The 144,179-nt window shown below is 42.0% G+C and overlaps 5 protein-coding genes across 12 annotated transcripts; 2 read left to right on the top strand and 3 right to left on the bottom strand.

Moving 5' to 3' along the window:
* Positions 1-21,034: 21,034 nt before the first annotated feature.
* LOC112253233 (transmembrane protein 100-like) lies at positions 21,035-23,256 on the bottom strand. Its single transcript, XM_024425283.2, has 2 exons — positions 23,157-23,256; positions 21,035-22,875 (listed from the first exon to the last, which is right to left on the bottom strand). The coding sequence occupies exon 2, from the start codon at positions 22,751-22,753 to the stop codon at positions 22,343-22,345; it is 411 nt and encodes a 136-aa protein (XP_024281051.1). The 5' UTR covers positions 22,754-22,875; positions 23,157-23,256; the 3' UTR covers positions 21,035-22,342.
* Positions 23,257-59,234: 35,978 nt separating this feature from the next.
* dna2 (DNA replication helicase/nuclease 2) lies at positions 59,235-92,650 on the top strand. 2 transcript variants are annotated; one of them, XM_024430810.1, is made up of 23 exons: positions 59,235-59,603; positions 68,288-68,344; positions 68,960-70,005; positions 70,152-70,325; positions 80,618-80,801; positions 80,898-81,046; positions 83,157-83,288; positions 83,400-83,628; positions 83,756-83,873; positions 83,993-84,146; positions 84,262-84,456; positions 84,797-85,030; positions 86,538-86,654; positions 86,747-86,856; positions 87,010-87,119; positions 87,674-87,895; positions 88,418-88,611; positions 89,007-89,096; positions 89,253-89,460; positions 89,660-89,749; positions 90,272-90,454; positions 90,638-90,784; positions 92,180-92,650. In XM_024430810.1, the coding sequence occupies exons 1-23, from the start codon at positions 59,574-59,576 to the stop codon at positions 92,231-92,233; spliced, it is 4,227 nt and encodes a 1,408-aa protein (XP_024286578.1). In that variant the 5' UTR covers positions 59,235-59,573; the 3' UTR covers positions 92,234-92,650. The 2 variants fall into 2 exon arrangements, with proteins under 2 accessions (XP_024286578.1, XP_024286586.1); XM_024430818.1 differs by lacking the exon at positions 68,288-68,344.
* Positions 92,651-93,183: 533 nt separating this feature from the next.
* LOC112257330 (phenazine biosynthesis-like domain-containing protein) lies at positions 93,184-95,644 on the bottom strand. The gene is made up of 9 exons (XM_024430828.2): positions 95,483-95,644; positions 95,242-95,341; positions 94,900-94,998; positions 94,677-94,786; positions 94,536-94,565; positions 94,359-94,447; positions 94,073-94,248; positions 93,931-93,993; positions 93,184-93,582 (listed from the first exon to the last, which is right to left on the bottom strand). Exons 1-9 carry the CDS (start codon positions 95,564-95,566, stop codon positions 93,470-93,472), a joined length of 864 nt encoding a protein of 287 aa, XP_024286596.1. The 5' UTR covers positions 95,567-95,644; the 3' UTR covers positions 93,184-93,469.
* A 1,787-nt stretch (positions 95,645-97,431) lies between these two features.
* hnrnph3 (heterogeneous nuclear ribonucleoprotein H3 (2H9)) lies at positions 97,432-103,350 on the top strand. Of its 2 annotated transcripts, none has more exons than XM_024430801.2 (11): positions 97,432-97,655; positions 98,360-98,458; positions 98,594-98,749; positions 100,458-100,601; positions 101,116-101,254; positions 101,877-101,989; positions 102,184-102,276; positions 102,366-102,499; positions 102,676-102,811; positions 102,920-102,976; positions 103,080-103,350. In XM_024430801.2, the coding sequence occupies exons 2-11, from the start codon at positions 98,371-98,373 to the stop codon at positions 103,151-103,153; spliced, it is 1,134 nt and encodes a 377-aa protein (XP_024286569.1). In that variant the 5' UTR covers positions 97,432-97,655; positions 98,360-98,370; the 3' UTR covers positions 103,154-103,350. The 2 variants fall into 2 exon arrangements, with proteins under 2 accessions (XP_024286569.1, XP_024286562.1); XM_024430794.2 differs by having other exon boundaries at positions 97,478-97,655; positions 101,877-102,061.
* Positions 103,351-107,977: 4,627 nt separating this feature from the next.
* Positions 107,978-123,713, bottom strand: rufy2 (RUN and FYVE domain containing 2). 6 transcript variants are annotated; one of them, XM_024430772.2, is made up of 19 exons: positions 123,479-123,713; positions 122,651-122,776; positions 119,136-119,309; positions 116,469-116,586; positions 116,054-116,155; positions 115,655-115,778; positions 115,248-115,312; positions 114,858-114,923; positions 114,426-114,495; positions 114,225-114,326; positions 113,973-114,089; positions 113,542-113,709; positions 112,049-112,146; positions 110,715-110,834; positions 110,441-110,570; positions 110,214-110,308; positions 109,853-109,901; positions 109,496-109,576; positions 107,978-109,317 (listed from the first exon to the last, which is right to left on the bottom strand). In XM_024430772.2, the coding sequence occupies exons 2-19, from the start codon at positions 122,724-122,726 to the stop codon at positions 109,174-109,176; spliced, it is 1,899 nt and encodes a 632-aa protein (XP_024286540.1). In that variant the 5' UTR covers positions 122,727-122,776; positions 123,479-123,713; the 3' UTR covers positions 107,978-109,173. The 6 variants fall into 6 exon arrangements, 5 of the variants coding, with proteins under 5 accessions (XP_024286540.1, XP_024286525.1, XP_024286532.1 ...); XM_024430757.2 differs by lacking the exons at positions 122,651-122,776; positions 123,479-123,713 and adding an exon at positions 121,664-122,193; XM_024430764.2 differs by lacking the exons at positions 122,651-122,776; positions 123,479-123,713 and adding an exon at positions 121,664-122,193 and having other exon boundaries at positions 114,867-114,923.
* Between the last annotated feature and the right edge of the window lie 20,466 nt (positions 123,714-144,179).

Genomic DNA, 144,179 nt, shown 5'->3' with positions numbered 1-144,179 from the left:
GCTTGTTGATATGCAGGAGCAGTGTGGGTGTAATGATTGAATAACATGTATGTGTACATTTATTTTGCAACAACCATCTCCCTTTTTACAGTCCCCCTCCCCCGAAATACATTTTCTGAGCTTTTTAGCCTACTTGAGTACTTCATATCATTTGCTTCTGATATTGTTATGTAGAAAAAAGACTGTTGTCTCTTTTCAAATATATTTTACATTTGCATTTTCAATTTTTTATACTCTTCTGTACATTCCTTAATATACATTGACTTTCTATTCGTCATTCTCTAATCAACTATATGCTTGCACCTGTTGCGCCTGTTACGCACAGCAGGAGTGTCTTAAGTACTGTACCTGTCTTCTTAATATGTTTGTACAGCACTGATAGGTATAAGGCTGAAATGTATGCGCCGTTCCTTTTTGTAAATATATAGCACCTTGTACTTTCACTTTTTGTATTATTTCGAGCATAGATTAAATAAATTATATTATTTTTGCATCTCGGCCTGCTTGGTTTATTCCTTTTCATGGTTTTGAGAGCGAGTACTTTTTTAACTTTACAGACATTTTCACTCCCATAAACCGACTTTCATTCAGTGCAATCCCTCATCCTGGCTTTCTAAATATACAAGCAGACACATTTTTTCCATACTCTGAAAGTCTACAACTTGTGTTGGGCGGTGCTTCATGCTCTGGCCCCTGCCTCTGCCCGAAGGCGTGCTTTTTATAAAAGGAGGCGGACACTAACAACAATCCTTTGGAGCAGAATCCCAGTGCACATCCAAAGTGAGTGAGGAGAAACAATTATCCCATGAGAAAATGTTGTCCCTTGAGAGGGTAAGAACAAAATTTATGCCAGGAGAAGTGCAGTGTAATCATAAGGAGAGGAATTCTTGGAATACTGAGGAGGAATGGGGGGGGGAGAGAAGCAGAGGAGGTCGAAGAGAGAGCGGGAGGAAGAGGGTGAGCTTGAATCAGTTAGAAATAGCAGAAAAAGGGAGATGGTTTCTTAATGAAGAATGATAGAAAGGTTAAGCCTAGTGAGCAGTATGCCGGATTGAAGACAGGAGAAGAAATGGAAGTGAGTGAGGGCGAAGTATCGGAGGTGGTAGGTGTGGTGAAGTTCTCGGAGCCTGAGGATTGCACCAAGGGTCAGGATAAAAATGAATCTGTGACGGTAGGAGTGAAATTTGGGGAAAGAAGTGGATTCTTGTCTTTTTGCTGATTCATTTGTGGTTTCAGGGTGGGTGAAAACAAAGTTGGATGTTGTGGAATCGGCGATGGTGACCAGAAGGGATCTTGTTTGTGTTTCTGCTGGTCAGAGGGCGCTCCATGTTTAAACAAATGGGGACAAGAGATGTGAAATGTTTTGCTCTCAATAAATGGCCACCATTTAAAGGAGAGATTACTGGGGTAGCGTTAAATGTGAAAGTTGACCAACTGAAGGGGATGAATGTCTGTGATGATTGTCGTTTGGTGCGATTGACAGGGTGGCGTGAGTGGTGAAACAGAGGAGTTGTTGTCTGTTCTTTTGAGTTTTGATGTTGAGTCTTTGCCCAACAAAGTGATGTTAGGGGTGTACAGTGGGGCAAAAAAGTATTTAGTTAGCCACCAATTGTGCAAGTTCTCACACTTAAAAAGATGAGAGAGGCCTGTAATTTTTTTATCATAGGTACACTTCAACTATGACAGACAAAATGAGAAGAAAAAAATCCAGAAAATCACATTGTAGGATTTTTTATGAATATGAAACACAGTGGGACCACGCAGCCGTCATACCGCTCAGGAATGAGACGCGTTCTGTTCGTACTCATCATGATTTGGCAACGTTATAGTTATTGTGATTGTTATTATAGGACGGCAGGTAGCCTAGCAGTTAGAGCATTTGGTCAGTAACCGAAAGGTTTGAATGGTAATTATTCTGTTGGCTTAGTCCATAGTGAAATAGGCTACTTTTGCTCCCCTAACATTAGTTATTTAATCTTCACAGAACATTCTGAGTGTTTATATTTTGCTCCTCTTTTAGCCAACATTTAATCAATGCAGGCAAACTTTTAGCAAGCTATTCATACTAAATCAGTTGCCCCTGCCTGGTGCCAGGCCCAACAGATGCAGTTGAAGTCTCTAGATTTTGCTATATTGTGTATATTGTGATAAATTGCAGTCCACACTACTTGCCTAGAGAGTTTTCAGCTATACTTTTCGTGGCTGTTTATTTACCACCACAGACAGATGCTGGCACTAAGACCGCACTCAGTCAGCTGTATAAGGAAATAAGCAAACAGGAAACCACTCACCCAGAGGCGGTGCTCCTAGAGGCCCGAGACTTTATTACAGGGAAATTGAAATCAGTTCTACCAAATTTCTATCAACATGTTAAATGTGCAACCAGAGGGAAAAAAATTATAGATCACCTGTACTCCACACACAGAGATGCGTACAAAGCTCGCCCTCGTCCTCCATTTGGTAAATCCGACCACAACTCTATCCTCCTGATTCCTGCTTACAAGCAAAAAATTAAAGCAGGAAGCATCAGTGACTCGGTCTATAAAAAAGTGGTCAGATGAAGCAGATGCTAAACTACAGGACTGTTTTGCTATTACAGACTGGAACAAGTTCCGGGATTCTTCTGATGGCATTGAAGAGTACACCACATCAGTCACTGGCTTTATCAATAAGAGGATGAGGATGTCGAGGATGTCGTCCCCACAGTGACTGTACGTACATACCCCAACCAGAAGCCATGGATTACAGGCAACATTCGCACTGAGCTAAAGGGTAGAGCTGCCGCATTCAAGGTGTGGGACTCTAAGCCGGAAGCTTAAAAGAAATCCTGCTATGCCCTGCGACTAACCATGAAACAGGCAAAGCGTCAATACAGGGCTAAGATTGAATCATACTACACCGGCTCCAACGCTCGTCGGATGTGGCAGGGCTTGCAAACTATTACAGAATACAAAGGGAAGCACAGCTGCGAGCTGCCCACTGACACGAGCCTACCTGACAAGCTAAATCACTTCTATACTCGCTTCGAGGCAAGCAACACGGAGGCATGCATGAGAGAATCAGCTGTTCCGGACGACTGTGTGATCACGCTCTCCATAGCCGATGTGAGTAAGACCTTTAAACAGGTCAATATTCACAAGGCTGCGGGGACAGACGGATTACCAGGACGTGGGCTCCGGGCATGTGCTGACCAACTGGCAGGTGTCTTCACTGACATTTTCAACATGTCACTGATTGAGTCTGTAATAGCAACATGTTTCAAGCAGACCACATAGTCCCTGTGCCGAAGAACACAAAGGCAACCTGACTAAATGACTACAGACCCGTAGCACTCACGTCCGTAGTCATGAAGTGCTTTGAAAGGTTGTTAACAGCTCACATCAACACCATTATCCCAGAAACCCTAGACCCACTCCAATTTGCATACCGCCCAAACAGATCCACAGATGATGCCATCTCTATTGCACTCCACACTGCCCTTTCCCAGCTGGACAAAAGGAACACTTATGTGAGAATGCTATTCATTGACTACAGCACAGCGTTCAACACCATAGTACCCTCAAAGCTCATCACTAAGCTAAGGATCCTGGGACTAAACACCTCCCTCTGCAACTGGATCCTGGACTTTCTGACAGGCCGCCCCCAGGTGCTGAGGGTAGGTAGCAAAACATCTGCCACGCTGAACCTCAACACTGGATCTCCCCAGGGGTGCGTGCTCAGTTCCCTCCTGTACTCCCTGTTCACCCATGACTGCATGGCCAGGCACGACTCCAACACCATCATTAAGTTTGCAGATGACACAACAGTGGTAGGGCTGATCACAGACAACGACAAGACAGCCTATAGGGAGGAGGTCAGAGACCTGGCCGTGTGGTGCCAGAATAACAACCTATCCCTCAACGTAGCCAAGACTAAGGAGATGATTGTGAACTACAGGAAAAGGAGGACCGAGCATGCCCCCATTCTCATCGATGAGGCTGTAGTGGAGCAGGTTGAGAGCTTCAAGTTCCTTGGTGTCCACATCAACAACAAACTAGAATGGTCCAAACACACCAAGACAGTGGTGAAGAGGGCACGACAAAGCCTATTCCCACTCAGGAAACGAAAAGAATTTGGCATGGGTCCTGAGATCCTCAAAAGGTTCTACAGTTGCACCATCAAGAGCATCCTGACCGGTTGCATCACCGCCTGGTACGGCAATTGCTCGGCCTCTGACCGCAAGGCACTTCAGAGGGTAGTGCGTACGGCCCAGTACATCACTGGGGCTAAGCTGCCTGCCCTCCATGACCTCTACACCAGGCGGTGTCAGAGGAAGGCCCTAAAAATTGTCAAAGACCCCAGCCACCCCAGTCATAGACTGTTCTCTCTACTATCGTATGGCAAGCGGTACCGGAGTGCCAAGTCTTGGACAAAAAGGCTTCTCAACAGTTTTTACCCCCAAGCCATAAGACTCCTGAACAGGTAACCAAATGGTTACCCGGACTATTTGCATTGTGTGACCCCCCCCAAAACCCTCTTTTTACGCTGCTGATACTCTCTGTTTATCATATATGCATAGTCACTTTAACTATACATTCATGTACATACTACCTCAATTGGACCGACCAACCAGTGCTCATGCACATTGGCTAACCGGGCTATCTGCATTGTGTCCCACCACCCACCACCCGCCAACCCTCTCTTTTACGCTACTGCTGCTCTCTGTTCATCATATATGCATAGTCACTTTAACCATATCTACATGTAGATACAAGCAGAGGGGAAACAGAGGAAACAGCAGAGGGAACACCCCCCCATCCACATCGATGGAACAGTAGTGGAGAGGGTAGCAAGTTTTAAGTTCCTCGGCATACACATCACAGACAAACTGAATTGGTCCACTCACACAGACAGCATCGTGAGGAAGGCGCAGCAGCGCCTCTTCAACCTCAGGAGGCTGAAGAAATTCGGCTTGTCACCAAAAGCACTCACAAACTTCTACAGATGCACAATCGAGAGCATCCTGGCGGGCTGTATCACCGCCTGGTATGGCAACTGCACCGCCCTCAACCGTAAGGCTCTCCAGAGGGTAGTGAGGTCTGCACAACGCATCACCGGGGCAAACTACCTTTCCTCCAGGACACCTACACCACCCGATGCTACAGGAAGGCCATAAAGATCATCAAGGACATCAACCACCCGAGCCACTGCCTGTTCACCCCGCTGTCATCCAGAAGGCGAGGTCAGTACAGGTGCATCAAAGCTGGGACCGAGAGACTGAAAAACAGCTTCTATCTCAAGGCCATCAGACTGTTAAACAGCCACCACTAACATTGAGTGGCTACTGCCAACACACTGTCAATGACACTGACTCTACTCCAGCCACTTTAATCATGGGAATTGATGGGAAATGATGTAAATATATCACTAGCCACTTTAAACAATGCTACGTTATATAATGTTACTTACCCTACATTGTTCATCTCATATGCATACGTTGATACTGTACTCTATATCATCGACTGCATCCTTATGTAATACCCTAGCCACTTTAACTATGCCACTTGGTTTACATACTTATCTCATATGTATATACTGTACCGATATCATCTACTGTATCTTGCCTATGCTGCTCTGTAGCATCACTCATTCATATATCCTTATGTACATATTCTTTATCCCCTTACACTGTGTATAAGACAGTAGTTTTTTTTGGAATTGTTAGTTAGATTACTTGCTCGTTATTACTGCATTGTCGGAACTAGAAGCACAAGCATTTCGCTACACTCGCATTAACATCTGCTAACCATGTGTATGTGACAAATAAAATTTGATTTGATTTGATTTGTACATACTACATCAATCACCCTGACTAAACTGTGTCTGTATATAGCCTCGCTACTTTTATAGCCTCGCTACTATATATAGCCTGTCTTTTTACTGTTGTTTTATTTCTTTACTTACCTATTGTTCACCTAACACCTTTTTTGCACTATTGGTTAGAGCCTGTAAGTAAGCATTTCAAAGTAATATACACTGTTGTATTCAGCGCACATGACAAATAATCCTTGATTTGATTTGAGTTTCAGGCTCAGCAGCCCTGTCTCCCCATCCCCATACCCCTGAACCAGCCATACTCCCAACTGAAGAAGGGGGTGAGCAGCATTGAGTTGAATGACATGTACTGCAATGCATTGAGGACAGGAATGTGATAAATCAGTCAGGAAAAATCTCACTTGACAGAGAGACCGCCAATATCAGAGCCTTAAAGGAAGAGATGCAGGCTCTTAGAGATGGATGGGAGTCTCTCCTGTCTGAGGCAACACTGATTGCTACGCAAATGGATGTTGCACCTCGATTTAGCAAGGAACACAGCCGCCAGAGGAAAAGGAAGTGATTCCATGATGAGACCTCTCAAGAGGAGACAGGTCAGGACAGTGCACCAACGGAGTTTCGGAACACAGTGTTTTTTACTGCTATGTACAACATCATAAGTGACTTGGACATTAGGTTCCACACCACTGCAAAACTATAGAAGAATTTTCTGCTGTTCTGAAAGCTGGGCAGATTAGTGTAGATAAAGTCCCTTCTGTGTCCCATCCACTGATCATGAAGTGTTCCAGAGATCTTACACCTGAGTTTCAAAATAAAGTAAAACACCTGAATCAAATCAAATCAAATGTATTTATATAGCCCTTCGTACATCAGCTGATATCTCAAAGTGCTGTACAGAAACCCAGCCTAAAACCCCAAACAGCAAGCAATGCAGGTGTTGAAGCACTTTGGCTTGGAAAAACTCCCTAGAAAGGCCAAAACCTAGGAAGAAACCTAGAGAGGAACCAGGCTATGAGTGGTGGCCAGTCCTCTTCTGGCTGTGCCGGGTGGAGATTATAACAGAACATGGCCAAGATGTTCAAATGTTCATAAATGACCAGCATGGTCAAATAATAGGTCTGGGACAGGTAGCACGTCCGGTGAACAGGTCAGGATTCCATAGCCGCAGGCAGAACAGTTGAAACTGGAGCAGCAGCACGGCCAGGTGCAGGCAGTGCTTACACGGCCAGGTGCATACAGTGCATACACGGCCAGGTGCATACAGTGCATACACGGCCAGGTGCATACACTGTATATGCTGCCACTTTCCCCCCTAACTTGTTCCCTCTTGGTCTCCTGAATGAAATTTGTAAGATGCAAAATTGCAGCTGCAAAGCATTTTTGGAGAAGTGTGTATTGCTCTACGTGTATTTTGCACACTGCCTGTAACTGTTGCTGGTGGCCAGAGAGCTAAAACTGATTTTAAAAACTATTTGAGGTCCACTATGTCCCAGGACAGGCTTTGCAGTCTTGCCATGCTGTCTATTGAAAGTCAGTTAGCTAGAAAGCTGGACTTCAAAGACTTGATCAGTGACTTTGCTAACAAGACTGCTCGGTGTTGGGCTCTTGGTGAATAAGGCTGTGCAAGGGCCAGTGATAACTGTTAAATGGCATGTCTATGGATATTGGATCACTACACACATGATGCCCACAGGCTGAGAACAAGACTGAGAACAGACTGAGAACAAGATATATCTCAAGTAATGACTGGATTGCCATAAAATACAACAAGTGTCGACCTTACTGTGAAATGCTTACTTACAAGCCCTTAACCAACAGTGCAGTTCAAGAAAGAGTTAAGAAAATATTTACCAAATAAACTAAAGTAAAAAATTATAAAAAGTATCACAATAAAAATAACGAGGCTATATACAGGGGATACCGGTACAGAGTCAACGTTCGGGGGTACAGGTTAGTCGAGGTAATTTGTACATGTAGGTAGGGGTGAAGTGACTATGCGCAGATAATAAATAGTGAGTAGCAGCAGTGTAAAAAACAAATGGAGGGGGGTGTCAATGTAAATAGTCAGGTGGCCATTTGATTAATTGTTCAGCAGTCTTATGACTTGGGGGTAGAAGCTGTTAAGGAGCCTTTTGGTCCTAGACTTGGTTCCGCTTGCCATGTGGTAGCAGAGAAAACAGTCTATAACTTGGGTGACTGGAGTCTGAAACTGGAGTCTGACACCGCCCAGTATAGGTACTGTATGGCAAGAAGCTTGGCCCCGGTGATGTACTGGGCCATACGCACTACCCTCTGTAGCGCCTTATGGTCGAGAAGTTGCCATACCAGGCGGTGATGCAACCGGTCAGGATGCTCTCGAAGGTGCAGCTTTAGAACTTTTTGAGGATCTGTGGACCCATGACAAATCTTTTCAGTCTCAGGAGGGGGAAAATGTGTTGTTGTGCCCTCTTCACGACTGTCTTGGTGTGTTTGAACCATGGTTATGTGGACACCAAGGAACTTGAAACTCTCGACTTGCTCCAACTGGCTTTGCCTTGGGACCCAAATTTAACCAGGTTGTCTCAGTCCCAACCCAATATTCGCATCGTGAAAAATAATAGCCAAATTACAATCTGAACAAAACATTTTTTAATGCTATATTTATAGTAAATGTAGCAATTATATGACAAGGGAACAACATTCCCACCTCTTTCATTGTCAGTAATAAAATGTTGCCCAAATTGTTAATGTTAATATGAATGAATGTTAATATACTCACTGGTTTGAGAGCACAAAATCAACCAAAATAACGCTACCAACGCTCCCTGTTGACCCACGACTGTGTGGCCAAACACGACTCCAACACCATCATTAAGTTTGCCGACGACACAACGGTGGTAGTTCTGATCACCGACAACGATGAGACAGCCTATAGGGAGAAGGTCAGAGAACTGGCAGTGTGGAGCCAGGACAACAACCTCTCCTTCAATGTGAGCAAGACAAAGGAGCTGATCGTGGACTACAGGAAAAGGCGGGCCGAACAGGCCGGCCATTAACATCGACTGGGCTGTAGTGGAGGAGAACCACTGTAATAGTATGTTGTGATGTTCCACTGCACGTGTTCTAGTGTAGTAGTCTAGCCCAGCTGCATGTTCAACTCCCCTGTGTCTTTACTCTTCCTGCAGTGTGGGTGGATTCAACTCTCCTGTGAAACCAACCATAATGAGTACATCCATCTCAATAAACAGTATGTGAGTGTGTGTGCGAGGATCTACCTGTCCATTCTAGTCAGCTAACCTGTGATTTTCTATTTTAACTGTAGGGAGGTGCAGAATGTTACCAGACCCAAGTGTTGTTTGTCTTGTTAATGAGAAGAGAAGTACATTAATCCAACTATCCTTGAGTTATTGTTATGGCTTCAAGGATACTTCTTCATTGTTTCCTCACCTATCTACGCTCTTAGAAAAAGGGTTCCAAAAGGGTTCTTTGGGGAGGAATAGCAAGAACCGTTTTGATCTGTAGAACCCCTTTTGGAAGAAAGGGTTATTTGATTATTCTTTGGATGGCAAGAAGGGTTCTCCATAGAACCGTATATCATATTTCCCAGAATGCTTTATTGCAGGGTGAGTTTCAGAAATGTTTGTTTTACTATCTGTGTTTTTGATTGATTGATACATTTTATGCTACACAAAGATAAATAGAATACAATTTTGTAAACTAATCCAATCTGTTAGTAATTGGACTTATTGCACCTGTTACTAATATGGTTGTTCTAGTTTAGATGATTTAGGTAGTCTCAGTATTAAATCTTCCCTACCCTGGAGGTCAGGTTCCAGGTGATATTTATTTATTTTTTTGTGTTTTATTTGGAGATCATAACTCCAGTAGGATCTAAATATCACTTTGCAAGCCAGCGTAAGTAATGTGACTTGCAGGCCTGATGTGGCTTTTAAAACAGGAGTTAGGGTAGGGTCTAACTAGGCCCTCAAAGAAAGGCCTTATGATACCTGTAATATATTGTCATAAACAATACCATTTTAAAGGCTAATAAGGCTGGTGGAACTGTTCATAGAGGGTTCTAGGAAGAACCCTCCAAAGATAAAAGGGTTCTCAGTAGAACCCTTCACAGAGAGTTCTATGAAGAACCTTTTGATGATACAATGTTTTTTGGTAGAACCCTTCATAGAGGGTTGTAGGCAGAACCCTTCAATGTGTAATCTGACTGCTAGACATACAAAATGAGGCAGTTTACAATTACAATGAGTTGGTAGCAATCAATTTGTTTTGGGCACCCCATTTGTTTGTTGATCCAACCTGGTCTCAATATGCTGGTATTTATTTATTTTGCTCCTTTGCACCCCAGTATCTCTACCTGCACATTCATCTTCTGCCGATCTACCATTCCAGTGTTTAAATCAAATCAAATCAAATTTTATTTGTCACATACACATGGTTAGCAGATGTTAATGCGAGTGTACCGAAATGCTTGTGCTTCTAGTTCCGACAATGCAGTAATAACCAACAAGTAATCTAACTAACAATTCCAAAACTACTGTCTTATACACAGTGTAAGGGGATAAAGAATATGTACATAAAGATATATGAATGAGTGATGGTACAGAGCAGCATAGGCAAGATACAGTAGATGGTATCGAGTACAGTATATACATATGAGATGAGTATGTAAACAAGGTGGCATAGTTAAAGTGGCTAGTGATGCATGTATTACATAAGGATGCAGTAGATGATATAGAGTACAGTATATACGTATGCATATGAGATGAATAATGTAGGGTATGTAACATTATATAAGGTAGCATTGTTTAAAGTGGCTAGTGATATATTTTACATCATTTTACATCATTAAAGTGGCTGGAGTTGAGTCAGTGTCAGTGTCAGTGTGTTGGCAGCAGCCACTCAATGTTAATGGTGGCTGTTTAACAGTCTGATGGCCTTGAGATAGAAGCTGTTTTTCAGTCTCTCGGTCCCAGCTTTGATGCACCTGTACTGACCTCGCCTTCTGGATGATAGCGGGGTGAACAGGCAGTGGCTCGGGTGGTTGTTGCCCTTGATGATCTTTATGGCCTTCCTGTAACAACGGGTGGTGTAGGTGTCCTGGAGGGTAGGTAGTTTGCCCCCGGTGATGCGTTGTGCAGACCTCACTACCCTCTGGAGAGCCTTACGGTTGTGGGCGGAGCAGTTGCCGTACCAGGCGGTGATACAGCCCGCCAGGATGCTCTCGATTGTGCATCTGTAGAAGTTTGTGAGTGCTTTTGGTGACAAGCCGAATTTCTTCAGCCTCCTGAGGTTGAAGAGGCGCTGCTGCGCCTTCTTCATGATGCTGTCTGTGTGAGTGGACCAATTCAGTTTGTCTGTGATGTACCCTCTCCACTACTGTTCCATCGATGTCCACTACTGTTCCATCGATAGGGGGGTGTTCCCTCTGCTGTTTCCTGAAGTCCACAATCATCTCCTTAGTTTTGTTGACGTTGAGTGTGAGGTTATTTTCCTGACACCACACTCCGAGGGCCCTCACCTCCTCCCTGTAGGCCGTCTCGTCGTTGTTGGTAATCAAGCCTACCACTGTTGTGTCGTCCGCAAACTTGATGATTGAGTTGGAGGCGTGCGTGGCCACGCAGTCGTGGGTGAACAGGGAGTACAGGAGAGGGCTCAGAACGCACCCTTGTGGGGCCCCAGTGTTGAGGATCAGCGGGGTGGAGATGTTGTTGCCTACCCTCACCACCTGGGGGCGGCCCGTCAGGAAGTCCAGTACCCAGTTGCACAGGGCGGGGTCGAGACCCAGGGTCTCGAGCTTGATGACGAGCTTGGAGGGTACTATGGTGTTGAATGCCGAGCTGTAGTCGATGAACAGCATTCTCACATAGGTATTCCTCTTGTCCAGATGGGTTAGGGCAGTGTGCAGTGTGGTTAAGATTGCATCGTCTGTGGTCCTATTTGGGCGGTAAGCAAATTGGAGTGGGTCTAGGGTGTCAGGTAGGGTGGAGGTTATATGGGCCTTGACTAGTCTCTCAAAGCACTTCATGATGACGGAAGTGAGGGCTACGGGGCGGTAGTCGTTTAGCTCAGTTACCTTAGCTTTCTTGGGAACAGGAACAATGGTGGCCCTCTTGAAGCATGTGGGAACAGCAGACTGGTATAGGGATTGATTGAATATGTCCGTAAACACACCGGCCAGCTGGTCTGCGCATGCTCTGAGCGCGGCTGGGGATGCCGTCTGGGCCTGCAGCCTTGCGAGGGTTAACACGCGTTTAAATGTCTTACTCACCTCGGCTGCAGTGAAGGAGAGTCCGCATGATTCCGTTGCAGGCCATGTCAGTGGCACTGTATTGTCCTCAAAGCGGGCAAAAAAGTTATTTAGTCTGCCTGGGAGCAAGACATCCTGGTCCGTGACTGGGCTGGTTTCCTTCTTGTAGTCCGTGATTGACTGTAGACCCTGCCACATGCCTCTTGTGTCTGAGCCGTTGAATTGAGATTCTACTTTGTCTCTGTACTGACGCTTAGCTTGTTTGATAGCCTTGCGGAGGGAATAGCTGCACTGTTTGTATTCGGTCATGACACCAGTCACCTTGCCCTGATTAAAAGCAGTGGTTCGCGCTTTCAGTTTCACGCGAATGCTGCCATCAATCCACGGTTTCTGGTTAGGGAATGTTTTAATCGTTGCTATGGGAACGACATCTTCAACGCACGTTCTAATGAACTCGCACACCGAATCAGCGTATTTGTCAATGTTGTTATCTGACGCAATACGAAACATCTCCCAGTCCACGTGATGGAAGCAGTCTTGGAGTGTGGAATCAGCTTGGTCAGACCAGCGTTGAACAGACCTCAGCGTGGGAGCTTCATTTTTAGTTTCTGTCTGTAGGCAGGGATCAACAAAATGGAGTCGTGGTCAGCTTTTCCGAAAGGGGGGCGGGGCAGGGCCTTATATGCGTCGCGGAAGTTAGAGTAACAATGATCCAAGGTTTTTCCACCCCTGGTTGCGCAATCGATATGCTGATACAATTTAGGGAGTCTTGTTTTCAGATTAGCCTTGTTAAAATCCCCAGCTACAATGAATGCAGCCTCCGGATAAATGGATTCCAGTTTGCAAAGAGTCAAATAAAGTTCGTTCAGAGCCATCGATGTGTCTGCTTGGGGGGGGATATATACGGCTGTGATTATAATCGAAGAGAATTCTCTTGGTAGATAATGTGGTCGACATTTGATTGTGAGGAATTCTAAATCAGGTGAACAGAAGGATTTGAGTTCCAGTATGTTTCTTTCATCACACCATGTCACGTTAGCCATAAGGCATACGCCCCCGCCCCTCTTCTTACCAGAAAGATGTTTGTTTCTGTCAGCGCGATGCGTGGAGAAACCCGCTGGCTGCACCGCCTCGGATAGCGTCTCTCCAGTGAGCCAATTTTCCGTGAAGCAAAGAACGTTACAGTCTCTGATGTCCCTCTGGAATGCTACCCTTGCTCGGATTTCATCAACCTTGTTGTCAAGAGACTGGACATTGGCGAGAAGAATGCTAGGGAGTGGTGCATGATGTGCCCGTCTCCAGAGTCTGACCAGAAGACCGCCTCGTTTCACTCTTTTTCGGAGTCGTTTTTTTGGGTCGCCGCATGGGATCCATTCCGTTGTCCTGTTTGAAAGGCAGAACACAGGATCCGCATCGCAAAAATCATATTCTTGGTCGTACTGATGGTGAGTTGATGCTGATCTTATATTCAGTAGTTCTTCTCGACTGTATGTAATGAAACCTAAGATGACCTGGGGTACTAATGTAAGAAATAACACGTTAAAAAAACAAAAAACTGCATAGTTTCCTAGGAACGCGAAGCGAGGCGGCCATCTCTGTCGGCGCCGGAAGTATAGTCTTTAATTGCTATATTGTAATTAACTTCTTCGAGATAGGTGGCGCTCTTTTAATTTTGGGATAAAAAACGTTCCCGTTTTAAACAAGATATTTTTCACGAAAAGATGTTCGACTATGCATGTAATTGACAGCTTTGGAAAGAAAAAACTCTGACGTTTCCAAAACTGCAAAGATATTATCTGTGAGTGCCCCAGAACTAATGCTACAGGCGAAGACAAGATGAAATTTCATACAGGAAATGCCCCAGATTCTGAAGGCGCTGTGTTCCAATGTCTCCTTATATGGCTGTGAATGCGCCAGGAATGAGCCTGCCCTTTCTGTCGTTTCCCCAAGGTGTCTGCACCATTGTGACGTATTTGTAGGCATATCATTGGAAGATTGACCATAAGAGACTACATTTACCAGGTGTCCACATGGTGTCCTGCGTCAAAATTATTGCGTAATCTCCAGGTCCATGCGCGTTCCATTTCTTCAGAGGAGAAACTAAACTGCCACGAATGATTTATCATCGATAGATATGTGAAAAACACCTTGAGGATTGATTCTAAACAACGTTTGCCATGTTTCTGTCGATATTATGGAGTTAATTTGGAAAAAAAGTTTGTGTTGTAAGGACTTAATTTTCGTTTTTTTTTCTTACCCAAACGTGATGAAGAAAACGGAGCGATTTGTCTACACAAATAATCTTTTTGGAAAAACTGAACATTTGCTATCTAACTGAGAGTCTCCTCATTGAAAACATCTGAAGTTCTTCAAAGGTAAATGATTTTATTTGAATGCTTTTCTTGTTTTTGTGAAAATGTTGCATGCTGAATACCAGGCTTAATGCTATGCTAGGCTATCAATACTGTTACACAAATGCTTGTTTAGCTATGGTTCAAAAGCATATTTTGAAAATCTGAGATGACAGTGTTGTTAACAAAAGGCTAAGCTTGAGAGCTAATATATTTATTTCATTTCATTTGCGATTTTCATGAATAGTTAACGTTGCGTTATGGCAATGAGCTTGAGGCTGTATTCACGATCCCGGATCCGGGATGGCTAGAATCAAGAGGTTTTAACTTACCTCATTTGCACTCACTGTATATAGACTTTTTGTTTTCTTTTGTTCTACTGTATTATTGACTGTATATTTTGTTTATTCCATGTGTAACTCTGTGTTGTTGTATGTGTCGAATTGCTACGCTTTATCTTGGCCAGGTCGCAGTTGCAAATGAGAACTTGTTCTCAACTAGCCTACCTGGTTAAATAAAGGTGAAATAAAAGAAATAAATAAAAGAGCATTTCGTATTATTCTGTATGCAAATCCGACACTCCATGTAGTATGATATGTTACGTTCCGTATGGTATGGTATGTCTTCATTTGTGGATGTCCATCACCCATTTCGTATGATATGTTACGAATTAGAATGCATATTTTATGTTAAGAATTTGTCAAATGTTAAATATGATGTAAATTTGCAAAACGTATGATAATTTACAAATTCTATCTAGGTGCCTAGGTGGCTAATATTAGCTATCTGTGGACACTGTCGATCAAATGCCTTGCATTCAGCAATAGCCTTAGTTTTCACAGACTCTGGAGTATTTCCACGTTCACGTGCTAGTCGGAACTAGGAAACTCGGAAATGACCAATTTGCTGAGTGGTTGTAGTTACATTATACACATGCGGCGTTCATCCAGTTAGCAAGTGCTGCCTTCTGACTTGCATGTGAACGCAGAAATAATCTCTTCTGCCTGTGCCACTTAAAGCTGGGATGTCCCACCTACCATTTCATTCACTCTTCCGATTGTCCATCAACTCCTGGCTGAATGATATTGCAACTTTCGACTTCAGTGAATTGAAGACAACTGGGAACACGGAAAAGAACTAGCTGGGAAAAATAGTTTTGAATGGTCATCCAACTCGGGAATTCCATGTCGGAAACTGGCATCTTTCTAGAGCTCCGACTTTCCCACCTGGAGATCACAGACATCGTGATTTGACCTAGTTTTTCTCAAAGTGCCTATTTGTCTTGAAAGCACCACTGACAAAGCACGAGTCATGGCCCATGAGTAATTGCATATGTGGATATGCGCAGTGAAATAAGTGGGAGGATCAACGTAAGTGGGTGTATGGGAACCTACTGTAAACTACTGTAATTGGGCATATTGGTTGCCACTCAAGACTGTTTTTGCGTGGCTGCTTGCTGCTTAATTGTATGATTTTAGTTAAGCCTAACCCTAAGCCTTTTCCTAACCTTAACCTTCATTTTCCTAACCTGCTTGTTTAGTTATCCTAACCTTGTCTCCATATGCAGACTTGTCGCCTCCCACAATGTATTTACCTTGAATCAGGTTTACGAGACTACTCCTAACCTGCCACATTAATTATCCTGACTGGCTCCGATTATTATGAGATGAAAGGGCATTTCCGAAATTAGTTTAGGAAGCCAAGCTTGAGCCCTGTCTGATGTTCAGAAGGATAGGGGCAAAAGTTTTGATCAAGAGAAAGCTTTAGAAAATATGCACGTTTTCTCTAACACATATGTATTTTACAGTTATAAGGAAGGTGAAATCTTATAGCTCTTTTTTTTACTAAATTTGTATTGTCATTTCAAGCCAGTTTTGCTGAATACCAAATACAACAAATAAAATATTTCATATTTTCATATTTTGATCATATTTGTTGTCACGAGATATTAGGAGTGGTGGGTGGAATCAGGCGCAGAGAGCAGGGTTCAGTAGAGTGTCAATTTATTCTCCTGGGCGCACAGAACGGTCACGACAACACACAGGGCGCATACAATTAACCAGCCCAAAACACAGGACCAAAATAGTCCGGAGAATACATACACGAAAACCCACCATACAACATAGTAACAAAAACAATCCCGCACAAAACAAGGGCGGGACAACCTACTATATATAAGGACGCTAATTAAACTAAAATACACACAGGTGAAACTAATAAGACAAAACCAACAGACAAACGAAAAAGGGATCAGTAGTGGCTCGTAGGACGGTGACGACGACCGCCGGAGCATCGCCTGAACAGGCGGGGGAGCCAACTTCGGCGGAAGTCGTGACATTTGTACTGTGTAGTTGAGCTTGTGTCTTTAAAAGTGACTATACCTCAGCAATTTATAACTACTGTTACCAGAAATGTGAGATTTTAATCTTTCTTGGAGTATGCAGCATTATTAGTGATTGTTTATTGCCATTTCATGATCGTGTGGTACATACATGTGGTCCTGTATGGCTCCGTTGGTAGAATATGTTGCATGCAACATGAGGATTGTAGTTTGATTCCCGGGACCACCCATATGTCAAAATGTATGCATGCATGACTGTAAATCACTTTGGATAAAAGCATCTGCTAAATGTCATATACAGTATTATTTATTATGATAAATAATTACTTTTGGGATTCCATAGATTACAATTTAGATTACATATAACATACAGGCTAATCATGCCTTTTGTTAATGTTATCACCACAAAGTACACATGCTTTGGTAGTTAGATCACTATTTCTACGTTAAGAAATGTTGCAAATTGACCTGTTAATCCATGTAGTTGAAGAGGATTAGTCTGTTAGGCCTACTTCCTGCTGTCCTCGGGTAGGGGGTTAAATAACCAAAACATAGCTTCGTTCAGGAACGCTAATTATCCTGAGTGCTTTTGGTGCAACACTGTGGGAGCCTACCACAGAGGGAGAGTACTATATTTATATCTCTCTTCCTCTCATCCCCCGTGACTGCCATTTTCTTTTCAGTTTGATTGACAGAAATGTAGGTTTAGGTTTACAGGTTTAGTTTACATTAATAATCTTGCATTTAATACAGCATTAATACACACAACTAATTGTGAATCTGAAGAGAATTACAGTGTCAGTGGGCCTGGTTGAAATCTGGGTACTACTAATCACTGTATCCTTGTTATTTTTTTCTTCAATGGAACTGATACTGTTTGATTTGTAGCTCACAGATTGACGTCATGGCTCACCCATACACTATGTCCCCCTTTTAAATGAGGGATGCCACACGTATGCAGGCGCACACACACACACACGTATACAACCAGATTACACAAACAGATAATGGCAACATCTCCTTTTCATCAGCTACTCTAGTACTGGCACAGTGGGTGTACAGCTTGGGTGAACCCATAGTTGTGACTTGACTAACAATCTGAAAATTGTTATTTATCTAATTAACTAATAACTATGTTTAATTGTTACCTGATTCAATTAATCATGTAACAATTCACTCACTCATTAGGATCTGAGGCACCACGAGAGTGGTTCTTTAAAGTGTTACCATCTCCCGAATTAAACTCTTAAAGGTTTTTATCTATCACATCTATAAACAGTCAAATTATTAATAATAACCTCTTATCATGTCACCATTCTGAACAGTCGTAACCTCCTTGCACCTGCAAAACCCTGAGCCTTACTTATGATTCAGTACTACACAAATTGGTTGAATTATTTATTTACTAACTAATTAAATGGGAACACAGGATAAACACACACAATCTGCACCAGTTATTGACTGGATAACCTATTACGCTGAAAACAGGTCCCTAGCGGAATGACAACAACATGGATGTTGTTAAAGAAGAGATGGAGAGGGAGAGAGAGGGACAGAGACACTTAACATTGCCATGTTCAGAAACGACTCTCGCCTACAATAACCATATACTTTGCACACAAACCGATGCCCGCTTTGAGCAAGAAATCATGAGGTGAATCTATCGTCTCGACCTCGTGTTGAGATTCAAAGTTCAAACCATTGTAAACGCGTAGCTGCCACTTTACACTTTTTCTGGTTCCATGTGTTAATTCGTAACCCATCATTTATACATTTTGCTCGAAAGGGGTGGTTCTGGCTGGCTGGCTGCCATAACTTTGCGGTGATTACTCACTGTGCAAAGTTATGGCAAAAAAAATATCTGTTATAGCTTCTCAAATCACATCCCTCTTTTATCAAAAACACTTCTATAATTTTTCATATTACATGCACAACCCATAGTATGGAAACTCTATCTATGTAGTGGGTATACTTTCCAATTTACAGAATTTACTTTATAACATTTTTAATGACATCACAAAATAACAGAACACTAATGTCTTTTTGTTTATAGATCGCCTGACTATTCCGCACGTTCTACGTTCAAAATATTGTTCCAGTATTCGCTTTTGAACGTGTTAGAGTTTCAGCTGCAAAAAGGTCTGTTGAGACAAAGCACATTCCTTAGATGAATTTGGAGAGCACAGGCCTGGATCTTCTCCCTTGATTTAAAACAGGACGTGAGTGTCAATCCCCACTAATTCTTTCCTCCCCCTCTACGGGTGAAAGGGGGTCTGATTGAAGTAATTAATTGCAAACCTAATCTGACCTATTTGGATTCTCGTGGTCAGTCAAGACACCATTACAGAGATATATTAATGTTGAAATAAAGGCACTGAAATAAAAGCCACGGCAATGCTGTGACTGACTAATAGCTAGCTGCACACAACGCTTCCCCACAGGAATGTAAGATGGTGTCCCAAATCAAACCTTATACATTAGTACACTAATTTCAAAAGGTAGGGCACTATATTGGAAATAGGGTGCCATTTCGGATGCACATTAAATCGACCCAACAGAAAGAGATTGATACAGAATGATAATGCAGAGGATGTTCTGTAAAGTCAAAAAACATTATTTTGCAGCAAGGAAATGGACGGATAGCTACAGTGCCTGCGAAAGTATTCGGCCCCCTTGAACTTTGCGACCTTTTGCCACATTTCAGGCTTCAAACATAAAGATATAAAACTATATTTTTTTGTGAAGAATCAACAACAAGTGGGACACAATCATGAAGTGGAACGACACCACCATGTTTGACAGTGGGGATGGTGTGTTCAGGGTGATGAGCTGTGTTGCTTTTACGCCACACATAACGTTTTGCATTTTTGCCAAAAAGTTCAATTTTGGTTTCATCTGACCAGAGCACCTTCTTCCACATGTTTGGTGTGTCTCCCAGGTGGCTTGTGGAAAACTTTAAACAACACTTTTTATGGATATCTTTAAGAAATGGCTTTCTTCTTGCCACTCTTCCATAAAGGCCAGATTTGTGCAATATACGACTGATTGTTGTCCTATGGACAGAGTCTCCCACCTCAGCTGTAGATCTCTGCAGTTCATCCAGAGTGATCATGGGCCTCTTGGCTGCATCTCTGATCAGTCTTCTCCTTGTATGAGCTGAAAGTTTAGAGGGATGGCCAGGTCTTGGTAGATTTGCAGTGGTCTGATACTCCTTCCATTTCAATATTATCGCTTGCACAGTGCTCCTTGGGATGTTTAAAGCTTGGGAAATCTTTTTGTATCCAAATCCGGCTTTAAACTTCTTCACAACAGTATCTCGGACCTGCCTGGTGTGTTCCTTGTTCTTCATGATGCTCTCTGCGCTTTTAACGGACCTCTGAGACTATCACAGTGCAGGTGCATTTATACGGAGACTTGATTACACACAGGTGGATTGTATTTATCATCATTAGTCATTTAGGTCAACATTGGATCATTCAGAGATCCTCACTGAACTTCTGGAGAGAGTTTGCTGCACTGAAAGTAAAGGGGCTGAATAATTTTGCACGCCCAATTTTTCAGTTTTTGATTTGTTAAAAAAGTTTGAAATATCCAATAAATGTCGTTCCACTTCATGATTGTGTCCCACTTGGTGTCGATTCTTCACAAAAGAATACAGTTTTATATCTTTATGTTTGAAGCCTGAAATGTGGCAAAAGGTCGCAAAGTTCAAGGGGGCGGAATACTTTCGCAAGGCACTGTATATCACATTAAAAAAATTCTCTAGTTGAATAATTTAAACAGGAAATCTCAAATACAAAAAAAGTACAAATTAACATCTCCCAATAAACTATACTGTACACAATCTTTATATATAGACATTAATATACATTCATTTAAAGAGGTACATTGATTGCAAAACGTGGTAACTTACGTGGTAAGACACAATAGTGATCAGACCTGCGGCAAATACATTACTTCAAATACTTCAAAATATTAGAAAGTATTTGAGGATCACTTGATTTAGCTTGGAGTTTCCACTTTTGTGAATATTCCGCCACCGACACTAGACCCCCCCCCAACCCCTTCTCTTTGTTTCAGGTTTTGCGGTCGGAGTCCGCACCTTTGGGGGTACTGTCACGTCCTGACTGTGGAAAGCCTTTTTTTTTCTATGGTAGAGTAGGTCAGGGCGTGACTAGGGGTTTAGTCTAGTTTATATTTTCTATGTGGGGTTCTAGTTTGTTTTTTCTATGTTGGTGTTTTGGTATGATTCCCAAGGCAGCTGGCTATCGTTTTCTCTAATTGGGGATCATACTTAAGTAGCATTTTTCCACCTGTGTATTATGGGATATTGTTTGGAGTTAGTGCACATTGCACCTCTGTAGTCACACAGTTTGTGTGTTTATTGTTTAGTTAAGTTTCACTAATAATAAAGTATGTGGAACTCATATCGCACTGCGTTTTGGTCTGACCATTATTACGACGAACGTAACAATACTAAATCAAGCGCAGCTTGTATTTGACATATTATATTTGACCCAGGTCAGGTAGTGATATGTGATTTGTGATATGAATGCCATCCAAATGACGTATCAGTCCATAAACCTCTGCATATCTAAGAGCGCACCAAACCTACATGTAATATCATACAGACGAATGCCAAGTTGACAAACTTACAGCAGTCTTGTCGCAGGGTGATGTCATTATCTGAAACCTTCAACTATAAATTCATACTACTTCGAGGTGCACATGTAACAATTTAACTTTCATCCGTCCCCATAGACAACTGACACCCACGAAGCATCGTTACCCATCGCTCCACAAAAGCCGCGGCCCTTGCAGAGCAAGGGGAACCACTACTTCAAGGTCTCAGAGCAAGTGAAGTCACCGATTGAAACGCTATTAGCGCGCACCACCGCTAACTAGCTAGCCATTTTACATCGGTTACACACACACGCAAGTCAATTCATCACAATTTATTACTGACACGGCAGGAAAAAGAACCACTGGTAAAAATGTAACATCTCAGCCCATTCTGTGGCAGATCCAGTGATGTCCTCATTTTTAGGAAACTGCGAAGTCAACTGAAGGGGAAAGCAGAAATTCGTAAATCACTATGAATGAAAAGTGTGGACACAAATGCTGGGCCAAAATGGCATCCAATTCCCTACACTATGCACAATGTAGGGAATAGGGTATACACTATGTAGGGAATATGGTGTCATTTGGTACACACCCAAAGTCTGATTTCATCGTTCTGATGGGACATCTTACTGCTACAGTAGGTTATCAGGGTCTACGGTTAACCGTTGACAGAACTCTCTGAACTTGAAACCCTGAAAACACCGCCCTCCCTCCTCCACATAGTGAAAAACAAAGTAAACCTCCTCAGAGACATGGGGCCTGGTAAAAAAGTAAAGAAGGAGGAGGTTATATTTCCAAACAAGAGAAAGAAGATATAGGAACTCTCAACCCTCTCCACCACCCTGAAATCTAGCGTCTCGCTGAAGCATGTGGCAGGTTGAGACCTCACAGATTTTCAACCTTTCCATCCATCCATCCTTTCATCTGTCTGTGTCTCTGTTCCATACATCTCTCTTCCTCCTCCAAACCTCACAAGGTGCCCTGTTCAGAGCAGAAGAACCCTCCCTCCTTCTTCTTCCTTCTCTTCAGCCTGTGGTCCCTCCAGCAGACTGCCGCCATCAACAGCATGACCATCCCAACCACCAGCAACACCATGGACACCACTTTGGTCTGGTGCAGGTCTGGCGTGTTATACATGAAGGTGACCCCTGTCCCCGCCACACCAATCACCAGGGAGATCACCCCAAATGGGAACACACAGCGGTACCAAGACTTCTCCGTGCCGCCAGTGGCCTGGGCTAGTCGTTCTAGTGTGGAGAGAGACTCTGGGGGTTGGACCAGGTCCCCTCTATGGGGAGACTCCGGAGGTATGCTGCTGCCACAGTCCAGGTCTGGTTGAAGCACCAGGGCCGGGGGTTGGCGTCCCGAGGAGCAGCCCATTTCAGAGCTGCGGTCCTAGGGAGAGGAGAGGAGTGAGAGGGGTTCTTCTGGTGGATCTCTTCTTTCTGTTACTACAGGGGCTGCTGCGTTCTCTGTTGTTGTCGTCAGGAGACAGCTTGTGCCTGGAGGGTGAAAGACAGGGAGAAGAGATCAGGAGGGAGACACTGAGATATATGGAGAAAGACAGAGAGGCAGAAGGGAGACAGAGAGTGAAGGGGGAAATGGAGAAGTTATCCAGAGAAATAAAAAGAGATGGAGATGGGGAGAGAGACTGATGAAGTCAGACACAGAGAAAACAAAGAGACAAACAAAAACAGATTCAGACAGAAAGAGAAAGGGAGAGAGAGAAAGAGATATGAGCTCTGGCTTCGTATGCAGTCTCTCTGCAAGAGGATCCACTTACTCTGTCTCGATGTGTTTGGTGCGTGGTGTGGTGTGTGTTCTGCATTGCATCCGTCCGCCCTCCCAGTGGCGGCAGCACATTGTGTGTTGTGTTTCCACAGCCTTTGAGGTTTAAAGAGACAGAGAGGAGGAGGAGGGGCGAAGGAGAGGTGGTTGGTGTGACTCAGGAACCTGATTGGCTGCCCAAGCACAGTGACGTCAAAGACAAGAGGGAAGCAGAGGGACGCGGAGGGGTGCGGTTGGGAAGTAGGGGGACGATGGGAGATAGTTAACTGTTCCATCTCCTCTTTATCGCTTCTACTCTGATTGATCCATGTATGTGTGTGCGTTGATGGAAAATAGTAAAGCAGCCCAGGCTTAGCGATGATACCATCTAACCATAATGTTGTTTCAAATAATCTACACCTCAATTACCTTTATGATGCAAAGCCATTTAATCTGACGTAAGCAGGCAGTAACACAGTAAAACAAATCAACTTAGATTTAAACACACACGCTTTCACGCACGCACACACACATGCATGAACACACACACTCTCGCTACCCCTCGATATAAATAGCCCAACAAGCAGGATTCATGAATAAGGACCGTCCGATTTTCTGGATAGGAGATAGAGATAGAGGTTCCTCTATCTACTATCCCATTTAATTTACCCAAAACTACCAATCAATTTGTCTGCATGTGCATGTGGGGAGTAGAAGGATGCCGGCTGTGTGTACGAGTGTATGTGCTGTGTGCGCAAGAGCACACAGCACTCAGTACTCTGTCTAGTATAAGCTTTATAGATCATGAACATAACCATCTCGCTCAGACTGTATCCTCAGTGTCTCCCTCCTTCTGTTCACACACTGTAACAAATCCACTGTATCTTCATGGCAATCTACTCACAAGTTCCCATTCAGAGCTTCGCGTCACCCAGCCACTCAGGTTTTCTTTCTCCTCACAGACAATAAAGAGGTGAGATTCGAGCCTGTGAATGTGTGTAATGTGTGTGCTAGGAGTCGGGAAGCAAGTTCAGCGAGTGAAATTTTTTATAAATAAATGAAAAGATAATACAAAACAAGAAACACGAACAACGCTGGAAGAAACCAAAGGGAGTGACAAATAAAGGGCAGGTAATCAAGGAGGTGATGGATAATGACACTCCAGGTGAGTGTCATTATGCGCAGATGCGCGCAACGATGGTGACAGGTGTGCTCCATAACGAGCAGCCTGGTGACCTAGAGGCCGGAGAGGGAGCACACCTGACAGTACCAAGATGACCAAGATGACGATCCCGGGGATCAGGAGCTGACCGGTCACCTCTGCTAAGGCGCGTGAACCTGTTGATCCAACTGAGGCGTGGGAGCATGGCGACCTAGAGCGTCGGAGAGAGAGCATGCGCGACAGTACCAGTCGCCTCCGCTGAGGTGCAGAAACCTGACAAACCGGCTGAGGAGTGAGAGCCTGATGAGCCGGCTAAGACCACCCCGCTGGCCTCGGTCGAGGCACAGGAACCTGTTCACCCAGCTGAGGCATGGGAGCTTGTCGAGCCAGCTGCGGTATGGAAACCCCTTGAGCCAGCTGAGGCAGGGGAACCCGTCGAACCCGCCAAGGCATGGGAATCTGACAAACTGGCTGAGACCTCCCAGGTAGCTCCGGCTCCAACCCCCAGACAGAACATCACCTCCAACACACACAAAAAATTAAAAACACTCCCTGATACTTCCCTTTGTTGAATCATCATTCTACAACGTGTGCGCTGGGAGTCGGGAGGCAAGTTGAGGGAGTGAATAATTTAATAAATAAATGAAAACATAATACAAAACAAGAAACAAAAACAACGCACAGACATGAAACTGAAACAGAAACAATGACAACTGGGGAAGAAACCAAAGGGAGGGACATAGAAAGGGTAGGAAATCATGGAGGTGATAGAGTCCAGGTGAGTGTCATTATGCGCAAATGCACGTAACGATGGTGACAGGTGTGCACCATAACAAACAGCCTGGTGACCTAGGGGCCAGAGAGGGAGCACACTTGACTATGTGACAGACCACCCGAGGGGCTAACCTGACCTTACCGCATGTGTGTGTGTGTTCATGTGTGTGTGTGGTGTACAGGTTCAAATCAGATTTTATTGGTCACATACACATGTTTAGCAGATGTTATTGCGGGTGTAGCGAAATGCTTGTGTTTTTAGCTCCAACAGTGCAGCAATATTATACAATTCACAACAATACACACAATACACACAAACCTAAAAGTAAAATAATGGAATTAAGGGATATATAAATATTAGGATGAGCATTGTCAGAGTGGCATAGACTAAATACAGTAGAAGAGAATACAGTATATATAGTGGAAAGAAAAAGTATGTGAACCCTTTGGAATTACCTGGATTTCTGATAAATTGGTCATCAAATTTGATCTGGTCTTCATCTAAGTCACAACAATAGACAAACATAGTGTGCTAAAACAAATACCACTAATTATTGTATTTTCTTGTCTATATTGATTACAGAATTTAAACACTCACTGACAACGATGAGACAGTCTATAAGGAGGAGGTCAGAGACCTGGCCGGGTGGTGCCAGAATAACAACCTATCCCTCAACGTAACCAAGACTAAGGAGATGATTGTGGACTACAGGAAAAGGAGCACTGAGCATGCCCCCATTCTCACCGATGGGGCTGTAGCGGAGCAGGTTGAGAGCTTCAAGTTCCTTGGGGTCCACATCAACAACAAACTAGAATGTTCCAAACACACCAAGACAGTGGTAAAGAGGGCACGACAAAGCCTATTCCCACTCAGGAAACTAAAAATATTTGGCATGGGTCCTGAGATCCTCAAAAGGTTCTACAGCTGCAACATGGAGAGCAACCTACCTGGTTGCAGCACTGGTTGGTATGTCAATTGCTCAGCCTCCGACCGCAAGGCACTTCAGAGGGTAGTGCGTAATGCCCAGTACATCACTGGGGCAAAGCTGCCTGCCATCCAGGACCTCTACACCAGGTGGTGTCAGAGGAAGGCCATAACAATTGTCAAAGGCCCCAGCCACCCCAGTCATAGACTGTTCTCTCTACTACCGCATGTCAAGCGGTACCGGAGTGCCAAGTCTAGGACAAAAAGGCTTCTCAACAGTTTTTACCTCCAAGCCATAAGTGTCCCACTACCCCCCAACCCCTCTTTTACGCTGCTGCTACTCTCTGTTTATCATATATGCATAGTCACTTTACCTATTGTGGCAAAGAAGGGGGTTGAATGATAAATGGCAGATATGTGAGAGCAGAACTAATAAACGGTCTCTGCCCGATCACTAAAATGGCCACCCCTGTCAGAACTACAGATCACAAAATGGCCAACCGCCAAAACTACAAGTCCCAGAAGCAAGGGGAACCCTCAGAAGGTGGAGCCGACCCACAGATAAAGGGTCAAGAAAAACCAGGAAGAGAGAGAGAGAGTCCTGGAAGGATCTATGAACAATAGAGAAAGAGACAATAGAGATTGGCTGGATTTACCGTGTATGAGCTGGATTGTTTTGGACTTACCTGTTGGCGTTTGGACCTGGACCTACCGAGAACACGATTCGTGTACCGAACCCTGCTATCCTTGACCTCGCCTACGGCCTGGGTGGACCAGGACGGAGAAACAAACACACAGGTACTGTCCTGTTCGAAAGAACTCTCATTCTTGGGTGATTTGGTGACAGTTTACCACTTAATTTGTGACAAACGCTCCTAACCTTGAAGAGGTTTGCCACACTATATATTCATGTACATACTACCTCAATTGGGCTGACCAACCAGTGCTCCCGCAAATTGGCTAACCGGACTATCTGCATTGTGTCCCACTACCCGCCAACCCCTCTTTTTGCGCTACTGCTACTCTCTGTTCATCATATATGCACAGTCACTTTAACAATACCTACATGTACATACTACCTCAATAAGCCTGACCAACAGGTGTCTGTACATAGCCTTGCTACTGTTTTCAAATGTCTTTTTACTGTTGTTTTATTTCTTTACTTACCTACACACACACACACACATACCTTTTTTTCGCACAATTGGTTAGAGCCTGTAACCAAGCATTTCACTGTAATGCCTGTTGTATTCGGCGCACGTGACAAATAAACTTCGATTTGATTTGTAAGTTGGAAAAAGTATTTGAACCCCTAGGCAATTGACTTCTCTTAAAGCTAAGAATTGCTGACTTGCATAAAGCTGGGAAAGGTTACAAAAGTATCTCTAAAAGCCTTGATGTGTATCAGTCCACAGTAAGACAAATGGTCTATAAATGGAGAATGTTCAGACCTGATGCTACTCTCCTTAGATGTTGCTTCAACATATCTACATAACTTTTTCCTCAGGATGCCATCTATTTTGTGAAGTGCACCAGTCCCTCCTGCAGCAAAGCACCCCCACAACATGATGCTGCCATCTCCGTGCTTCACGGTTGGGATGGTGTTCTTCGGCTTGCAAGCCTCCCCTTTTTCCTCCAAACATAACGATGGTCATTATGGCCAAACAGTTCTATTTTTATTTCAGACCATAGGATATTTCTCCAAAAAGTACAATCTTTGTCCCAATGTGCAGTTGCAAACCGTAGTCTGGCTTTTTTTATGGAGGTTTTGGAGCAGTGGCTTCTTCCTTGCTCAGCGGCTTTTCAGGTTATGTCGATATAGGACTCGTTTTACTGTGGATATAGATACTTTTGTACCTGTTTCCTCCAACATCTTCACAAGGTCCTTTGCTCTTTCCGCACCAAAGTACGTTCATCTCTAGGAGACAGAACGCGTCTCCTTCCTGAGCGGTATGACGGCTGTGTGGTCCCATGGCATTTATACTTGCGCACTATTGTTTGTACAGATGAATGTGGTACCTTCAGGTGTTTGGAAATTGCTCCCAAGGATGAACCAGACTTGTGAAGGTCTAAAATGTTTTTTTTCTTAAGTCTTGGCTGATTTCGTTTGATTTTCCCATGATGTCAAGCAAAGAGGCACTGAGTTTGAAGGTAGGCTTTGAAATACATCCACAGGTACACCTCCAATTGACTCAAATTATGTCAACTAGCCTATCAGAAACTTCAAAAGCCATGACATCATTTTCTGGAATTTCCAAGCTGTTTAAAGGCACAGTCAACTTTTTTTTTTTTTAATAAAAAATTAAAAATGAAATATCACATTTACATAAGTATTCAGGTCCTTTACTTAGTACTTTGTTGAAGCACCTTTGGCAGTGATTACAGCATCAAGTCTTCTTAGGTATGACTCTGGTGGTTCATTTTTTTTTTACTATCAAATGAGGAGAGACAAACTTATCACACAAGTCAGAGTTATACTTAAACTAAATCTTAATAGTGAGAGCTTTGCAATAGCAATGGCTTGTCGACGAATCACCGTTTCTGATGATCCGTTGAAAAGCGACGAGACAAAAGTACAAAGGTATTTTATAGCCAAGATATACCCCTTTCAACCTACATAACGAACAACAGATACATAGAATGGGTCACAAGGTTAAGATTTGTATGAAAGATACCTATAATACATAGCAGACAGTGTCTTCTGTGTCAATAGTTTTCATTGTATAGACCAGTGTCTGCCCCTCCGACACCAAACTGGAACCATCTCTCTCTGGTACCATAGAACAGAAACATTACCTCATACTCTGGAATGCTCTTTAGGTTGTATCACCCAAATGACATCGTAAATCTCTTGTCAGTGTTATCTCCCAGAGGCCCATCCTCAGTAGAACACACACACAATAGTTAACAAAATTCTCTATTCTGTTGAATAAAACAACCATGATGCAATAAAAGTATTATAACATAATCATGCAATTTTGCCACCATACTCTACAAGCTTGGCACACCTGTATTTGGGTCGTTTCTCCCATTCTTCTCATGGTCTGAGAGTCCTTTAGGTGCCTTTGGCAAACTCTGTGTGCCTTTACTGGGGAGTGGCTTCTGTCTGACCACTCAAACATAAAGGCCTAAATGGTGGAGTGGCTCTCCCATCTCCACAGATGAACTCTGGAGCTCGTTCAGAGTGACGATCGGGTTCTTGATCACCTCCATGATCCGTGGCCAGCTCTTGGAAAGGTCTTGGTGGTTCCAAACTTCTTCCATTTAAGAATTATGAAGGCCACTGTGTTCTTGGGTACCTTCAATGCTGCAGAAATGTTTTGGTACCCTTCGACCGATCTGTGTCTCGACACAATCCCCATCTCAGAGCTCTACGGACAGTTCCTTTCGACCTCATGATTTGGTGTTTGCTCTAACATGTATTGTCAACTGTGGAACCTTACATAGACAGGTGTGTGCCTTTCCAAATTATGTCCAATCAATTGAACTTACCACAGGTGTACTCCAATCAAGTTGTCGAAACATCTCAAAGATGATCAATGGAAATAGGATGCACCTGAGCAAAATTTAGACTTTCATAGCAAAGAGTCTGAATAATTATGTAAATAAGGTATTTGGTCATTAGTTCTTGCTTAAATTTCTGAACCTGTATTCGTTTCATCATTATGGGGTTTTGTCTGTAGATTGATTAGGAAAAACACAAATGTAATCAATTTTAGAATATTGTAGAAAAAGTAGTGGTCTGAATACTTTCCGAATGCACTGTATTTATTTTATAAGGGAGCCCTGTATCATGCATTACCAGACATATAGTATTACTGAGAAAATTACTAGGGGACCTGTACACAGTAAGTAATGAGGAAACAGGAACATTATGGGAGTTTGTCCCATTTGTTGTCCACTGGAGATGACCTGAAATATTATAAAGAGTGGGTGGGTGTTTTGAGAAATAGGATCTCAGCCTCATCAACATTTCTCCAAACGCAGTCGACGGTTTTCGACCTGGCTGATCTGAATGTTTGTGTACAAAGAGAGAGCTGTCAGGAAAATGTTTGGCTGAGTAATTTTAAATTCCAAGGTTGTTTACATTGAAATAGAAACTGCTAAAGAAACAAAAGCATTGATTTACGAAGCTCTCAGAAATAAAACCACCTAGAATGCAAAAACCTTGGTTTATACTTAACACTGAGACAGTTGAAAGGATAATAACATACCAGGAGGGCATAAAATATCCAGCATTGTGAAAATTAAGAATGAATGTGTCGCAATGTGCGCAACTGGTTGAAGGTAAGTCAGGTGCAGGAGAGCAGAGATGGGTGATAACAGGCGCACTTTATTCATGCCCAAGGAAAACAGCGATAATGCCCAAAGTACACAAACGGTACAATAAACAAAACACACGGGTCAAACACATACCCGGCGCAAACCAGCCTGATGCGAACCACACGTAACAAACAAACAATTCCACACACAGACATGGGAGGAACAGAGGGTAATATACATTTAGTCAGATGAGGGAATGTGAACCAGGTGTGTGGAAAACCAAGACAAAACAAATGGAAAATGAAAAGTGGAGCGGCGATGGCTAGAAGACCGGTGACGTCGACCGCTGAACGCTGCCCGAACAAGGAGAGGGACCGACTTCGGCGGAAGTCATGACAGAATGACCTGAAAAATCATTGCAGGCATGAGTGGAATTGTGATTGTGTGTGATTCTATGTGATTGTGTTTGTTTTTGCATACCAGTAAGATAAGCTATGTGACTGTGTATGTGAGGGACAACATTGTTTTCAGGGGTGGAAAGAGTACTTAAATATCCCACTAAAGCAGAAGTGTTGTTACTTTTAATAAAATTGTACTTAAGTAGAAATGAAACTATTGGTGTAAAAAAAAAAAATTCAGAGTAAAAGTAATTGAGTTACTTTTAAAATAAAAACATTGACCTTGATAATTAGCTAATTTCGCTAATGCTACCTGAACATTGTTAAACATGATCTTTTCCATGCATTACATTGAAAACGGAAGGGAGGAAATTAACAGTAGGTACAAAAAGTAACAGTTTGTTACAAATACACTATTAACATTTCAAAATAAATGTAATATTCAAAGTAATTCAAATGTATTGATAAATAAAAAAGCAATACTAAATGAAGTGCATAAACAATGAAGTTGCAAGACTTCAATATACTTCAGACTCATTTCTAATTCTTTCACCCATTCAATCACACATTCACCCCTCTGTTACTTGTCACCGGCTGACATTCCAGGCAGGTCACCCGTGATAGAAGTCCGTATTCAACGTCCATCCATGTCTGAGGACGTCCAGAGATGATGTGGAACCCGACCACTAGGGGTAACAGTGAGCGCTGTTACCTTCAAGTAAAGTTTCGGTTTTGCTAGGGCATTGTGGACAAGGACGGCAGAGGGGTGTAGGCATCTGCCTCTGGTGCCAAAGGTTGCATGTTTGAATGCAGCAATAAATCAATAAATCAATATTATTTTTAAACCCTATCCCAAACCTTAACCCTTACCAAACCATTTTGTGTTAATGCCTAAACTTTCCCTTAAACACAAAATTTGACATTTGGAATAATTTCGAAATGTGACATTTCAGAAACATAGATGAGCATCTAATTCTGATGTGAGACCGTGAACGCTTTTAGGACATTCACTCACTCACCCACCCATTTACTCTCCCTCACTCACTCTTTCCCTCACTCTAACTGTGTGTGTGTGTGTGTGTGTGTGTGTGTGTGTGTGTGTGTGAGTGTAAGTGTATGGATGTGCATGTGCGAGCAAGCAATGGTGGTCAATCTAATAACAAAGCACAGGCCCAGAGTAATGGATGATGTGAATTACTCAACACACGCAGGGAGAGGAGCGAGGGACGGAAGGAGGGATAGAGGGTGGGATGAGAGACGAAGCAGGATTTAGATAGAACTGGAAAGAAAAAGGAGGGAGAGAGAGCTAAAGAAAAATCTGTCACATTATTGCCAATATGTTGTAATATTTTTTTGCGCTCAAAAACAATAGATTGTCTTTTGTACGAAACACCAAAGGACCTCTTTCTCAACCCTGACAACTAGTTCTGACAGTTCCCAATCCCGGCTTTTACTTCCAGGTCACTGAAGCACTTGATTGCTGATGGAAAGGTGAAAACAAAGAAATCCATTTCAGAGAAGTGATTAGTGTACTGTAATGTGTGTGTGTATCTGTGCCTGTGCTGTGTGGCCAATGATACAGAGCCGTTTGTAAAGAGGCACTGTTAAAAGAGCAGAAGGCACTCTCTCTCCTCTGTTACTGCAGAAGCAGGAGACGTATTACAGATCTCAGGTGGACGATAAAAAGCTAGTTGTTCCTGGAAGAGATCCTGATGACTCAGGGGTGCCTAAAAAGGTGCTTGTTGCAGAGGGTGGGACGATGGAGGTGTGTGTGTGTGTGTGTGTGTGTGTGTGTGTGTGTGTGTGTGTGTGTGTGTGTGTGTGTGTGAGGTAAAACAGGGCCTTGGCACTTGTCAGTCTCTCAAACACAAAACCCCCACCAGTCACCCCGTCTGGTGCCTGCCATTGCCAAATGCCAGTACTGCCATTACCTAGGTCTACTTTCAAATGTCTGCCCCACACACAGGACCTTTTGCCTCCCATGTCCTTCTGTCTAACCCCCTGGGCACTGGGATCAGAGTAGGAGTGCTGATCAATGAGAAGTTTTGCCATTTAGATCATAATGAATAGGATTATATTGACATGGGGGACCTGATCCTAGTTCAGCACTTCTGAGGTGCTTTATGAATATGGGTCCAGATTTACAGGAAGTCAATACTGTAAGATCACAACCCAGATCCTGAATCACATAGTACAATACGCCCACAGACATCATGTGGAATGTTACATAGGCCATAAATGATCAACTAGAGATAAAACAGATAACTACTCTCTTTCACTCTTTCATCCCTGTAATGATTGTTCCAATCTTCCCTTTACATAGAAGTGATTTTAATCTCCTAGCTAGGCTAAAACATCATTATATTCTCCTTTCCTTTTGTAAATCTATATATAGTACAGTACAGAATTAAAAAACAAAAACAAATGCAGCTCGATCTGTTTTCCACATTTCTCAGCTGTTATTGGCCATTATCACTGATCTCAGACAACCATGTAGTTAAATTCTTGAAGTTTGACGTCATTACAGAACCTTGAGGGAAAATCACATGACGCAAGACATTCTGTATCACCTGGGTAACAGAGAGGCAGGTGGACACCATGTACGTACTTACGTCGTCCTCTTCATCCCGGGTGGGACATAAGGCCGCAACAGTCTTCTGCCATTCGGAGTCTGTCTTTGGCCACAGCTTGTGCCCTGTCTAATGAGAGGCAATGTGGAAAGGGGTAAAACCATAGAGATAAAACAGTGTTCTGTATTTATGGTTAAAATCATCAGTATTCTATGATGCTACAGAAGGACTTTATGGAGCTGGCTTTGGTTTTATGTGACATAGTTGATTGTTTTATGCTTAGCCTTAATCTTGTTGACTCAGTGATGGGGGTTAAAGTGAAGATGAAGCTAATACAGGGAAAAACAATGAATTCCCTGTGATGGATAGTGAGTGATTGATAGGGGAAGGTAATGCATGTCAGTCTATCTCAGCCAAAGTGGCTGAAGATTAGAACCCTTTAAATTCACTGCCATGCCAACTCGCCCATTAGATGACAACAGGCTTTGATCAGTACACACGCACGCACTTAACAAATATTACGGTATTTCTCAGTGTTGTGTTGTAATTAACAAATTCCCAGCCATCGGTCCCAGGAAACACATTATATGTGCAGGACAACAATATGTTGATGGCTGTAGACACGTGATTCGTTGCTTGCATATAATTATCAGACTGGGCATTTGTAATCAAAGATCATAGCAATGACACAATTAGTCGAAATACAATATGTGTAAATACTTGACAATAGACACAAAGGAAGCCCATTAAATATGCAGGACAGAAGTCCGTTGATTTGTTGATTTGTGTGTTAGCATGGAAATGACTGTGAATTAGCAGGGAGCTAATGCAACCATTACAATAAGAGCATGCTAGCGAACTCGATCTTACATACAATAGCACATCACAGCTCACAGGAAGCCCCCAATATTTAACAGGTACTGTACATACATCACACACACACACATACATACATACATACATACATACATACATACATACATACATACATACATACATACATACATACATACATACATCAAGGACCATATTACCTCCACCCTAGACCCACTCCAATTTGCTTACCGCCCCAATAGGTCCACAGATGACGCAATCGCAACCACACTGCACACTGTCCTATCCCATCTGGACAAGAGGAATAACTATGTGAGAATGCTGTTCATCGACGACAGCTCAGCATTTAACACCATAGTACCCTCCAAACTCGTCATCAAGCTCGAGACCCTGGGTCTCGACCCCGCCTTGTGCAACTGGGTACTGGACTTCCTGACGGGCCGCCACCAGGTGGTGAGGGTAGGTAAAAACATCTCCAACCCGCTGATCCTCAACACTGGGGTCCCACAAGGGTGTGTTCTGAGCCTTCTCCTGTACTCCCTGTTCACCCACGACTGCGTGGCCATGCACGCCTCCAACTCAATCATCAAGTCTGCAGACGACACTACAGTGGTAGGCTTGATTACCAACAACGACGAGATGGCCTACAGGGAGGAAGTGAGGGCCCTCGGAGTTGGTGTCAGGAAAAATAACCTCACACTCAACGTCACAAAACAAAGGAGATGATTGTGGACTTCAGGAAACAGCAGAGGGAGCACCCCCCTATCCACATCGACGGGACAGTAGTGGAGAGGGTAGTAAGTTTTAAGTTCCTCGGCGTACACATCACGGACAAACTAAATTGGTCCACCCACACAGACAGCGTTGTGAAGAAGGCGCAGCAGCGCCTCTTCAACCTCAGGAGGCTGAAGAAATGCGGCTTATCACCAAAAGCATTCACAAACTTCTACAGATGCACAATCGAGAGCATCCTGTCGGGCTGTATCACCGCCTGGTACAGCAACTGCTCCGCCCACAACCGTAAGGCTCTCCAGAGGGTAGTGAGGTCTGCACAACGCATCACCGGGGGCAAACTACCTGCCCTCCAGGACACCTACACCACCCGATGTCACAGGAAGGCCATAAAGATAATCAAGGACAACAACCACCCGAGCCACTGCCTGTTCACCCCGCTATCATCCAGAAGGTGAGGTCAGTACAGGTGCATCAAAGCAGGGACCGAGAGACTGAAAAACAGCTTCTATCTCAAGGCCATCAGACTGTTAAACAGCCACTACTAACATAGAGATGCTGCTGCAAACATACTGACTCAACTCCAGCCACTTTAATAATGGAAAAATTGATGTAAAAAATGTATCACTAGCCACTTTAAACAATGCCACATAATATAATGTTTACATACCCTACATTACTCATCTCATATGTATATGTATATACTGTACTCTATATCATCTACTGCATCTTTATGTAATACATGCATCACTAGACACTTTAAAATATGCCACTTTGTTTACATACACTACATTCCTCATCTCATATGTACATACTGTACTCGATACCATCTACTGCATCTTGCCTATGCCGTTCTGTACCATCACTCATTCATATATCTTTATGTACATATTCTTTATCCCTTTACACTTGCGTGTATAAGGTAGTAGTTGTGGAATTGTTAGGTTAGATTACTCATTGGTTATTACTGCATTGTCGGAAGTAGAACACAAGCATTTCGCTACACTCGCATTATCATCTGCTAACAATGTGTATGTGACAAATAAAATTTGATTTGACAGACAGACAGACATATATACATTCAAACATATTTATACACACACATATACACATACACATATACACATATACACACTCACATACAGTGCCTTGCGAAAGTATTCGGCCCCCTTGAACTTTGCGACCTTTTGCCACATTTCAGGCTTCAAACATAAAGATATAAAACTGTATTTTTTTGTGAAGAATCAACAACAAGTGGGACACAATCATGAAGTGGAACGACATTTATTGGATATTTCAAACTTTTTTAACAAATCAAGAACTGAAAAATTGGGCGTGCAAAATTATTCAGCCCCCTTAAGTTAATACTTTGTAGCGCCACCTTTTGCTGCGATTACAGCTGTAAGTCACTTGGGGTATGTCTCTATCAGTTTTGCACATCGAGAGACTGAAATTTTTTCCCATTCCACCTTGCAAAACAGCTCGAGCTCAGTGAGGTTGGATGGAGAGCATTTGTGAACAGCAGTTTTCAGTTCTTTCCACAGATTCTCGATTGGATTCAGGTCTGGACTTTGACTTGGCCATTCTAACACCTGGATATGTTTATTTTTGAACCATTCCATTGTAGATTTTGCTTTATGTTTTGGATCATTGTCTTGTTGGAAGACAAATCTCCGTCCCAGTCTCAGGTCTTTTGCAGACTCCATCAGGTTTTCTTCCAGAATGGTCCTGTATTTGGCTCCATCCATCTTCCCATCAATTTTAACCATCTTCCCTGTCCCTGCTGAAGAAAAGCAGGCCCAAACCATGATGCTGCCACCACCATGTTTGACAGTGGGGATGGTGTGTTCAGGGTGATGAGCTGTGTTGCTTTTACGCCAAACATAACGTTTTGCATTGTTGCCAAAAGTTCAATTTTGGTTTCATCTGACCAGAGCACCTTCTTCCACATGTTTGGTGTGTCTCCCAGGTGGCTTGTGGCAAACTTTAAACGACACTTTTTAATGGCTTTCTTCTTGCCACTCTTCCATAAAGGCCAGATTTGTGCAATATACGACTGATTGTTGTCCTATGGACAGAGTCTCCCACCTCAGCTGTAGATCTCTGCAGTTCATCCAGAGTGATCATGGGCCTCTTGGCTGCATCTCTGATCAGTCTTCTCCTTGTATGAGCTGAAAGTTTAGAGGGATGGCCAGGTCTTGGTAGATTTGCAGTGGTCTGATACTCCTTCCATTTCAATATTATCGCTTGCACAGTGCTCCTGGGATGTTTAAAGGTTGGGAAATCTTTTTGTATCCAAATCCGGCTTTAAACTTCTTCACAACAGTATCTCGGACCTGCCTGGTGTGTTCCTTGTTCTTCATGATGCTCTCTGCGCTTTTAACGGACCTCTGAGACTATCACAGTGCAGGTGCATTTATACGGAGACTTGATTACACACAGGTGGATTGTATTTATCATCATTAGTCATTTAGATCAACATTGGATCATTCAGAGATCCTCACTGAACTTCTGGAGAGAGTTTGCTGCACTGAAAGTAAAGGGGCTGAATAATTTTGCACGCCCAATTTTTCAGTTTTTGATTTGTTAAAAAAGTTTGAAATATCCAATAAATGTCGTTCCACTTCATGATTGTGTCCCACTTGGTGTCGATTCTTCACAAAGAAATACAGTTTTATATCTTTATGTTTGAAGCCTGAAATGTGGCAAAAGGTCGCAAAGTTCAAGGGGGCCGAATACTTTCGCAAGGCACTGTACATACAGTTGAAGTCGGAAGTGTACATACACATTAGCCAAATACATTTAAACTCAGTTTTTCACAATTCCTGACATTTAATCCAACTAAAAATTCCCTGTCTTAGGTCAGTTAGGATCACCACTTTATTTTAAGAATGTAACATGTAAGAATAATAGTAGAGATAATGATTTATTTCAGATTTTATTTCTTTTATCACATTCCCAGTGGGTCAGAAGTTTACATACACTCAATTAGTATTTGGTAGCATTGCCTTTAAATTGTTTAACTTAGGTCAAACATTTCGGGTAGCCTTCCAAAAGCTTCCCACAATAAGTTGGGTGAATTTTGGCCAATTCCTCCTGACAGAGCTGGTGTAACTGAGTCAGGTTTGTAGGCCTCCTCGCTCACACACGCTTTTTCAGTTCTGCCCACAAATGTTCTACAGGATTGAGGTCAGGGCTTTGTGATGGCCACTCCAAGACCTTGACTTTGTTGTTTTTAAGTCATTTTGCCACAATTTTGGAAGTATGCTTGGGGTCATTGTCCATTTGGAAGACCCATTTGTGACCAAGCTTTAGCTTCCTGACTGATGTCTTTAGATGTTGCTTCAATATATCCACATAATTTTCCATGCCATGTATTTTGTGAAGTGCACCAGTCCCTCCTACAGCAAAGCACCCCCACAACATGATGCTGCCACCCCCGTGCTTCACGGTTGGGATGTTGTTTTTCGGCTTGCAAGCCTCCCTCTTTTTCTAGATACATAACGATGGTCATTATGGCCAAACAGTTCTATTTTTGTTTCATCAGACCATAGGATATTTCTCCAAAAAGTACAATATTTTTACCCATGTGCAGTTGCAAACCGTAGTCTGGCTTTTTTATAGCGGTTTTGGAGCAGTGGCTTCTTCCTTGCTGAGAGGACTTTCAGGTTATGTCGACATAGGACTCGTTTTACTGTGGATATAGATACTTTTGTACCTGTTTCCTCCAACATCTTCACAAGGTCCTTTGCTGTTGTTCTGGGATTGATTTACACTTTTTGCACCAATATACATTCATCTCTAGGAGACAGAACGCGTCTCGTTCCTGAGCAGTATGATGGCTGCGTGGTCCATGGTGTTTATACTTGCGCACTATTGTTTGTACAGATGAACGTGTTCAGGCATTTGGAAATTGCTCCCAAGGATGAACCAGACTTGTGGAGGTCCAAAACATTTTTTCTGAGGTCTTGGCTGATTTCTTTTGATTTACCCATGATGTCAAGCAAAGAGGCACAGAGTTTGAAGGTAGGCCTTGAAATACATCCACAGCTACACCTCCAATTGACTGAAATTATGTGAATTGGCTTATCAGAAGCTTCTAAAGCCATGACATCCTTTTCTGGAATTTTCCAAGCTGTTTAAAGGCACAGTCAACTTAGTGTATGTAAACGTCTGACCCACTGGAATTGTGAAATAATCTGTCTGTAAACAATTGTTGGAAAAATTACTTTTGTCGTATACAAAGTAGATGTCCTAACCGACTTGCCAAAACCATAGTTTGTTAACAAGAAATTTGTGGAGTGGTTAAAAAAACAAGTTTTAATGACTCACCTAAGTGTATGTAAACTTCTGACTTCAACTGTATATACACACATACACATATGCTCAGCAAAAAATGAAACGTCCTCTCACAGTCAACTGCGTTTATTTTCAGTAAACTTAACATGTGCATATATTTGTATGAACATAAGAAGATTCAACAACTGAGACAAACTGAACAAGTTCCACAGACATTGTCACACCCTGACCATAGTTTGCTTGGTATGTTTCTATGTTTTGTTTGGTCAGGGTGTGATCTGAGTGGGCATTCTATGTTACATGTCTAGTTTGTCTATTTCTATGTTTGGCCTGATATGGTTCTCAATCAGAGGCAGGTGTTAGTCATTGTCTCTGATTGGGAACCATATTTAGGTAGCCTGTTTGGTGTTATGGGGTGATTGTTCCTGTCTCTGTGTTTGCAGCAGATAGGGCTGTTTTGGTTTTTTTGTTAGTCTATTCATGTATAGTTTCTTTATTAAAGAACCATGAGTAATAACCACGCTGCGTTTTGGTCCGCCTCTCCTTCAACTCAAGAAAACCGTTACAGACATATGACTAACAGAAATGGAATAATGTGTCCCTGAACAAAGGGGGGGTCAAAATCAAAGCAACAGTCAGTATCTGGTGTGGCCACCAGCTGCATTAAGTCTCTTCCTCATGGACTGCACCAGATTTGCCAGTTCTTGCTGTGAGATGTTACTCACTCTTCCACCAAGGCAGCAGCAAGTTTCTGTACATTTCTGGGGGGATTGGCCCTAGCCCTCACCCTCCGATCCAACAGGTCCCAGACATGCTCAATGGGATTGAGATCCGGGCTCTTCGCTGGCCATGGCAGAACACTGACATTCCTGTCTTGCAGGAAATCACGCACAGAACGAGCAGTATGGCTGGTGGCATTGTCATGCTGGAGGGTCATGTCATGATGATCCTGCAGGAAGGGTACCACATGAGGGAGGAGGATGTCTTCCCTGTAGCGCACAGCGTTGAGTTTGCCTGCAATGACAACAAGCTCAGTATGATGATGCTGTGACACACTGCCCCAGACCATGATGGACCCTCCACCTCCAAATCGATCCCGCTCCAGAGTACAGGCCTCGGTGTAACGCTCATTCCTTCAACGATAAACGCAAACCTGACCATCACCCCTGGTGAGACAAAACCGCGACTCGTCAGTTAAGAGCACTTTTTGCCAGTCCTGTCTGGTCCAGCGACGGTGGGTTTGTGCCCATAGGGGACGCTGTTGCCGGTGATGTCTGGTGAGGACCTGCCTTACAACAGGCCTACAAGCCCTCAGTCCAGCCTCTCTCAGCCTATTGTGGACAGTCTGAGCACTGATGAAGGATTGTGCTTTCCTGGTGTAACTCAGGCAGTTTTTGTTGCCATCCTGTACCTGTCCCGTAGTTGTGATGTTCGGATGTACTGATTCTGTGCAGGTGTTATTACACATGGTCTGACACTGCGAGGACGATCAGCTGTCCATCTTGTCTCCCTGTAGTGCTGTCTTAGGCGTCTCACAGTACGGACATTGCAATTTATTGCCCTGGCCACATCTGCAGTCCTCATGCCTCCTTGCAGCATGCCTAAGGCACGTTCACACAGATGAACAGGGACCATGAGCATCTTTCTTTTGTGTTTTTCAGAGTCAGTAGAAAGGCCTCTTTAGTGTCCTAAGTTTTCATACCTGTTTTCATACCGGACCTTAATTGCTGAATGATATTGTCCCCGTCAATTCTCTCTCTCAACATCAGTTGGCTACATTGGTGACCAGGGTGAGATCCTTTAGATACACCTATGGAATCTGGGCACACACATGCTCCTAGAGAGAGGGGGGAATACTGAAGTATGCATTGATGACAGTTCTACTGTTTCCATCAGAGGCTCAGGCTTTTGGCATATGGTAATGCGTTCATTTCTGGACTGCAACATTGTAAAATTGTGATTATATATTTTGTGATTATTATATTTTCAACTTTACTGATCATTTTATCACAAAAACTGTTGTGGTAAACAGCAAATGTGCCTACTCTGGTATTGGCACGTGCAACAGCTCACAGATACAGTTAGATTATTATGGATAACAGTAACAAAATCTGTATTTTTGTCATGACGTTGGCCTTTTTGAGTATAGCAACCCCATCCCCCTCTCTCCCTTTCCTCCTTCAACTAGGCTGCTGTGGTCAGAGGTCGTAAATTCCTGAGAATACCTCATGGACACACAGTTATAGAGAGTAGTTTTTCATGGAGACAAAGGAAATCCTTCCACCTCACAGAACTTGAGTTACGAACAAATTTCATGTTACAGAGAAAGTGTAAAAGATCGGTGACTAATCCAGCTACGAACTGGTCCGTTTGTCACAACTTGGGAAGCTCAAGAGAGACGGTGTGGCCACATTACCATAACGCTGTTTATATAATAGCCCCAGATATGATATCTAATTGTTGTAAAGATGAATGAATGAGTAAGATACTGTTTGTATAATTGGGTAATATGATTGTGGACTGTTTAATGAAGAAAAATTCAATTCCCTTTTGATTTGAACTAAATCAGAGTAACGCCATTGAGCCCAGTTAGGGTCAGACATCCTGGGACAGCCCTCTTCTGCAATTCCGAATAAAACCCAACTTTGAGAAATTATCAGCAGACCGAGCTTACCTCAATTACGAGATGGCTAAAGGTTGCAGACCAAGCTTACCTCAATTACGAGATGGCTAAAGGTTGTAGAATATTTTAACCATACCACGTGGTTAAACTCTTAGACTATCGATACCAACAGAATGAGAATAAATCTTTGATATTAATTACTAGTCTGCAGCTAGGAATTCGGCATCATTGAACGCGAAGAACGACAACCGCCGAAACATCCATTCTATAACGAATGTCACTTTGAACTATCCCTCTAACCAAGATAGAGAGAGGGAGAGAGACAGACAATTCTACGAAAGACACAAACTTTTCACCAGCGATCAAGAAGACACACTGAGCGTAAATATATATATTGATTGCAATTGTTCCCGAATGAGTGAGCGTTCATGTGTAAAGGATTAGCATTTTAATTGTTATGATTAACTCTGTGGTGACTTCTTAGTTGACCCCCCATTTCTCCTTTGTCTAACAAGCCGCCATGCCGGTTCAGCCACTAGGGCATATTCTCCTATCATTTCATGTAACTACATTTACCAAGTTTGTTTGTTTGTTTATGCATTTTTGTGAATGACTTAGTTAGTAATAATTAAATGATTTAAGACAATTGATGTATGGATGACTCATAGTGAAGACTGGGTTCGTGCAGATAACCAACAATTTACGATGTTTGGAATGAGACTAACCTGAGGGAAAATAAATAAATCATTAATCAGAAGACTATTGGTCAGATATGAAAATATCTGAAAAGTTATATTGGGAAATTATAACTTTTTAATCTGAATACTTTCCTTGGTGCCCCAACTTCCTAGTTAATTACAGTTACATGATTATTCAGTTTAATCGAGTAAATAATTACAGAGAATCTTTGATAAAAACTATCAGTCTTCAGTTAATGATAGTAAAGACACGACATTGTCAAACGGCACACAAGCATTAATCACGTCACCAGAATAAGACCCTCTAGCTGGTATCAAGGTAAGACCCAAGTGCAGACTGTGTGAAGTAACAATGTTTATTATAACAACAGGGGCAGGCAAACGACAGGTCAAGGCAGGGTTCGATAATCCAGAGTAGGAGGAAAGGTACAGGACGGCAGGCAGGCAGAGTTCAGTAATGCAGAGGGTGAGCAAAGGTACAGGACAGCAGGCAGACTCAGGGACAGGCAGAGTGGTTAGGCGGGTGGGTACAGGGTCAGGACAGGCAAGGGTCAAAGGGTGTAGACAAGCACAAGGGCAGGTGAAACAGATTAGGGCATGACACCCTCGATAATTATTGGAAAGCACCAAGATCACGGTGCGCTTTCAGCACCCAGTTAAGTCATCATAGATTATTGAATCTGTAGTTAAATAAATTGCATGTTTTCCCGAGTCGTAGCGGGAGGACCTCACACCATATCATCACGTGACTCCACGTTAACTTCAATATCATCGTGATTATACCAATATTTGCGCATAAAGGCGTTTCCACCGCCATTTCTCACATAATTAATTTTACAAACACAAAAAGATCCCACCATGTCGAATTAACAAATGATCTGTCTACATTTACAACACTGTACCGAGACTTCCTGTTTCCATCACAGATGTCGATTTTCTTTTTTTTTTACAGTATGACTTTACTGGAATAAGAACTGTGGATGGAAATGTGATTAGTGATGTTCTTTTTTGTTCGAATGTATATGCATGAAACGTACATTATTAGAAAACAAGTCTCACACTCAGTCATAGTTAGTTGTAGATGAATGAAGGTTCAGAGGAAAGTTAGCCTGATCATTTAAACCACTTAAATATGCAGTGCATTCGGAAAGTATTCAGACCCCTTGACTTTTTCCACATTTTGTCACGTTACAGCCTTATTCTAAAAATGATTAAATTATTTTTTACCCTCATCAATCAACACAAAATACCCCATAATGACAAAGGGAAAACAGGTTTACATAAGTATTCAGACCCTTTGCTATGAGACTTGAAATTGAGTTCAGGTGCATCCTGTTTCCATTGATCATCTTTGAAATGTTTCTTCAACTTCGTTGGAGTCCACCTGTGGTAAATTCAATTGATTGGACATGATTTGAAAAGGCACACACCTGTCTATATAAGGTCCCACATTTGACAGTGCATGTCAGAGCAAAAACCAATACATGAGGTAGAAATAAATGTACTTAGAGCTCAGAGACTGGATTGTGTCGAGGCATAGATCTAGGGAACAGTACCAACAAATTTCTGCATCATTGAAGGTCCCCAAGAACACAGTGGCCTCCATCATTCTTAAATGGAAGAAGTTTGGAACAACCAAGACTCTTCCAAGAGCTGGCCGCCCGGCCAAACTGAGCAATCGGGGGAGGTGACCAAGAACCCGATGGTCACTCTGACAGAGCTCCAGAGTTCCTCTGTGGAGATGGGAGAAACTTCCAGAAGGGCAACCATCTCTTCAGAACTCCACCAATCAGGCCTTTATCGTAGAGTGGCCAGATGGAAGCCACTCCTCAGTAAAAGGCACATTACAGCCCACTTGGAGTTTGCCAAAAGGCACCTAAAGGACTCTCAGACCATGAGAAACCAGATTCTCTGGTCTGATGAAACCAAAGCTGAACTCTTTGGCATGAATGTCAAGCGTCACATCTGGAGGAAACCAGACATCATCCTTACGGTGAAGCATGGTGGTGGCAGCATCATGCTGTGGGGATGTTTTTCAGCGGCAGGGACTGGGAGATTAGTCAGGATCGAGGGAAATATGAACGGAGCAAAGCACTGAGAGGTCCTTGATGAAACTGTGCTCCAGAGCGTTCAGGACCTCAGACTGGGGAAAAGTTTCACCTAACAACAGGAAAACAACCCTAAGCACAAGTGTTTCAATGTCATTGTGTGGCCCAGCCAGAGCCCGGACTTGAACCCGATCAAACATTTCTGGAGAGACCTGAAAACAGCTGTGCAGTTACGCTCCCCATACAACCTGACAGAGCTTGAGAGGATCTGCAGAAAAGAATGGAAGAAACTCCCCAAATACAGGTGTGCCAAGCTTGTAGCGTCATAACCAAGAAGACCCGAGGCTGTAATTGCTGCCAAATATGCTTCAACAAAGTACTGAGTAAAGGGTCTGAATACTTAAATAAATATAATATTTCTTTCTTTTTTTTTAAACACTTGCAAACTTTCTATAAACCTGTTTTTGCTTTGTCATTATGTATTGTATTGTGTGTAGATTAGTATTGTGTGTAGATTAATGAAGGGGGAAAAATATGTAATCAATTCTACAATAAGGCTGTAACGTAACAAACTGGAAAAAGTATAAATACTTTCCGAATGCACTGTATTCACATTCACAGAACATTTACTATTTTCAAACTGCTTTTTCTATATTCTGACTGACTATTTGTCATTCTCCATACCTTATTCCAATGTATTCAACATTTGCATGCCCACCGTGGTATTGGGCAAGTGCTGACATTTGAGAACTCATCTGGTTTAGAAATCAAACTCTGGTCACCTTGTATAAACCAACACCTTATATTCATTTTGCCCAGCTGTTTTTAGTGATGATTATATTGCAAGGTATGCTTTATGTGTAGGATATGTCATGTCTTCTAATATGCATATGCAGCTGTAGTTTTTAAACCTCCATTGTAGCATATATGACACACACATCTTTCTATCTACATGATTTTATTTGGGTTTCTATGTCAATTATATGATTGAATGTCTCTTTAAGCCTGAAGCTAGTTACTTGACCATGACAAAACATGATTCAAAAATGTAATTCACTGACAGAGAGAGAGATAATGAAACATTAGCTTCCTGAGCAGGCAAATTGACATTTACAGTAGCTGGCTAGGCTATTCAAACTGTAACATTGGCTAGCTTTCAATACACTGGGTAAGTGGTCAATGGAATTACCTCTTCATACAATCAATACAATTAGTGTTGTATGCTGCATATTTCATGCGCACTCAAAAACAGGTATTTAGATGGAAACATGAGGGTTCCGATTGGTTCCAAGTTTAGCAGTTCAGCAAAGTTGCCTGAGCAGGCAGTGTTGAAATATACTTTTAATGAGAAAATGTGCAAGAATTTAAGGTGCCAACAAATGTCATAGTCATCATAAGAATGTTTTACTCTCTTATTCAAATAAATATGCTCCTCCCTTAATGGGAATTGATCAACTTTATGTTTTTCGGCTTTGGCCTGCCACCTACCCACTGGGCAAAAACTGGTTGAATCAATGTTGTTTCTGCATAATTTCAACCCCAAAACTTTTAGTCTAAAGTCAATGATACAGTGATTTTTTTTGGGTTGATTTCACATTGAATTTACATTAGTTGACATCTCAACCAATATGTAAATGAAAACTAGACTGAGTTTACATATATTGTAAACTATATGTTGAACTGATGTGTGTACACAGTGGGTAGTTACTTGATCAAGAAGCATGTTCTCAGTTAGCTAGCTAGCTAACAGGAGTTAGCTGTGGATTGTCAACTAATTTATTGAGTATGGATGAGAAAATAAACCCTTTAATTGTCTGCAAATGCTTGTGAATTGTTGCATTGTTCAAGAGTGTAATATAGTTTGGTAGAATTATTCAATAGTGTAATACGTTTTAGAAAAAAAGTTGCTTGGATTGTTAAATAGTTTTTGCTTAGGGATGGATTGAAATTTACAGAATGATTAGGAAAATGGGGGAGTGTCATGCTTTTTAAATTTCAGTCAAGGGAAGGGTTTAGTATTTTAAACTCTTGTACAGGGGAGGGTCATGTAACTTGTATTTGATGAAATTTCTATATTTCTCAGTGTTTTAGAATGTGTTCCTTATTAGGCTACACTGTATATCAATGTGTGCCCGATACTGCCCCTCATATCTGATTCTCCGCTGAGTACAATATCAAGTGCGCCTATAGGCTATTTAGTGTGGTCTCAATCAAATGATCTATAGCCTATAGACTATAAGCTACGAAGTGCATGCTAGGAGAAGCACAGAGCAAAGTTATATTTCTAAGATAGCTACTGGGATGGTGTAAATACAACTAGGCTGCATTACACACTACAATGGATATTCCAACCTTGAGCCCTGGCCCGCACTAGTCTTGCTGATCAAATACGTTTTTTTTTAACGTGCTCCCTAACCAATGGCTGTGCTGTGTAGGCCTACTCAGTGGCCTTGTGGTTAGTGTCCGCCCTGAGATTGGAGGTTTGGGCTTTCGATCCCTCGCCCATTCATACCAAAGAAAAGTGGGGCCCAATGCTTTTCTGCTTGGGGGTAAGGCCCTGTGATAGATTTGCCTCTTGTTTAGCCCAATCTAACACAGTGCATTGTGTGGTGCATTAATTAGATTTATCAGAGGAATTTATTGAGGGATTATTTTATCTTTATTTAACTAGGCAAGTCAGTTAAGAACAAGAATAATTTATTATTTTCAATGACAGCCTAGGAACAGTGGGTTAACAACAGATTTTTACCTTGTCAGCTCAGGGATTCAATCTCGCAACCTTCTGGTTACTAGTCCAACACTCTAACCACTAGGCTTGAATGAATAGAACATTTGAATGAATACCTCTCTCCTCCAAAACCAGAGGGGGAGGCAGAGAGAGACATTGCAGTTGATATACTGTAGATAGATGAGTTAGCACAGAACTTCCCGAAAACAATGCGCACGCTTCAATGGGGCAGATGTCGGAGTTGTTGTGATAATGGATGGCCAGATAGCTACCAACAATGACAAGAAACTACCATGTGGGGATTCGTAAGAGAGTGAACGTTATTTATACCTCTCTGAAATGAAAATGGATGGCCCTCATTCAGCAAAATATATTTTACCTAAACCCTACCCTGTACCCAAAATAATAATTAAAACAAAGTGGATAGGAGAACATGCTTACAATTTACCTTAACTTATTGGACAGACCAGCTTTACACTGAACCCAAACCGGCTGCGCGCGTGCGCTATCATGTATAAATTTATTTTGTCCCCCCCACACCAAACGCGATCACGACACGCAGTTTAAAATATGAAAACAAACTCTGAACCAATGACATTAATTTGGGGACAGGTCGAAAAGCATTAAACATGCTTCTATAAACCAATGAGGAGATGGGAGAGGCAGGACTTTCAGTGCGATCTGCCTTAGAAATAGGAATGAGTTCTATGTTACGCTTCGAACACACCGACTGTGTTATTGCGTTTCCATACACCAGAAGTACATTCATTTCCAATGGAACGCTGCATTTGCCTTGCATTGCAGAGGCAGTTGCAGTAGGTTCTGTTGTATGCGTAGACTTGACAGATTTTTTTTGTTGCACACATATTCAGTAAAAATGTGCATAAAAACAGTTTGATTGCATAATTTCTTTATATTTTTTATTAATTTATTTGCCAAGTATATTACTTATTCGATAACATCCACAAATTAATTGAGAGCCTATAATATAATTTCCCTCCAAAATGCAGTTTTGGAGCGAAATGCAATAATAAATCATCAAGATAGCAGAGTAGGCTCTTTCAACAATGAGACCAACGTTGAGGAAGGTGGTCTTGATCACTCTGTTGGGCCGGGACCAGCCCCGCCGAAAGCGCAGGTCTGTGTGGGTCCAGAGATGGTTAAAGTCCCGAAAGCAGGCAGGGGAGTTCCACCGTCTAATTCAAGAGCTTCGACTGTTTGGAGAGGAATTCCGAAGTTACTTTCGCCTGGACCGAAGCCAGTTCGATCACCTGCTCCAGATGGTTGGAGCCAGGATCACCCGGATGGATACCAACTACCGGGAGTCCATCAGCCCAGTTGAACGCCTGGCGATTTGTCTCTGGTAAGCTACATTCTAGAACATTTTTAAAGCCTTTGATACCATAATTGATTGATATTTGATATATTGTTTTTATGTGGAACCTAGCTAGCTAAAGGGCTCTGGTTAATAGTCCCTATTTGACATCAGATGTACTTTTACAGAATGTTCATTGGGACTATAACATTTCCCAAAGTTGGTTTATAATCCTTTTTTAATTATGCAATGTTATCAAATGAAAAGAAAGGTGCCTTCTGCCCTGATGAAGCTAGGCTAGTCTTCTCCAGGACCCATTGTTGTTCAAGACAGTTACAGTCATTCATTACATTCTTATTGGACTCGCATATACTCTTAGAGAAAAAGGTTCCAAAAGTGTCCTTCTGCTTTCCCCATAGGATAACCATTTTTGGTTCCAGGTATAATACTTAATACATGGAACCCAATAGGGTTCTACTTGGAACCAAGGGGTACTACCTGGAACCTAAAAGGGATCTCCTATGGGGACAGCCAGAGAACCCTTTTAAGTAGATAGAAAGAATGGTACTAAGAGTAGAGTTGACCTGGACTACAATTTATTGATATACTCATAGACTGAATTGTACTGTTTCAAGGCATTGTTAATGATGGTTGATGAGTATTACAATATAATTAGTAAAGCATAATAAACAGTAATGAGGTAGCTATATGAGTAGATATAACATGTGGGTGGAATTCAAGTTATACACAATATTGATCATTATATTTTAGATTCTTGGCGACAGGGGACTCCTACAGGACCATAGGATTCAGCTTCCGAGTTGGACGGTCCACGGTGGCAGGCATTGTCCCCTCTGTGGCACAAGCCATTTGGGACTATCTGGTTGGTGAATACATGCCTGTCCCCAAGGAGGAAGACTGGAGGACCATCGCTGCCGAGTTCCTGGAGAGGTGGAATTTCCCCAACTGTCTTGGCTCCATTGACGGGAAACATGTAGTAATCCAGGCTCCACTGTGCTCAGGTTTGCAATTCTACAACTACAAGGGTACATATTCAGTTGTACTCTTGGCTGTAGTAGATGCCATCTACTGTTTCCGTGTTGTCGATGTTGGTGCTTACGGCAAGGGAAGTGATGGCGTGACCCTCCGAGACTGCCTTTGGCCAGGCACTTCAGGATGGCACCCTGGATATTCCACCACCTGCATCACTCCCTAGGGCTGAAGACCTGGGACCTGTTCCCCACGTCTTCGTCGGCAATGAGGCCTTCCCTTTAAGACCCAACCTCGTGAGGCCCTACGCTGGACGCCAGCTGCCATTGCCAAAGCCTGTAAGGATCTTTAACAAACGACTGTCCAGGGCAAGGTTAGTTGTTGAATGCGCCTTTGGGATTCTGGCAGCCCGATGGATAATGTATTGGAGAGTGCTTGGTCTCAGCCCCTCAAATGTCGATGCCTGTGTGAAGGCCACACGTGTTCTCTATAACTACCTGCGGAGGTCATTCCAGGAGTCGCTCCGGATGGAGATGGGCACGCCAAATGGTCAGCTTCCTGATGTCACCAGGGCAGGTGCCAACATGCCCCCAGACAGGCATTCCAGGTGAGGGAGAAGCTGACCACCTACTTCTCATCGCCAGCACGTGAAGTCCCATGGCAGTATGCCGTGGAGGGAAACAGCTCTTTTAAGAGCCCCATAAAAGGTTATTTTAAGAACCCTCCACTGTTGTCCATAAAATTACATTTTCCCCCAGATTACTTTATGTATCATTGTCTCTCTTCATTTGGAAGCTATATTTAAGTGAAATTTGGGAGTAAAGACCACACCTTAACCCCTTCCCTCTCCCATTAACGTCAGTATTATACACACCTGGCATGGTACATCAGGTGAGCGGGAGCACTAATTAAGGTTATACGTCATACAGTTAGTATGATAACAAAGGGAAAGGGTAAACTAGGGTCCATACAAATAGTACAGTTTACCACCATGTTCACTGGCTTGACAAAATACAGGTGGGAAAAAAACAAATTAGCAAGAGAATGGGTTTTTACTTTCATCTTGTTTTAGATCAAAGGTGTAGGGAAGAAATAAGCAGATTAAGTCTCAATTAGATATTAATAAACAGCTGAAACAACTGACCATGAAAACATAATTTAATAAGTATTCAAGTACAGGAAAGTACATGACAGGTATGTGTGTTGTAAAAATGTTTAAAAAAATTAAAACTATTGAAAGAGGTGTGTGCGTGCGTGTAAAAAAAAAGAGAAAAGAAATGAATGTGTAGCCTGTAATCTGTAAGAGAACAACAAGAGCATGTATTTTTGGCACAACTGCAGACCGATACAGGGACTACTCATAAAGCCTAGACGTAGACTAGAGGTCAACCGATTAATCAGGAATGGCCGATTAATTAGGGCCAATTTCAAGTTTTCATAACAATCGGAAATCGGTATTTTTGGGCGCCGATTTAAAGATTTTCTTTTTGCAATTTTTTTTTTTTTACACCTTTATTTAATCTTTATTTAACTAGGCAAGTCAGTTAAGAACACATTCCTATTTTCAATGACGCCCTAGGAACGGTGGGTTAACTGCCTCGTTCAGTGGCAGAATGACAGATTCTCACCTTGTCAGCTCGGGGGATCCAATCTTGCAACTTTACAGTTAACTAGTCCAACGCAATAACGACCTGCCTCTCTCTCATTGCACTCCACAAGGAGACTGCCTGTTACGCAAATGCAGTAAGCCAAGGTAAGTTGCTAGCTAGCATTAAACTTATCTTATAAAAAACAATCAATCATAATCACTAGTTAACTACACCTGGTTGATGATATTACTAGATATTATCTAGCATGTCCTGTGTTGCATATAATCTCACTGAGCATACAAGCATACAAGTATCTAAGTATCTGACTGAGCGGTGGTAGGCAGAAGCAGGCACGTAAATATTCATTCAAACAGCACTTTTGTGTGTTTTGCCAGCAGCTCGTCGTTGTGCGTCAAGCATTGCGCTGTTTATGACTTCAAACCTATCAACTCCCGAGATGAGGCTGGTGTGACCTGGTGTGACTGAAGTGAAATGGCTGGATAGTTAGCGCGCGCTAATAGCGTTTCAAACTTCACTAGCTCTGAGCCTTGGGGTGGTTGTTTCCCTTGCTCTTCATGGGTAACACTGCTTCGATGTGGTGGATGTTGTCGTTGTGTTGCTGGTTCGAGCCCAGGGAGGAGCGAGGAGAGGGACGGAAGCTATACTGTTACACTATCAATACTAAAGTGCCTATAAGAACATCCAATAGTCAAAGGTTAATGAAATACAAATGGCATAGAGGGAAATAGTCCTATAATAACTACAACCTAAAACTTCTTACCTGGGAATATTGAAGACTCATGTTAAAAGGAACCACCAGCTTTCATATGTTCTCATGTTCTGAGCAAGGAACTGAAACGTTAGCTTTCTTACATAGCACATATTGCACTTTTACGTTCTTCTCCAACACTTTGTTTTTGCATTATTTAAACCAAATTGAACATTGCTAAATTGATTTTATTGATGTATTATATTAAGTTAAAATAAGTGTTAATTCAGTATTGTTGTAATTGTCATTATTACAAATACAATTATTATTATTATTTTTTAAATCGTCTGATTAAATCGGTATCAGCCTTTGTGGTCCTCCAATAATCGGTATCGGCGTTGAAAAATCATAATCGGTTGACCTCTACTTCAGACATGGCCATAAAGAGAGAGAGATGGCAGGGCACTGGAGATCTGAGGTACGAAGAGGTGTGTGTGTGTGTGTCTCTGAAAAAAAAAGAAATAATATGTAGCCATAACACTGCTAAACAAACAAATGGCCCCTGGACGTCACGGACCAGTCGATGGAACATAACTTCACAAAAAGTTTCATCACCCTGGTTTCCAAGTGGTTTTAAATAAAATAAATATATTGACCTTTAATCTCGTAAGAGACGAAGAGCATCTGTGAAAACTGTATGAGTTTCAATTCAGAAATCTATTTAACACTAATAATGAATGCTATCCTAAGACTTTATAAACAAATGACTTTATGAATTGACTGAATTTAAACAGACCTGACGTGTGTGAAAAAAAAGGTACAATGAGGGAGGTCAAAACAACAACCAGACAACTCCTCTCCTCTTCCTGTCCATCCTGTGAGCTGGTCAGCTAAATTGACTCCATTTCTGAAAGGGAAGAGAACACATACAACCTTAACATAATATGACACCATAAAAGCTGAGATTTATGTTAACTAAATACTGCTTGTATAGTGCAGTTAGTGGCATAAATATAGGAACAGTGTGGTAAAGTTGGTAATACTTGCTGTTTACTCATGGAATTTGTATTTCAGATCAAAAGATGAATATGACAGGCAGATATTTCGACAGCAAAATGTTTTAGGATATTTTCTAACCCAGAAACAACAGCTATACATTTGCCTCATATTAATACTTTGATCGTGTCACGTTCGTCGTAGTGAGAAGACCAAGGTGCAGCGTGAATTGAATACATGTTAAATTTTAATGAAGACGGACACTAAACAAACTACAAAAACAACAAAACGAACGTGAAGTTATACTACAAACGTGCAGACACAGGCAACTAGACATAGACAATAACCCACGAAATACCCAAAGAAGATGGCTGCCTAAATATGGTTCCCAATCAGAGACAACAATAAACAGCTGCCTCTAATTGAGAACCTGGTTTCAGAGCTGGTCATGGGTGCACCTCAGCCACGCTCTTGCTGCTGGTGAGTCTCTGATCCACCTCTACGCAGACGACACCATTCTGTATACTTCTGGCCCTTCTTTGGACACTGTGTTAACAACCCTCCAGGCAAGCTTCAATGCCATACAACTCTCCTTCCCGTGGCCTCCAATTGCTCTTAAATACAAGTAAAACTAAATGCATGCTCTTCAACCGATCGCTACCTGCACCTGCCCGCCTGTCCAACATCACTACTCTGGATGGCTCTGACTTCCGGTTCTTCTGGTTCCGACCTAGAATACGTGGACAACTACAAATACCTAGGTGTCTGGTTAGACTGTAAACTCTCCTTCCAGACCCATATCAAACATCTCCAATCCAAAGTTAAATCTAGAATTGGCTTCCTATTTCGCAACAAAGCATCCTTCACTCATGCTGCCAAACATACCCTTGTAAAACTGACCATCCTACCAATCCTCGACTTTGGCGATGTCATTTACAAAATAGCCTCCAATACCCTACTCAACAAATTGGATGCAGTCTATCACAGTGCAATCCGTTTTGCCACCAAAGCCCCATATACTACCCACCATTGCGACCTGTACGCTCTCGTTGGCTGGCCCTCGCTTCATACTCGTCGCCAAACCCACTGGCTCCATGGCATCAACAAGACCCTGCTAGGTAAAGTCCCCCCTTATCTCAGCTCGCTGGTCACCATAGCATCTCCCACCTGTAGCACATGCTCCAGCAGGTATATCTCTCTAGTCACCCCCAAAACCAATTCTTTCTTTGGCCGCCTCTCCTTCCAGTTCTCTGCTGCCAATGACTGGAACGAACTACAAAAATCTCTGAAACTGGAAACACTTATCTCCCTCACTAGCTTTAAGCACCAACTGTCAGAGCAGCTCACAGATTACTGCACCTGTACATAGCCCACCTATAATTTAGCCCAAACAACTACCTCTTTCCCTACTGTATTTAATTAATTAATTTATTTTGCTCCTTTGCACCCCATTATTTTTATTTCTACTTTGCACATTCTTCCATTGCAAATCTACCATTCCAGTGTTTTACTTGCTATACTGTATTTACTTTGCCACCATGGCCTTTTTTTTGCCTTTACCTCCCTTAACTCACCTCATTTGCTCACATCGTATATAGACTTGTTTATACTGTATTATTGACTGTATGTTTGTTTTACTCCATGTGTAACTCTGTGTCGTTGTATGTGTCGAACTGCTTTGCTTTATCTTGGCCAGGTCGCAATTGTAAATGAGAACTTGTTCTCAACTTGCCTACCTGGTTAAATAAAGGTGAAATAACTTTTTTTTAAAAACCAATCTAGGCAACTATAGACATACATAAACACCTAGATGGAAAACAACCCCATAAACCTACAAAACCCCTAGACAGTACAAAAATACATACATCACCCATGTCACACCCTGACCCAACCAAAATATATAAAGAAAACAAAGAACACTCAGGTCAGGGCGTGACAGATCTGAAATACCAATAAACCTACATGACTATACTGTAAAAATGATCTACTTTTCTTCACAGTTGCACACTTATGACACTACCTGTGATGTGGAGAAAAAAAAACGTTCCATTGAACTCGGCTTCGAAAAGCAGCTGATACATTTTAACCTTGACTGCTGCTTTTCTTTGCTGAGGCAGCCTCTTCAGTGTTGGCACCAGGCTCATGGCAAAGAGGGTCTCTTCATCCTCCTACCTGTGAGCATCAGGTTGGGCTGCATCCCTCTCGACGGCTTGGAGGAGAGCCTCTGCTGAAATGAGTTGAGTGGATCCGGGGGCTGGTACCTCCGATGACGCCTAGTGTGACGTTGTTCCTCTTCGTTTCTCTCTCTGTTTCTCTCCACGGCCACATCCTGTTCAACAAGGTCCTCAGTGGTCACTTCCCGTGAGGTTCATAATAATCTCAGGTGGTCCTAGATCCAGAGGTGCTTCCTCCATTTCATCATCTTCCATGGCTGCACCAGTGGTGGTCAAATTAAATCAAATCAAATTTTATTTGTCACATACACATGGTTAGCAGATGTTAATGCGAGTGTAGCGAAATGCTTGTGCTTCTAGTTCCGACAATGCAGTAATAACCAACAAGTAATCTAACTAACAATTCCAAAACTACTGTCTTATACACAGTGTAAGGGGATAAAGAATATGTACATAAGGATATATGAATGAGTGATGGTACAGAGCAGCATATCGAGCGTATCGAGTACAGTATATACATATGAGATGAGTATGTAAACAAAGTGGCATAGTTAAAGTGGCTAGTGATACATGTATTACATAAGGATGCAGTCGATGATATAGAGTACAGTATATACGTATGCATATGAGATGAATAATGTAGGGTAAGTAACATTATATAAGGTAGCATTGTTTAAAGTGGCTAGTGATATATTTACATCATTTCCCATCAATTCCCATTATTAAAGTGGCTGGAGTTGAGTCAGTGTCAGTGTCAGTGTGTTGGCAGCAGCCACTCAATGTTAGTGGTGTCTGTTTAACAGCCTTCTGGATGATAGCGGGGTGAACAGGCAGGGGCTTGGGTGGTTGATGTCCTTGATGATCTTTATGGCCTTCCTGTAACATCGGGTGGTGTAGGTGTCCTGGAGGGCAGGTAGTTTGCCCCGGTGATGCGTTGTGCAGACCTCACTACCCTCTGGAGAGCCTTACGGTTGTGGGCGGAGCAGTTGCCGTACCAGATGGTGATACAGCCCGCCAGGATGCTCTCGATTGTGCATCTGTAGAAGTTTGTGAGTGCTTTTGGTGACAAGCCGAATTTCTTCAGCCTCCTGAGGTTGAAGAGGCGCTGCTGCGCCTTCTTCACGATGCTGTCTGTGTGAGTGGACCAATTCAGTTTGTCTGTGATGTGTATGCCGAGGAACTTAAAACTTGCTACCCTCTCCACTACTGTTCCATCGATGTGGATCGGGGGGTGTTCCCTCTGCTGTTTCCTGAAGTCCACAATCATCTCCTTAGTTTTGTTGACGTTGAGTGTGAGGTTATTTTCCTGACACCACACTCCGAGGGCCTTCACCTCCTCCCTGTAGGCCGTCTCGTCGTTGTTGGTAATCAAGCCTACCACTGTTGTGTCGTCCGCAAACTTGATGATTGAGTTGGAGGCGTGCATGGCCACGCAGTCGTGGGTGAACAGGGAGTACAGGAGAGGGCTCAGAACGCACCCTTGTGGGGCCCCAGTGTTGAGGATCAGCGGGGTGGAGATGTTGTTGCCTACCCTCACCACCTGGGGGCGGCCCGTCAGGAAGTCCAGTACCCAGTTGCACAGGGCGGGGTCGAGACCCAGGGTCTCGAGCTTGATGACGAGCTTGGAGGGTACTATGGTGTTGAATGCCGAGCTGTAGTCGATGAACAGCATTCTCACATAGGTATTCCTCTTGTCCAGATGGGTTAGGGCAGTGTGCAGTGTGGTTGAGATTGCATCGTCTGTGGACCTATTTGGGCGGTAAGCAAATTGGAGTGGGTCTAGGGTGTCAGGTAGGGTGGAGGTGATATGGTCCTTGACTAGTCTCTCAAAGCACTTCATGATGACGGAAGTGAGTGCTACGGGGCGGTAGTCGTTTAGCTCAGTTACCTTAGCTTTCTTGGGAACAGGAACAATGGTGGCCCTCTTGAAGCATGTGGGAACAGCAGACTGGGATAGGGATTGATTGAATATGTCCGGAAACACACCAGCCAGCTGGTCTGCGCATGCTCTGAGGGCGCGGCTGGGGATGCCGTCTTGGACTGCAGCCTTGCGAGGGTTAACACGTTTAAATGTTTTACTCACCTCGGCTGCAGTGAAGGAGAGGCCGCATGTTTTGGTTGCAGGCCGTGTCAGTGGCACTGTATTGTCCTCAAAGCGGGCAAAAAAGTTATTTAGTCTGCCTGGGAGCAAGACATCCGGGTCCGTGACAGGGCTGGTTTTCTTTTTGTAATCCGTGATTGACTGTAGACCCTGCCACATACCTCTTGTGTCTGAGCTCTAACCATCAGCCCGCAGATACACTGCAGGTAGGTTGTGCGGGTAGGCTCATCTACATGATGAAGTTATTATGGATAAGAGCAAGAGTATTTGTATTTGTCAAACGGCAGTCAAGTATTGATCATCATGTCACCAGAATAAGACTCTCTATATTTATTAAGGAGCGTCAAGATCACCACGCACTTTCACCACCCTGTGAAGTTCATCATCATTTATTTTATCTGTAGCCTAATAAACTGCATGATTTCCAGAGTCGTAGTGGGAGTACCACACACCATGTCATTGCGTGACTCCAAGTTTACTTCGATATGTTGGTTGTTATATCAATATTTGTGCATAAAGGCATTTCCACCTCAATTTCTTGCATAATTCATTTTACCGACACAAAAAGGTCCCACCATGTCAAATGAACAAATGATCTGTCAGCCTTTATAAAATTGTACCGAACTTCCTGTTTGTATCACAGGTGTCTTGATTTTTTTTTAAAGTACGGTTTGATTTTACTCGCAAAAAAAATGTGGAAATGTGGTTAGTGTCTGTTGGAAAGCAGACTGAACCAGGTTTTCCTCTAGGACTTTGCCTGTGCTCTATTCCTTTTCTTTTTTATCCTAAAACACGTCCTAGTCCTTGCCTATGACAAGCTCACCCATAACATGATGCAACTACCAACATGCTTAAAAATATGAAAAGTGGTACTGAATGATGTGTTGTGTTGGATTTGCCACAAAAATAATGCTTTGTATTCCCGGACCAAAAGTTAAATTCTTTGCCAAAGTTTTTGCAGTATTACTTTAGTGCTTTGTTTTGGATGCATATTAGAGAAATTGTTTTTTTCTCTACAGCCTTCCTTCCTTTCATTCTGTAATTTACAGTAGTATTGTGGAGTAACTACAATGTTGTTGATCCAACCTCAGTTTTCTCCTGTCACAGCCATTTAACTCTGTTACTGGTTTAAAATCACCTTTGGCCTTATGGTGAAATCCCTGAGACGTTTCCTTCCTCTCCGTCAACTGAGTTAGAAAGGACACCTGTATCTTTGTAGCGACTGGGTGTATTGATACACCATCCAATGTGTAATAATAATTTCACCATGCTCAAAGGGATATTAAATGTCTGCTTTTATTTTTTTTTTTACCCATCTACCAATAGACGCTCTTCTTTAAAAGGCATTGGAAAACCTCCCTTGTCTTTGTAGTTGAATCTGTGCTTCAAATTCACTGCTCGATTGAGGGACCTTACAGTTAATTAAATTCAGGCTGTAACATGACAAAATGTGAAAAAAGTCAAGGGGTGTGAATACTTTCTGAAGGCACTGTACACACAATTAACCATCATGAGTAGGCCTAAGGAACTATGAAAATACTTGAAAATAACCCCTATTTAATCTCTAGGAAAAAAATCGACGGAAATTGATGGTTTGCTGTATGGATCAGATGCGATGTAGGTTATTACCACTAAATAAATTATTCTGAAAAGTTCTTATCCATCAAGTTGTGTCACAGTTTGGGAACCACTGCAATATATGTTAGGAGTACAGTTAAGAATGTGGACATTGTGGCCTTTATAGCTATGGTGATTAATGGCACTGTCAAGATGGAGAGGAAGTCCAGGAAAATATATACAGTATCATTGTGGATGTGGCAGAACGGTTCCTGGGACTGAAAGACTTCTCAGCAGTGGAGTTCCATAGAGTATTTTCACAAGCTGTACCACCTTCGCAGGTCATAGTCTGTGAAGGGAGATATGAAGATTTGAGGTAAGGAAGAAGTGGGAGCTTTAGGGGTTTTGGTTTTGTCAATGTATTTGTTTTATTGTTTTATTTTGGGTTAGGGAAAATGTACTTAACCATCACGTATTGGTTTTATTTTTTACCTTGGTTTTTTTCAACCCCGTCCAGTTAGCGGCGGTAATACACCATTTTGGTTTGTAGTCTGCCATAAAACTCACAGAAGAAGAAGAAAATATTATGGAGTGGGAGTGTCTTGATTCTAACTACCATTAATGCTTTTAGCGCGAAAAATAAGAAGGAACGCATAGCTGACAATGAATGAAATAACCTGAAATAGCTGGCTAGCCAAGTCTTTTGACGAGGTTGGCTACCTTTATACATGTAACCGGTAGGCATTTGAGATGCATGTGTGATTAGTGAAGTAATACGTTTCCAGCTAGGATCTAGCTAACGAAATATGTAAGCTTGCGTTGACTAAAACCAATAACGTGAACTAAAGTAATTTAGCCACTCAGGTTAGCTGCAGCTATCTAAAGCTAGTCATCTAAGTTAGCTATCCTCCAAACACACATGCATGTCGTCAGATCTCTAACGTTACAATGCAGAGGACCAAGTTAAAGAAGAACTCTGTGAGTATTTGCAAATTTTTATGATGTGACAAGCTATTACTTTTACATACATGAATACGTAACGTTAGCTCGCAGGGTTTCCCGTAGCTCTTCATGACTCTTAAGTTCCATTACATTACACATAGCTAAATCAGCCATTGGACTAAGTCGTCTTCTGTATGGGGGAGATTTGTTAAAAGCCCAGAAGTTCAGTCTGAACATAAACACGCGTCACTTGGTATGGTTTTGTAAACATAGGGACCTTTCATATCAGCAAGAAATTATTTTCAAAAAACTAACGGTTGAATCGAGACACCTTGTGCATATTCTAAAACATGGGGGTGGACGATTCTCTTCTCATCCTGAAAAAAATGATATTAAAGTCAATTAATCCGCCATCATTAACACGATGGACAAATCGAATGATTTATTGAGTTATACAAGGGGGGGTATAATCATGAATGCTGATTGGTTAAAAGTGCATTCCAGCCGTTGACTATTCCACAAGTTACAGCAGGCATTTTAACATCAGATGGTCACCTCAACTTCCGTCTGTTTTCCATAAACATGTGCTGTAAAATCGATGTATGGCCTTTTGGGTACACTCACCCTAACAAGTTGTGTATCAATTATTTTGATTGAATTTGTGTGTATATATACATACATACACAAACAACCATTTACAGACGCACACAATTAAGTGATAATGCCTGAGAGTGTTGAAAACTGCCAATATATCTTCCAAACGCCGGCTTTGACGGCATTATCACTTTTATACAACTGGTTACCAACATATTCAAATAAGGATTGTCATATTTTCATTCAACTTTATTTTTTAATATATGTATTCATTTTCATCCTTCCACAAGATATAGTCCCAAACCAAATATAGGGTTGCTACCCTGGTCGTTCGTTCTATCGGTTCGGTTGCCAGACACAACCCAGTCGTTCAGTCTTTTTGTTCTGTATCTATGGACCCAGTCGTTCATTCTAAATGTTCCATTGCCATCCAGGCTGGCAACGTTCTTATCCCTTGCTTGCTAGCTAGCCAACTACAGCTAACTTAGTCACGTAACAACAGTAACCACATTTGCATAAGCTGTTCTCTGACATTTATTTGGATACATCCATAAAAATGATGGCAGCTGATTCATGATTTCAACTAGCTGAGAAACGCTGCCTTCCCCTCGCTCTCGTCCCAACCATGTTCATTACTATGGGACAGCTAGAGATCGAATTTGAATATTGAAACAATGTTGCAAATGTCGGAGATAGACAGCAAGGTCTAGGATGCTAAACGGCTTGCATTCCCTGAACACCTGTGTATAAGCATAACTCAGAAAGTGTAGTTTTGTCAATAGAGGAACTCATAAATGTATGGATCTGTGCTAAACTGCAACAGGTAAGCGAAATATCAAAATTTACTGGGGGAGGGGTGATCCAAGGGTTGTCAAACTTATTTGTTTTTGTTTTGGAGGGTTGTTTTTTTCTATTGGGCTCAGGGTAATGTGTGTGTTTACCTTGTTTACATTTTCTCTTCTGATTTGTATTTAAGCAAAAAGGCCAGAGGAGGTGTAGATGCTGTATGGTAATGAAATGCGTCACAATGTAAACTGGGTATTATTTAAGCAATAAGGCCTGAGGGGTGTGGCATATGGCTAATATACCACAGCTAAGGGCTGTTCTTATGTGCAACGCATAGTGCCTGGACACAGCCCTTAGCCATGGTATATTGGCCAAATACCACAAACCACCGACGTGCCTTTTTGCTTTTATAAACTGGTTACCAACATAAATATTTTTGGGGTCATACCCGTGTTATACGGTCTGATGTACCACGGCTTACAGCATTCAGGCCTCGAACCACCCAGTTTATAATTTACTTATAAACAATTGCTTGACTGACTTCTGATATTACCCTACTAAAGTTTATAAATGTTTGTCAACGTTTAGTATGGTATGTCTATTATTAAACTTTAGCTACTGCAGGCCTATGATATGAAGGCAATAAGTGAAATAATCTGTCTGTAAACAATTGGTGGAAAAATTACTTGTGTCATGCACAAAGTAGATGTCCTAACCGACTTCCCAAAGCTATAGTTTATGAACAAGAAATTTGTGGAGTGGTTGAAAAATGAGTTTTAATGACTCAAACCTAAGTGTATGTAATTTTCTGACTTAGTTGTACATTTAATTACTTCCTCTACTGGTTGTCTGGGTGGTTGGTCCTTATGCTTTGGACTAGAGGTCGACCGATTAATCGGAATGGCCGCTTTAATTAGGGCCGATTTCATGTTTTCATAATAATCGGAAATCTGTATTTTTGGACCCTTTTTTTATACACCTTTTGATCTTTATTTAACTAGGCAAGTCAGTTAAGAACACATTCTTATTTTCAATGATGGCCTAGGAACGGTGGGTTAACTTCTTATGGTATAGGGGACGGTTGCGTGCCACTTGGGCAAAAAACAGGGAAAATGCAGCGGAGCAAATTCAAAAAAATTATATAAAAATCTAACTTTCATTAAATCACACATGTAAGATACTCAATTAAAGCTACACTCGTTGTGAATCCAGCCAACATGTCAGATTTAAAAAAAGGCTTTTCGGCAAAAGCATAAGAAGCTATTATCTGATGATAGCACAACAGTAAACAAAGAGGGTAGCATATTTCAACCCTGCAGGCGCTACACAAAACGCAGAAATAAAATATAAAACATGTATTATCTTTGACGAGCTTCTTTTGTTGGCACTCTAATATGTCCCATAAACATCACAATTGGTCCTTTTTGTTCGATTAATTCTGTCCATATATATCCAAATGTTAATTTAAAAAGCGTGTTTGATCCAGAAAAAAACAGCTTCCAAAATGCGCAACGTTCACTACAAAATATTTCAAAAGTTGCCTATAAACTTTGCCAAAATATTTCAAACTACTTTTGTAATACAACTTTAGGTATTTTTAAACGTTAATAATCAATCAAATTGTAGACAGGTTTATCTGTGTTCAATACAGGAAGACAACAAACCATGCTACTTTTCTAGTGTTGCGCAACTCAACAGTGTTACGCAGTTCCTAGATGGCCTAATTCTTCATTGCACAAATGAATAACCTCAACCAAATTCCAAAGACTGGTGACATCCAGTAGAAGTGGTAGGAACTGAAAAACAGTTCCTAAGAAATATCGTTTGCCAACGAGAACTCACTGAGCAGACGGAGACCTAAAAAAAAAAAATCTGAAAGTTTAGTCCTCTGTGTTTTGCCTGCTACATAAGTTCTGTTATACTCACAGACATGATTCAAACAGTTTTAGAAACGTCAGGGTTTTCTATCCAAATCTACTAATAATATGCATATCTTATATTCTTGGCATGAGTAGCAGGAATTTGAAATTGGGCACGCTATTTATCCAAAAGTGAAAATGCTGCCCCCTATCCCAAAGAGGTTAACTGACTCGTTCAGGGGCAGAAAGACAGATTTTGACCTTGAATCCCCTGAGCTGACAATCTTGCAACCTTACAGTTAACTAGTCCAACGCAATAACCACCTGCCTCTCTTTCGTTGCACTCCACAAGGAGTGTTACGCGAATGCAGTAAGCCAAGATAATTTGCTAGCTAGTTAAACTTATCTTATAAAAAAACTGTCATAATCACTCGTTAACTACACATGGTTGATATTACTAGATATTATCTAGCGTGTCCTGCGTTGCATATAATCTGACTGAGCATGCAAGTATTTGACTGAGCGGTGGTAGGCAGAAGCAGGCACGTAAACATTCATTCAAACAGCACTTTCGGGCGTTTTGCCAGCAGCTCTTCGTTGTGCGTCAAGCATTGTGCTGTTTATGACTTCAAGCCTATCAACTCCCGAGATGAGGCTGGTGTGACCGAAGTGAAATGGCTGGCTAGTTAGCGCGCGCTAATAGCGTTTCAAACATCACTCGCTCTGAGCCTTGGAGTGGTTGTTCCCCTTGCTCTGCATGGGTAACGATGCTTCGAGGGTGGCTGTTGTCGTTGTGTTCCTGGTTCAAGCCCAGAGAGGAGCAAGGAGAGGGACGGAAGCTATACTGTTACACTGGCAATTCTAAAGTGCCTATAAGAACATCCAATAGTCAAAGGTTAATGAAATACAAATGGTATAGAGGGAAATTGTCCTGTAATAACTACAACCTAAAACGTCTTACCTGGGAATATTGAAGACTCATGTTAAAAGGAACCACCAGCTTTCACATGTTCTCATGTTCTGAGCAAGGAACATAAACGTTAGCTTTAGCACATATTGCATTTTTACTTTCTTCTTCAACACTTTGTTTTTGCATTATTTAAACCAAATTGAACACGTTTCATTATTTATTTGACGCTAAATTGATTTTGATATATTATACAGTGGGGCAAAAAAGTTGTCAGCCACCAATTGTGCAAGTTCTCCCACTTAAAAAGATGAGAGGCCTGTAATTTATCATAGGTACACTTCAACTATGACAGAAAATGAGATTTGTTTTCCCAGAAAATCATATTGTAGGATTTTTAATGAATTTATTTGCAAATTATGGTGGAAAATAAGTATTTGGTCAATAAAAGTTTCTCAATACTTTGTTATATACCCTTTGTTGGCAATGACAGAGGTCAAACGTTTTCTGTCTTCACAAGGTTTTCACACACTGTTACTGGTATTTTGGCCCATTCCTCCATGCAGATCTCCTCTAGAGCAGTGATGTTTTGGGGCTGTTGCTGGGCAACACAGACTTTCAACTCCCTCCAAAGATTTTCTATGGGTTTGAGATCTGGAGACTGGCTAGGCCACTCCAGGACCTTGAAATGCTTCTTACGAAGCCACTTCGTTGCCCGGGCGGTGTGTTTGGGATCAATGTCATGCTGAAAGACCCAGCCACGTTTCATCTTCAATGCCCTTGCTGATGGAAGGAGGTTTTCACTCAAAATCTCACGATACATGGCCCCATTCATTCTTTCCTTTACACGGATCAGTCGTCCTGGTCCCTTTGCAGAAAAACAGCCCCAAAGCAGGATGTTTCCAACCCCATGCTTCACAGTAGGTATGGTGTTCTTTGGATGCAACTCAGCATTCTTTGTCCTCCAAACACAATGAGTTGAGCTTTTACCAAAAAGTTGACCATATGACATTCTCGCAATCTTCTTCTGGATCATCCAAATGCTCTCTAGCAAACTTCAGACGGGCCTGGACATGTACTGTCTTAAGCAGGGGGACACGTCTGGCACTGCAGTATTTGAGTCCCTGGCGGCGTAGTGTGTTACTGATGGTAGGCTTTGTTACTTTGGTCCCAGCTCTCTGCAGGTCATTCACTAGGTCCCCCCGTGTGGTTCTGGGATTTTTGCTCACCGTTCTTGTGATCATTGTGACCCCACGGGGTCAGATCTTGCGTGGAGCCCCAGATCGAGGGAGATTATCAGTGGTCTTGTATGTCTTCCATTTCCTAATAATTGCTCCCACAGTTGATTTCTTCAAACCAAGCTGCTTACCTATTGCAGATTCAGTCTTCCCAGCCTGGTGCAGGTCTACAATTTTGTTTCTGGTGTCCTTTGACAGCTCTTTGGTCTTGGCCATAGTGGAGTTTGGAGTGTGACTGTTTGAGGTTGTGGACCGGTGTCTTTTAAACTAATAACAAGTTCAAACAGGTGCCATTAATACAGGTAACGAGTGGAGGACAGAGGAGCCTCTTAAAGAAGAAGTTACAGGTCTGTGAGAGCCAGAAATCTTGCTTGTTTGTAGGTGACCAAATACTTATTTTCCACCATAATTTGCAAATAAATTCATAAAAAATCCTACAATGTGATTTTCTGGATTTTTTCCCCCTAATTTTGTCTTACATAGTTGAAGTGTACCTATGATGAAAATTACAGGCCTCTCTCATCTTTTTAAGTGGGAGAACTTGCACAATTGGTGGCTGACTAAATACTCCCCCCCGCTGTATTAAGTTAAAATAAGTGTTCATTCAGTATTGTTGTAATTGTCATTATTACAAATACATTTTTTGGTCCTCCAATAATCGGTGTCGGCGTTGAAAAATCATAATCGGTCGACCTCTACTTTGAACACTGTCACTAACTTCCAGACGAGCTTCAATGCCATACAACTCTCCTTCCGTGGCCTCCAACTGCTCTTAAATGCAAGCAAAACTAAATGTGTGCTCTTCAACCGATTGCTGCCCACACCTACCCACCCATCCAGCATCACTACTCTGGTTGGTTCTGACTTAGAATATGTGGACAACTACAAATGTCTGGTTAGACTGTAAACTCTCCTTGCAGACTCACGTTAAGCATCTTCCAATCCAAAATTAAATCTAGAGTCTGCTTCCTATTTCGCAACAAAGCATCCTTCAATCATGCTGCTAAACATACCCTTGTAAAACGGACTATCATACCGATCCTTGACTTCGGCGATGTAATTTACAAAATAGCCTCCAACACTACTCAGCAAATTGGATGCAGTCTATCACAGTGCAATCCGTTTTGTCACCAAAGCCCCATATACTACCAAGCACTGTGACCTGTATGCTCTCGTTGGCTGGCCCTCGCTTCATATCCGTTGCCAAACCAACTGGCTCCAGGTCATCTATAAGTCAATGCTAGCTAAAGGCCCAACTTATCTCAGCTCACTGGTCACCATAGCAGCACCCACTCGCAGCACGGGCTCCAGCAGGTGTATTTCACTAGTCACTCCCAAAGCCAATGTTTCCTTCGGCCGCCTTTCCTTCCAGTTCTCTGCTTCCAATGACTGGAACGAACTGCAATTATCACTGAAGCTGGAGACTCATCTCTCCCTCACTAGCTTTAAGCACCAGCTGTCAGAGCAGATCACTGCACCTTTAAATAGCCCATCCAACTACCTCATCATATTGTTATTTATTTTGCTCCTTTGCACCTCAGTACCACTACTTGCACACTCATCTTCTGCACCTCCTATCACCCCAGTGTTTAATTTGCCATACTGTAATAATTTCGCCACTATGGTCTATTTATTGCCTCAGCCCCCTTATGCTACCTCATTTGCACACACTGTATATATACTTTCTCTATTGTGTTATTGATACTGTTTATTCCATGTGTAACTCTGTGTCGCACTGCTTTGCTTTTTCTTGGCCAGGTCGCAGTTGTAAATGAGAACTTGTTCTCAACTAGCCTACCTGGTTAACCTTTCTAGGTAGCGGAACCCCTCAACAACATTCCGCTGAAAAGGCAGCGTGCGAAATTCAAAAATTATTTTTGGGAAATATGTAACTTTCACACATTAACATGTCCAATACAGCAAATGAAAGATAAACATCTTGTTAATCTACCCATAGTGTCCGATTTCAAAAATGCTTTACAGCGAAAGCACAACATATGATTATGTTAGGTTATAGCCAAGTCAGAAAAACAGCCATTTTTCCAGCCAAAGATAGGAGTCACAAAAAACAGAAATATAGATTAAATTAATCATTAACCTTTGATCTTCATCAGATGACACTCATAGGACATCATGTTACATAATACATGTATGTTTTGATCGATAATGTGCATATTTATATCCTAAACTCTGTTTATATTGGCGTGTTACGTGCAGTAATGTTTTGATTCCAAAACATCTGGTGATTTTGCAGAAATACTCATAATAAACATTGATAAAAGATACAATTGTTATTCACAGAATAAAATATATACTTCTCCTTAATGCAACCGCTGTGTCAGATTTCAAATAAATACAAATAAATAAAATTGACGGAAAAAGCATAATCTGAGAACGGAGCTCAGAACCCAAAACAGCTAGAGGAATATCCGCCATTTTGCACTCAACAAAGTTAGAAATAACACCATAAATATTTACTTACCTTTGAACTTCATCAGAAGGCACTCCCAGGAATCCCAGTTCGACAATAAATGACTGATTTGTTCCATAAAGTCTACTTGTGTCCAAATAGCCATGCTAACAACAAGTGTTCAGCCCAGTAATCCATTTTCATGAGGTGCATGCACTTCGTCCAGACACAAACTCGAAAAGTTAATTTACAGTCCTTTAGAAACATGTATGGAATCAATCTTTAGGATGTTTAACATAAAACATCAATAATGTTCCAACTGGAGAATTCCTTTGTCTGAAGAAAAGCACTGGAACGAGAGGTAACTCTGTCGTGATCGCACGTCATGAGACCAAGGCACTCTGCCAGACCACTGACTCAGAGGTCTCATGAGCCCCTCCTTTATAGTAGAATCCTCATTCAAGTTTCTAAAGATGGTTGACATCTAGTGGAAGCCGTAGGAAGTGCAACTTAACTCCATAGACACGGGGGGGAATGCTGCTGGAAATTTGAGGCGAAATATCCACAAGAAAAGTATTACCAAACATACTTTTCAAAATGCTGGTAGTGCATTCAGATTTCACCTGAAGCATGCACACACAATGTAAATACATGCATAAAATTCATACATACTAGCAGCTCGTGCATGTGTTACATGATTTTGCACATGCTTTATGTGACAGAAGTCTGAGCGCACTAGTACCAGCTTTTTTACCAAATCAGTTTAATACATTCCTGTGGATATTTTGGTCTCGTTATGATAACTGATTGAGGGGTTGGGTTAAATGCACAAGACGTGCATTGTTGTACAACTGACTAGGTATCCCCCTTTACCCTAACACCACAAAGGCTCTATGCTAATTTGCTGTACTTTGTCCCAACGATAGGTAATTGGAGGCCATCAGAAGACACTCTCTTCATTTTTCTACCCAAACAAACTCAAGGTGACCCCCCCCCCCATTGCATTGTCCTTTGAGTTAAGGCGTCCACATGCCTCACAGCCGGTAGAGTTTGGCATATACTATGATATTTTTCTTTTGGACTCTGGTGAGTTTATTCCGCTGTTTGGGCACACATTTTTTTTCTGGAGGCAAGCAGAATTTCAGGGAAAGCCTACTCCCCTTCCTCGGTGATTGCTCAACAGTAGGGATTCTTCAATAGTCTTTGTCATTCAATGAGAGACAACTCATTTTATGCAACAACAAAAAAATCATAACTGCACCAAACATCTTAGTTGTGCAATTTTACATTCAACTAAGATCTTCTGCAAAACATCAAAATGAATGACAGATTTATTGAGTTAGAATAATTCTGACTATTTAGAAGAAGTGTATACTGGCTATGGCGTCTCAATGGATGTTACTATTGCTGCTTTTTTCTCAATTTTTCAAGCATAGGTCTTTTTAAGGGAGCATGTGAACACACTCGTTCGGTTAGCAGAGTTGATTAGGCACCAACTGAACTGAAGCATGCTGACGCCTTTACCGTTTCTTATTGAATTATCCTCACTCTGTGTACAATTGTTGACAAACTTAAGTTTGACCTTGTGTTGGTTTCAGGAGTCAACGCCTCCCTCAAAGAGAACTATTTGCAGCATAACTGAGATGGACTCGTCAAATGTCACCTCTAACCAGCGCAGTGTCCTGGGAGGCATTGAAAATTCTCCCCTGTCTTTTGACCTCTTATCTGTCCCAGAGACCCCCGACAGCCAGATCAGAACCTCTCACCCTGCCAGAAAGCCTGAAGATGGGCATCTCTCTCCTATCTGCCGCAGACCGTGCTCCAGAGGGGTCAGCTTAATAAGGGAAAATTCTCCCAAGGCAGCTATGTTCTCCCTGAGGAGTAAGATCAGTCCCCCACCTCAGGTACAGACGAACACCAAGAACAGTAACATGCAACGTTGCTCTGTGAAAAGACTGTTCAGTCCCGATGACTTGCAGGTTGCCAAGCGTCCCAAAACCATGCCAGTAAAGAGGCCCTCTATTAGCCCTTTGCGGAAGCCTCTCCTTCATGGAGAGGAATTCCTGAGCGAATGCTTGCAAGTCATTGGTGACACTCAAAACTCCAAAGGTACGAAATTCCAGCAGGGCACAGGCCTAGTTGTCAAAGCTGTGAATGGCAAGCCATCCAAGGCTGGTCAGATACACTTAGGTTACAGTGTATTTACATCAGGTGCCAAGGAGAAGATTAGAAACGTCATGCCATCATTAAAGCCACTGTCTGTCAAAAGAGCTTCGTCCTTGTCCTCTAATGAGAGCTCTCTCCCCAGCAGCTTGAGTGAATGTGAAGAGGAGTGTGCTTTTACGGTCATTACAGAACAGAAAGATGCCACAGAATATAATGGCTGCCCTACAGACTTGAATACAAGCGGTGGGCATGTGATCTCTACTAGCTTTGAGAAGCCTAGTAGTGTAAAAACTATCCTTCCGTGTCCACCCAATCCCAATAAGAGCTTAATGGAAGTTGAAAACAGTGCTGTCAGAGACCGTGGCACTGATGGGAAAGGAGTAACATCAGAAGACCACCTGGAGGGGCTGGAGGACAACTGGTTTGATGACAAAATGGAGGAGATCTTCAGTAACACTGAGGAGAAATCCAATGCTGGGTATGATGAGCACATCTAACTTAATAGGCATCGTCTCAAAAAAAATTGAATGGATTTTTTAAAATATGCCTGAAATGCCTTGTTGTCTGGTATGGAGTGATATTTGTGCATATGAAATTACCCTTTTGTTGTTTTTCACTAACCAGTAAAAAGAAAGGCATCCCAGACCATGTTATTCTGACCACTGGGCTGCACAACCGCTACTGGATACTAGATGTGCAGGAGATCCATGGTCCTCGTGGCTCTGTGGAGAAACATCTGACCATCACTGCCTCCAAGACCTCCCATTCTACTGAGATTTGTATTCTGAAGGATGGATGGTAATTTTCTGCACAATACATTATTTTACATACCCAAATGAGTGGACAAAACATTAACACCCGCTCTTTCCATGACACATTCTGACCAAGTGAATCGAGGTGAAAGCTATGTTCCCTTATTAATGTCACTTGTTAAATCCACTTCAATCAGTGGAGATGAAGGGGAGGAGACAGGTTAAAACAAATTATTTTTAAGCCTTGAGACATGGCTTGTGTATCAAATGTTATTTGTCACATACACATTTAAAAAAAAATATATATATATTACACACACACACACACACACACACACACACACACATTATGGAACAGCAGGGACTGTGAAGCAACACAAACATAGGCACAGACATGCATTCACACTAACATACGCACTACAAACACATGTGCACATGGATTTTGTACTATATATATATATATTTATTTATTTATTTATTTATGCTTGCATCAGTTACTTGATGTGGAATAGAGTTCCATGTAGTCATGGCTCTATGTAGTACTGTGCGCCTCTGATAGTCTGTTCTGGACTTGTGGACTGTGAAGAGACCTTTTGTGGCATGTCTTGTGGGGTATTTAGGGCCTTATCTCACGCAATTTTTTAAAATCCCAAAATTCTGTTTTTTCTGTAAAAAAATAAAATCTGTGTTCTGTGTTTTACGCTAATTTTATCATCAGAAAGAGTTTCTAATAATGTAAATGAATAAAACGTCAATTTTAATAAGATGTATAATAGTAAATTTGTAATGATGCAATACATCATTGCATAATTTTTTTATTAAGGCAAGTGCTTCAATACAGAGTTCTAAGTTTTTCATTATAAATTTTAAAAACTAATGCAAGAATCTAGGCAATAGGCAAAACCTAGAGTTATACTTATGTAAAGAAAATACGTTTTTGTTTTGTAACACTTGTGAAGCACTTTATTGGAACTTTTATAAATGGAAAAAAAGATTAATGCAAGAATCTAGGCAATAATGCAGCAATGGGTAAAACCTATGGAACTACCTTATGAGCTCCTATGTCTGTCCATTGTAAGTTTTCCATCTATCATAGATATCTCCATTGAGGTACATGATTGTCAGCCTCTGTGTTTAGCTCGGTGAGTGCCTCTCGCTTGTTTGTGTAGAGTCTTGTATTTGCTGAAACTCCTCTGTTGACTGAATTGACTGGGAAGTAGATGTAGGGCACTGCCACTTCTGCAACTCTTGGGAATCTTGCACTCAGGCCCCTCTAGTAATCAGCAAGCTACAAAGCAGGTGAGGGCTCCCTGGACACACAGTGGTGATAGGCAATCCATTCTTCACTGAGCTCTGTTGATGGGCTTGCTATGGGTTTCAGTTGTGTATAGGCTCCAATCTGCTTTTCCATGGCTGGAGCCTGCCTAGGATTGAACACCCTAGCCAGCCTGTAGACCTCTCTGGCTGGATGTGTGTTCCAGTGCTTTGAGAACTTTGAAGGCCAAGTGGAATGCATCATGGAGATGGTCAAGCACCTCCCTCCTCTCTCCAATCCCCATCCTTCTCAATAGCTCATCTGTCTTGGCACCATACCCACATGTTTTTGCTGTTCCATTCACTAGATAAGAGCCCAGATCCTCCATGACATTGTATGCAGACACTGGTTCCTTCCAGGATTGACAGAGCTGTCATCATTTTGGAGCAGCCCTCTGAGATGAAGGTTAGCTTAACATTGAAGGCCTGCACCTTCTCTGTTTCCAGCTGGCTGAGGATGTTTGTGACTGCCTGGGATGAGGACTTTTCTGCCAACAAAAACTCTGTACAGATGAACATGCTGTGCATGGTACTTCACCTGGAGCTATTTCACCTGGAGATCACTGCTTTAGGAGGAGCCTTGGCCTGCACAAACTCCTTCATAATGAGGAAGCTCACCCATCTTCTCTTTCTGGCAGGCTTCTTGAAGAAGACCTCTCATCCATGTCACAAGTGATGCAACTTCAGAAGTATTTGTAGTGCTGCCAGGTCTCACCCACCAGATTGATGACATGGCAGAGACCAGTTACATGGACACTGTTGGGCATCACTCCTTTCAGAACCTCCTTGTATGCCTTCAGGCAGTAGGAGGCATTATCTGTGACTGCCCAGGCATCATTCAGGTTCAGATCGTTGCTGTGGAGGGAGGCTAGTATAGCTTGGGAAAATGTTGAGTAGTTGCTTCTGTCCATGAAAATGACATCCACCAGAAAGTACTGGTTTTCAACACCTGCAATGAAAGATAAGGAAAAACTGTTTTAACCTAAAATAAGTGACAAAATAAGTCATTTCAAGTGTAAACACAATCTAGATACAGCGATAGTTAGCAGCTGTCTGCCTCTCCATTTAGCTGACGTACATCGCTATATTTCACCACGATAGCTCGTTGTTTGGAATGTCACAATTTGCATGCGGACAATTCACATTGCAGAATGTATATGTAGGCTAATGCAACGGTATATCAATGGGCTGTTAAATTAACTCACCAATGACAATGTTTAGACCTCTGCAATCCCTTGCATCTGTTGTCTTGTCAACAACCACCCCAAACCTCTTCCCATGGCTTTTTTGTAGAATGACAGTCATATGTTGGTCGAACACACAGAGCAGGTGAGTTTGACCGAGGCTGCTCTCATTTTCGGGCAATGCTCCTCCCTGTTTGCAATGCTTCACTAGAAACAGCCATAGCTTTCTTCGCTTTTCTAAGGGGATGTCAGACTCGGTGCACACAGCCACAAAGTCCTGAAATAAATTGTCTTAAATCTGCAAATGCGCTTGCACTAGTAATGGTAGTTTGAAGAGGCATGCTCTCGCTAACACAGTGCTTTTCCTTGTTCTTCACATGGGCTTTAGATTTTAAGTGGTCATCGAACATTTTTACGGGTCCAATCAATAGTACGCTGACAGAATTTTCAAAACAGCTTATCGCCTGACTCATAGTTTACTTCTTGGCCATCATAGACGGCCTCTTCTACAAGTTTCTCAGTGACAGCCAAGTTGTGAGGTAACGTAAGGGTCCTAAACCTGACCGACCCCCTCTTAAAACACTCCAATCGAAAACGGAAGTATTTCTCTATGCCTACTTGTCTGTAATTTTACAGTTGTCATTTAGGTTACTACAATAATTAGGCCTACTTTTGATTTTTTTTTTTTTTAAATCAATCAATTTCAGACAAATTATATTATTATACAAATTCCTCGATTCCGTCCCAGTTTTCCGCATTGCGGAAATCATAGGGCCCTAGGTATGCATGGGTGTCCGAGCTGTGCACCAGTAGTTCAAACAGACAACTCAGGGGCATTCATGTCAATACCTCTCATAAATACAAGTAGTGATGAAGTCTATCTCTCCTCCACTTTGAGCCAGGAGAGATTGACATGCTTATTATTATTATTATTAGCTCTGTTTACATCCAAGAACCAGCCATGCTGCCCTGTTCTGAGCCAATTGCAATTTTCCTAAGTCCTTTTTTGTGGTACCTGACCACACGACTGAACAGTAGTCCAGGTGCGACAAAACTAGGGCCTGTAGGACCTGCCTTGTTGAAAGTGTTAAGAAGATAGATTAGCGCTTTATTATGGACAGACTACTCCGTTTTAGCTACTGTTGTACTCCAAGCAGTTTAGCCACCTTGACTTGCTCAGTTTCCACATTATTTATTACAAGATTTAGTTGAGTTTTAGGGTTTAGTGACTGTGTCCAAATTACAATGGTATTAGAAATATTTAGGCGGAACTTATTCCTTGCCACCCACTCTGAAACTAACTGCAGCTCTTTGTTGAGTGTTGCAATCATTTCAGTCGCTGTAGTAGCTGACGTATAGTGTTGAGTCATCCGCATACTTAGACACAGCCAGTGGCGGCATGTCATTAGAAAAGATTGAAAAGGGCCAAGACAGCAGCCCTGGGGAATTCCTGATTCTACATGGACTATGAGGGAGAGGCTACCATTAAAAATGTTATTGCGGGTGTAGCGAAATGATTGTTCCTAGCTCCAACAGTAACTAACAATACACACATTTTTAAGTAAAATAAATAAATGTATAAATATTAGGACGAGCCATGTCAGGGATATGTATATAGGGCATCAGCCTCTAAGGTGTGTGGTTGAGTAATCAGGTGGTAGCCGGCTAGTGATGGCTATTTCAGTCTGATGGCCTTGAGATACTGCAGAAGCTGTTTTTCAGTCTCTCGGTCCCTGCTTGGATGCGCCTGATCTGACCTCCCCTTTTGGATGGTAGCGGGGTGAACAGGCCGTGGCTCATGTGTTTGATGTACTTGATCTTTTTGGCCTCCCTATGACATTGGGTGCTGTAGGTGTCCTGGAGTGCAGGCAGTGTGCCCCCGGTGATGCTTTGGGCAGACCGTACCACCCCTGGAGAGCCCTGTGGTTGTGGGTGGTGCAGTTGCCGTACCAGGTGGTCATACAACCCAAGAGGATGCTCTCAATCTTTAAAAGTTTGTGTGGGTCTTTGAAAATTTGGCCAAGCCAAATTTCTTCAGCCTCATGAGGTTGAAGAGGCGCTGTTGCACCTTCTTCACCACACTGTCTGTGTGGGTGGATCATTTCTGATTGTCAATGATATGTACGCTGAGGAACTTGAAGCGTTCCACCTTCTCTACTACGGTCCTATCTGTGGATAGGGGTGTGCTCCTTCTTCTGTTTCCTGAAGTCCACGATCAGCTCCTTCGTTTTGTTGAGGGAGAGGTTATTTTTATGGCACCACTCTGCCAGGGCCCTCACTAGAGGTCAACCGATTAATCGGAATGGCCGATTTCAAGTTTATTATTTATTTATTTATTAATTATATTGTTTACACCTTTTATTTAACTAGGCAAGTCAGTTAAGAACATTCTTATTTTCAATGACAGCCTTGGAACGGTGCGTTAACTGCCTTGTTCAGGGGCAGAACGACAGATTTTTACCTTGTCAGCTCGGGGATTCATTTTTGCAACCTTCTGTTTACTAGTCCAACGCTCTAACCACCTGCCTTACATTGCACTCCACGAGGAGCCTGCGTGGCAGGCTGACTACATGTTACGCGAGGGCAGCAAGAAGCCAAGTTAAGTTGCTAGCTAGCATTAAACTTATAAAAAAACAATCAATCTTCACATAATCACTAGTTAACTACACATGGTTGATATTACTAGTTTGTCTAGTGTGTCCTGCGTTGCATATAATGGATGCGGTGCCTGTTAATTTCTCATCGAATCACAGCCTACTAATCACAGCCAAACGGGTGATTTAGCACTGTCATTCCACCAAACCTAACCATAAATATCAATGCCTTTCTTTAAAATCTATACATAAGTATATATTTTTAAACCTGCATATTTAGTTAATATTGCCTGGTAACGTGAATTTCTTATAATTAGAGAAATTGTGTCACTTCTCTTGCGTTCCCGTGCAAGCAGTCAGGGTATATGCAGCAGTTTGGGCCGCCTGGCTCGTTGCGAACTGTGAAGTCCATTTATTCTTAACAAAGACTAATTAATTTGCCAGAATTGTACATAATTATGACTAAACATTGAAGGTTGTACAATGTAACAGCAATATTTAGACTTAGGGATGCCACCTGTTAGATAAAATACGGAACGGTTCCGTATTTCACTGAAAGAATAAACATTTTGTTTTCGAAATTATAGTTTCCGGATTCGACCATATTAATGACCAAAGGCTCCTATATCTGTGTGTTTATAATTAAGTCTATGATTTGATAGAGCAGTCTGACTGAGCAATGGTAGGCAGCAGCAGGCTCGTAAGCAGTCATTCAAACAGTACTTTTGTGCGTTTTGCCAGCAGCTCTTTGCATTGCTTCAAACATTGAGCTGTTTATGACTTCAAGCCTATCAACTCCCGAGATGAGGCTGGTGTAACTGATGTGAAATGGCTAGCTAGATAGCGGGGTGTGTGCTAATAGCATTTCAAAAGTTGCTCGCTCTGAGACTTTGAGTAGTTGTTCCCCTTGCTCTGCAAGGGCCGCAGCTTTTGTGGAGCGATGGGTAACGATGCTTCGAGGGTGGCTGTTGTCGATGTGTTCCTGGTTCGAGCCCAGGTAGGGGAGAGGAACGGAAGCTTTACTGTTACACTGGCAATACTAAAGTGCCCATAAGAACATCCAATAGTCAAAGGTATATGATATAGAGAGAAATAGTCCTATAATTCCTATAATAACTACAACTTAAAACTTCTTACCTGGGAATTTTGAAGACTCATGTTAAAAGGAACCACCAGCTTTCATATGTTCTCATGTTCTGAGCAAGGAACTTCAACGTTAGCTTTTTTACATGGCACAAATTGGAACCATCAGGAAGTCCAGGACCTAGTTGCACAAGGTGGGGTTCAGATCCAGGGCCCCGAGCTTGATGAGCTTGGAGGGTACTATGGTATTGAATGCTGAGCTATTGTCAATGAACAGAATTTTGACGTAGGTATTAGTCTTGTCCAGATGGGAAAGGGCAGTGCGATGGTGATTGCGTAGTCTGTGGATCTATTTGAAGTGGGGCTAGGGTGTCCGGTAAGGTGGAGGGGATATGATCCTTAACTAGCTTCTCAAAGCACTTCATGATTACAGAAGTGCGTGCTACGGGGCGATAGTCATTTAGTTCAGTTACCTTTGCTTTCTTGGGTACAGGAACAATGGTGGACAAAGTGGGTGCAGCAGACTGTGGTAAGGAGAGATTGAATATGTATATATATATATATACACTGTATATAAATGTGTACACTATGTATATAAACACTCCGGCCAGCTGGGCTGCACATGCTCTGAGGACGCAAATAGGAATGCCGTCTGGGCCGGCAGCCTAGCGAGGATTTGCACACTTAAATGTCTTACTCACATTGGCCACGGAGAAGGAGAGCCCACAGTCCTTGGGAGCAGGCCGTGTCAGTGGCACTGTGTTATCCTCAGAACAGGCGAAGAATGTGTTTAGTTTGTCCAAAAGCAAGAGGTCGGTGTCCGTGCCTTGGCAGGTTTTCCATTTGTAATACGTAATTGACTTTAGTCACTGTGTTCATGTGAACGTCAATTTTATTCTGAGGCTACACGGAACATATCCCAGTCCAAGTTATCAAAAACAATCTTGAAGCATGGATTCTGATTTATTGGTCAGACAATCGTTGAGTAGACCTTAGCATGGGTCCTTCCTGTTTGAGTTTCTGCCTATAAGAAGGGAGGAGCAAAATGGAGTTGTGATCTGATTTGCCAAAGGGAGGGTGGGGGAGGGCCTTGTAGGCGTTTCAAAAAGGCTAGTAGCAGTGATCTGTTTTTCCTAAGTGAGTACTACAGTCAATTTGTTGATAGAACTTCGGTAGTGTTTTCTAAATTTTTCTTTGTTAAAATCCCCAGCTACAATAAATGCGGCCTCAGGGTATGTAGTTTGCATGAAGTCCAGTGAAGTTCCTTGAGGACCGTCTTGGTATCGGCTTGAGGGGGAATATACACGGCTGTGACTATTTGAGGTATTCTATGTTCGTGAACAAAATGACTTGATTCTGTATGTTATCTCAATCCCACCATGAGTAGTTAATCATGAAACATACACCCCTGTCTTTCTTCTTCCCGGAGAGTTCTTTATTTCTGTCTGCGCGATGTACTGAGAACACAGCTGGCTGTATGGACTGGGACAGTATATCTGGGAAGAGCCATGATTCTGTGAAAAAGTGTCACAGTCCCTGATGTCTCTCTGGAAGGATATCCTCGCCCTGAGCTCATCTACTTTATTGTCCAGAGATTGAACATTAGCGAGTAATATTCTCTGAAGTGGTGGATGGTGTGCACCCCTCCTGAGTCAGACTAGAAGTCCACTCCGAATACCTCTTCTCCGCCGGCGGTGTCTTGGAACAGCCTCTGGGATAAGTTCAATTGTCCTGGGGAGTACAAACAAAGGATCCAATTCGGAAAGTTGTATACCTGGTCGTAATGCTGGTGAGTTACCGCTGCTCTGATTTCCAAAAGTTATTTCCGGCTGTATGTGATATAAATAAAATAAAAAACGGGGTTAATAATGTAAGAAATAATGCATAAAAACAAAATCCTGCAATGTTGCTTCGGAGCTAGAAGCAGAGCTTCCATGTCTGTTGGCGCATCTTGCATATGTGTCATTCAGAGGGTGAATGGGCAAGACAAATCATTTAAGTGCCTTTGAACAGGGTATGGTAGTAGGTGCTAGGTGCACCGGTTTTGTCAAGAACTGCAACGCTGCTGGGTTTCTCACGCTCAACAGTTTCCCACATGTATCAAGAATGGTCCACCACCCAAAGGACATAACATTTGATTTTGTGTCACATGCTCCAAATACGACAGTGTAGATCTTACAGTGAAATGCTTACTTACAAGCCCTTAACCAACAGTGCAGTTTAAGAAACTTTAACTTATTTATTTACTATATGAACCGAATTAAATACAAAAATTCTATATTTTTTTAAACCAGAAGAAAATGGAAAACTAACTATAGCGCAACAATAAAATAACAGTAATGAGGCTATGTACAGGGGGTACCGGTACAATGCGTGGAGGCACAGGTTAGTCGAGGTAATATGTAGGAAGTGTTAAAGTGACTATGCATGGATAATAACCAGAGTAGCAGCAGCATAAAAATGGCGGGGTCGCAATAAAAATAGTCCGGGTAGCCATTTGATTAGCTATTCAGTAGTCATCTTATGGCTTGGGGGGTAGAAGCTGTTAAGCCTTTTGGACCTAGACTTGGCGCTCCGGTATCGCTTGCCATGCGGTAACAGAGAGAGTCTATGACTAGGGTGGCTGGAGTTTTTTGAAATTTTTAGGGCCTTCCTCTGACACCGCCTGGTATAGAGGTCCTGGATGGCAGGAAGCTTGGCCCCAGTGATGTACTGGGCCGTACGCACTACCCTTTGTAGTGCCTTGCGGTCAGCGGCTGAGCAGTTGCCATATCAGGCGGTGATGCGCTTGATGGTGTAGCTGTAGAACTTCTTTGGTCTGAGGTGACGTGCCAAATCTTTTTATTCTCCTGAGGGGGAAAAAGTGTTGTTGTGCCCTCACGACTGTCTTGGTCTGTTTGATCCATGATAGTTTGTTGGTGATGTGGACACCAAGGAATTCAGTTATCAACCTGCTCCCCTACAGCCCCGTTGATGAGAATGGGGGTGCTCGGTCCTCCTTTTCCTGTAGTCCACGATCATCTCCTTAGTCTTGATCACGTTGAGGGAGCGGATGTTATCCTGGCACCACACTGCCAGGTCTCTGACCTCATCCCTATAGGCTGTATCATTGTTGGTGATCAGGCCTACCACAGTTGTCCTCGGCAAACTTAATGATGGTGTTGGAGTCATGCTTGGCCATGCGATCATGGGTGAACAGGGATTACAGGAGGGGACTGAGCATGCACCCCTGAGAGGCCCTTGTGTTGAAGATCAGCGTGGCAGATGTGTTGTTACCTACCCTTACCAGCTAGAGGTGGCCTGTCAGGAAGTCCAGGATCCAGTTGCAGAGGGAGGTGTTTAGTCCCAGGGTCCTTAGCTTAGTGATGAGCTTTGAGGGCACTATAGTGTTGAACGCTGAACTGTAGTCAATGAATAGCATTATCACGTAGGTGTTCCTTTTGTCCAGGTGGGGAAGGGCAGTATTGAATGTAATAGAGATTGCGTCATCTATTGGGACGATATGCAAATGGGGTGGGTTTCTGGGATGGTGTTTGAGCCTTGACCAACCTTTCAAAGCACTTCATGGCTACAGACGTGAGTGCCATGGGTCGGTAGTTATTTAGGCAGGTTACCTATGTGTTCTTGGGCACAGAGACTATGGTGGGCTGCTTGAAACATGTTTGTGTTAGACTTGGTCAAGGACAGGTTTATAATGTCAGTAAAGACAGTTGCCAGTTGGTCAGCGCATGCTCGGAGTACACGTCCTTGTAATCCCTGTGGCCTTGTGAATGTTGACCTGTTTAAAGGTCTTACATGGGCTGCGGAGATCGTGATCACACAGTCGTCCGGAACAGCTGGTGCTCTCATGCATGCTTCAGTGTTGCTTGCCTCGGAGCATCCAGCCAAATTGACAACTGTGAGAAGCGTTGGAGTCGACATGGTCCAGCATCCCTGTGGAACATGTTCGACACCTTGTAGAGTCCATGCTCTGAGTAATTTAGGCTGTTCTGATGGCAGAACTCAATATTAGGAAGGTGTGCTTAAAGTTTTGTACACAGTGTATCGAACTCAAAAGATTTTTGCACGTTTTAGAACGTGATTCTGGGTAATATTGCTCAAGTTTACTTTCAGACAAACAATATAGTTCATGTGAAAATAATAGTACGTCTTGCCTTCTCTAGGGAGTCGACACCAGTGTCCACGGGTGATGTGGTTCACCTGGAGGGCCAATGTGTCTCAGGTACCTGGCTGATAGACAGGGAGTCAGGATTCTTGGTGCTTCTCCCTGACGTGCTCATATCTGGCACTAGCATCGCCAGCGGGATCCGCTGCATGAGACGGGCTGTGCTGGGGGAAATGTTCAAGGTATGACCTTGAAATAACAGGCTCAGTTATCCTATCTGTTTATGAATTGATTGATGACCTTATTGTAATGATATGTAATCCTCACCTTTGCCTTAGTGTTTCGACGGAGGCTCCAAACAGATGCTGAACGGTACGATAGTTCATGACATCTTCCAGAAAGCTGCAATGTCTGGAGACTTCTCTATGGAAAGGCTGCAACTGCTGGCCAACCAAGCCCTGCTCAGCCCCAACTACCTGGGAGACATGTAAGAGTCATTATACCATACAATGCCATCATACATTGACATTGGGAGTTTCTTAGGAAATGTTAAAGGGATACTTCAGGATTTTGCCAATGAAGCCCTTTATCTACTTCCCCTGTGTCAGATGAACTCACGTAGACCATTTATCTGACTCTGTGTAGTTTGAAGGATGTTGCTAACTAGTGTTAGCATGCTAGTAGACAGCATAGACTTGTAGTCATTGCGCTAACACTAGTTAGCAACTTCCTTCAAACTGCACACAGTCAGATAAATGGTCTCCATGATTTCATCTGACTCTGGGGAAGTAGAAAAAGGGCTTCAAAATTCAAAGTATCCCTTTAAAGGTGCAATATGCAGAAATTGCTTTGGTTGTTAAAATTCTAAACAAGCAAGTACAGTGTAGAGAATCATTGTACCATCTAAACTGCTGTGAAAAATATAGTATTTTCTCCTGTTTTGAAGCTGGTGACCAAAAACCGAAAGTAAAAGACACAAAAACTTAACTTCTTGCGTCGAGCCATCCCGGATCCGGGATCGTGAATACAGCCTCAAGCTCATTACCATAACGCAACGTTAACTATTCATGAAAATCGCAAATAAAATGAAATTAATATGCTAGCTCTCAAGCTTAGCCTTTTGTTAACAACACTGTCATCTCAGATTTTCAAAATATGCTTCTCAAACATAGCAAAACAAGCATTTGTGTAACAGCTAGCGCAGCTAGCATAGCATTTAGCGTTAGCATCAGTAGGCAACATTTTCACAAAAAACAGAATCATTCAAATAAAATCATTTACCTTTGAAGAACTTCAGATGTTTTCAATGAGGAGACTCTCAGTTAGATAGCAAATGCTCAGTTTTTCCTGAAAGATTATTTGTTTAGGAGAAATCGCTCCGTTTGGTGCGTCACGTTTAGCTACGAAAAAAACCTGTATCCAGGAGTGTAATTATCCCCACAGCTTATTAGCATAACACAACGTTAACTATTCATGAAAATCGCAAATGAAATAAATATGCTAGCTCTCAAGCTTAGCCTTTTGTTAACAACACGGTCATCTCAGATTTTCAAAATATGCTTCTCAACCATAGCAAAACAAGCATTTGTGTAACAGCTAGCGTAGCATTTAGCATAGCATTTAGCGTTAGCATCAGCAGGCAACATTTTCACAAAAACCAGAAAATCATTCAAATAAAATCATTACCTTTGAAGAACTTCAGATGTTTTCAATGAGGAGACTCTCAGTTAGATAGCAAATGCTCAGTTTTTCCTGAAAGATTATTTGTTTAGGAGAAATTGCTCCGTTTGGTGCGTCACGTTTGGCTACCAAAAAAACCCGAAAATTCAGTCTTCAAAACGCCGAACTTTTTTCCAAATTAACTCCATCATATCGACTGAAACATGGTAAACGTTGTTTAGAATCAATCCTCAAGGTGTTTTTCACATATCTCTTCATGATATATCGTTCGTTGAAAGCCTCCTCTCAATCACTGGATGACTGCGTGCAGCTTGTAGATTACGCACCAATTTAGACAAAGGACCCCTGGTAAATGTAGTCTCTTATGGCCAATATTCCAATGATATGCCTACAAATACGTCACAATGCTGCAGACACCTTGGAGAAACGATAGAAAGGGCAGGCTCATTTCCGGCGCATTCACAGCCATATAAGGAGACAATGGAAAACAGAGCCTCAAAAATTCTGCCCATTTCCTGGTTGATGTTTCATCTTGGTTTCGCCTGTAGCATGAGTTCTGTGGCACTCACAGATAATATCTTTGGAGTTTTGGAAACGTTAGAGTTTTCTTTTCAAAGCTGCCAATTATATGCATAGTCGAGCATCTTTTCGTGACAAAATATTGCGCTTAAAACGGGCATGTTTTTTTATCCATAAATTAAAAGAGCGCCCCCTATATCCAAGAAGTTAACTTAAGCATGGGATGCATACATATAGCGCTCATTGAACAGATTTACCACATGTTAGTCTTACTTTCAATGAGGATGACAGATCTATAATCCTACCAAATTCACATTGAATTGTGGGTGACCCAAAAAGTTACATTTTGCAGCTTTAAGTCTGGGTTTTATTGTAATTCTTCTCAATCCTCCTCATAGGTACACCCTGAAACTGACTCAGGAGGACATGAAGCAGGAGATTTGGGAGTACCTGCCTGCACTGACAGAATGGGCCAGAGATTACCTTCACACCTCTCCACAGGCAGGCAAGAAACTGTTAACTCTCAAATTGTGAGTAGTACCAACTCACCCCACCCCTAACTAATTTGATTCTCCATTCTATATCTTAAAAGATTTTTTAAGACTGGCAGTTTAAAAAATGTTGGTCCTCCCCACCCACAGGCCAAGTGATGGGGCACTGAGCTGGCAGGACTCCGCATGCAGCATTGCTGTCACAGATTTTGTGGACATCGAGGAAAACATTTGGTCGCCACGTTTCGGCCTGAAGGGTAAAATTGACGTGACAGCAGGGGTGCGTATTCATCGCAAGGGCAGGCCTCCACTCAACAGGGTAATGCCTTTGGAGCTGAAGACTGGCAAAGAGTCCAACTCCATTGAACACCGCAGCCAGGTACTACACCAGTGGAACGAACACGCACAGTCTGGCAGTCAGATAGCAAATATTGAGCTCTATGAACCATTCATGTGTTATGACTGCAACAGTGCTCAAACCAATAAAAACTCTTGTTATTGTCCAGGTCATCCTTTACACTCTGATGAGCTTAGAGAGACGCAGTGATGCAGAGGCAGGATTCCTGCTCTACCTGAAGACTGGCAACCTGCATCCTATAGTCGGGAACCACATGGACAGAAGAGGTAAGCCCTGACCACAAAAATCTGTGTTTGGAATTTAATTTTCCATGGGGAACATAGGTTTTATTAATTTCTTTTGAGACAGGACCTCATAGTTGACTCATGTTCTATCTCGCTCTCAGAGCTGTTGAAATTAAGGAACACCCTGGCGCATCACGTTGGCAATAGTATGGAGAAGGAAGGCAAGACACGGATGGCACCTCTACCAGGGATCATCACAGACAGACAGGCCTGCAAGTGGTGTCCCCAGATCAGGAACTGTGCTCTCTATGACAGGTACAACTGCCTTCCTTTCAGAGTGAACTACTTATATGCTGATAGGAGATTCAGGACAACAGCAACTTCATGCCCTTAAAAATCAGCTGGTGTGTGTGTGTGTGTGCGCGCACAGGGCCATTGAGAGCAGGGCTCCAGACTACTACTCCAGTGAGTCACAGCAGTTGTTGGTGCAGCAGGAGAGTGAGCACCTGACAGAGGCACACCTGCTCTACTTCAGCCACTGGCTGCTCCTCTGTGCCCTGGAGACCCACACCATGGAGAGGAAGGGAGGCCGGCACAACATCTGGCTGCAGTCTGCCCAAGAGAGGTCTGGAAGAAATCTATGTATCAGATAATCTATAATCAGATGTGGTTTACATAATGTGACTTACAGAACTGTGAACATTGACAGTGACATATGTGAGCTGATAGTGTTGGGGAGGTGGGCTATAATTGTTTGAAAAAATTACATGAGTTTTCACAATGGATGTTTGTTGAACAATTTATATCTGTAATAATAGGTCTTCAATCTGTTACATTCACTGACAAAATGTACTCTAAATTTGAATGCAAAGACATTTTATGCTAAAAGATTCCGCAACTCCCCTAATGGTGGTCCTCAAGCTTTTGCCGGTGATTTGGTGGTCTAATTTGTTTTTGGTGTCCAGGGAGAAGAGTGGGGGGTGTATGGGAAACATGCAGCTGATTGGCCCAGTGAAGAACCAGTCAGATGGTGTGTATATCCACCGTTTTGAGCGCCGTCGTGGTGGGGAACAGGGTGTGACGGGCTTGATTGTTGGCGACAGAGTTGTGGTGAGCGACCATGATTTGCAGCTAATTGGTGTGGCAGCTGGATACGTCACAGACGTGAGCAGCACTGCAGTAAGCTGCTCCCTGGATCGGTAAGATGGCAGTATCAATGTCTTTCAAAACACGATGGTAATCTGGGAATGAGAGGTTTAGTGAGTTTCTATATACAGAACCAGTCAGAAGTTTGGACACCTACTCATTCCAGGGTTTTTCTTTTTACTATTTTCTACATTGTAGAATAATAGTAAAGACATCAAAACTATAAAATTACATGTATGGAATCATGTAGTAACCAAAAGTATTAAACAAATCAAAAATATTTATATTTTAGGTTCTTCAAAGTAGCCATGCTTTGATGACAGCTTTGCACACTGGTGTTCTCAACCAGTCACCTGGAATGCAATTTCAATTAACAGGTGTGCCTTAATTTGTGGAATTTCTTTACTTAATGCGTTTGAGCCAATCAGTTTTGTTGTGACAGGGTAAGGGAAAGGGGGATACCTGGTCAGTTGTCCAACAATGTATTCAACTGAAATATGTCTTACGCATTTAACCCAACCCCTCTGAATCAGAGGTGCGGGGGACTGCCTTAATCAACATCCATGTCTTCGTAGGGGTGGTATACAGAAGATGGCCCTATTTGGTAAAAGACCAAGTCCATATTATGTCAAGAACAGCTCAAATAAGAGAATAATAAGAGAAATTACAGTCCATCCTTACTTTAAGACATGGAGGGTCAGTCAAACCAGAAAATTAAGAACTTGTGTGAATCAGGCCTTGATGGTCGAATTACTCCAAAGAAACCACGACTAAAGGTCACCAATAAGAAGAGACTTGCTTGGTCCAAGAAACACGAGCAATGAACATTAGACCGTTGGAAATCTGTCCTTTTGGTCTGATGAGTCTAAATTTGAGATTTTTGGCTCCAACCGCCGTGTCTTTGTGAGACGCAGAGTAGGTGAACAGATGTTCTCCGCATGGGTGGTTCTCACTGTGAAACTGGAGGTGTGATGGCGCTTTGCTGGTGACATTGTCAGTGATTTTATTTAGAATTCAAGGCACACTTGACCAGCATGGCTACCACAGTATTCTGCAGCGATACGCCATCCCATCTGGTTTGCGCTTAGTGGGACTATCATTTGTTTTTGAACAGGACAATGACCCAAAACACACCTCCAGGCTGTGTAAGGGCTATTTGATCAAGGAGAAAAGTGATGAGTGCTGCATCAGATGACCTGGCCTCCACAATCACCTGACTTCAACCCAATTGAGATGGTTTGGGATGAGTTGGAATGCAGAGTTAAGGAAAAGAAGCCAACAGGTGCTCGGCGTGTGTGGGAACTCCTTCAAGACTGTTAGAAAAGCATTCCAGGTGAAGCTGGTTGAGAGAATGACAAGAGTGTGCAAAGCTGTCATCCAAGGCAAAGGGTGGCTACTCTGAAGAACCTCAAATAATCTCAAATGTTTAACACTTTTTTTCGTTGCTACATGATTCCATACATGTTCATAGTTTATATATATCGGTTTTAGCTCGTTTTTTTTGTTGCTATTTGTATGTGTATTCATCTGAAGTAGAAGCTGTTCCCCTCATCTCCATAGGGACCTTTCGAAGTGTTCCTCTGATGTTGTGTTCCGACTGGACCAGGACGAAGGGGTAATGGGATTGAGCACCCATCTGGTCAACCTCTCCAAGATGATGAAAAGGTCTCCTTCAAGGTCTGTTCAGTACTACTGCCTGAAATGGAACTAACTTACCTCGTACCTCTAATAGTAGGTATTAACTCATGGCTCCACCTCCCCCTTTGCAGTGAAAGACTAAGGGAGCTGATAGTGGATTTCCACCCTCCTCAGTTCATTGACAACCTTAGCAGTGTGTTGCCCAGGGAAGCTAAGGACACAGTCGCCAACATTCTGAAAGGTGTGTCCCCTGATTGGTCACCCCTGTTCCGCTCTCCTTTGTCTCACTTTAGTTGTTACCTTTTTTATATTAACATTTTATTTATTTGCTAACTTAATTGCAAAGCTCTCCAGTGAACTATAACACTAACTTGGTGTTTCATCTCTGTCTCAGGGCTCAACAAACCTCAGAAACAGGCCATGAAGAAGGTTTTGCTCTCCAAAGATTATACGCTCATAGTTGGGATGCCTGGCACTGGGAAAACCACCACTATATGCACACTGGTAAGAGCAGTGTTTGTCATTTCCCTGTTCTACTTAGATACTCTGGGTGTATTTTGTCAATTCAATCTGGAGTGCCAGAGTGTGCTCAGTGTTGTCACATTGTCCATTTGTAAATTCAGAGCGTTAAGCTCGGAGCGTTCAGAGCGCACTCTGCCCGAGGAGTATGGTTGACCCGAGCGTTCTGACCTCACAACGGTAGTCAAGCACCCAAGGTAACTGGTTAACGTTGGATAGCTTGCTAGCTAATTCCAGACACAAATGAGGGAACGCCTCACTGACCATTTTACTCACCCTAGACGAGCTGGTTAGGCTGTTCATGTTATCCAGAGCATTGGTGGCATTAACTGTGCTGCTGGCAACAATTTAATTACTATTTTTTTGCCAACGTTTAATGACACCGGCCATATTCAAGGGGTGTTGAGCGTTCGTAAATTAATCCGTTTTTCTGCACATTCTGCACAATTTACGAACACACTCTCTGTGACCAATGTATGTGTGAATGTGATCAACATTGGAATGGTTGTTGAGTCTCCTTCCTCTCTGTCCTTACTCAGGTGCGTATTCTCCATGCATGTGGCTTCAGTGTGCTGCTGACCAGCTACACCCACTCTGCTGTGGACAACATCCTGCTAAAGCTCCGGAGGTTCAAGGTGGGCTTCCTGCGTCTGGGCCGGGCTCAGAAGGTCCACCCAGACATCCTGGCCTACACAGAGGAGAGGTGTCGGACCAACGGCATCCACACACTCCCTGAGCTGGAGAATCTTTACAACAAGGAGGTGAGTGGGCTAAACTGAGGGAAAGAGGCAACTTAGAGCGATGCTCTGCCACCCAACTGCACTTAACCCAGGCTAAGGAAGAGCAGTTCCATGATTAGGGCTGTTATGTTGACCGTATTACCGCCACACTGGTGGTCACGAGTTATGACGGCAGTCAAATTCCGCTTGACCCGTTTTGTCATGGTAATAAGGCTTCTCCAAGCTCTACTGCATTTTTATCTATTTTATTTCAAATCAAATGTATTTCTATTGCCCTTCTTACATCAGCTGATATCTCAAAGTGCTGTACAGAAACCCAGCCTAAAACACCAAACAGCAAGCAATGCAGGTGTAGAAGCACGGTGGCTAGGAAAAACTCCCTAGAAAGGAAATCACCTGCTGACAATTTTATGACTGCCACAGCCCTATCGCATGATCTACAATTGTTCAAATGGACTCTCACAAGATGGCAGAACACAACCATTGAGAGACTACAGTTATCATACAAAAACTTATGTAATAACCCCTCCCATCTCTCCATAGCTGGTGGTGGCCACCACGTGCATGGGTGTAAAGCACCCCATTTTCTCCCGTCGTCGTTTTGACTTTTGCATTGTGGACGAGGCGTCCCAGATCAGTCAGCCAGTGTGCCTTGGGCCCCTGTTCTATGCCCAGCGCTTTGTCCTGGTGGGGGACCACCAACAGCTGCCCCCCATTGTCCAGAACAGAGAGGCTAGGTGAGTAGATTCTAGTGATGGGGTCAAAAATGTATAAAGTTACACCGGGATGTTATCGTTTTGACAAGATTGCAATATTATTTTTGCTCTAGCTTCACCAAAATGCAAATATTTGCCCTCCATCTTTTTAAATAGGGTGACAATTTGTTTTATTTCCATGACATGGAAAAATCACAGTATCGAATCGCAATATGTATTGCGATTCTAACGGCAACATATCGTTATAATATCATACCCTGAGGTCCCTAGTAATTCCCAGCCCTAGTAGACACATCCCTACAACCACCACCGACCCCTCCTCTCAGGATCGATGAAACCAAACATACAATAAATAAGAGTGTGGATTCTTCGAGTAGAGTTTCCTCTCCATTTCTAATGTTTCAAGTCGTCATCAGGTTGTTGGGTATGGACGAGAGTCTATTCAAGCGTCTCGAGCGTAAAAGTGAGGCTGTAGTTCAGCTGAACGTCCAGTACAGGATGAATAGGTGGGTTATTCTTCCTAACAAAATCATGTCAACTATTTCAAACATTTATTTCAGCATCAATTTGTTTTTCTATTGTTTATCTATTTTTCTCAATGGTTACTGTTTCCTTTCGTCACACCCAACGTTTTTACACTAATTTCATGGTGGCCTCCACAGTAAAATCATGTCCCTAAGTAACACTCTGATGTACGGAGGGAGGCTGGAGTGTGGCTCAGAGAGAACGGCCAGCGCCATGCTGAACCTGCCCTCCCAGGGCTCTGTCCAGAGGGAGCTGGAGCTGAGTCTGGGCCGGCCGGAGGACCTGGCTTGGGTCCAGGCAGCTCTGGAGCCTCTCAACCCTGTCTGCTTCCTGGACACCACCCAGGTCAGTCTCTTGCGCCAATATTATTCTTACAATACTCTTTATTTTGATTACTATATTTTACATGATGCCACAAAACTAAATAAGCATTTAAGTGTGGCTTGTGTGACGTGTGTAACGGTGTTGTTGGACCTTTGTATGTTATTCGACCTGCATATGCATGCCTCTTCTTTGAGTGCCTCACTGCTGCTCTGACTGACAGGTTCCAGCCCTGGAGACGGTTGACCAGCGGGGAATCAGCAACCAGACAGAAGCTGCTCTGGTGCACGGCATAGTCAGTCTGCTATTGAAGGTGGGAGCTTCAATGAAAGTCAAATGAAATGCACAAATTTCAATGAATTAATCCGATTTACTTGGACTCACAGCAATGACAGAGATTGTATGTACTGTGTTAGAACAGCAGAACTGTCTTTGTTCCCCCCCACCCCTTTGGTTCAAAATGTCACTCAGTGCTCTGTTTTGTGATTGCTCTTCATTGATACATGTAGAGGTAGTACTACACTAACTAACCTGTTATTAAGTGGGTGGTTCGAGCCCTGAATGCTGATTGTCTGAAAGCCATGTTATATTAGACCGTATACCATGGGTATGACCAAACATTTATTTTTACCTCTCTAATTACGTTGGTAACCAATTTATAATGGCAATAAGGCACCTCGGATTTGTGATATAAATGGCCATTATACCACGGTAAGGGCTGTGTCCTAGCACTCTGTTATGTTGTGGATAAGAACAGCCCTTAGCTGTGGTACGTTGGCCATATACCACTCCCCCTCGGGCCTTATTGCTTAATTATACCCTTGTGTTCTACTAGGCTGGGTGCAGGGCCAGTGACATCGGGGTCATTGCTCCCTACAGACAACAACTGAAGGCCATCTCATGCCTACTAGCCGGGCCAGCCTTCAGCAATGTGGAGGTCAACACTGTGGACAAGTACCAGGGCCGCGACAAGAGCGTCATCATCGTTTCCTTTGTCAGGAGTCACCCAGAAGGCAATGTGAGTTGACCTTAAACCGACCATGTCTCTTGAGATCTTGACCTTTGTCAAAGTACCTCAATTTTGGATGGATAGTTAAAATAGATTCTCTGCAAATTTCAACATTAGTTATTTGTATATAAATTGGACATATTGTATGTGTCATGACATTTTTGATCTGTGTGAGACCTCGTCTGTTGCCAGCTGGGTGAGCTGCTGAAGGACTGGAGGAGGCTGAACGTGGCCATCACGAGAGCTAAACACAAGCTCCTCATGGTGGGCTCGGCCCCCACCCTGCGCCGCTACGCCCCCCTGGAAAAACTCCTCAACCACCTCACACAGGAGAGCATGATATCCTTTACACTGCCCAGTATGGCCTTAACCATGGCTGAGAGAAATACAGTGGTGAATGGATACTGTGGAGGTGCTATAATGTTTGTTGTATAGTGTCGTGTCTTTGGCTATGCCAGATTAAGTGATATGACATGCTATTCTATAATTTTTTTTATCCGTAATTAATATTACCTGATTGAGCTAATCATGTAAATGTAATTAACTAGAGAGTCGGGCACCATGAAATAATATTTATAGAGCTGTTATCTTGATTACAAATTACATCATAAAGGAAAACGTCCCTAGCGGGCGGAACAGATATGACCGCTTGTTAAACAAAGGAAAAGGGCTGGGTTTGAGTGAAAGAGCGGGAAGACTGAGGGACACAGGGAGAAGCTGTGCTATCGTAAATACAGTATCTGATGCATTCTAAATTACCGCCCATTTGGAAAAGGAAAATGCAATAAATATTTACTCTGAGCTGCGCTTCGGTAGGTTGGTGGTAGATGGAAGGCCGTGTTGCCAAACCAAGTCCTTTGAAGAATGTCTCTGGTTGTCAATTGGATACGTTGTAGTAACGTCGTTGGGTGATAGACGGGATACTCTCTGTTCCTTCCTAACCCTCGTTGCATCTGCTGTTGTTATCTCAACGGCTAGGAGGTATCACTTCTGTACTGAATAAGAGTTCAAAGTTCATACCATTCGCAACCAAAGCTCATGCTGATGTTGGCTTCGTTCTGTAGTTATTATCTGAACCATTCTGACATAGGACCGTCGTCCAACATCCTCGGAACAGGAGGTTATATTGTCGTCAAGGGCTTATATAGGAAGGGAGAGGAGGGCGTGTTTGAAAAGTTTTATAGCCCATGTCCCTTCACAGGGGCGGGCCACTGATGGAGCAGAGCCCTATCTTATGAAAACCCAAATCTCACATTTTAGAAGCTAAAATCACATTTCATCCCATCACGAATAATTTCATATTCAAACATTTAAATTGAACAGCAATTCCATGTGAATCCGATAACTGATGTGTAGACTTTCCACTATAGAGTTTGTCATCTGATCATTGATGAGAATGTCTCGGATGACAACCGAACTGACATCATATTCATTAAGTACCACTGCATATGTTCCATTGGTCGGATTACCAGAATATAGTTAATCCCCCCCCACCTTCTGATGTTCCCAGAATCTCTGTTAACCAAGGGTTTTGCAAATGTAACCTCAGTAGGGTAGTGAGAGAATGGAGGGAAGAGGTATTTATGACTGTCATAAACCTATCCCCCAGGCCAATGGCAGTAGACATCAGTGTTTTACAGGTTTAAACAATGTTTTACAGGTTTAAGTTGTTGTTTGATGATTGATAATGATTACTGTTCAATCCACTCAGGGTGTTTGTCTTAACTGGCCCACGTCTTCCAGCTCCCTCCAGCAGCCCATGAGGTATTACCCACCATGCACCTGTGACGGGACATCTGATGTAGAACATTGCCTTTCCTCCACTCACCATCTGGAAATCAGCCTTTAGACTGATCAAGCAATGTATCGATTCCTCAATATTGATTACTTGAAATAGTTGATAGTATGCTATATATTTTTTAATTCATGTTTTAACAAGAATCCATGGCAGCTATGTTTGTGGTGTTATTGTTTTAATGATTTTTATTACAACAGAATGTGACCATTCGAAAGTTGAAGTACAGGCACCATTTACACTAAATCTGCTATGTAGCAATTGCTCAGACATTGCCTCACAGACCTCCGTTAGATTAAGATTGGTCATTAGTCTTGTTTCTGAGCCAGTGCTGATTGTCAAGCTTTTACTTGTTATATTGACGTTAATTTTGAAAATTTCTATGTGAATAAATCATTTTAAGTGTTGTACATTTGTTTCCCTTGTGTCCCTGTCAGTAAAATTCCAGACTGTTGAAATACAGTCCTCGCCATATGTATTTGGAAAATGAAGCATAAATTCTAATTCTGACTTAAAATGGGGGGACACGGTTCATGAAGGGCTTTTGTCTTATTAAATGAAGTTTTCTTTATTGGAACCAAATCTGCATTTTGGAGTCCAGACATGGGGTCACATGTAGAGAACAGGAGGTTACACTTTCTTTTTTTGCGATTTCACTTGGTTTTCAGAAATGTACCCTAACCAGCAATACACTTCCTCATGCTTTTATCTAAACTCGTGCCAGAGTTTAGATAAAACATGAACAAAAGTTTGAACACCAAAATAAGTAATTTTAAGAATGGCAACGCTCTGTGTATATAGTGTTGCAACCAATATGTATGAAAATACACTCACATTAAGTGACATTCTGTATTCTCGCCTCCTACTCAAAACTTGATCTCGAATCCAAAATGCTGGGCTATAGAGCCTAAATTTTAAGTTGATTACTGTCCAAATACAAATGGTGAGGATTGTATGCTGAGTGTTCACTAGAGCGGCAGGTAGACTAGCGGTTAAAGACCGTTGGGCCAGTAACTGAAAAGTCGCTGGTTCGAATCCTGAGCCAACTTGGTGAAAAGTCTGCCTGTGCCCTTGGCATGGCACTTAACCCAAACCTGTAAATCGCTCTGGATAAGAGCATCTGTTAAATGACTATTCCATTGTATCAAATTGTTAATCTCAAACTCAAATCTGTAGCCACAGCTAGGTCTACAGATTATTTGGCTAGGTCGACGTGAACAGTATAGCCTCTACACAGTTAGAATCCCTTGCAGGACGGTTACAGCCTGGCCAGCGATATTCAGTCTGCCATCATCCCGTAGTTCCAGCTCCAACTCCCCACCACGACTGGAGCACTGATAGGCTGTCACACAGGAGGAGAATGCAGTGAGGTAGTTCTTTTAATGATGTTTACATTATTTATTTATTGGATTTATTTTACTCTAGATGTACCTGTCCATCAATATCTGTAAATTGATTGGGTTCTGTGCAATGGAATTTGAACTCCATGTTGCAATGCTGTTTACATTACCCACCGCAGAAGGTTGGTGGCACCTTAATTGGGGAGAACGGGCTTGTGGTAATGGCTGGAGCGGAGTAAGTGGAATGGTATCAATCACATGGTTTCCACGTGTTTGATGCCATTCCATTTGTGCGGTTCCAGCTGTTGTCATGAGCCGTCCTCCCCTTAGCAGCCTCCACTGTTACCCACCCAGCATCTTTTTCTTGCCCAGTTTCTCAGACCAGTAGCCTGCAAGGACAGTATGTGCAGAGCCTGCAATGATGTAAAAACAAACCAAATTAAACTTTCTAAAAGACTACAGAAAAGACTTGCCAATGTCCGCTGTACTTACCAGTCACAGGGTCCTCAGGAATCCCAAACCAGGGGGAGAAGTTTCTGGAGTAGAAGTCATAGCCAGGCTGACAGCCAGGGGCTCCAATCATGGTGACAATCAGACCCCTAACCCTTCCTCCAGTGTTTACACGGAGAAGAACTGCTGGGTCTGGCTGCAGGGATGTGAGCACTGACCTAAAACCAAACAGTCACTTTCAATCCCTTTCAAGTGAAGTTTGCCATTCCATCCTGTTTCCCAGCACCAGTGATAATGTATAAAGTAAAGTGTGTACTTTTTTTTTTACCTGTCACAAGTGTCAGCAAGGCGCACCATTAGCTTTTTGGTGGTGCCACAGAGGCACACTTCTCGAATCGGCTGGTCTCCCACAGCAGCCTGCGCATACATATTCAGACTGATGGACATGATCTTAATTCTTCACCATAAATTATAGAAACAGTGGTAAGAAGGATGATGCACTTACATTAACTATGTCTTTAAATTCATTGAGACCCTGTGGATACGAAGTTACATTAATTTGCAAAGGCTTTTATGCAAAACTTATAACGTGTACAGTGTATATATATGTTCAACATGAATGTGCCACATTGATTTCATCACCTACCAGCGGAGTAGGTTTGTTCAGAGGGAAATCCATCACTATAGATTCCCCCTGTTGTTGCACATACAGCTCTCCACTCAAAGTCTCAAATACCACTGTTGTGTTGACATTTTCTTTAGGAAGGGAATTGTGGGATAGAAACAATTGAATTGCACTATATGTTTGTACTAGTTGCCATTCACTTGCTTACATGTGAGATACTGTATTATGTGACAGTCATTCTTACTTTTTTTGTAAAACAGTACAGCGGCTGAAGCTAGGGTGGCATGTCCACACAGAGGAACCTCATTGGTGGGGCTGAACCAACGCAAGCGGAAGCGTGCTCCTTCAATACAACACATACCAAAATACATACAAGTTCCCATGTCAGTAATCTCAGGATGTTGTGATGAGTTGATTTACCTTTTCTTTCCTGAGTCCCATATACTCTCATTCTCATTGGCATCAATCACCCCCTCTTGGTTAATTGCAATAAAATGGAGTACCACCAGATGGCAGATTTGGAAAACTTCTGCACAGAAATAGAGTACAGTTTCAACTCTATTTCAGAACGTCTCGAAAAAGATACCTGAGCTGAAGTCATCTTTTGAATTTAGCCTTATGATGAAGGCAGTCTCTGACAGGTTCATCTCAGCAGCAATTTTCTGGTACATATCATCCTGCAATTCCTGTTTGGTTGAGAACAGTCAACAGTATTTTTTTGCATGATTACTGGTTAGATAACTTAAAGCAAATACTAATGTTGATTATTCAGCAATACATGAGAATATGTAATAAGATGTAATTATGTATAAAGAAAGTATACTTGCATGTAAAAGGGGACAAACTGCTGCAGGATTTCCTTTGAAAGGTAAATTGGTAAATGCATCAACAATGAATACTGGAATCTCCATTACTTATTAGAGTGGCTTATGCTGATTTCCCAGTGAGAAGTGCAGAAGTTTAACAGCTGCACGCCTCCAAATGGACTTTAACCAGTGGGTGTATCATCCCAAAAGTCTAAAGTCCATTGCTTCCTCTCCTTTTCTCCTTTCCTTCACCTGCACTCACTTGATAGTGCTGGCTTGGCTAGACAATCTCCCCAATAGAATAGGCCCACCTTGAAATATTGCTCTTGTCTGTCTTTTTAGGTAGTGCAGATGAATACGATATTTAATTGATTTCATAGAAACAGACAAGTGTAGCTATCTCTCGGTGTGCATCTGCCCTGGGTTAATTTTTATTTATTTTATCAGGGGTGTGTTCAGTTTGATTCCACATTTGCTAGGTTATGTGAAGGTTTGTACTGAAAGACACATTTCCCCAAAACCGTGTGCGCACCATTCTTCAACAGCCTTTGCGGTCAATTATTTATATATACACTAGATGGGGTCACTGTATTAAAGCCACCATGCCTCCATCTTGGCACTCCCTCACCGCTGTAAAAATATATATATTTTGGAGGCTATAGAAATGTATTTATTAATGTCTACATACATTTTTGCCACATGTATTCTATTACAGATACCTTAATGCATTAATGCATACTTTTACATATTGTGACCTAAACATAAAAATAAAACATGAAAAAGTACTGTCCCCATTATAATAAACATATACCTAAATACATGTAAATTTGTCATTCAAACATTCTAATTGAAATACTGTAGAATTCTATTACTTCCTATGGAGAACTGCGCCTACTGGGGAGTGCCAATATGAAACAATTCTAGGTAATTAATTTCATTATTATTTTGGCCAAATATCATATTCACAAATGTAAATGTACAAATAAAACACATTTTCTTACCTTACAAAATAAATTGAACCAAATTTTAAGACAATGAAATATTCTACCAACAAAAAAGCTGTTATGTATGTTATGTCTAAGTGTGTGTATGTCCCTTAAGGTCCTTGTGTAATGTAATATTGTACCCCCTAGCCCAATTGTCCTTTCTATATTCTTTCTATATTATTGTGTTCCCCCATGTACTTTTTGTGTTGATTTTGTTTATATTAAAAAAATAACATTCCTTAAAACACGTCATCGGGTCCAACGGTCGTCTCGCGCCGAACTGCGCATGTGCAAGTCAAGAGTTGTTTTTGACGAAAATGAAAACATGGCAGTTTGTCGCTTTAACGAGGTTGGAGTAATAACATGTTCAACTACTTAAGACATTGGCTGGAATCTAGGTTGTGCCTTTAGATTTAGTGAAAAGTAACAACTAATTAATAATTTTTCACATCTCTTATTGACTTCTCAAACTACAAATCCCGACCTGGGCCCAGATTCACAAAACACTTCTTACGCAAAAACTTAAGAAGCTTATTAAGAAAAACAACAAGTTAATAAAATAGTTCGTAAGTGCAATTCCTCAACAGTATCTTAATATTGAATGATTTTTTTTAGGAACTTCTCAAATATCTTCTTACAAATGTTATGTGGTTGTTGCTAGACATCCGTTTTAGCAAGCTATTTATCTAGCAATGGCAATCATGTTAGCATATTTCTTACTGAGATTATTGTTCTAAAACATGTTCTTGGGTGTAAAATAATCAATAGTGATATTTTCAGATAAAGTTTGTGTGAATTAAACATGTTCAATGGCTTTCAGGAGCTTTTATTCTGACTGCCCTGCTTAAAACAAGGGTTTAGCTTTCTTGGAATTAATAATTTTATTTTCAATAATCTAATTTCTTCTTAATTTTTAGTTTAAGGAGAAACATAAGAACATTTCCAAGAAACTTTTTGAGGAATAGCAACTTTGCTTAACTTTCTTCTTAAGTGTATAGTTAAGGGAAAATTGCAATTAAGAACGTTTTGTGAATCTGGGCCTTTGGTAAATTTGGTAAGCGTTCCCAGAAGTCTCGCGATGTTGCGCCTCTGCGTTTAGAAACTGCTAGAGGGCGGCTGTTGGTAGAAGATGTTTTATGTTCTCGCGACATTACCTGCTGCGGAACTCCCTGTCACCTGAGAAGAACTGAGACCGGGGAAAATAAATTGTAAGACGCGTTTTATCATTTTATTCCCAACATTTTTGTGGCTTCCTATTGAAATATATAATGTTTTTTTTGTTCGCTTTGGAATGGATATATTTTCGGAACTGGATGGACAGTTTTGTTTTCTGACCTAGACCGTTTGACCGTTGCGATGTCCTAGCTAGCTAGCTTAGCAAGAGTTGGCTAGCTAGCTAACGTTATTTAGCGTCTACTCCGGAACAAGACTGGCTAGCTCGATAGCTAGTAATGTATTGTCGAAAACATACCATTATCCATCTGGATAGTTTATGGAAATTGGTGTTTTAGTCACAGTCAGTAAACTATCAAGGACATCTATAATGACAGAACCCAATTAACAGCGCTTGAGTGAGAAATGAATCTCTCTGATTTCATTCTAGCTAACGTTAACTATCAAGACTTGTATAGTCAAAAAAAAAGACCGGTAACCTTGTAGCTAGTTAAGTTAAACTAGTCAATAATTGCGAGGTACGCCAAAGTCCCAAGAAGATGCAATCGACCTTGAGGCAAACAACTAACATTAGCTGGTTTAACTAGTTAACAATTAAAGTTAGCTAGCTCATGTTAATTACTAGGAAATCTAATTCCACATGTAGGCCTAGCTAGTACTTTAGTAAGGTTGTAAGTTTTATGCACAATATTGCTAACGTTAATGAAGACTTGTATTGCCCTTTTTAACCATGGTCCAGAGGAAGAGACTATGTCTGTGAATGATGATGGGTATGTGGTGAGAATTCGTGGCTTGCCTTGGTCCTGCACCCAGGAAGAGGTGGCAGGGTTCTTCTCTGGTGAGTAGGCCACGTTCATAAAACTGAAAGTGGTGGCATTCAATAGTCCCTTTATCGTTTGTTTGCAACTGGCAGGAAGAATGAAGGCTCAATGAAGAAGGCTCAAATGAAGTTAATCTTGTGTATCTCTTGCAGATTGTAACATCGTCGGGAAAGTGAATGGAGTGTGCTTCACGTTTTCCAAAGAAGGAAGGCCCAGTGGAGAAGCTTTCGTGGAGCTGAAATCAGCAGAGGATTTTAAAAAAGCCATAGCAAAGGATAGGAAACACATGGGTCATCGCTATATTGAAGGTATTTTGTCTGACAGATCTCTAATCTGTCTGTCGTCACATTTAGACTTATCAATCAGTCAGCTAGTTGTTATTCAGTATATTATGACTGACGTTGCCCGCTCAAGGCTTGACATGAAGGGTTGTCCGGGACAAGTGACCTGAGCAGTTGCGCAAGTTGAGCCTGCTCAGAGGTTGCCCCATTGGGCAAGTGATTTATTATGATATTTTACTGATGATAACCAAAATAAAAAGTATTTCAGTAGTCTGGTCTAGAGGTCGACCGATTTCATAATTTTTCAACACCGATACTGATTATTGGAGGGCCAAAAAAGCCGATACCGATTAATGACAATTACAACAATACTGAATGAACACTTTTAACTTAATATAGTACATCAAGAAAATCAATTTAGCCTCAAATAAATAATGAAACGTGTTCAATTTGGTTTAAATAATGCAAAAACAAAGTGTTGGAGAAGAAAGTAAAAGTGCAATATGTGCTATGTAAGAAAGCTAATGTTTAAGTTCCTTGCCCAGAACATGAGAACATATGAAAGCTGGTGGTTCCTTTTAACATGAGTCTTCAATATTCCCAGGTAAGAAGTTTTAGGTTGTAGTTATTATAGGACTATTTCCCTCTATACCATTTGTATTTCATTAACCTTTGACTATTTGATGTTCTTATGGGCACTTTAGAATTGCCAGTCTAACAGTATAACTTCCGTCCCTGTCCTCGCTCCTCCCTGGGCTCGAACCAGGAACACGTCGACAACAGCCACCCTCGAAGCATCGTTACCCATGCAGAGCAAGGGGAACAACCACTCCAAGACTCAGAGCGAGTGATGTTTGAAACGCTATTAGCTCGCGCTAACTAGCTAGCCATTTCACTTCGGTTACACCAGCCTCATCTCGGGAGTTGATAGGCTTGAAGTCATAAACAGCGCAATGCTTGACGCACAACGAAGAGCTGCTGGCAAAATGCACGAAAGTGCTGTTTGAATGAATGTTTACGCACCTGCTTCTGCCTACCACCGCTCAGTCAGATACTTGTATGTTTGTATGCTCAGTCAGATTATATGCAACGCAGGACACGCTAGATAATATCTAGTAATATCATCAACCATGTGTAGTTAACTAGTGATTATGATTGATTGTTTTTTATAAGATACGTTTAACTAGCTAGCAACTTACCTCGGCTTACTGCATTCGCGTAACAGGAACTCCTTGTGGAGTGCAACGAGAGAGGCAGGTCGTTATTGCGTTGGACTAGTTAACTGTAAGGTTGCAAGATTGGATCCCCGAGCTGACAAGGTGAGAATCTGCCGTTCTGCCACTGAACGAGGCAGTTAACCCACCGTTCCTAGGCCATCATTGAAAATAAAATGTGTTCTTAGCTGACTTGCCTAGTTAAATAAAGAATATTAAAGGTGTAAAAAAAAAATGGTGTCCAAAAATACAGATTTCCGATTGTTATGTAAACTTGAAATCGGCCCCAATTAATCGGCCATTCCGATTTAATCGGTCGACCTCTAGTCTGGTCTTTCTGATTCCTCCCCAATGTGTTTGTTGAAATAGTTTATTTTATAATTTTTTGCAAGTGATCATAGTCTTCGGCATCCAAAAAATACCCATGACGGACTACCAAAAAAGTCCCAAATCTTGCCCACCTACCGAGTACCTTTCAGACCTTTAATGTCAATCCTTGCCGTTCCTGTCCGGTCTTGTAGTTTTCAAGTCAAACCGTAGCGAGATGGACTGGGTGTTGAAACGCAGCGGCCCTACTGACTACGACAGCTGCAGCGGGTGTATGATACGTCTCCGGGGACTTCCTTTTGGCTGCAGTAAGGAGGAGATAGTGCAGTTCTTTGCAGGTACATACATAGCGTTGCTTTAGTAAGGTGTCTATGAACAAAGTGTATGTCTTAAACTATGAATGCAAAAACAGGCCTATTGATGGATTAGAGTTTTCAGGCATTCAAGTAAGTGCATGACAAGCAAATACAATTCAAAATAATTAAATCCGTATTTGGCTTTATAAGAATGTGGTGACTTAGTATAGCATGATATTCAATCTCTTATAGTTCAATAACATACATGCACACAAATGTACAAATATCTGTTTATAAAACCACATGCAAAGTCACCACATCTTCTGGATGGCATGATGCTGCTCTGATGTTACTGTTCTTTGAATAACATGAAGTCAATGTGTTCATGAATAAAGTTCAGCAGTATGTTCTTGGGTCTTTTGGTGTGTCTAATACTAAGAGATATCACATTGAAATAGTCAAATAAAAGCGGAAAGGGTTTTTATTTTGTACATATGGGAATGTTGCAGCTTTTAACATGTCTCCCCTTGTGGGGTTATTTGTCCTTGGGTTAAAGGGTTGAAAATCGTGCCAAATGGGATAACATTGCCGATGGACTACCAGGGGAGGAGCACAGGGGAAGCCTTCGTGCAGTTTGCCTCAAAGGAGATAGCAGAAAAGGCACTGGGGAAACACAAGGAAAGAATAGGGCACAGGTGGGGACGGAAAGTCTGGGCTGGGTATTAATTTTATGACTAATATGGGGCGGGGGGTCATGCATCTTTCCTATAAGTTAAAGATGGTATGATCATTCATAAATCACACTTTGAATATATTTTTTTTGTTACTTGGACAGTTACCATGCTTAATCTGGGCATTGTCTTTCATTGAATTTATTTGTCAAGCAGTGCAATGGGGGAAAAGGGAATTAAGATCAGTGCTGCAGAATTGAGAGCTTTGACAGTACAATAGATATTGTATGACAGTACCACCATAGAGCTGTTAATAGCTGAATTGTGGGAACTAGGCTATTTATGTCAGAGTGCCTTCTAATACTGCATCATGATGAAAGTGCAAAGTCAAAACCTGCTGTAATATTAGCAGATTATGTGAAAGCTGTGCCATATTGTTACTGCTATTGCTAAAATTAATATATTGTATTATTCCTTGCCCCTCTAGATGTACAATAAAGCTATCTGTTTGACCCCAACTATTTGGCTTAGATAAAGTTGCCCATATGAAATCATGCACAATGTCTTGTCTGCTGATGTTCTCCATATGGCTATTGTCCCATGTAGTGTTCTTGTCATAACCCCACCTGCATTTAAACCCATTCAGGTACATAGAAATCTTTAAGAGCAGCCGGAATGAGATCCGGGCTTACTATGAGCTCCCCAGAAGGATGATGGGGCAGAGACCCAGTCCCTACGACAGGCCCATGATGGAGCGAGGTGGGTTCTTCCCTGGTCCAGGACGGGGGGGTGCTCTTTTGGACCAAATGCGTGGAGGAGGCTATAGTGGGGGTATGTGCAATAGTTTTGGTTAGTGAAGTCAATTTAGTGTTTGTGAATGGACTGGATTGAGGATGGCCAATGGTCTGAAAAGATGATCATTGATTCCCTATTCTTTGTGTCTGTTCACGTAGGCTATGGCGGCTTTGACAACTACAATGGCTTCAGTAATTACTGTTTTGGCAATGGCATGTTTGATGACCGAATAAGGGGCGACAGAGGAAGAGGTAAGATATGCTCTTTCCTTTTTAATGTCACACTGAAGGTGTGCCTCTATTTCCTTCTCAGGAAAATGTATTCTGTGCTTGGCTTGCAGCTATAGGTGGCCATGGCTACGGTGGTGCAGGTGATCATAGCTCCCACAGCGGCTCCCACAGCGGCTTCCATAGTGGCCATTTTGTACACATGAGGGGCCTGCCTTTCCGTGCCACTGAGGGAGACATAGCCAATGTAAGAATCACATTTCTCTAGTACCCATAATCACTCCCATTTCTCCTTCCAATGATGTCAACACATTTTAAAGTAAATATTGACAGTCCAATTATGTAACTTGGAATTTATACAATCATGGTGGTCAGAGCAGCCCCTTACTCTTTGGTGTATATGCGTGTGCCTTTTTGGTTTAGTTCTTCTCCCCATTGACTCCTGTGCGAGTTCATATCGACTTTGGACCAAATGGGAAATCCACAGGCGAGGCCGATGTTGAGTTTAGATCTCATGAAGATGCTGTTTCAGCTATGTCGAAGGACAAGAATCACATGCGTACGTGGAGCCCTACTTAATTTTACCCCGTTATGATTACCCCACTCTCAAAATGAACCATAAAATATAACCTTTTTTAAAGGGGATTTATTTATTTTTGTTCTGCAGAACATCGATACATTGAGCTCTTCTTAAACTCAACTGCTAGTGGAGCTTCTGAAATGGGTAAGTTTCTTCTCACCTGCCTGTATTTCAGAAAACACTCAGACAACAATGGTTGAATCAATGTTTAATGCCATTTCTGAATTTATTTCCTGGTTGGTTTTAGGCCGAGGCGGCGGTTTCTATGGTAACTCAGGAGGCATGGGCTTGAGACGGAGTGGACTGAGGGGGATGTTCTAAACAGGAGTAATCACCATTCTAAACCAAACGTTCAAGTCTTGAAGATTTGTTTTGTATTTGAATGTTTTCACATGTTCAGAAAAAGTACCTACTTAAAATATTTCCAGTCTCAAAGAGTGGAATAAAAAGTATATATTTGAGCAGTTGCATAGGCTAACCAACTATTGTACATTTTACTTAATACATTTTATATTTAATTCTGTGTCTCAGTTTAAGATCATTTCAAGACCATTAGCTATAATGCATATTTTTGTTAATTACTACTATTGTTAGCTAATTTCCCCTCTTCTGTCTGCATGTTTCTACGCTTTACGGCTTGATTCAATCAGATCGAGCATTAACCTGTGTTTGCCGACATCTGCATAGCAGATTTTGTGGCGGTTTTGGATGTGTAACTGCGGTATGAGCTGACAAATCGGTGAACAGCTGCTCGTGTCAAACAATTCCCTCATCTCTACCATGTTAGAAGTTGAAAACGGCGATAGAAGTGTAGGCTCTATCGATGATAGAAATGACTAAAATGTCAAACCATTGATGTTAGGCTATAAATCCCCCCCATCCTAATGAACGCGAAAACATGCCTCAGTTTAATTCGAGTGTTTTGAATTTAACAAGGATGGATGAATTTATAGCGCGGCTGCGGGATTATAAAATCGGGTGGTTTCGTTGCATACAATCGCATTGTCCGTGGTACGGTAACGCAAGGAGTAGCATGTGGATTTGACAGCTCTAACAGTACCACCTCTGACACCATCTGATTGAATTTAGCCCTTAGACTTGAAAGTCATTGCTAGCACGGGTTAAAGTACAGAGGGAGGGAGGGGGTTCAGAGAAGAGTCTAAAGTGTAAGAGAAGACTTAGACAGCGCTCTCCCTGCCTTGGTCTTTTTACAAACATGGATCCAGGCTCAAGATGCGTATGTGGCAGGCCCTATTCAGGTGACTGACGCTCTGGAATGGTGGTATGTTCATGGAAAATCTACCTAGAATTTACAAGCTATGTCAGCTATTGATATCTAAATAATTTGAATTATAACTCATTTATCAATGCTAGAGATGTTTTATAATTCCAGCCAGTAGTTTTGAAAGTAGCGCTCATGAGCCAAAACGGGTCCCCTGAAAATGTTGCATAAAGATGGGAGTATTCAGATATAGCCAATTATGACTATATTGTAAAAATTCATGAACATTTGCTTTTTGGTCTTTAAGGTTATAATCATATTTCTAAGATGAGTTGTGGGGTTTGACATAGTTGCTGTGGTAACTATTGACGACCTCTAGCAGTACCCTCAGTTTTTAAATTATGGTGCAACATGGTTCAGTGTGCCAATAAATCAGCACGCTAGGTTTTTTTAAATTGCATTTGTCTTGGAGCTACAATTGGGATACAGTTTACTGTGCTAAAGATCATACAGGCTGAGTAATGGAGAGCACTGTATCATTCAGCGAACTTAGCAAATGAGGCATTTGCGGTACAGTGCCTTCAGAAACTATTCCTTTGTGGTACAGCCTGAATTCAAAATGGCTTACATTTCTCACCCATCTACCACATAATGATAAAGTGAAACATTTTGTAGAAATTTTTGCACATTGAAAATAATTAGCAGAAATCTATTTTACATACAGTACCAGTCAAAAGTTTGGACACCTACTCATTCAAGAGTTAATTTTTTTTACTACTTTTACATTGTAGAATAATAGTTAAGACATCAAAACTATGAAATAACCAAGTGTTTGAAGAATCTAAAATATATTTTGATTTGTTAAAGTAGCCACTTTTGGCATTCTCTTAATGAGCTTCACCTGGAATGCTTTTCCAACAGTCTTGAAGGAGTTCTCACATATGCTGAGCACTTGTTGACTGCTTTTCCTTCACTCTGCGGTCCAACTGATCCCAAACCAGTCAATTGGGTTGAGGTCGGGGGATTGTTTGAGGCCAGGTCATCTGATGCAGTGCTCTGTCACTCTCCTTGGTCAAATAGCCCTTACACAGACTGGAGGTGTGTTGCGTCATTGTCCTGTTGAAAAACAAATGATAGTCCCACTAAGGGCAAACCAGATGGCATGGTGTATCGCTGCAGAATGCTGTGGTAGCCATGCTGGTTAAGTGTGCCTTGAATTCTAAATAAAATCACTGACAATGTCACCAGCAAAGCGCCATCACACCTCCACAGTTTCACGGTGGGAACCACCCATGCGGAGAACATCCGTTCACCTACTCTGCGTCTCACAAAGACATGGCGGTTGGAACCAAAAATCTCAAATTTGGGCTCATCAGACTGAAGGACAGATTTCCACCAATCTAATGTCCATTGCTCGTGTTTCTTGGCCCAAGCAAGTCTCTTCTTCTTATTGGTGTCCTTTAGTAGTGGTTTCTTTGGAGTAATTCGACCATCAAGGCCTGATTCACGCAGTCTCCTCTGAACAGTTGATGTTGAGATGTCTGTTACTTGACACATCAAGTAACACCAAATTGGGCTGCAATTTCTGACGCTGGTAACTTTAATGAACTTATCCTCTGCAGCAGAGGTAACTCTTGTCTTCCTTTCCTGTGGCGGTCCTCATAAGAGCAAGTTTCATACATTAATGCATTCCAGGTGACTACCTCATGAAGCTTGTTGAGAGCATGCCAAAATTGTGCAAAGCTGTCAAGGCAAAGGGTGTCTACTTTGAAGAATCTCGTAAAATAATTTTTTTGATTTGTGTAACACTTGGTTGCATGATTCCAAATGCATTTTTTCATAGTTTGGTCTTCAGTATTATTCTACAATGTAGAAAATAGTACAAATAAAAACCCTGGAATGAGTAGGTATGTGTCTAAACTTTTGACTGGTACTGTGAAGTATTCACACACCTTTGCTATGATGCTCCAAATTGAGCTCAGGTTCGTTAACTTTCCTTTGATCATCCAGTCCCTCATCCAGTCCCGCTTTATTTGAAGTGCATCTTTTGGTTTCATAAGCACTACATAGATGATTCTCAAATCATCTATAACTGTATATCATGCTCTATAAAGATTTATAACGTTGCATAACTGTGACAATCTATATTCAAATTTTTTTATCTTATGGAGCATGAAATACAGTTACAGATTTGTGACCCATTTATGCAGTGCTTATGAAGTCTTCATAAGATGCACTTCAAATAGTGGGACCGATCATGGATGTCACAACTTGATTGGAGTCCACCTGTGGCCAATTTAATTGATAGTGCATTTCAGAACAGAAACTATACCATGAATTCCAAAGAACTGTCTGTAGATCTCTGAAATAGAATTGTGATGAGGCATATCTGGGGAGGAGTATAACACAATTTGAGTGTTGAAAGTTTCCAAAAGCACAGTGGTCTCCATCATTGGGAAATGGAGAAAAAAAAAATGGAACTACCCAGACTCTGCCTAGAGCTGGCCGTCCGACCAAACTGAGCAACCGGGAAGGAAGGACCTTGGTCAAGGAGGTGACCAAGAACTTAATGACCAGACAGAACTACAGAGTACCTTGGCTGAGATGGGAACCTGCCAGAAGGGAAACCAGTCTCTACAGCACTTCACCAATCTGGGCTTTATGGGAGCATGACCAGACGGAAGCCACTCCTGAGAACAAGGCACATGTCCGTATACCTGGTTTGCAAAAAGGCACGTAAAAGACAGCATAAGGCAAAAGATTGCTCTGATGAGACAAGTCCTTGGCCAGAATGCAAAGCGCTGTCTGAAAAAAGACAGCTCATCACCCATCTTTATACCCTCCCTACCGTGAAGCATAGTGGCAGCATCATGCTATTGGTATGCTTTTCAGCAGCGGAGACTGGTAAGGATAGAGGAGAAAATGGTTGACGAATATGCGCAACCTGTTTCAGAGAGCAAACCAACTGGGGCGAAGATTTGCATTCCAACAGGACAATGACCCCAAGCATACATTCAAAGCAATACTGACATGGCTTCAGAAAAATGTGAAAGTCCTTCAGTGGCCTAGCCAAAGCTCTGTCTTGAATCCCATTGAAAATATATGTGGAAGGACTTGAAGATTGCTGTTCACCGCTGCTCCCCATCAAACTTGAGTCTGCAAGGAAGAATGGGAGAAAATCCCCAAATCCAGATGTGCAAAGCTGATACAGACACCCAAGACGACACAAAGCTGTAATTGCCACCAAAGGTGTTTCTACAAAGTATTGACTCAGGTTTGTGAATACTTATGTAAATTAGATTTCTGTATTTCCTTTTCAAATCTGCAAATGTATATATATTTTTTAACATGTTTTCACATTGTGTGTGTGAGAGAAATCTTTAATACCTTTTTAATTGAGGCTTTAACAAAATGTGGAATAAGTCAAGTGTGTCTCAGTTGGTAGAGCATGGCCCTTGCAATGCCAGGGTTGTGGGTTCGATTCCCACAGGGTACCAGTATGCACAAATATGAAAATGTATGCATTCGCTACTGTAAATCGCTCTGGGTAAGAGCGTCTGCTAAATGACTAAAATGGGTATGAATACTTTGAGGGTTCTGTAAGTAGATGGGGGACGCCATCTTTATTCATGTCCGCTATTGTGTACTACATCCATTTCATATTTTATGTCCAGCAAAACTATGGAAAAAAAATCCTGCAATCCGTATGTGTTACATATTTGTAAATGCTTAAGATCCCGTTCAATCACTTTAAATTTCATAGTCAAAATGACATGATTGGCAACATGAATTAATGCTTTGCGAAGTAACTGGTTTCTAGTGAACAAGACAATATATTGAAAACATACTGCACACAGTATGTTTTGATCATCTATGTGAGATGTAGGACATCCATTTGTAATAAAGTATTAATTCCAGTTTTGTAAAATTATATATTGTAAACATTGCTTTACTGATTGAATACAAAACAAAATCCAGCAAGTGTATAAGTGGTTACACGAATTAGTGCATCTCAAATTCCTTGCCACTTAGTGATCCAAGTTTTTCAACTTGCCTGATTAGTCTCTGAAAAGATTGGCATGTTTCCAAACTGAATTGTTAGCTAGATACTGTATTTGAATACTTAAGGTAATTTATTAGGCCTACTTAATCAAAAGTACAACATACATTTGCTCTGTCTTGTAGTCTCTGCTTCTTCGTCACAAAGCAGTATCGGGAACAGTGCTTTTGGTAAACATACTTCTGAAATGTGCCTGCATTCTACCATGCAGAAACAAGTCTGAAAGGTACTCATTTAGTATTTTGGCTTATTAGAGGCACATGTGAATTACATCAGTTATAGGAGAAGAAGTTCACTTTGTTTAACCAAATCTCTTTTTTGTAAATAGCATGCTATAGAAGTGTTCAGCCACTTCTTTTGTGATTTCACTTGGTTTTGAGAAACCCCACCAGCAAGATATTTCCTCATGCTCTTTCGACAGTTGCAGGGGCACAGATAAAACAGCTCCAAAAACATATATATTTTTAGAAACGACAACACTCAGTATAGTGATGCATTTCTTTAGATGTTGTACACAAAAGTGTCATTAAACTTTATCCACAATGTTATTCCATTTTGTTAACCTCGAGTGATACTTTCCGTGTTCAAGCATTCCCAGGTTCTCACCATAATGGGAATGAGAAAGCACACAAATGTAAATAAAAAAGAGATTTGGTCAACAACAAAAATGTACTCGTCCTTTCAGACCGTTCAAGTGAAATAACATGACTCAAAAACAAAAAATATGACTCCAGTCCTTATCACATCAGGGTCAGCCACTGTGTCACACAGAGAAACATACTTTAAAATAGTCTCATCAAGATATTCTTACTGCAGATTTGGAATGATATGCTCAGCTGCCCAAATGGTTTATCTATTATAAGGGAATGTTGACATTTATCACAAGAACCTTAGTGTCACAGATATAACATCTCAAATCTCATGCTACACAAAGCGATATACCTTGTAGAATGTACACACTTGACATCTGAAAACAGTCACATGAGCTCAGAGGTTTCCTGGTAGTCTGAGCTGCGGGGAATTGAGTTAAAGCTGCGGCTGGGCCTGAAGGGGGGCATCTCACGTGGCATTGGAGGAGCAGCGTTGGAGGAGAAGGGCGTGGCACGTATCACAGACCCTCACTGGTTTTGGTGAGGCAGGGAGGGGCAGCTCGTTGTCAGAGCAGGCATTGCAGAAGATCTCCCCACAGTTTCTACAGTGGTGCTAGAGAAATGAGACATGGAAAACACCTCAGCTTATCTAGGCAAGAAGTACACCCCAAGGAGAAGGTGGGTTATGGTTTGCATAGTTGCTATTCTTGTTAATGTTACACTGTGTTGATTGCTGGTTCAGCATTGTCCCAATTAATTTCACATGAAAAATATAATGAGTTTATCCTAACCTTTCTCCTAGAGATGGAGAACTCCTTCTCACAAAGTTTACAGTGGGTAGCATCTTTGTCCTTCAACCAGACCTGCCCTCCCTGGAATATTTGTTAGATAGGGCACTCATGGAACAGCACTGGCAAATTTCAACATGCTTGTTGGTAGTTCAGTTCAAATTAAATAAAAGTTTTGCAGATGTTATCACAGGTGCAGCGAAATACTTATGTTTCTCACTCAAACAGTGCAGCAATACAACACACACAATCTAAAAGTGAAATAAATGCAGACATTTCAATTAAGTTGTTTTCATCAGAATATGTACTGATTGGATTGAACTTTCATTTGAATAATGATGTAGAACTCAAGACACTTACCTGAAGAGCTTTATTTGCCTCTTTTATGTCTTCGATTTTAAGTTTTGATCTGGATTAAGAAAATCCAGGCATCAGTTAACTGAATTCATGTCTCATATTATTAATTTTAAAATCCTTAACGGAACATTAAAACAGTAAGAGCACTAACTAAAGGCAAGGAAGAATGAAAGGGGATCATGTATGTGATTATAGCCCCTCCACAACATAAAATAATGTTGCTTCTGATACAGCCTTTCCACTTTTATCTTAAAAGGTACGTTGAGATTGCTGTAATTGATGGGGGAAAGAGGCCGAATTCCTATTTGAAAGAGACAGTGTTTGATAAAAACGTACATCAAATGAGTTTAAAATAGACAAGTACTCGCTGAGTTTGCAGCCTAACTCCTCCAGGGCCTGCTCCTGTTCTTCACAAATCCCCTTCAGCTGGCTGTTCTCATCCTGCAGCCTGTGGAACTCCTGGAGAAAAACATGTGAAATACATCAATCCACCATGTGTATAAATATACTCTACACCTGTGACGCAACAGAAAATATGTTGAACATAATACTTCTTAATGCCACAATAAACCCCATGAAGAACCCTCAAACCTTTTTAAGTCCATTTATTTGCTGGGCTTCAGCACTGAGCTGGGCGACGATGTCTCGTTCCCTCTCCAGGTCGTTCTGTAAGGTTTGCCGCCACTCCTTCTCAATCTTTAGGTCTGTCTCCAGCTGCAGCCTACAACAGGAACAAAATCCTGGATTACAGCCAGATTACTATCCCTTAATCATCATTTTGGTGCAGAGACAAACAATATATTTATTGTATATAGGAATAAGTGCTAAGAGCTACTATAAATATACAGTATGTATGTGTACTTACATTTGTTTCTCTCTCTGGGCTATCTGCTTTTGGAGGCTGTCGGCTTTGTTGGCAAAGTCATGCTTGAATTTGCGAGCTCCATCTTCTGCAGTCCAACGGTCCCGCTCTGCCTCTTGTAATCTGGTGTAATTCAAACCAACTGGGTAAAACTGAGGCTCCAATCACAAAGAAAAGGGGGTACAAGGGGTTGGGATGCAATGGGACAAACTGGCAGAAGAAAAAGGAAAGACCAAACACCTACAGGCAGGCAGGCCCCTTTGGAGGGAAGATGGCCAGGCAGTGGCAGGCCAGTTTAACATTTCCATGAACACACTCATGGGGCTAAAGATGGTGTGTTCACTACACTCAAAGACAAACGTAATGGTGCTGCCAATGATTTCATTATTCCACAACCACAATTTCAAAACATTTAACTTTATTGTTTCATGTGATAAACAATTGTTATACTTTTTATTGGCTATAATGAGTATAGTATTTGCTCTTACAGATATGTTTGAGTGTATTAGTTATTACAGTGCCACAATAATGGGATGCACTACAAAACTTCATTTTGTGAAAGAAGCTTATCTCAACATTAGACTGATACAAAAACCAATGAACTGTTACTTTACGATACTGCATATGAACAAATCCCCTGCCTAGTGTTGTTTACTGAGAGTTAGTGGTTGTGTTTAAAAGCTCAGAAAGAGATGTCTTTAACAAGCTTGTATTGGTTCTCAGTGTCTGTGCTGGCACATTTTACAAATGACATGGTGAGTGTGCGTGTCTGGCTCAGCAAATCTTTATCACTATTGAGATCAAGTAGGCATGATGGGGGGGTACAGGATGATAGAAAGAGGTGTATCGATGTAGAAATGAAAAGTATGAGGGTAAAAGATGGAAGAAATAAAGGCAAGAAGGAAAGCAAAAAGGGAAAGAGGATGTCAATATCAGTGAACCTCCATTTTACCAAAAACCTTAAGAAATTGTTAAGCAAAGCATTCTCATAAAGATGTCTCGAAGATGGCAAACCAAAGGAAGACAAAGGGGAGGATGGTCTGTCTTGACAGACGTGACGAAGCTATGGTCGCATCACAACACAACCAGACTACAGCCAAGTCAATGTTCCAAATGAGTGATACGGTGAAACATATATTTAGAAAAAAATACACCTACATGCAAAAAGAGGAAATACTTTGCATGCCACATTATGGCCCGGTTTCCTGCACTCAGATTAAGCATTTAATCTCCACTGAAAGCACTTTTTAGTTCAGGGCTAGGCTTAAATCAGGGAAACCGGGCCTTAAATATTAATTCCAAATTATTTAAGAGGATCTTTAAGTCAACACCCTTACCTTTGCTCCAGCTGTTTCATGGTTGCTGTGATTTGATTGGTCTTCTCCTCCAAACGAGTGATCATGTCGTTCTTCTGTTTCATGCCATCATCAGAAGTCTGGTTGACAACACAAGAAAACCCTCAGATCAGTATAGTCACTGTAAAATATCCTGCCTTCAAAGTATTCACACCCCTTGACATTTTCCACATTTTGTTGTGTTACAGCCTGAATTTAAAATTGATATCTGTCACTGGCTTACACACAATAACCCATGTCAAAGTTGAATATGTTTTTAATTTGTAAACTATTTAACTAATTAATTAAAAATGAATAGCTGAAATGTCTTGAGTCAATAATGCTTGAGTCACCTATTAGTAAATCGGTCAAAAAAAAAGCAGACATTGAATATCCCTTTGAGCATGGTGAAGTTGTTAATTACACTTTGCATGGTGTATCAACACCCAGTCACTACAAATATACATGCGTCCTTCCTAACTCAGTTGCCGGAGAGGAAGGAATCCACTCAGGGATTTTACCATGAGGCCAATGGTAACTTTAAAACGGTTATAGAGTTTAATGGCTACAATAGGAGAAAACTGTGGATGGATCAACAATGTAGTTACTCCACAATACTAACCTAATTGACAGAGTGAAAAGAAGGAAGCCTGTATAGAATAAAAATATTTAAAAAAAATACATCCTGTTTGCAACAAGGCACTAAAGTAATACTGCAAAAAATGTGGCAAAGCAATAACTTTTTTGTTCTGAATATAAAGTGTTTGGGGCAAATACAATATAACACATTACTGAGTACTACTCTCCATATTTTCAACCATAGTGGTGGCTGCATCATGTTATGGGTATGCTTGTAACCATTAAGGACTGGGGAGTTTTTCCAGGATAAAAAATGAAACATAATGGAGTTAAGCACAGGCAGAATTCTAGAGGAAAACCTGGTTCAGCTTTCCAACACACTGGGAGATGAATTCACCTTTCAGCAGGACAATAACCTAAGGCCAAATTTATGCTGGAGTTGCTTACCATGAAGACAATGAATTTTCCAGAGTGGCTGAGTTACAGTTTTGACTTAAATCTACTTGAAAATCTATAGCAAGACCTGAAAATGGTCGTCTAGCTATGATAAACAACTAATTAGACAGAGCTTGAAGAAATATGAAAATAATAAATGGGCAAATGTTGCACAATCCAGGTGTGGAAATCTCTTAGAGACTTACCCAGAAAGACTCCCAGACGTAATCACTGCTTAAGGTGCTTCTATAAAAGTATTGAGTCAGTGGTGTGAATACTTATGTAAATGAGATATTTCTGTATTTAATTTTCAATAAATTTGCTAACATTTCTAAAAACATGTTAACTTTTTCATTATGGGGTATTGTGTGAAATAAGTCAAGGGGTATGAATACTTTCTGAAGGCACTGTAACAAACAATATAGCCTACTCTATTCACAAAAGCACCAGCAAAATGTGCCATACAAAAAGCTCCACAGTACCTGCATTTTTGTGTACATTTCCACATTGATGGCCTTGACTTCATCCAGCTGGTGGCGCAGGCCGATCAGTGTGTCCTGTTTTTCGTGAATGTCCTTTTCCAACAGTTTCATGGCCAGATCCATCTCCTGCTTCATGCTCACCTGTACCACCAACTCATTTTCCACATCCTACAGTGGGGTACAAGGACAGCAGCTGTCGTTCACCCCAAATCCTGCTTAACTGTAAACCACTGACCTTCCTTACACAGACAATGCTATTGACTGCACCTTGCAAGCAAAGATGACCATTTCAGAATTCTGAGTTGGCTTACATTGGCAGTGTTGCCTCTATTGTATAGGTGAGGCAGGCTCCACTTTCTACTGTAGCTCTTCCCTCAGCCTGTGCCCCCTTAGAAAAAGTATAAAGGGGAAACAACTGGATGACAACTGACCTGGCGTAGTTGACACTCCTCCCTGAGCTGTCTCCTGGCCTCATTGTACATCTCGTCAAGGCCCTGCCTCGACTGCTTATAGGTGTCCAGCTCCACATCCACGTCAACCTGGGTCACCTGACAGTGACACAAGAGGAGACATTAGTGGATTAGACCAGACCCACATGTCCTTAGACCACAAACACAACAAATGAGGAACATGTTGAAGTCTGACTGACCAAGACAGAGAGCAGGACATTGTAAAAGGCAAACCTCAAGTTGCTGCTGAGCTTTTATGAGAATAATAGTGTTCTCATTTCTAAGCTGATGGTTCTCCTCTTGCAGTTTGATTATGTTATTTTTTGCAATCGCCAGCTACAATGAAAAGAGGTTCAAATGAACACCAAATCAGATGTATAAAATGGTAAATGCTTTAGAATGTTAGTACAGTACTATTAAGAGAGAATGCCATACCTCCTCAATGAGTTTAGAGTTTGATTTCTCCAAGTTATCGACCCTCCCTTGTAAGCCGTGTACTGAAGAACTGTGTCAAAAAAACAACTGCTAATTTAGTGCCATTTCATATTTAGTCTCTCCCAACAGACATTTGAAGAAACACACTGCATGTTCAATCAGACTTAAAAGTCCTCACAAAAGAACCTGAGTAGTCCTTTCATTGTCCTTTACATTTACATTTCCTGCCGTTGAACTAGTGAGCTTGAGTTCTGTAGTGTTTGAGGTTGTGCAAGGAACGTAAGCCAATACAACAGAAGAGACATCTGCACTTGCATAACCAGTGCCAATGACTTGGCCTAAATAAGAGCTGAAACACATGGTTGAGCAATTATCACACCAACATTTTTTTCTCCAAAAATGTTACAGTATGGTAAAGAAAAAGAAAAATACTTAAGCTGCCTATTTAATTCTTCAACGTAGTTCTTCTGGTCTAGGATGGCTGCTACTTGACCATTCCTATTGGGAAAACAAATCATGGAAGAGAAAATCTGTAAATTAGTCAACATTTATGTTCAAATGTTTCAAGCATACTATTATCCTTCTCAGCTTATCCAAGACAAATAATGTATAGTAGTAGATGTTTTAATGGGGTATATTCCATCTCATTAAAGCAGTGATTGAGATATATATATATATACACACAACACACACACACACATTTTAAGGTTGTGTCTTTAGATTTGGGGCAGGGTCCCCAGAAATTCTGCATGGGAAAAATGAAGTCTCCATTGAAAAAGTTTTAATACCACTGCATTAAAGTAACAAGAGTATCTACTTTACCTTTCTCCACTTCTGTAGTCATCAATGTCATTTTTCAAGTACATTGAGAAGTCAATGACCCCAACCTAAGAAATGTTAAATGTCACATACACCATTATTTAGAAATGTCTGCATAGACTGACCAGTATATTCCTTCTCAAGTTGGGCTGAGATAATTAGACAATAAAATGTCCACAACTACAATCTGAGCAGATTAGAAGCACAGCTGAACAGTTTGCACTGTGACAGGTCTTCCAGATACTAGTCTGTTGGGATGAGACAAGTAAATCTCCATGAGGTGAAAGGAACGCCAATCCTCTGTCAGCAAGTAGAACCCTGAATAACAGTGTCCACTCACTTGCCTAATTTAAAGGCTGTCAATGGGGATTTTTTTTTAACAATGACTGAAGTGAGGGGCGTTGACTCACCTGTGTATCCAGGTCCTCGCCCTTGACACACAGGTTGGCATCGATCACATTGAGTCCCACCAGCAGGCCAACAATGACAGCACCCTCCTCCTCTACCATCACAGCAGAGTTGTCATAGAAATCACTGTGGGTACACACAAAGAAACATATTTCACATTAAATTGTGAAAACAAATATAATTACTGTTTATACTAACCGTATATCTTTATAGAAAATGGCATGAGACTTTGACACCTCCTTTACCCATCTGAAGGTATTAGCGTCTAGCCTGCTGAGAGGCAGATGGTGAACCACCACTGAGGAGCCTCCCCGGTCTGCCTGCCCAAGGGGTGTGATTGGAGGAGAAACTGTGTGAGAAAAACAGTGTGAGTGAATTGAGACTGGAGGTACTTCCAGTACCTCAGCAGGTCCTTTCTGGTGATCAGAAGGCGGAGGTAATCAGCCAGCCTCTTCTGCATCAGGGCCAGACGCAGCCAGGCCCGAGCTCTGCCCAGTGGAGTCCTACAACAACAGAGCACAAACTGCAACTATTAGTCCAACAATCCATAGTCATATTATATCCCTATTTACATTCCAAGTGAAGAGGGCTCAATTCAATCCGTAGAGCTGAAGATCAGCATTGTAGCACAATTGACATTTAAATTCAGAGTTCCCGCGTCAGCAGCAACTGCATTCACATTAAATGCTGCATCTGTCATTTCAATCGGAAATTACCTTTACATTTCAAACACGCTATAGTGCTGAACTTCGGTGAAGCAGATTGAATCAAGCCCTTAATCAAAAGGTGTGTGTGTGTGTGTGTGTGTGTGTGTACTTTAGTCCTGGTAGGTCCCTGACGCTGGCTGCAATCTCTCCTGCCTCAGGACACAACTTCTCCACCATCTCCAGAGGACCCCACAGTGACTTGTTGTATCCAAGAAAGGACTTCTTCACTAGGGTTGCAAAAACAAACATTGATCCTTATGCCATGGGTAATGTTACACAACACTGTCCAGAAATTGTGTGTTTGCAACCTTAACTATCAAATAATGTATGGGAAAGGGGAGATTGCATATTTGTATATCCAGCAGGTCCCGCCAAGGGATGGCATTGGGGATTATGCAGTTGTTAGCTGCGTGTGAGTATGTGTGTGTGATTATGTATGAATGAATGTGTGTGTGTGTGTGTGTGTGTGATTATGTGGGTGTGTTTAAAGACATATGTGGGTATGTGATTATGCATATATGTGTGTTTGTGATTATGCGTGTATAGCTAGCCGTGTGTGATTATGTATGTATGTATGTGTGTTTGTGTGATTATGTATGTATGTGTGCAGCTAACTGTGTGTGTGTGTGTGTGTGTGTGTGTGTGTGTGTGTGTGTGTAGCTAGCTAGCTGTGTGGGATTATGTGTGTGTAAGAAGCTGTGTGTGTGTGTGTTTGTGTGTGTAGCTAGTTATTTTTGATTATGTGCGTGTGTGTGTGTGTGTGTGTAGCTAGCCCGTTGTGTGTGTGTGTGAGATAATGTGTGTGTAGCTAGCTATGTGTGATTATATAGATATGCATGTATTAGAGGTCGACCAATTATGATTTTTCAACGCCGATACCGATTATTGGAGGACCAAAAAAGCCGATACCGATTAAATCGGCAGATTTTTTTTATTTTTATGCATTTGTAATAATGACAATTACAACAATACTGAATTAACACTTATTTTAACTTAATATAATACATCAATAAAATCAATTTAGCCTCAAGTAGATAATGAAACATGTTCAATTTGGTTTAAATAATGCAAAAACAAAGTGTTGGAGAAGAACGTAAAAGTGCAATATGTGCTATGTAAGAAAGCTAACGTTTCAGTTCCTTGCTCAGAACATGAGAACATATGAAAGCTGGTGGTTCCTTTTAACATGAGTCTTCAATATTCTCAGGTAAGAAGTTTTAGGTTGTAGTTATTATAGGACTATTTCCCTCTATGCCATTTGTATTGCATTAACCTTTGACTATTGGATGTTCTTATAGGCACTTTAGTATTGATAGTGTAACAGTATAGCCTCCGTCCCTCTCCTCGCTCCTCCCCGGGCTTGAACCAGCAACACAAGGACAACAGCCACCACATCGAAGCAGCATTACCCATGCAGAGCAAGGGAAACAACCATCCCAAGGCTCAGAGCGAGTGAAGATTGAAACGCTATTAGCGTGCGCTAACTAGCCAGCCATTTCACTTCGGTCACACCAGCCTCATCTCGGGAGTTGATAGGTTTGAAGTCATAAACGGCACAATGCTTGACGCACAATGAAGAGCTGCTGGCAAAACGCACGAAAGTGGTGTTTGAATGAATGTTTACGCGCCTGCTTCTGCCTACCACCGCTCAGTCAGATACTTAGATACTTGTATGCTTGTATGCTCAGTCAGATTATATGCAACACAGGACACGCTAGATAATATCTAGTAATATCATCAACCATGTGTAGTTAAGTGATTATGATTGATTGCTTTTTATAAGATAAGTTTAATGCTAGCTAGCAACTTACCTTTGCTTACTGCATTTGCATAAAAGGCAGTTTCCTTGTGGAGTGCAAGGAGAGAGAGGCAGGTCATTATTGCGTTGGACTATTTAACTGTAAGGTTGCAAGATTGGATCCCCGAGCTGACAATGTGAAAATCTGTCTTTTTGTCCCTGAACGAGGCAGTTGGCCAACCGTTCCTAGGCCGTCATTGAAAATAAAAATGTGTTCTTAACTGACTTGCCTAGTTAAATAAAGATTAAATAAAGGTGTAAAAAAATAAAAAGTCAAAAACCCCAAAACACCGATTTCCGATTGTTATGAAAACTTGAAATCGGCCCTAATTAAATCGGTCGACCTCTGTGTGTGTAGCTAGCTGTGTGTGATGGTGTGTAGCTAGCTATGTGTGATTATGTATGTATGTATGTATGTATGTACAGTGGGGCAAAAAAGTATTTAGTCAGCCACCAATTGTGCAAGTTCTCCCACTTAAAAAGATGAGAGAGGCCTGTAATTTTCATTCTAGGTACACTTCAACTATAACAGACAAAATGAGAAGAAAAAAAATCCAGAAAATCACATTGTAGGATTTTTAATGAATGTATTTGCAAATGATGGTGGAAAATAAGTATGTTGAAGTGTACCTATGATGAAAATTACAGGCCTCTCTCATCTTTTTAAGTGGGAGAACTTCCACAATTGGTGGCTGACTAAATACTTTTTTGCCCCACTGTATGTATGTATGTATGTGTGTGTGATTGCGTGTGTGTGTGTGTGTGTGTGCGTGTGTGTGTGTGTGTGTGTGTGTGTGTGTGTGTGTGTGTGTGTGTGGCTAGCTGTGTGTGCAATTGTGTGTAGCTAGCTGTATGTATTCATTATGTAACAAACATAAATTATTATGCAATGAAAACATGTCCATAAGCTGATACTGTTACCATTATGAATAGGATTCAACTAGTTCTGCACCATCGTAACAATGAGTGAGTGAATACCTTTGAGGCCATGTTTGAGGCAGTGCTCCATGACAACAAAGAACTGCTGGAGTGGAGGGTAGTCGGAGTCCAGGGTGCGTCCAAAACTGAGGGCCGACTCGATCAGTCCTTTGATGCTGAGCTTGGCCATGTTCAGCAGGTTAGTTCTCTCCATCGACATAGGGTCCCGCAGAGCTAGAGAAGGAAGGGAACAGACCCACAATAGGGAGTGGTCAATTCAAACTACCTATAGTATGTCAACAAAGAGCCATGCGATTATGTTTTTCATAGTAGTGCACACATACATACAGCAGATATTGACATCTATAGTGCCCATCTTACAGTATTTCAACAAACAGTCATGGATACATCTCACATTTCATAATTGCCTACAACATGTGTTGTACAGACATGATACTGTATGTAGGCACGAAATTGGATTTAATTTTGGCCAATAAATAATATTTTCTGATCAACTATATGTGTAATCACCACTTCTGATCAAACCAGAAGAAAAACATTGATCAGAAACAGTTTTGCACTGGCCTCTAGCTGGAAATATGCAGGGTCCACAGAGATCCTATTAAATTACTTCTTACATTTCTAATATATGTTTCTAATATGTAATTCTATGAATTTTTAAAATTTTATTTCACTAGGCAAGTCAGTTAAGAACAAATTCTTATTTACAATGACGGCCTACCACGCCAAAAACCCGGACGACGCTGGGCCAATTGCACCGCCCTACAGGACTCCCAATCACGGCCAGATGTGATACAGCCTGGATTCGAACCAGGGACTGTAGGACGCCTCTTGCACTGAGATGCAGTGCCTTAGACCGCTGCGCCACCCATGCTTTGGGCAGTATCTTCTGCGTTTTTGAAAGGCCAGCAAGATATGGCAGCAGGCCTACAGTTTCAGAGTCTAGGCCTCAGTGATGAACTAGTGCTCTATAACAGGGGTATGCAGTACCCCCCCCCCGCCCACCCTGATGTTTTTATGAATATCGCTCGCAACAATAGAATACTTGTATTTTTATTAACATACCAGCTGTAGAATATATTTCTAATGACGTCAGCTTTATTTTTCAACTCCTAATATTGAGAAAATTATACTCACTGGAGTATCTGACAGCACTCGCAAACAGGCTACCATTACGACAAATGCCGCTGGCTGCTGGTAAGCTTTCTGGAATTGGACATAACATTTTTGCCAACACATGGCTAACCTTTGTTTAACCAGTTGCTCTTTGCGAAACTGTGTTTGGAGTTAGCCTATTAGCTAGAAAGGTCTGTTAGAATTTACACTTCCTGTTCCAATTATAATGTGGGGTGGTCAAAATAATAAAAAACTATCTACCAAATCTATTTACTTTAAAATATTGAGTACTTCTCCTTGCCATTATCATTAACATGATAAGACATGTTAATTAATTGTTTTGCTAACATACGATGAGAGTCCTTGGGTCACAGGTTTGCCTGGGAGGGGGTCCCTGGGCAAGATAAGATTAAAGACCCCTGCACAATAACCTATCCCCAATCAAATCAGCACTCTCCCCATGTTGACAGAAACAAGCCACTGACAATAGGATAACATTTATGCAAATATTCAGACACATGGTAGAGCATGGGCTTGCAACGCCAGTGTATGTCGCTCTGGATAAGAGCTCTGCTAAAGGACTAAAATGTAAATTGGGCAAATGATGGCATTGAGCATGTTGCTATTCTGTTTCAGATCAGTCAGTATGCTGTCATTCTGTCGCACCACTTCATGTGTGAGAGATCTATCCTTGCATTACAGGCCCAGTAATTCCAACTTTATACGAGATGCAGCGTGCCTGCATCACCCATAGTAACCGCAGCAAGCATCACATCTGGATCACGCTATGAGCCCGACCAGAGAGCACGAGACCTTGAAAATAAGTCCTTTCAATGTCTTTTGCTCATAGGGCGGGGTGTGGTTTCGAACCAGCTATTGGTCTGTAGAAAAAAAACACATTATCACCAGAAGGTTATCACAATTTAACAATATTGCGGTTCGCTATCACACACTATTGTGCCAGAACCCCCCACTAGCATCCCATTGGACTTTCCCTTATTGTGTACCGGAGTCCTAACTAGCTAGCTTCGCAGTCGTTAACATAACTACAAGAAAGCAGCGTTTTGGTGCATTACCGGCACCTACAGTAGTGTACAGGAGCAGCTCAGTCTCCCGCCTGTGTACAGCGTCCTCGCGTAAACATTTGGCAATATAAGTATAAAGAGGGGTTCCTGCAGATAAAGGAATGCCCACATGCAGGAACGCCCCGGATGGCGTGCCGCAATTACACCCTTCTCCAAATAGTCAATGAATGAATATGACTTGATTCTGATGCACAAGCGGAAAAATATATGCATGCTGCTAAATTGATTGTATGTTGCACTAAATCAACAATGACCGACATATGCATTTGATACTGTAACATGGGAGCAGGCACACGATGACATGACAGCTTTGTTGATTTATGCAAAAATCAAGAACAACATGATGAACACATTACTCCAAATTACCTGGGACACTCCATTCGTTTACAAAAGATGTGGGTTCCGCTACCTTTGCTAGAACATGACTGCTGCTTCCTGAAAAGGTCTCCGATGCTTTCCTGGCTAGGGCAAATATGGGCGCCTGCCATCTCCCATCCCCTGCCATCATGGTCGTGGTGCTAGCTTTTTCACCGGACGATTTTTCTTCCTGTAACCTAAGGATTCCAAATACTTGAGACTTCTCCTTGTTGCTTTCTGCTTCAGCTAATGCAAGGTCTTGCTCTGCAGGTGTCGCCATCGTCGAAATATCATATGGTTATGGACAATTCACCTGGCGACCATTGTTGCACAAATGTTTGGGATAACATTGCTAAATGATCCAATGCCAACCCTTTAATGTACAACACATTTCGTCTACATTCTACGTGTGAAGTCCGCTTTCACAGTCATCAATAACAAATGATCCCTTATTCGGCGTAGTGTAGAGATTTGTTTACACCCTACTGAAGCTGAATCCCTCAAGTCCGTAGGGTGGTGTCAAAAACGCTCACAAAACAAAAGCACTACGTAATGGAGAGCCATACTTGGGATTCTGCTACCCTCTACTGCTGGCTGGAAGAACTCCAGTTGATTATACATATACATGTTTCAATTATTAAACTGAGTAAAATGTTAAATATGATTAATTAAATGTTAGCAAAATATTATATTTTACTAGCCTAGCTCTGTACAGTGTTTACAGAAAATGGAAGTGATGATCAGCCATGTATATTTCTTGTCAACAAGTTAACAGAAATGTATAATCTTACTCATGAATTAAAAAATAAGTCAGTAGATAAACGTGATGCATGTCCCTGTGATGTTAATCATCTGAAATTGATAGTTTAAATAATTCAATATATAGTCTTTCAGTAGGATTCCAGTGTCTCTAAAATAAATTGTGTTGTAGCCAATTGTCTTGTACCAACCACCATGTGATTGAGAAGAAAATATAGGTTATCTGCTTTTGTTTACCTTGACTGTTTGAAAGTCGCTCCATGCTCTCACTATGAGTGATGCCCCTGCGATGTAAACTCTGTGGGGAATACATAGTGAAGATCACTTCGGCCCAAGAAGATCCTGGACACACCAATATTTGTTCTGCGATAAGAAAGGAGAGTAGTCAAAGTGCTACACACTAGGAATGCCAACAGCAATTATCATTCATACAAAACCAACATTACTAGGGTTATGAATTTGTGGATATTTTAAATGTGAAATTTACAGAATTAAAGGGGGGAAATTTCATTTATGTGCATGAGGGCCAACTGAAGGGAATACAGACAGTCAGTTTGCCATAAACCAACATATATAATAATGTGCACTTTATGGTCCTTAGTTTTGAACCTGGATCATAACACAGCAACTCATGAACCCATGGAGATTATCATTTGGTTTGTGTTATAAAGCAATACGATTATTACTGTTGTTTTTCGATACTGAACATTGTTCGGCAGAACAGCCTTCTTATATTTTCAGAAGCTGGACTATGTGGAGTCCATTGACAGTGTCAGTCATGTTTCTGCTGTTCTCCTGCAGATTAGCCAGTCAGTGCTAAACTATCATATGACTAATTTCCTGCTGCACCCTCCCCGTCTGTGTCAGTCCAACATGGCCTGAGATTCTGTATGTACTCTACACTGTAACATCCTCCCTTCTGTGTTCTCTTGTAGAATGTACACTGGACATATACTAATTGACATTATACACTGGCACTAAACTAACCGCTGCTGTCTGACTCTGCCAAATGGACCCCTGGATTCTACAGCATTTCTAGAGTGACATAAAATTGTGACAACTTACCTCAGGCAGAGCAGCAACACACTATTTGTATTGGTTCAGCTGGGCTCAGACTGAATCAGTAACTCCAGACCTTCCCTGGCTGGGGCCGAGGCCTGTTGGCTGTGCTGCGTTGGACCTTGGTACCGTGGGAGTCTAATCCCTCTGCAGTTACAGGCAGAGGAGTGGGGATGTCTCTCAGAGGAACCACTTGGAGCACATAATACACATACGGGTAGCAGAGTAGAGGGGTCGATGAGGGCGGGGGAGGAGTCTCCCACTGAGAAGGGGTAGACATAGTTTTACTGAGGGGGACGAACAAATTTACATAGACCAGCCAACCCCTGCCCTCTTGCAGTAATGCCGCGTTCAAAACAACAGGGAATTCAGAACTCGGAAATCTCCGACTTCAGTGCTTTCAAAATAACCGCGAACTCGAGAAAAAAACGAGCGCCGACTGGGAAAAATCGTTTTGAACCGTCATCCAGCTCGAAATTCTAACTCGAAATATCGGGCATCTTTCTAGAGCCCCAATTTTCCGAACTGACGATCACCGACGTCATGATTCGACCTCTTTTAACCCCCCTCCAGAGTTCCCATTAGTCTTGAAAGTATAAATTACAAAGACATTCAGGAAGTGGTTTAGTGAGCGACACCTGTTAGAATGCATTACTATCTACATGCATGGAACAAACACATATTAAGATAGTCACAAAAGAGATCACCCAATATGTATCAGTGACAAATTCTGTAAATATTAATATGGATATTAATTTCAAATCATTTAGTAATATATTTATTTTATGTAGAAGCACATGATTTTATGACATACAACAAAGAACTGCCCTTTTACGTTCAAATGGTTATCCAACTGTCTGGAAAATACATCCCGTTCGGTGTTTGCATACATTGCCACACGAGGGCGTTGCGCTCAAATTGATGGCAGAATAAGAGACAAAAAAAATACTCTATTTACATGTTTCTTATTCGTGCATTTCACACTACTTTTGGTTTATAATTCGATTTTAAGGCTCGTATGAATGTCCTGCTTAATATGTTTGTGTCATCATCGCAAATCAACTGCATTACACCATAATAAAAAACACTTGAATTGAATGGGCGCTGATGGCGATGGCGTTCTTACTGCCCCCAAGAGTCGCTTGCATCTGTGTGTGATGACAGTGTGTCGTGTACTGGAAAAGGGGCTATGGTCCGATCAGTAAAAAGTTCATATTTACTTTCCATTATGCTGTTCTATATTCTACCCAGGAGGTAGCAGTAGCTCCCAAGGCAAGAGTCATGGTACCAGCTCCTGCCATCAGATTGAGAATGTCAAATTTGTGTTGATAAAAGCAATGACTGATCATAATGGCAATTTTTGACCAAACAGGGATGGTGGAAAGAAAACAAAATCATTTGTGGTTCCTATTCAAAGTCAGCTGCCAGACACTAACATGATCATACATTCCAACTAATGCACCCTTCATAAACCAGTGTTTGAACATTTTATTTAGTGCAATGTAAGTGCCCCTTTGTTTAAATAACTTTGACTCAATGTAATATCTGTTTAAAGTCACAGGTTCTAGGCCCATTTAAAATGGAATGTTCTAGGCAGATTTTAAAAAACTAAAGTTAAATTAATGTTAAAGGTTTGCAATAGGGATACAGTAAGAGTACACAAAATGGCTTCAAATCAGCTACTCTGCTCACAGGTGTTGACCAAAAACAGTAACAAACTGTCCTGATGAAAGACAAAACAATTAGCCACTGAACTTACAAATTAAGTTAAAACAAATTTAAAAAAATACACAATAGATAAATAATCACCTTAAGGGAGGGCACCATCACACTGCTTGAACCCAAAAGCAAATCAACTAGGAACCAAAAGGAGATTATTGCAGTGGCTTTACAGAACAATACACATACTGAATATTGGTCGACTCAAATACTGATGGAAATTCACAAGACCAGACATTGAATTGGGTTTAGAATATTTGAGGGAATGGAAATTAGGATTCAGGAGGGGAATGAGAATGGACTGGATGAAGCAGAGGGCAGCAGATGAAAGATCCAGGTAGTGGACTGGGCAGGGGCGCAGCCATGGATGGGCCTGTGAGGGAATAGGCCCACCCACTTGGGAGCCAGGCCCAGCTAATCAAAATGAGTTTTTCCACTTAATGACAGACAGGAATATTCCTCAGTTTCATCAGTTGTCCAGGTGGCTGATCTCGGATAATCCCGCAGGTGAAGACGCCGTATGTGGAGGTCCTGGGCTGGGACAGTAACACGTTGTATGCTGTTGTGAGGCCAGTTGGACGTACTGCCAAGTTCTCTAAAACGATATTGGAGGTGGCTTATGGTAGAGAAATGAACATTCAATTCTCTGGCAACAGCTATGGTGGATATTCCTTCAGTCAGCATGCCAATTGCATACACCCTCAACTTGGAGAAATCTGTGGCATTGTGACAAAAACGCACATTTTAGAGTGGCTTTTTATTGTCTCCAGCACAAGGAGCAACTGTGTAATGATCATCCTGTAATGTTCAGTAACAGGGATGTAAACACATTAGTGCACAACATTTGAGAGAAATAAGATTTGTACGTATGGAACGATCTTTTATTTCAGTTAATGAAACATGGGCCCAACACTTTACATGTTGTGTTTATATTATTGTTCAGTAGAGTTGAGGTAGTACATGTGTCATGTACTAATGACAGTGACAATTTCGTTTTTTTTCAAAAATTGAAGAACCAGGCTTTAGCTGGGGAACCAATCCTCTTTTGACTGGTTCAAATAAAATCAAACTTTATTTGCCACATGCGCCAAATACAACGAGTGTAGACTTTACCGTGAAATGCTTACTTACAAGCCCTTAACCAACATTGCAGTTCAAGAAGAAGAAAATATTTACCAAGTAGGCTAAAATAAAAAGTAACACAATAAGAATAACGAGGCTATATACAGGGGGCACCGGTACCGAGGCAGTGTGCAGGGGTACAGGCTAGTTAAGGTAATCTGTACATGTAGGTGGGGGTGAAGTGACTATGCATATGTAACATGCATAGGGTTGTCAATGTAAATTGTCCAGTGGCGATTTTTGTGAATTGTTCAGCAGTCTAATGGCTTGGAGGTAGAAGCTGTTGAGGAGCCTTTTGGTCCTTGACTTGGCACTCCGGTACCGCTTACCGTGCGGTAGCAGAGAAAACAGTCTGGGGTGACTGGGGTCTCTGACAATTGTATGGGCTTTCCTCTGACACCGCCTATTATATAGGTCCTGGATTGCAGGAAGCTTGGCCCCAGTGATGCACTGGGCCGTTCGCACTACCCTCTGTAGCGCCTTACGGTCAGATGCCGAGCAGTTGCCATACCAGGCGGTGATGCAATCGGTCAGGATACTCTCGATGGTGCAGTTGTAGAGCCTTTTGGGGATCTGGGGGCCCATGCCAAATATTTTCAGTCTCCTGAGGGGGAAAAGGCTTTGTCGTGCCCTCTTCACGACTGTCTTGGTATGTTTGGACCATGATGGTTCTTTGGTGATGTGGACACCAAGGAACTTGAAACTCTCGACCCGCTCCACTACAGCCAAGTCGATGTTAATAGGGGCCTGTTTGGCCCACGTTTTCCTGTAGTCCACGATCAGCTCCTTTGTCTTGCTCACATTGATGGAGAGGTTGTTGTCCTGGCACCACACTGCCAGTTCTCTGACCTCCTCGCGATAGGCCGTCTCATCATTGTCAGTGATCAGGCCTACCACTGTTGTGTTGTCAGCAAACTTAATGATGGTGTTGGAGCCGTGTTTGGCCACGCAGTCGTGGGTGAACAGGGAATACAGGAGTGGACTAAGTGCACACCCCTGAGGGGCCCCAGTGTTAAGGATCAGCGTGGCGGACGTATTGTCGCCTACCCTTACCACCTGGGGGTGGCCAGTCAAGAAGTCCAGGATCCAGTTGCAGAGGGAGGTGTTTAGTCCCAGAGTCCTTAGCTTAGTGATGAGCTTCGTGGGCACTATAGTGTTGAACGCTGAGCTGTAGTCGATGAACAGCATTCTCACACATAGGTGTTCCATTTGTCCAGGTGAGAAAGGTAAGTGTGGAGTGCGATTGAGATTGCGTCATCTGGGGATCTATTGGGGCGGTGGATCTACGGTGTCCAGGGGATGCTGTTGAAATGAGCCATGACCAGCCTTTCAAAGCACTTCATGGCTACCGACGATAATCATTTAGGCATGTTACCTTCGCTTCCTTGGCCACAGGGACAATGGTGGTCTGCTTGAAATGTGTAAGTATTGCAGACTCTGTCAGGGAGAAAATGCCAGTGAAGACACTTGACAGTTGGTCCGCGCATGCTTTGAGTACACGTCCTGGAAATCCCTCTGGCCCAGCGGCTTTGTGAATGTTCACCTGTTTAAAGGTTTTGTTCACATCGGCTACCGAGAGAGTTATCACACAGTCATCCAGAACAGCTGGTGCTCTCGTCCATGCTTCAGTGTTGCTTGCCTCGAAGCGAGCATAAAAGGCATTTAGCTCATCTGGTAGGCTCGCGTCACTGGGCAGCTCGCATCTGGGTTTCCATTTGTAGTCCGTAATAGTTTTCAAGCACTGCCACATCCTACGAACCTCAGAGGCGGTCTAGTAGGACTCAATCTTAATCCTGTATTGACGCTTTGCTTGTTTTATGGTTCATCTGAGGGCATAGCGGGATATCTTATTAGTGTCCGGATTAGTCTCCCGCTCCTTGAAAGCGGCAGATCTAGCCTTTAGCTCAATGCAGATGTTGCCTGTAATCCATGGCTTCTGGTTAGGATATGTACAGTTGAAGTCAAAAGTTTACATACACTTAGGTTGAAGTCATTAAAACTCCACAAATGTCTTGTTAACAAACTATAGTTTTGGCAAGTCGGTTAGGACATCTATTTTGTGCATGACACAAGTAATTTTTCCAACAATTGTTTACAGACAGATTATTTCACTTATAATTCACTGTATCACAATTCCAGTGGGTCAGAAGTTTACATACACTAAGTTGACTGTGCCTTTAAACAGCTTGGAAAATTCCAGAAAATTATGTCATGGCTGTAGAAGCTTCTGATAGGCTAATTGACATCATTTGATTCCATTGGAGGTGTACCTGTGGATGTATTTCAAGGCCTACCTTCAAACTCAGTGCCTCTTTGCTTGACATTATGGGAAAATCAAAAGAAATCAGCAAAGACCCAAGAAAAAAAATTGTAGACCTTCACAAGTCTGGTTCATCGTTGGGAGAAATTTCCAAACGCCTGAAGGTACCACTTTCATGTGTACAAACAATAGTACGCAAGTATAAACACCATGGGACCACGCAGCCGTCATACCTCTCAGGAAAGAGACGAGTTCAATCTCCTAGAGATTAATGTACTTTGGTGCGAAAAGTGCAAATCAATCCCAGAACAACAGCCTTATGAAGATGCTGGAGGAAACAGGTACAAAAGTATCTATATCCACAGTACAACGAGTCCTATATTGACATAACCTGAAAGGCCGCTCAGCAAGGAAGGAGCCACTGCTCCAAAACCGCCATAAAAAAGCCAGACTACGGTTTGCAACTACACATGGGGACAAATATCATACCCTTTGGAGAAATGTCCTCTGGTCTGATGAAACAGAAATTGAACTGTTTGGCCATAATGACCATCGCTATGTTAAGAGGAAAAAGGGTGAGGCTTGCAAGCCGAAGAACACCATCTCAAACGTGAAGCACGGGGGTGACAGCATTGTGTTGTCGGGATGCTTTGTTGCAGGAGAGACTGGTGCACTTCACAAAATAGATGGCATCATGAGGAAGAAAATATTATGGGGGTATATTTATGCAACAATTCAAGATATCAGTCAGGAAGTTAAAGCTTGGTCACAAATGGGTCTTCCAAATGGACAATGACCCCAAGCATACTTCCAAAGTTGTAGCAAAATGGTTTAAGGACAACAAAGTCGAGATATTGGAGTGGCCATCACAAAGCCCTGACCTCATTCCTACAGAATATTTGTGGGCAGAACTGAAAAAGCATGTGCTAGCAAGGAGGCCTACAAACCTGACTCAGTTACACCAGCTGTGTTAGGAGGAATGGGCCAAAATTCACCCAACTTATTGTGGGAAGCTTGCAGAAGGCTACCCGAAACGTTTGACCCAAGTTAAACAATTTAAAGGCAATGCTACAAAATACTAATTGAGTTTATGTAAATTCCTGACCCACTGGGAATGTGATGAAATAAATAAAAGCTAAACATTTCACATTCTTAAAATAAAGTGGTGATCCTAACTAATTTTTACCAGGATTAAATGTCAGGAATTGGGAAAAACTGAGTTGAAATGTATTTGGCTAAGGTGTATGTAAACTTCCGACTTCAACTGTACGTACAGTCACTGTGGGGACGACGTCGTCGAGGCACTTATTGATGAAGCCGATGACTGAGGTGGTCATCCAATGCCATTGGATGAATCCCGGGAACATATTCCAGTCTGTGCTAGCAAAACTGTCCTGGAGTGTAGCATCCGCGTCATTTGATCACTTACGTATTGAGCGAAGCACTGGTACTTCCTGCTTCAGCTTTTGCTTGTAAGCAGGAATCAGGAGGATAGAATTGTGGCCAGCTTTGCCAAATGGAGGGTGGGGGAGAGCTTTGTATGCATCTGTGTGTGGAGTAAAGGTGGTCTAGGAATTTTTTTCCCCCTGGTTGCACATGTGACATGCTGGTAAAAAAATTGTAAAACTGATTTAAGTTTGCCTGCATTAAAGTCCCCGGCCACTAGGAGCATCACTTCTGGGTGAGCATTTTCTTCTTTGCTTATGGCTTTATAGAGTTGGTTGAGAGCAGTCTTGGTGACAGCTTTGCGGTGGTAAATAGAGACGGCTACGAATAATACAGATGAGAACTCTTGGTAGATAGTGTGGTCGACAGCTTATCAAAAGGTACTCTACCTCAGGCGAGGTTGGGTAGGATTCAGTGCGTGTAGGAGATGGTGTCCGTGAAATGAGGCAGGGACTGAAAGACTGCTTTTGTTAATGCAGGTTCTGAGAGATGAGCATGTTGATGTCAAAGTGGATGTAGGAATGATATGTTTCAGAGGACCAGCATCTGAAGAGTTGTCTGGTGTGGTCTGGGATGCAGTGTCAAGATGCCATGGATGCAGTGCCGATGGGGAAGGAGCGTCCGGATAATTTGTCAGCAGGATAGCCGTACAGGGATATTTTAGTCTCAGATGGGAATGGACCATTGGTGAGGCAACCATAGTCAGCGATGAATAGTGGATCAGATGGAGAGGCATGTTAAGTTGGTCAGTGGTTTGTTAAAGGCTGAGGGTAGCCAGAACAGGTGTGATTCTGCTAAACTGATCAGTTTGTGTTTCTTTGTCGAGGATGATAATGTCTGACATGCTGTGACAAGGGATGTCAAGTGCATTCGGAAAGTATTCAGACTCCTTGACTTTTTCCATATTTTGGTACATTACAGCCTTATTCTAAAATAGATAAAAAAATTAATTTTTATTTTTTATCCATTATTTTTATTTTTATCCTCAACCTACACACAATACCTCAATACCTGACAAAGCGGAAATAGGTTTATAAGTTTTAGCAAATTTATTACAAATAAACTGAAAAACCTTATTCACATGTGTCAGACCCTTTGCAATAAGACTTGAAATTGGGCCCAGGTGCATCCTGTTTCCATTAATCATCCTTGAGATGTTTCTACAACTTGATTGGAGGACACCTGTGATAAATTCAATTGATTGGACATGATTTGGAAACGCACATCTGTCTATATAAAAGGTCCCAACTTTATATAGACAGGGTCAAAGGACTTGTCCGTAGAGCTCTGAGACAGGATTGTGTCGAGGCACAGATCTGCGGAAGGGAACCAAAACATTTCTGCAGCATTGAAGGTCTCCAAGAATACAGTGGCCTCCATCATTCTTCAATGGAAGACATTTGGAACCACCAAGACTCTTCCTAGAGCTAGCCACTTGGCCAAACTGACCCATCGGGGAGAAGGGCCTTGGTCAGGAAGGTGACCAAGAAACCGATGGTCACTCTGACAGTGTGCCAGAGTTCCTCTGTGGAAATGGGAGAATCTTCCAGAAGGACAACCATCTCTGCAGCACTCCATCAATCAGGCCTTTATGGTAGAATGGCCAGAGAGTAGACACTCCTTAGTAAAAGGAACATGACACCCCACTTGGAGTTTGCCAAAAGGCACCTGAAGGACTCTCAGACCATGAGAAACCAGATTCTCTGGTCTGATGAAACCAAGTTAGAATTCTTTGGCCTGAATGCCAAGTGTCACATCTGGAGGAAACTTGGCACCATCCCTATGGTGAAGTGTGGTGGCAGCATCATGCTGTGGGGATGTTTGTCAGAGGCAGGGACTGGGAGACATAGGATCGAGGATCGAGGGAAAGGTGAACGGAGCAAAATACAGAGAGATCCTTCATGAAAACTTGCTCCAGAGCGCTCAGGACCTCAGACTGGAGTGAAGGTTCACCTTCCAACAGGACAACAACCCTAAGCACACAGCCAACACAATGCAGGAGGGGTTTCGTGACAAGTCTCTGAATGTCCTTGAGTGGCGCAGCCAGAGCTTGGACTTGAACATCTCTGGAGAGACCTGAAAATAGCTGTGCAGCGACGCTCCCCATCCAACCTGACAGAGCTTGAGATGATTTGCAGAGAAGAATGGGAGGAACACCCCAAATACAGGTGTGCCAAGCTTGTAGCGTCATACCCAAAAAGACTCAAGGCTGTAATCGCTGCCAAAGGTCCTTCAAAGTACTGAGTAAAAGGTTGAATGCTTATGTAAATGTGATATTTCCAGGGGGGTTTGTGATAAATTTGCAAAAATGTTTTAAAAAAACTGTTTTTGCATGGGGTATTGTGTGTAGATTGAGGGGTAAAATTTTATCCATGGCTGTAAGGTAACAAAATGTTGAAAAAGTCAAGGGGTCTGAACATGGTCCAAATGATAGAAGATAAAGATTTCAACTCCAAACAGCAGGAAGCAAAATTATGTCAATCCCAGTGTGGAGAGACTGCACTGGAGACATAACCTGGATCAGCATCTGGATGCAGGCAGACAGGATGTCAATGGTGATGGGCCGGGGGGGATGCAATTCAGCAAGGCTGAAGTGTGGCCAGTAGTTGGTTCACTAATCTAGGAGAGGGTCTCAGATGGTCAGACAGGTAAGGCTGAACCCCTGCAAGAGCAGTTGGCTGGAGCTAACGGGGATGTGAGAGTTCATTGCTGGTAGGGATGGAAGATGAGACACTGCAGGGGTGGCAGTCACGGAATCAGCGGAACCGGAGGTGAAGAGAGAAGTAGTCACTGGCAGACAGAGGGCGTGAGCCGCCGCCGCTTGAGTGTCGAAGGCAAACGTAGTAACCGGGTTGTTGGAGCACGGGGACGCCGGCCGAAGGAAGGGGGGCAGAGTGGACCAGCAAGCAGAGGCAGTGCAGGGGATGCAACAGGTACCACTGGTGTCGAATAAAACTAGATTAAGGCAGGGTGGGTTGAACAACTTCAGTCTGAGGGTAGGTGAAAAGCCAGGTCCCGAGCTGGTTTGGGGGCCTGGGTCAAAGTCTTTGAGGCCTTATCTGAGACTTGGAGGCTGAGTTGTTGGTGTTGGAATGAATATGTGGCAGTGAAGGTACCAGGGGATATTGTCACAGTAGCCCTCAGGTGCATGGTGTCACCATGCAGTAGGTAACATGGGTGGAAGGGGCGGGGGGTGGTCCGGGTGGGACGGGCAGCCATAGTCAACCGACCGGAGAGAGGGAAAAGTAGTTTAGAAGAAGAAAAGGGGCACAAAGGAGAGGGTAAAATAACGAGAGAACAATCATGGCTGGACGGATGCCATGCAATGACACGAAGATGGCATTTCTAGAGTGAGAACGCCGGTCTGTAGGATGATAGGATGTGGCCAATATCTGGCAAATTTGCAACAACCTGATACTTTGTGGCCTGCGATCACAGACTGTGGAACACATCACCTGGACAAGCTTAAATTAATGGCATAATGAAGAGTGGCAAGCAGCTTTTATCATCTACTCAACGTGAATGGAAATCAGTACGGAATGTAATAAATGAAATACTGTAAGGGCGATGGTTGAATAACAGGGATTCGGAAGTGATGGTTGGCGGCACAGCCTTACGGGTCCAACGAGGAGCAGGGCATGCAGCTTGCATGTGTCCGGGAGATGCGCTGGTGCATTCTGTGACAGCAGGGCCGTGGATAATCGGGAAATGTGCTCCAGACTGCAAGCTGAGAATGGGCTGCGGAGCTGGCCGGCTTGGCCGAGAGGGAATGTTGTGAAAGCAGGTAGCTTGCTGGTCCGAAATATGAGAGGAACAAGGGATGCAAAGAAGCTGAACACAGCAATTGAAAACAAAATAAAACGGCAATTGATTTCAACAGCAAGGTTAAGAGCCAAACAGAGTAGAGGTTACTGAACGAGATCTGACGGGTGCGAGATGCAACAACATATTAAACTTGCTCAGGTGGAATGTTAGTTTGATCAGGTTTAAGTAGGGTGGCAGTGGTGATAAAGGAGAGTGAGGACCGGTGTGGAGGCTGATTAGCAATGAGTTGTAGCTGATGCTTGTTGATGAGCTGCGTTCAAGGCTACTAGTTATTAAAGTGTTGCGAACAGGCGTGGAGGTGGATTGTCACCCATTGAACTTGTTCGGGATGCTCTGGATCGACGTGTACGACAGTGTGATCCAGTTCCCACCAATATCCAGCAACTTCGCACAGCCATTGAAGAGGAGTGGGACAACATTCCAAAAAATACAAAAATACAAAAAAATACAAAATAAAAAGTAATACAAAAAAAACACCCTTCCAACTAACCCTACACTCATTAAAAACCCACTACTCCATTTCAATACTTTGACCCTATTCGCTCCAGCACCATGCTAATGGCCAGTCACCACTCAACACACAAACTATTCTGAAGTCAAATCTTGTATGCCCAAACACTTTTCTGCAGCTGCCACCACAACATCTATTTTCTGTGATTTACATTCCATTTCTGTGGTACAGTTGATAACCATTGCTATGAACGCTAAGATGCCAACCTTACTGAAGCAAATATCACTCGCTGGCCTATCCCTTTGTGCTGGCACAGATCTACTACTCACAGGGATCACCCTTCACCCATCCTCTTCTACTTTCTTCACTGCTTCAGCATACAGTGGTTCCTCCACTAAAAGTTTTGTGATTATCCTGCGGTACTTAGAGGTCATTTGTGGTTTAGTACTGTACCCTGCGTCGCCACTTCATTGCTCCAGACCAGCGCACGGGGGAGTTAGAGCACTGATTCTGCTTTTGGGTCCTACTGTGTCTCTAACTGACAAGGAATGAGTGACATAAACCAAAATAGAAACTGATAATTGTGCACAACTTCAGTATTACTTACTAAAACTGTTGTTACACTAAGGTTTTTATTATTTTATTTTGTTAGGATTATTTTGCTCTACTGTAGTCGTGTAGCCCACTCCCAACGGTTAATATCCATGCCGACCTTGACTGGGAGACCCATGAGATGACTGTAGGTTTTTGGTTACCCTCCCTCTAAAAACATAAATAAATAATTATAAATAACAAACTGTCATCATTTACAAATTAGTAACAATGTCTCAAACCATGTTCAAGAATGGCCTTTTTCTCGCTCATTTTACATGATTTGAAAACAAAATAATCTCCAAAATATTGTTATTTTTTAAACAAAGTGATGATGATTATTATTATTAATTTAGAATATAAAATATATAAAAGCCCCTTGGATATTCTCACAGATATATTACTAACCCTGTTATTAGCAGGACAATATATATTGGTCATATTGGTCATGGCTCCCGAGTGGCGCACAATGGGATTGCCTTGCAGTTCTCCAGCTGTATCCACTGAATGAGTGCGAGGTTCAAGGCGAGGGCAGGGGGCACGGGATGGGCCGCAGAACCCACAGAAGATGCACAGAAGACCGACCTAGCCCATGGGGAAGGGAGGAGGAGGAGGAAGAGAGAGAAGGGAGAGGGGGAGTGGACCCCCACCCCGCCACACTGGGTAGCACAGAGCAACACTTTAAGGGGCATTGCACTAATAATGGCGCTGACTAGGGAAACGTTCCCGCCCGCTGTTCTTAGTGCCAGTCTGCACATTCAAACTAAAACAATGTAACTAATAATGGCATCTATATCACATTTGGCCGTGATTGGGAGTCCCATAGGGCAGCTCACAATTGGCCCAGCATCTTCCGGGGTAGGCCGTCATTGTAAATAAGAATTTGTAGTAAAATAAATATGTAATTATTGGTGGAGAGTCACGTCATATTTTTTGATATACTGTAGGCAACATGAGTCTCACTGGTGTTGAGTAATGTGCTGTTAAAAGTGGTGTAGGTCTTATTTATTTAAAGAGCATATTGAAGTTAGAAGCAATAGGATTTGAAGCAATAGCCTACAACTATATTAGCACCGTTTCGCGCTGCTCTGAGACAAGCATGGGGGCTGGTCTTGATAAATCAATGAGATTGTTATTTCTGCCGAATCTCATATGACATGGGCCCATATGACATGGGATTCTTTAGCTAAATAGCCAAGTACTGTAGCCTACACCCTACAGTCACGTTGTACAGTGTCATATTTTCCATTCCATCCTAACTGAAACCCAGAGGGTTTTTCGTTTTTCTTGGAATAGAAACACCATAATATTAATCAAATTAATTAGGTAAAATTTCTTCAAATCAGTCCCATATACTATGTTCTTACAAATAAAGGTTTTAAATTCTCTACTACAGCAACTATTGAAGGCTATCAAATGCTTCTCAAAGATGCCATCTGGTGGTTAAACTATCACATGTTTAATGGTACCAGTCGTTGGCACTTATTAAATAACATGCCATAGAATTCTGTGGCACCACGCAAGCTGTGCTGCAGTACGCTGCAACTTTTAAAGGACGAACCACGACACCTTCTGCACTACTCTTGCTCTAGCCACCTCAACATGCCCTTCTTGCACTGGACACTTCTGATCCCCAGCAACATGGGCACTCCTACAGTTGACACACACAACTTTATCCACTGAAACTACACAATCCTTTATCCAATGCCCTCCTGCACACTTTCCACATCTTGTAATCTCCCTCCTACAAACTGCTGCAACATGACCATAAACGTTGCACCTAAAACAGCACAGTGGATTTGGCACAAAATCTCTAACAGGATAATTGATATATCCTACCATGACTTTGTCGGGTAAACTCTGACTCAAAACTCAAAAGGACTGACATTGATTGCTCTGTTTCACCATGCTCACCACTGTTCTGCGTCGCAACAAACACCGGGAATCTTCAACTTCAATTGCTCCTCCTCCACACTTAATGCTACCCCAGAAATCCTTCCTTTCAATGGTGCCCTGTTCCTAAGAGCAAAGCAAGAAATAGAACTTGAACCAAGTTGCGTGACACGGGGCGCCCGCTCCCTCTGGTCATAAGAAACACAAACAAATATCCACTACAAATATCCACTACAATATCCACCATTTGTTCTCCAAAAATGTTACTCCTACTCGCCCTCATTCACCTCCATTTCACCTCCAGAACTCACTCTGTTTGCACTTGACACCAATCCCCTTCGACAACCCATCTCCACTTAATCGCCATCTTCCTCAAATTCAAATCCAACCTCTGCTTTCCTCATTCTCTTCATCCTCTTCTTCTTTTTCACCCTCCATTGCTCCTCAGAAATCCACCTTTCTGTTTCCCTGCACTAAAATTCCTCCTCTCAACTTTGCTTGCGGCCCAGTGGCATCCCAACGTAACTCCATCTCATAATTGTCCTGCTCACCTCGGAAACGTGTCTTTTCCGGGTGTCAACATTTTGAGAGCATGAGCAGGCCGGCCACACACAGAAAAACGACCACAAAACTCAACTCTGTTCTACTCCTGTCGCGGCGGTAAACCTTCAGCTCTCCACTTCTTTCGCCTCTCTGACGCTGGACCTCGTTCAACGCACACCCACTTCCGGTATATTTGTCGTTGTCTTCTGCTTCCCTGGACATGTTTATAGTTTCCTGCATGCCATACTCTAAATAGGGTCCCCAGGGAAATGTTTACCAAAATAGTGGTTTCTACCCTGTCACATCAATTCAAGCAATCCTTTTCTTCTGTTTATTGGATCATCAGAATAACACTAGTAGCTATTTGACCAGGGTGGTGGCTGGTGGGTAATTGATCTAAAGGCTTTCCATACTTGCGCAATCAATAGGCCCTGTGTGTTGTGACAGTTACCTGTCAACAAGTCAATAAAGGCTATGGAGTCAGTCAGCAGCAGGTAATTTATCAGGTAGGCGGGGAGCCTCCATCTGAGGACAGAGGTAATACAGTCACCTTGATAAGGGGATTTAAAATTAGGTAATTGTAACAACACACAGGCCTTTATTGGTTGAAAAGTATTTGAATTGCACTCAGCTTTCCTATTATGCCTTGTCATTGTCACACCCTGACCATAGTTTGCTTTGTATGTTCTATGTTTTGTTTGGTCAGGGTGTGATCTGAGTGGGCATTCTATGTTGTGCACCGGACACAAGTTTGTCTGTTTCTGTGTTTGGCCTGATATGGTTCTCAATCAGAGGCAGGTGTTAGTCATTGTCTCTGATTGGGAACCATATTTAGGTAGCCTGTTTGGTGTTGGGTGTTGTGGGTGATTGTTCCTGTCTTTGTGTTTGTTACACCAGATAGGGCTGTTTTTGGTTTTCGTAGTTTATTCATGTATAGTTTTCTTATTAAAAACAAACATGAATTTCAACCACGCTGCATTTTGGTCCTCCTCTCATTCGACGGAAGAAACCCGTAACAGTCATCCTTTGACAAAACATAATACAAAATATGAGAGCAATTCAGACTGTTCAACCGTTGCCTTGAAATGGCCCAGACTACTGGTAATAACACACTGCTAATAGTAATATTATTAGACATCGACTAATACTCATTCATGAACAAAGTAGTTTAGTTTTTGATGCAACAGGTAGTAATTTTAACACATTTTATAAGTCACCACCATGCCCACAGAAACAAAATGCTCAAAGTCCTTCTCCAGTAATACCATTGAGAGTCATATATGCTATTGTTTTTATAGGCTTCAGGGTGACTCAAACAAAAGTATGCCATTGGTGGGACCAATACATATAAGGAGCGAGATAATCTCTGTTAACTACCTGTTTGAGTATGTCAACGTAACCCACTGTCTCTTATTTTCCACCTACATCTCTGGTTGCAGCTTTACCCAGGGGTATGGGAGACTATATCTTTACTATAAATGAGCTGTCACAGAAAATGTATGGACAGGGCCAATCCAGTAATCTATTAGCACCTAAAAGGCCTCTGGGTGGTATTCTATTGCTGAAACCCATTGGAACACATTGCTAGCAAACATATATTCTGTTGGCCAGTTAGTGTACTGTACAGTACAGTACAGTTTATTAGGATCCCCATTAGCTACCCCATTAGCTACTTCCTGGGTTCCACATAAAATGTACAAATACATGACAAAGTATAGAACAGCAATAGAACAACCTAAGATACTAAATTAAATAAAAAGTAAAATAGGAAAGACATCAAGAGACAACAAAAATACTATTTACACACTTCATATATACATGTTCATATTGTTATATACAGTACAGTGAAATTAGATCTTTAGAAAGAGGAGTGGCACTCTGATAGAATATGTTTTTTTTAATCTGTTTTTTATAGCTAAATTTGCTTTTTTGCCTGAGTAACCTCTGGTGGCAGAGCATTCCATGATGATATGGCTCTATACATAACTAAGTGATGAATTACATATGTTTTTGGTTTGGGTACCGTGAAGCACATAGTGACGTGTCTGATGGGGTATGTACTGTATGTCTGTTTGAAGTGTATGCAAATAGATTGTACAAGTGGTTAGGCATTTTCAACACACAAATGTTTCATAAAAATACTAAAAGAGAAGCAGTCAATTTCTCCTCAAACATGAAAGTCTATCATGTACAATGTTGTTAGTTCTGTGTGTGCAGTTAAGGGCAAGGCGTGCTGCTTTGTTTTGATCCAGCTGCAGCTTTGCTAGGTCTTTCTTTGCGGCACATGACCATATTACCAGACAGCAATCAAGATGGGACAAGATCAAAGCCTGAACAACTAGGACAGTTGATCTTTGTGTCAACATACATATATATACCTCTTCCCATCTTCGCAAAAACTGTCATTATGACCATGATAACTGATCTTTCAATGCTACACCTAGGAGTTCAGCTTCTTCAACTTGTTCAGTGGTCACACCCTTTATGCACAACTGCAGTTTTTTAAATATTTATTTTAGTTAACTAGGCAAGTCAGTTTAGAACTAATTCTTATTTTTAATGACGGCCTAGGAACAGTGGGTTAACTGCCTTGTTCAGGGTCAGGACGATCTTGCAACTTTTTGGTTACTAGTCCAATGCTCTAACCACTAGGCTACCTGCCGTTGAGGTTTAGGTGTAAGAGAATGCATTTAACCAAAACAATGCTTTTGGTTTTAGATGAATTAAGACCAGTTTTTTGTTACTTACCCATTCTGACACTGACTGTAACTCCTTGCTAAGAGTCTCAGGGATCTCACTGGCTGTAGGTACTGATGTGTAGAGTCTGCAATCATCAGCATACATAGAGTAGTCATTTTAGCTTCTTGTAAGACAAGTGACAAATCATTTGTAAAAATGGAGAAGAGTAACGGCCCAAGGCAACTGCCCTGAGGTATACCACACTATACATGTCTGATGTTATTGAAGCTTCCATTGAAGAATACTCTCTGAGTTCTATTGGATAAGTAACTCTCCAACCATGTGATGGCAGGTGATGCAAAGCCATAACAAGTTGGATTTTAAATGATACATTTTTCCATCTTGTTGATAAGTGAAGTGGCATCACAGGCATGAGTAAGTCTTGAAGATGCTAACTTCTGTATGTCAATAACTATGTCTATGTATGGCACTGCTCATACAAGAAAACAGAAGAAGACTGGTGGTTGGTATTTAGCATGAGGTCTCAATTGGTTTAGTCATTTCATTTCTGGGCACGCTCACTTCTCTCTAAATATGCAAAGATCACAGAGCGTAGTAATTGGTCTTTAGATAGATAGACACATTTGGTGTTTATATTCAACATTGGCAATGCAGTGTTAAATCTGACATTTATCTTCTTTCAGGCATGATTATCTGTGCCAGACATCAAAACATTCCATATTTGTGGTGCTGATGCATTATATGAAAATGTTTAGACATTTGTAATCTAAATCAGTAGTATAACGCTACCCATAGATCACTTAATAAGATCATTATTCAAACAAATACTCAATACAAATTCTGCTAATGTTTAACATTATATCCGCTAAGATGGCATCAGACAGATGCCCTATGTATTTCAACCTGCAAGGATAGGTTTAATCATGGAAAAGTTGGCAGTACCCCTGCAGGCTAGTGGTCCATTATTAAGAATGCCTTAACATTTAATTAAGGCAATGTCCAACTATTTATAGGTCACCATTATGTAAAAATGACTAATTTTTCTTCATCCCATCTCTTTTACAGATTACTTTTTTAAATGTCGACCACTTCGGTGGTAAACAGTAAACACAGGCTCTCATTAATTAATTACTGTTTTTTAATATTTTTATTGTTGTACATAAAAGAATGTAAAAACACTAGCATATCAGCTCCAAGTGATTTTAATTTTGGAAATCTGTTCAAAAGTATTCCCACCCATAAGTATTCCCACCCATAGCAGGTATATCTCACTGGTCAAAGCCAATTCTTCCTTTGGCCACCTCTCCTTACAGTTCTCTGCTGCCAATGACTGGAACGAACTGCAAAAATCACTAAAGCTGGAGACTCTTATCTCATTCACTAGCTTTAAGGACCAGCTGTCAGTGCAGCTCACAGATCACTGCACCTGTACATAGCCCATCTGTAAATAGCCCATCTAATCTACCTCATCCCCATACTGTATTTATTTATTTATCTTGCTCCTTTGCACCCCAGTATCTCTACTTGCACATTCATCATCTGCACATTTAACCATTCCAGTGTTTAATTGCTATATTGTAATTCCTTCGCCACCATGGCCTATTTATTGCCTTACCTCCCTTATCCTACCTCATTTGCACATGCTGTATATAGACTTTTCTACTGTATTATTGATTGATGTTTGTTTATTCCATGTGTAACTCTGTGTTGTTGTACAGTGGGGAGAATTCAACTGTGAGAGACAGAAAATCACATTATGATTTTTAAGTAATTAATTTGCATTTTATTACATGATATAAGTATTTGATACATCAGAAAAGCAGAACTTAATATTTGGTACAGAAACCTTTGTTTGCAATTACAGAGATCATACGTTTCCTGTAGTTCTTGACCAGGTTTGCACACACTGCAGCGGGGATTTTTGCCCACTCCCCCATACAGACCTTCTCCAGATCCTATAGGTTTCGGGGCTGTCGCTGGGCAATACGGACTTTCAGCTCCCTCCAAAGATTTTCTATTGGGTTCAGGTCTGGAGACTGGCTAGGCCACTCCAGGACCTTGAGATGCTTCTTACGGAGCCACTCCTTAGTTGCCCTAGCTGTGTGTTTCGGGTCGTTGTCATGCTGGAAGACCCCTCAGTAAGAGCATTGAAGATGGGTCGTGGCTGGAAGGAGGTTGTTGGCCAAGATCTCACGATACATGGCCCCATCCATCCTCCCCTCAATACGGTGCAGTCGTCCTGTCCCCTTTGCAGAAAAGCATCCCCAAAGAATGATGTTTCCACCTCCATGCTTCACGGTTGGGATGGTGTTCTTGGGGTTGTACTCATCTTTCTTCTTCCTCCAAACACGGCGAGTGGAGTTTAGACCAAAAAGCTCTATTTTTGTCTGATCAGACCACACGACCTTCTCCCATTCCTCCTGTGGATCATCCAGGTGGTCATTGGCAAACTTCAGACGGGCCTGGACATGGCTGGCTTGAGCAGGGGGACCTTGCGTGCGCTGCAGGATTTTAATCCATGTCGGGGTAGTGTGTTACTAATGGTTTTCTTTTTTAGACTGTGGTCCCAGCTCTCTTCAGGTCATTGACCAGGTCATGCCGTGTAGTTCTGGGCTGATCCCTCACCTTCCTCATGATCATTGATGCCCCACGAGGTGAGATCTTGCACCCCAGTCCGAGGGTGATTGACCGTCATCTTGAACTTCTTCCATTTTCTAATAATTGCGGCAACAGTTGTTGCCTTCTCACCAAGCTGCTTGCCTGTTGTCCTGTAGCCCATCCCAGCCTTGTGCAGGTCTACAATTTTAACCCTGATGTCCTTACACAGCTCTCTGGTCTAAGCCATTGTGGAGAGGTTGGAGTCTGTTGATTGAGTGTGTGGACAGGTGTCTTTTATACAGGTAACGAGTTCAAACGGGTGCAGTTAATACAGGTAATGAGTGGAGAACAGGAGGGCTTCTTAAAGAAAAACTAACAGGTCTGTGAGAGCCGGAATTCTTACTGGTTGGTAGGTGATCAAATACTTATGTCATGCAATAAAATGCAAATTAATTACTTAAAAATCATACAATGTGATTTTTGTTTTAGATTCCGTCTCTCACAGTTGAAGTGTATCTATGATAAAAATTACAGACCTCTACATGCTTTGTAAGTAGGAAAACCTGCAAAATCGGCAGTGTATCAAATGCTTGTTCTCCCCACTGTATGTGTCGAACTGCTTTGCTTTATCTTGGCAAGGTTGCAGTTGCAAATGAGAACTTGTTCTCAACTAGCCTACCTGGTTAAATAAAGGTGAAATAAAAATAAAGATATAGGCTATGTGATCGTTTACAAATGTAAGCAAATTTAGAAATTATTATGTTTTAGTCCAATATTATCTGTTTGGGATTCTTGTGGTCAATTTGCAGTCCAAAGATTGTATGTAATTATGTTCTGGCCCCCTGACCATCCCTCAATAAAAAAATTGGTTGATCGCTGGTCTAGACCCCTGGCAGTCCCTAGGGTTAGGGTTGGGAGAGAACATTAGTTTGTCTTCAGGCTAGTGCTACAGACTAATCACACTAACAGAAAAAAATATAATGAAACGCTAACTGGTCCTACCACTCAAGGTTGTATGTAAACTGTGCAAACACTGAAGTGTGTCCTTTTCCTGTTATCAGAGGAAAACATGAAAGCATGCCCATTCAGCTGATTGCATTCGCTCCTCCTCATTCTCTTACATAAATCTTTTTGTTCTCCAGACCGGCAGAGAATTAGTATAGCAAAGAGGGTACTGGTGGGATTTTGTAAACTGCTGCTTTTTAATGAAAATGTAAGTAATTATATATACACCTGAGTGGTTTATACCTGACATGGTCCAAAATCAATGAGGCACCAGATCACTGTATTAAACATTAATCAAATAAACAATTTCTCAGTATATTAACAAATACTTTGTCAGATAACGTTTTTCATGCATTTCATTCACATACATTGATCAAATTTAAAAAGGAAAGCTCATCATTTCCTATAAGTTGTAAAACCATTTCATGATGGATGGAAGTTTGTGGTTACTACTGAAGTCCTGTTTTCAAGGTCATTCTAGTCTCGATTGTTGTCTGTTGCCGTTTTATTAAACAGCAAAATGTACACCCATGTTTCTAATCTTACCACACTTG

This window comes from Oncorhynchus tshawytscha, linkage group LG01, assembly GCF_018296145.1.
Source record: "Oncorhynchus tshawytscha isolate Ot180627B linkage group LG01, Otsh_v2.0, whole genome shotgun sequence".
In the NCBI taxonomy this organism is placed as follows: domain Eukaryota; kingdom Metazoa; phylum Chordata; class Actinopteri; order Salmoniformes; family Salmonidae; genus Oncorhynchus; species Oncorhynchus tshawytscha.
Note: the sequence above shows the minus strand (reverse complement) of the source record. Positions and strands in the feature narration are given on the sequence as shown.

Coding starts and splice junctions, on each gene's coding strand:
- LOC112253233 (XM_024425283.2), bottom strand. CDS start 22,753: ATGGGCTGCTCCTCGGGACGCCAACCCCCGGCCCTGGTGCTTCAACCA.
- dna2 (XM_024430810.1), top strand. CDS start 59,574: ATGCAGAGGACCAAGTTAAAGAAGAACTCT. Junction 84,457..84,796: donor CTGCAGTCTGCCCAAGAGAG/GTCTGGAAGAAA, acceptor TTTGGTGTCCAG/GGAGAAGAGTGGGGGGTGTA. Junction 89,097..89,252: donor GTCCAGTACAGGATGAATAG/GTGGGTTATTCT, acceptor TGGCCTCCACAG/TAAAATCATGTCCCTAAGTA.
- LOC112257330 (XM_024430828.2), bottom strand. CDS start 95,566: ATGGAGATTCCAGTATTCATTGTTGATGCATTTACCAATTTACCTTTC. Junction 95,342..95,482: donor CAGTTTGTCCCCTTTTACAT/GCAAGTATACTT, acceptor TCAACCAAACAG/GAATTGCAGGATGATATGTA. Junction 94,249..94,358: donor CTTGCTGACACTTGTGACAG/GTAAAAAAAAAA, acceptor GTTTGGTTTTAG/GTCAGTGCTCACATCCCTGC.
- hnrnph3 (XM_024430794.2), top strand. CDS start 98,371: ATGTCTGTGAATGATGATGGGTATGTGGTGAGAATTCGTGGCTTGCCT. Junction 98,750..100,457: donor GGGTCATCGCTATATTGAAG/GTATTTTGTCTG, acceptor CCGGTCTTGTAG/TTTTCAAGTCAAACCGTAGC. Junction 102,500..102,675: donor CTGAGGGAGACATAGCCAAT/GTAAGAATCACA, acceptor TTTTTGGTTTAG/TTCTTCTCCCCATTGACTCC.
- rufy2 (XM_024430757.2), bottom strand. CDS start 121,934: ATGGCGACACCTGCAGAGCAAGACCTTGCATTAGCTGAAGCAGAAAGC. Junction 114,496..114,857: donor GAATTAAATAGGCAGCTTAA/GTATTTTTCTTT, acceptor TTTTTGACACAG/TTCTTCAGTACACGGCTTAC. Junction 110,835..112,048: donor ATGAAACAGCTGGAGCAAAG/GTAAGGGTGTTG, acceptor GAATTACACCAG/ATTACAAGAGGCAGAGCGGG.